General features: G+C 48.2%; 2 protein-coding genes across 14 annotated transcripts in view; one reads left to right on the top strand and one right to left on the bottom strand.

The window, feature by feature from the left end:
- The window catches only part of WNK1 (WNK lysine deficient protein kinase 1), a 121,806-nt gene extending 87,476 nt beyond the window's left edge, over window positions 1–34,330 (bottom strand). For 6 of the 9 annotated variants that reach the window (XM_068141791.1, XM_068141793.1, XM_068141792.1 and 3 more), the window contains exon 1: window positions 32,575–34,330. In XM_068141791.1, coding sequence (XP_067997892.1) covers window positions 32,575–33,357 — 783 coding nt within the window. In that variant the 5' untranslated portion in view covers window positions 33,358–34,330. The remainder of the gene's footprint in view (window positions 1–32,574) is intronic. The other 3 variants (XM_068141796.1, XM_068141799.1, XM_068141800.1) reach the window with 2 other exon arrangements.
- Window positions 34,331–72,075: 37,745 nt separating this feature from the next.
- NINJ2 (ninjurin 2) lies at window positions 72,076–142,443 on the top strand. 5 transcript variants are annotated; one of them, XM_068141786.1, is made up of 5 exons: window positions 72,076–72,175; window positions 75,018–75,128; window positions 138,161–138,392; window positions 139,970–140,151; window positions 141,440–142,443. In XM_068141786.1, the coding sequence occupies exons 1-4, from the start codon at window positions 72,143–72,145 to the stop codon at window positions 140,128–140,130; spliced, it is 537 nt and encodes a 178-aa protein (XP_067997887.1). In that variant the 5' UTR covers window positions 72,076–72,142; the 3' UTR covers window positions 140,131–140,151; window positions 141,440–142,443. The 5 variants fall into 5 exon arrangements, with proteins under 5 accessions (XP_067997887.1, XP_067997889.1, XP_067997891.1 ...); XM_068141788.1 differs by lacking the exon at window positions 75,018–75,128; XM_068141790.1 differs by lacking the exons at window positions 72,076–72,175; window positions 75,018–75,128 and adding an exon at window positions 72,254–72,460.
- The last annotated feature ends 552 nt before the right edge of the window (window positions 142,444–142,995 follow it).

Below are 142,995 nucleotides of genomic sequence, written 5' to 3'. Positions count from 1 at the left end.
TCCCACCCCAAAACCACCCCTCAGCCAAGATTAGTTGTTGTACCAAGCCACAACAAGCAAAGCTCACCAAGACAAAAAGGTCTATATTCCTTTGGCATTTTTTTCAGCCAAGGTTCAATGCCTATTCAGCACCCTTAATGAGGAAAGAAACATTTCTAGCACCTAAATTAACCTTACATTTCAATTGGGTTGCTTACACAGCCACTGAATCTACAAAGTCATTTCTCATATGTTTTCCTTTCTAACTTTCCACAGTACTTCTGAAGTCACACACCTGCAGTCTCGCAGTCTCACAGTCTCACCAAGGTTGGAAGAGACCTCAAAGATCATCGAGTCCAACCTGGCACCACAGTCCTCAGGACTAGACCATGGCACCAAGTGCCACATCCAATCCCCTCTTGAACACCTCCAGGGATGGGGACTCCACCACCTCCCCGGGCAGCACATTCCAATGACCAATGACTCTCTCAGTGAAGAGCTTTCTCCTCAACTCCAGCCTAAACCTCCCCTGGCACAGCTTGAAACTGTGTCCTCTTGTTCTGGTGCTGGTTGCTAGAGAGAAAAGACCAACCTCTTCCTGGCTACAACCTCCCTTCAGGTAGTTGTAGAGAGCAATGAGGTCTCCCCTGAGCCTCCTCTTCTCCAGGCTAAACAACCCCAGCTCCCTCAGCCTCTCCTCACAGGGCTGTGCTCAAGGCCTCTCCCCAGCCTTGTTGCCCTTCTCTGGACACCTTCAAGTCTCTCAATGTCCTTCTTAAACTGAGGGGCCCAGAACTGGACACCGAACTCAAGGTGTGGCCTAACCAATGCAGAGTCCAGGGGCACAATGACTTCCCTGCTCCTGCTGGCCACACTGTTCTTGATGCAGGCCAGGATGCCCTTGGCCTTCTTGGCCACCTGGGCACACTGCAAATCACACCACACCACCACAACTGTTTGCAAAACATGGCTCAAACAGTTGAAGCAGCAGGCAAGACACCTCAGCAAGGCATCATGTTCTCCATCATACTCTCTTCTTTCACACCAAGCTCTAGAACAATACAGCTGACATTAAATAGACACAGTGATGCAGAAGAGGCACACGAAACGTGGCTCTCACACTACAGGATACCAGGCATGTGGATAACAAGAGAAATACTCTGTGTAAACAGAACTAGATCTAACTCATACATCCCCAGAGGTGATTTTCTGTTTCTTAATATCAAGTACAATTAACATCACTGAAATGCCAGGCAATCTATGCACAGCAGAACAAACCAGGGGAAGTTCAGGCTGGATGTTAGGAAGAAGTTCTTCCCAGAAAGAGTCATTTGCCATTGGAATGTGCTGCCCAGGGAGGTGGTAGAGTCACTGTCACTGGAAGTGTTTAAGAGGAGAGTGGATGAGGCACTTGGTGCCATGGTTTAGTTGATCAGATGGTGTTGGGAGATAGGTTGGACTGGATGATCTCGAAGGTCTTTTCCAAGCTGGTTAATTCTATTCTATAACTTCCCATGGTTTGCAACTTCTCCAGCTAAGTAGACTCAAGTGAGAAGACGCCAACTTCAGAGCTGGTTATTTAAAAAACAAAACCCAAAACTAAACCAAAACCCAACCAACCACCAAAAAAAGCCAAGCACTCAGTGTGGGAGCTGCTACACAGCTCAGACAGCTGTTCTGTCTTCCCTAATATAAGGAAAATTATCAGTGAAGAAGAAACAGAGTGGACACTTTATATACTACATAGGTTTTACCAGCTGTCTGCATATCCTACCTTTGGATCCAGAAATTCTGCATAGCTAGATTGCTGGGAGAGCTGGCAAGTTTAGGTTGCTTTGCTGCTTTTGTTGGAAGGGAGTTGATAGTGTTTGGAGGTTTTCCCCCCCCTTTTTTATTTCCTCCAACTACACTGCACCCCCACTATGTAGCTTTTATCCAAAGAGGTGCACTAGAAGTCACACTTGAAAAATTAGTAGCGATAAAGTGTCGAGTGGTGTGATCTGAAAATGCACAGCCACAACAGACTTCAAAGTGCTGTTCAATTATAGTCAGTTTGGATCAAAACCAAGGTAAATTATCTGTGCTGAGGTTACAGCAAGCAGCATTTTATCAGGCTGTCCCAATGCCTGAAAATTTGAGAGGAAGACACTGCTGCTACCAGCCTATTATTCAGATGAGTTAGTAGTATACAGAAGAGACAAATGTTCTTCTGTGTGCATTTCTGCAGCATATGAGAAAGGCTTTGCAAGCCTTTGAGGCAAGGTTAATGAGGGGTCATCAGAGGAGAAGCTAGCAAGACTGCTTTCTGATATTCAGCGCTGTTAATGGAACAGAGGCTTTGTGGGCTGCAGTGTTCTCATCCTGCAAAAATCCAGCAGTTAAAAAGAAAAGGGCACAGTGACCACTGAGCCAGATTAACAAAATATCAACAAAGAACTCACCACTTTCAAAAATCATCCTGCATTACTCATTTGGTACCCAGAAATGGAAGTCTCAGTGCTTAACAACTGCAGCTACTTTCATGTCCACACACAAACCACTTCAGACTTTCCAGTGTTAAAAGACTAGATAGAGAGAAAAAAAGGCAGAAGGAGAGACTGCTCAAAATGCATCCTTGTGCAGCAGCTGCTTCTTGTTCAGTTTCCATGCCTGCACGGATACTTCCACCAATACACCTTCCTACAAGCTACTGAACATGAGAGACTGCTTAAACAGGGCTGGAGAGCTGCTGTTATGAAGTGTGCATCCCAGCTAAACAACTCTAGTTCCTTCAGTTGCTTCTCATAGAGCTTCTTCTCCAGACCCTTCACCAGCTTCTTTCTCTTCTTTGGATGTGCTCCAGAGCCTCAACATCCTTCTTGTAGCAAAGGGTCCAAAAAATTGTGCCTTTCCTCCTCATCTTAGTTTGAAGATAGTAGACTAAAGCTCCTGAGGCTTGGCAGAGAAACAAAGGACAATGCTCATTTAACACTTACTAACTCAAAGTACAATTTCACATTGCTGCTTGGCAAGTCTCCAGAGGAATAATCAATTTCATATAAACTACAGAATCTTGATGGAACATGCAAATCATCTTGAGAAAGATAGCACTAAAGTATAAGAGCAATACAATGGAAAAGATTAGGCTTAAGTCTGTTACAGTTTTAAAGCTCCTGATTGAGGGTAAACACTTTTTTTGAGCATCTTCTTACACGAGATACTCAAAATGCTTTAAGTTTCAAGAAGGTACAGAAGTAGGTATCCTAAGTGAACCACTGAGGCATTATTAGTTGTCTAGGTTCCTGCTGAACAGCATCTACCTCTATCTGCTCTTCTATATGGTCATTTCTGGCATTTTACTGCACAACATTAGCAGCACAGCACAAAATTCATTAGGACATGAAGCTGCTCTGTTAAAAACACACCCAAACTTACAACTGGCAAGTGACACAGCAAATGTATACAAGTTTGTCACTGCTGCTTTAAGGACAAAAATATATGTACCTTGCCACTTGGGTAAACTGAAGGTGGGGGGGAAACAAAACCCTCAATGATCAGGCAGAAGGGGGACAGACAGAAACCTTTATCAGGAATCAGTCTTCAGAAGTCAGTCATACATATCCTGAAAGAATCAACAACTGAGTAAGCTTCAGAAAATAAGAACTACAGCTTTGTCAACACAGAAGGAGAGGTCTGTGCAGCTAAAGCCTATGCCTGTGACATACCAACAGCTCTTCCCATTTGTTCCTGCAATTGTTTGTCAGGTTTGAGCAAGCTATGACTCATCACCATGGGGGAAGAGAGGGGACAATAATGACATTCTTCTGATGTGGTCACTTCCCACTTTTACATCTGCAGTAGCACCTGTGCCAGCAGCAGTAGTAGCAGCACCTAAGACACCGGGTGGCAGCAATGGCATAGACTTCACCTATGCTTGAGGAGACATCTTCAGTGAGTCTTACAGTGACAGCCAAGGCATCAGAACTAAAGTTTGTGCTTGCTTGCAGCAAGGTGTAGCACCATTAAACACAAGTGACCTGTAACTGGTCACTATTATATGGTCCTTCCAGGACTTCAGCAAGGAAAAAGAACGTTGGCTACATCCTCCAGTTTCCAGGATCCCATAACTCCTAGGAATATTCAGAACAAGTCCACTGCTATTGCTGCTACAGGAAGCAAGCAGTAAGGAGTAACTACAACAAGCTAAAAAACAAAGATGCTTTAAGTTAAAGTTAGGAACACTACATCAGAGATGAGCTCACTAACTTGGTGAGATACAAAGCCTTGATGCCTCATTTCCTCACACTGAACAAGCATCAGAAGTGTGATCTGAAGTGCAAGGAGTGCAAATAGCAAAACGCATTGTAAACAGCAGCAGAGAAACACTTTTGCTTCTCTGCAGGACAACAGTAGGTCAGAATGTTCCCTCTTTATGCAAGGTCACAAGAAATCTTAGAAGCATGACTCCCAGTAACAAGCTTATCTTCTGTTACAGTGGCATTGTGAGAATTGTTATTTTCAGCAATGCCAAAGATGTCTACATTGCTATGCCACAGCACTGCAATTCCATGGGCAGTATTAGCTCAGTGCTCACCAGAGACAGATGCAAGCATGCTGCTTAGAGACTGAGGCAGGCAGATACACCTCGAGTCCCTCTTGAAAGTGCAATGACAGGGAACAGAACCTGTACAACTCCAAAAGGACTCACACACTCCCAAAGAATTCACTCAGTGAATTAAAACTCAGGAAGCATGAATATGGCATACCTGGCAGTAGAGCACTTGGCTTTTCCCAGGAAAATCAAACATAAGCAGCTTCAGAGCAGATGAAGCTCGTTTTTCCTTTACTCTTCATTGAAAACAGTAGATATAAAACCTATGCTTTAGACATGACCTCCTCTGAAATCTCTCAGGTCCTCAGGAATCTGCTCAAAGAATGGCAAGCAACTGTTAAGGCTTCAGCCACTTCTATTCTAGGGTTGCTCTAGGCAACAATTCTGTTTCCTTACACAGAAGCCTCAAAAAAAACAAAAGGCCAAAATTTTTATTCCCTTTGTTAATCCTGAGAGGCTAAACAGTAATTAGGAGACAGCAATCAAAATGCCAATCCATAGTAAAAAAACCCCAAAACCAAAACCCCAATACAGACCTAGAACAGAGCTCACCTATTTATTTTTCACTTCTAAATTGCTATCTGATCCATGGAAGACAAATGGTTAAGTTTGCAGTTTAATATGGCCTCACAATAAGGCTTATGAGAGAGTGGAAGTGTTAGCTGAAGTGCACTGTTGATGAGCTCTTACCCAGCTGGACTATCTTGGCACTTGGCTCAAAAGCCTCATTAAAAGTTTTGATGCTCATGTCCATTCCCATTTTGCACCAAACTGCTTCTTTCATCAGTGAAAGAGAAGGTACAGCCAAGCAGCTCAGCTGCATTTCACCATGAAAACCCAATACACAGTATCACAGTATCACTCAGGTTGGAAGAGACCTCGAGGATCATCCAGTCCAACCTGTCACCCAACACCTCCTGACTACTAAACCATGGCACCAAGTGCCACATCCAATCCCCTCTTGAACACCTCCAGGGATGGGGACTCCACCACCTCCCTGGGCAGCACATCCCAATGACCAATGACTCTCTCTGGGAAGAACTTTCTCCTCACCTCCAGCCTAAACTTCCCCTGGCACAGCTTGAGACTGTGTCCTCTTGTTCTGCTGCTGGTTGCTAGAGAGAAAAGACCAACCCCTTCCTGGCTACAACCTCCTTTGAGGTAGTTGTAGAGGGCAATGAGGTCTCCCCTGAGCCTCCTCTTCTCCAGGCTAAGCAACCCCAGCTCCCTCAGCCTCTCCTCACAGGGCTGTGCTCAAGGCCTCTCCCCAGCCTTGTTGCCCTTCTCTGGACACCTTCAAGTCCCTCAATGTCCTTCCTAAACTGAGGGGCCCAGAACTGGACACAGGACTCAAGGTGTGGCCTAACTAGTGCAGAGTACAGGGCACAATGACTTCCCTGCTCCTGCTGGCCACACTATTCCTAATGCAGGCCAGGATGCCATTGGCCTTCTTGGCCACCTGGGCACACTGCTGGCTCATGTTTAGGCAGCTGTCAATCAGCACCCCCAGGTCCCTCTCTGTTTGGCAGCTCTCAGCCACTCTGACCCCAGCCTGTAGCTCTGCATGGGGTTGTTGTGGCCAAAGTGCAGCCCCTGGCACTTGGACTTGTTGAATGCCATCCTGTTGGACTCTGCCCATCTGTCCAGTCGGTCGAGGTCCCTCTGCAGAGCCCTTCTGCCCTCTAACTGACCAACATCTGCTCCTAACTTGGTGTCATCTGCAAACTTGCTGATGACTGACTCAATCCCCTCATCCAGATCATCAATGAAGATATTGAAGAGGATGGGGCCCAGCACTGATCCCTGGGGGATTCTCTGTTCAAGAGGTGACAACATTCAAAACAACAGACAAAAAACCCCAAAACTTCCTCCATGACCTATTCAGGTTCCCTCGCAGCTTTAACGACTCAATACATCTACAGAACAACTGTTCCACACATTTCTGTGACTGTAAGAGTCCTTTTATGAGTAAGGACATGTCTAAAACATTAGAATGAACCCCTCCATGGTTCTCATAAAAGCAGACCAATTTGAAGAATTGAACATCTATTCCAATTCTTCATCCCATGTATTTCACAAAGCTATTGATGAAGGGCAAGAGTTCCCTACAGCCACTTCCCAACATGCTGAAAAGGTTCCATTAAGATGCTCATTGGAAGCCACACACAAGCATCAAGATGACTCCAAATATTTACTAAGAACAATCAAAGTAGGAAGTACACAGGAACTAGCAATGTTCCTGCACCTCTGACTAGCTGTCTTGCACAAATGTGAGCACAAAGCCTAGAGCTGAGAAACTTAAGTTGTCTACACAATTGTTTAGGCAGCAGCCCCTGGGAATTCTGCCCCCTGCACTCCTCTAGCTGTAAAATGAGCTCACATCAGCCTGTGGTACACATTAGCTTCAAGTTCACATAGGACACCAGTGCACACATGGCACACAGCCTGAAGACAACACAGCAGCTGCTCTGCCCAGCTCTGCTTCTTTTTCTGCAAGCACTTCCAAAAAGACTACTCCACAAAACTGTGGATTACTACCAGTCATGACAGGATGACTTATGCAGTGTTGGGCCAGGTACTGGAAAATCCTTACAATAATCACTCAAGAGCTCCATGCCAGACATCTCTCTCTCAGAAAGAAGTTTCTCATTCACTGACCCTTCAGGGACTCATCATAAATCTCTGAAATCACTGTCAGGTGTTCTGCATGCTCTTTTGTTCCAAGGCAGACAAAAAAAGTATCTCAAGTAAGGAAAGCCTAAATACTTCTAGCAACTGCAGGTTTTATAGGCTGACCAAAGTTTGCATTGCAGGTGAGGGCTCAAATACCTTGCACAAATATACTGCTGGTATCTCACAAACAGATTCTAAAACACATTGGAGGAGTGCTTGATTTTTACTTTTTTAATCCTTGCTGCATCAATGATTCAGTCTCCTCTTGCCCATCTTCACCTCAGGCTTCCCATAGAATCATCAGGGTTGGAAGGGATCTCAAGGATCATCCAGTTCCAACCCCCCTGTCATGGCCAGAGACACCTCACACTACAGCAGGTTGCTCACAGCCATATCCAGCCTGGCTGCAAACACCTCAGTCAGCATGGCTTCACCAAGGGCAAATCCTGCCTGACCAACCTGGGGGCCTCCTATGAACAGGTGACAACATTAACAGATGAGGGGAGAGCAACTGATGTCGTTTGCCTGGAGCTGAGCAAAGCCTTCGACACTGTCCCGCACCACATCCTGGTCTCCAGGCTGGTGACACATGGGTGTGATGGGTGACCACTGGATGGATAAGGAACTGGCTTGATGGCTGCACCCAAAGAGTGGCTGTCAAAGGCTCCATGTCCCAGTGGAGGCCAGGGACAAGCAGAGTCCCTCAGGGATCAGTCCTGGGACCAGGCTTGTTCAACATCTCTGTGGGTGCCATGGACAGTGGCATTGAGTGCACCCTCAGCAAGTTTGCTGATGACACCAAGCTGTGTGGTGCAGCAGACAGCTGGAGGGAAGGGAGGCCATCCAGAGGGACCTGGACAGGCTGGAGAGGTGGGCACAAGCCAACCTCATGAGCTTCAACAAGACCAAGGGCAGGGTCCTGCAGCTGGGTCGAGGCAATCCCAGGCACAAATCCAGGCTGGGCAGCGACTGGCTGGAAAGCAGCCCTGAGGAGAGAGACTTGGGGGTGCTGGGGGAGGAGAAGCTCAACATGAGCTCTCAGTGTGCACTTGCAGCCCGCAAAGCCAATCAGATCCTGGGCTGCATCAGGAGAAGTGTGGCCAGCAGGGCAAGGGAGGTGATTCTCCCCCTCTGCTCAGCTCTGCTGAGACCCCACCTGGAGTACTGCCTCCAGTTCTGGAGCCCCTATTACAAGAGGGATCTGGAGGTGCTGGAAGGTGTCCAGAGAAGGGCCAGGAGGATGAGCAGAGGGCTGGAGCACCTCTCCTATGAGGACAGACTGAAGGAGTTGGGGCTGTTCAGTCTGGAGAAGAGAAGGCTCTGAGGTGACCTCATTGTGGCCTTCCAGGATCTGAAGGGGGCTACAGGAAGGCTGGGGATGGACTGCTCAGGATCTCAGGTAGTGATAGGACTAGGGGGAATGGAATGAAGCTGGAGGCGGGGAGATTCAGGCTGGGAGTGAGGAGGAAGTTCTTCCCCATGAGAGTGGTGAAGCCCTGGAATGGGTTGTCCAGGGAGGTGGTTGGGGCCCTGTCCTTGGAGGGGTTTAAGGCCAGGCTGGCTGAGGCTCTGGGCAGCCTGATCTAGTGTGGGGTGTCCCTGCCCATGGCAGGGGGGTTGGAACTGGATGATCCTTGTGGTCCCTTCCAACCCTGACTGATACTATGATACTAAGTGTTGGACTGATCTCCAAGAAAAGTCTTTGACAACTACAGTTTAGTGTTGCAAAATAGCTGAAGTTTTATCAACAATAGTCTCCAAGGTGATTCAAATCAGGAAGCCAGGGGGAAGTGCTAGAAGTTTAAGATGAGCATTCATGATGTTTTTCCTGGAATTTGGGGACTGCACAGGGTATTACTGCCCTTCACAAGGTTACTCTGTGTTAAACCAAGGGGTTTTCCTGAAAACTACTGCTGGAGTATCCTGCATTGCCAGACCTAGAAGACCTCAGAGACTCACCATAACCTAGCTATGAATCAGCTATATGAACTGGTATGGCTTATCCAAAAGGTCTGTTTCTCATTACATTGTACTAGATTCACATGCTGTCTGTCCCTGGGCTTGTACCACTATTTCAGTTGTTTGAACAGGAATACTGAAGGAGTTTCTTGAAGACAAGCAGTAATGCCTGAGGATGTCATAGTCCAAGGGCCCTGCCTTAAAAAGGTCATCACAACCTGCACACTAGATTCCTTGCTTTCAATTTGCATCCTATTTTGTCACAATACAGACTTCTACCTGCAGTTCAAAATTACATTTAGTTGGGAACTAAAGAGCCATCATCCCAAAAGATAAGTTCAAGATTAAAATACGCTCCCCATGCAGGGGAAGAGCTGATGGCTCTTATTAATCACATTCAACACTGAAAAAAGTTTCCCTAGCACCATAGCTCCATCTCAACTCTGAAGTGGTCAGCAAGTCCACATACACAAAAAGCCATGGAAGCTGGAACTGAAGGGACAGAGGTTTGTCAGAAGCTCTGCATCCCTCACTTCAGTGGCAACACTACCTGCTGTGGGGTAAGTCCTCCAGTGAATTTGAGACATTCCCTATTTCTGTTTGAACTGAATTCCTTCTTGCCCTACCACACACCCCCCCCAAACAACATCCCTACAGAACAACTTGAATGAAGCCAAAGACAGTATCACAAAGATAAGCTTTACTCTCAACTCCACTAGTTAAACAAGTGCATGTGCTCTTGCTAGAGAAGTCAATTACCTTTCTCCACTCTTGAGACAACTGAACCCATACAAGACTTTTTTCACAGGCAGACACAAGGTCCAGACAGATCTCTGGAATGGTCTCTAATAGAGCAGCCACATTCATTCATCAGAATGAGCCTTCTGTCTAACTACCTGGCCACAGGATGCAAGTAGAAGCAGGATGAAGTCCAAATAAACAGTAGTCTGGAAGCACCTATCAACCCATTTGTTTGCCCATCCTCTCTCCAACCCTACATCATCTTCAGTTAACTCAGAAAGAATCCAAGGGCCACCATGAACTTTCCAGTCCCAATTTCCATGTTCAGTGCTGGGTATCTGAAGATGTAGATCTGATCCTCACCAATTCATCCTGAAGAGTTTTCAGGTTGCTGTAGTTTTTTTCCTCCTTTACAGTAAGAATGATTTTTTCCACAGGATGGCTATAATGCAAACAGAGACCTGAGTGCCTTTAATGGACAGCTGTGAGAGACAGGTCTTAGAATGGGACTCCCAGGAGACTAAGGGATGTTAAGGGATCAAAATGTGGAAGTGTCATTAGAAAGTTGTATATCCTCAAGAGAGAAGAAAATCCTTAGAACATGTTTCTCCTTACCACCACAGATTTTGTTCTTAGAGCTTAAAGTTTCCCAGTTTGGGCCACAAGATTGAAGTAGTACAGAAGAGGCAGAGAGGGAAGACAAGTCATTTATCCACTTCTCATTTTCTCCCTCTTCCATCAAAAGTGCTGCTGCAGGGCCTCAGAAATAGTGGAAAAGTGCTTCAATTCCCAGCAATATTATTAGAATACTGAGCAGCAGGTTTTGGAAGTCAGCATTTATGATTAACTGAACCAGCATCAATGCCTAACAGCCTACAATTATGAAAGAGGGGTGAGTCAAACAGGCTTCTAATAAGCAGGAGCTGGATAGATCAATCTCAGAGTTGCAATGGTATCTTCAAAGCTATTAGTGTGCTGGAAAAAAAAATTAAGACTTGTTCAGAGTGAGTTGCAACATATCTGTCCATCAGAAACAGACATTCTCCTTGCCATTTCACTTTGCAAGTAATAAAATCCAGACTGCACTGCAAACAAAGAACTGCAGTTGCCCCCCACCCTGCTTGCTCTTGCCCTAAGCACTTTGGCTACAGAGGCTGCTAGTGTTTTGATGCTATTTAAATCTCTCCTATGCTTCCAGCACATCCTGAGCCTCACAAACTTTCTTGTAACTTCCCATTTCAGAGTATCCTCTCTCAGGACAGACCTGGCCCATACTTAGTCACCTTTCAGGTGACTAAGGTTCAACATAACCAATCTGTTTGGCTCTACATCTGCAAATCAGTACTTAATACAGATCAAAGAGATAGGCTGAGCACATTCAGCATGCTCAATTGCTGACTCAATTCAAAGGACTCCATTTCAGCATTAGTCACACATGCAAGGCTAACTGAAATTTGTGCTACTATGAACTCTTATCTCAACTGACTTCAGCTTGCTTGCAACGAAACACGGACTTCACAAGAGATCTACTGGCAGCTTTGTAGAAATAGGCCACTTCTCTGCAAAAGTTTTGTTCTTTCCAAAGACAGACAATGGAAGGGGATGGTGAAATCTCAAGGCCACAGAAGAGACTATAGCTACAAGTATGCAGAATTTCTTTTTTTTCCAAAGGGAGGGAACGATTTCCTGGTAATCCAGTAACTGCTTTCTCCTAATAGAAGCTCCTGCCAACCCTTCCTTCCAAAGCACTTCAAAGTTTCCACTTCCCCAGAGGGACAAACACCATTAGACACAGCACAGACCTGGCTCTGAGCTAATTAAAAAGGCATTTCCATACAACGCAGTAAACACCAGAATAAAACTAAAAGCAGTCAAGGACCACTCTGATTTGAGCTATATTTAGACTGTTTAGATTGTTTTGCACTTGGTTTATTTTTCCCCTCCCTCTGCACACAATCCCCCCTCCCACAGCTACTATCATTAAAGACTCAAACCACTCACAAGCGTTTCTCTCCCTCTGTAGTGTGTATAGCAACAGTGGGTGCTGGTGACCCTGTTTCACTTAAACACCAAGAGTCCAGTTTGATGTGAAAGATCCAAAGACACAAAACCCTGTATGTCAAAGTATTAGACAGAAAGAGGATAAAGATAATTGGAAATCCAGTAAAAACAAGTATAGCTCATTCTATCCCTATCAGCATTCCCTCAAGTCCTGTGGGAAAGCAGACACTTTGACAAGGGCACTTGCTTTAAAACACAAAGTTCATTTGAATCCCACAGAGTGGTAACCAAAGCCATCCGAGCAGCATGTTTTCAGAGGTGTTTGCATCCTACTCACTACAACACACCTGCACCAGCTCTAGTTTGCCATGATCTGAACACTGAGGTGAACAGCTGCAAACCTGCTGCTGCTTCTGCAAAAATAGAGGCTGCTGCTCCACAGAAGATTTTCTACTCGAAAATTTCAATTCCTCTTGCTCCAGAGAAGTTTAAATCCTACTGGAGCAAGTTATTCCTGAGGAGATTAAACTTAACCAGCTTAATCAGCTGCAACACAAACAGGGGGAAAATCTGTCTTGCATTTCCCATCCTGAAGGTTTGGCTTGCACAGGCTGTACATGTATTACACATTTGTTAAGCCATAAAGCCAACAGGCATCATAAACTTAAACTGCTTCATGAAGCATCATGTGGATGACAAAGCCCACTGGCAGCCTAAAATTATGGAGCAAGTATTTAGACTTTAGAAAAGAGTTTCCAAGTAAGTCTAATCTAGAAAGTGACACTCACTTCAAAACTGTATCATCTGAAAACTAATTACCTGGAAATACTTCCTCACTGTGATGATGACCTGCCTGTCTCAACACTGCTTTTAGGTCCCTGCTTCACAATGCTGAAGTACAAAAGTTTAAGGCACCAAGAGATGCAACACCACAAGTGCTTTCCTCTGAAGCATCTGTACCATCTTGGCTGAAGCTTCTGAAACAATTAAGCTCAAGACAGACATGGGGCTTGAAAACTTACAGCCCAGGTGATTGAGGTACACACCAGTTGGGAAACCAAAAGTGGGATCTCATGACAGGAATCCAATTTAATTGGGGCTACCTACTGCATGCCTCCTGGCAAAGAACTTAAAACCAGCCAATGACTATGTAAACACAGAGCATTACCAACATGCCTTGCAAAATTACAGACCATTAGTGATCCAAACTTAGGAATGTTACCTGCCTATGCTATAGAGCTGACCTCTCAAATCTGCTTAACTGATATGACACTGCAGTCCAAAAAGTAACTGAGTTCAGAAAGCAGCTCCCATTGGATGAGTGAACTGCATTCACACTGTCAAGAAAACAACTGACTGACACTCATGTCAAGCCCAAGCATCAGTCACACTGCACTACCTTAGTTACAGGGACCTGAGGAGACACACTCCAGAGTGCTGAGGGAATGGCTGATGCAGTTGCCAAGCCACTCTCCACTGTATTTGAAAATTCACAACTGTCAGGTGAGTCCCTGGGGACTAGAAAACAGGAAATATTGTGCCCATTTTCAAAAAGGGTAGAAAAGAGGACCCTGGAAATGACCAACCTGTCAGCCTCACCTCTGTGCCTGGGAAGATGATGGAAGAGATCCTCCCCAAAGTGATACCGGAACATAGAGAGGACAGGGAGGTGACTGGAGCCAGCCAGCATGGCTTCACCAAGGGCAAGTCCTGCCTCACCAGCCTTGTGGCTTTCTATGAGGTGACTGCATCAGAGGATAAGGGGAGACCAATGGATGTCTCTGGCTTCAGTAAAGCCTTTGACAGTCCCCCACAACATCCTCCTCTCTGAACTGAAGAGATGGATTTGATGGGTGGTAAAGAATTGTTTGGATGACTGCATACAAAGGGTAGCGGTCAGTGGCTCAACATCCAGATGACAGGTGACAAGCTGCATCGCTCAGGGGTCCCTGTTGGGACCAGTGCTGTTCAATATCTTCATCAATGATACAGACATCAAGATTTGGGCACCCTCAGCAAGACTGATGATGATGCCAAGCTGACTGGTGCTGCTGACACAACTGAAGGACGGCATGCCATCCAGAAGGACCCAGACAGGCTAGAGAAATGTGCTCAGGTGAACCTCAGGAGGTTCAATAAGGCACAGTGCAAGGTCCTGCACCTGGGTCAAGGCAATTATGAGACTGAGAAGAGCCTTGCAGGAAACTGCTTGGGGGCAGTGGTGGACAAGAAGCTGGACATAAGCCAGTAACGCATCCTTGCGGCCTAAAAGGCCAGTCACGTCCTGGGCTCCATCAAGAGTGGTCAGTAGATCAAGAGGGGCGATTCTGCTACTCTACTCTGGTGAGACTCTACAGCTGGACAGGGCAATCTAGGTGGAGTCCTCAACATAGAAAGGACATGGACCTGCTGGAGGAGGTCCAGAGGAGAACCACAAAGATGATCAGAGGGCTGGATCACATCTCCTGTGAACACAAATTGAGAGAGTTGGGGTTGTTCAACCTAGAAGAGAAGGCTCTGGGGAGCCTCATAGAAGCATTATAAGACTTAGGAGAAAGCTGGGGAGGAACTCTTTACAAGGGCATAGAGCAGTAAGACAAGGACCAATGGTTTTAAACTAAAGAAGGGTAGATTTAGGTTGGACATCAGGAGGAAGTCCTTTACAATGAGGGTAGCAAAGTACTGGAACAGGATGTCCTAGAGAGCTGGTGGAGGCCCCAACCCTGGAGACATTCGAGGTCAAACTTGATAGGGGCCTGAACAACCTACCTAGTTAAAGATGTCTCTGCTCACTGCAGGGGGTTGTACAAGATGACCTTTGAGGCTCCCTTCCAACCTAATGCATTCTGTTATTCCCTGTGTTATACACACACAATTTCTCAGTTCTGGGCTGAGACATACTTTCTCTTCTCACTACAGCCTGGGGTGTAGTGAAGGTTTCAAGTCATTACAATTTGTTTCAGGAGGATCTCCAGTGATGAGATTCAAGCTCATCTGGAGAAAAGATACATATTGTCCCTTAGATTAGGGTCAGCAGTTCTACAGAAGGAACTCAGCTCATCATCAACACAAATGATACACATGGTAATTTTCACACTTCCAGAAGCTGCAAAATAGGCAGCAACCTGCCACTTATGCCAGCTGGTGAGCTCAGTTAGACACAGCTTAATAGTAATTTCAACCATTATTTTAGGCACTGTCACCAAGTCTTGCATCAAACAATGAAGTACTAAATTGTGGTAAGCTTTTTTGCCAGCAATGCCCAGGAGCTGCAAAAGTAAGCAAAGTATTTCTTCACATTGCTTCACACAATTCAAAACAACTTCTATTTTGCAAGTTCATCTCATTGCTACTGTAATGTTTGGATTTTCAGTGTACTCTTCTAATGCTTGGAGAATACAGCTACTGAAAAGATGCAACAATAACTACTGCTCCATTTGCAGAATAAAATCAGAAAACTGTTAATGCTCCACAAGTTCCATTTTAGGAGAAGGAACAGCAATATAGCAGATTAGCCATTACACACCATCTCCTTGGCCCTCAGATCAAAGGGAGCCACACTTGATATCCACAGCCTATAAGGCATGATAACCTAATACTGCTCCACATTAGTAACTATAGAGAGTAGCTGCAGTGCCACTCAAATCTGCTGGTAAGCTCTCTTCTGTCCCTCAGTTTTCTCTGTACCACCTCTTTCAGGGAAAGTGACACACTTGTCATGGAATAACCTGTTAGGTCCCCACAGTTAGCTTATGCAGTATCTTCAGTGCTAGTCAAATGTTGAACTAGAAGCCTAGCTACAAGACAGGTGAAACCAAGAATCCTCATCCAATCAAACTTCTCTGTAGACTCTAGAGCAAGAAAAAAAATAATCATAGCAAGTATTTCAACAGTTACCAAAAAACCCAACCAAATGAGCCACACAGAAAGCTGCCCCTGTGCGGTGATTTGGAGTCTCCATGCCATGCCATCACCACTCAGTCTTATACTCTAGGGTAACACAGGCATGTGGCTAGATACAAATAGCTTCTGCACTTCCACCATTCAAGAAAAAATGAAATTCAAATGCAATAGTCAGAGATACTTTTAGAAACATGAAACTAAACAGATGAGCAGGCAAATTAATTCATCTGTTTCCTCAATAAGATAGTCAGCCCCTCTTATCTTTGATGAGCATTTCCAAAGGTAGGATGAAGTGCCTAGCATCCTGACCCTTGAGCTCTGCTTGACAGAAGTTATCAGTCAAGGTTCAAGCCATTTTGTTATCCTACCACGACTAACAGACTGTTCAAACCCCGCAAGAGACAGCTAGGTTAATAGCTGTACCTGCTATTTCCACAAGCACACACTGCTGACTCCCAGACCCTCAAACCATAAACCTGACACTCAACTAGAAAATGCCCATGAGGTTCACTTACTAATTCTGACACCAAAGGAAGAGATCCAACACAGGGCTGAAAAAAGCACAAATGCTTATCAGAATATGACATATCTCTGACAACTTATTCTACAGAAAGTCAGAGACCAGGGTGAGCTAAAGTCCATTATGACTCTGGACAAAAAAGTTGCAGACCAGTTAAAAACCTACCCATGAGCACCAGCAGTGTGCCTATGAAAAGCATGCTCTGGGTTCCTGTCAGCTAGACCAAGCGCACGGACTCAACGCAACAGAAGAGCAGTTCAGAAGGCCACAAAACACTCATGAAAGGACTGCAGAACAGGTTCAGCCTAACTCCTGCTGTATTCCCCAAACCCACACAGCTGCCAATGGCCTCTTCCATAATGGCTGCAAGGGCTTCTATCCCACCAGCACCGCAGCAGGGACCTCTACAAGCCACAGAAAACTGTTTCTGAGACACAACAAAAGTGAGGCCGATGCAGGCAAAGCAACTCAACCAGACAACGTTTGGGGGCTTTACTTTGGGTTTTGTTGGTAGGAGGATTTGGGAGCAGTTTATTTTTTGAGGCCTGTGGTGAGTAGAAGCTAATGGTGTGATCAATTTTTCTGTCCATTGTCTGTTAACCATAGACATTAAAAACCTCGATCCTTCAAACTAGAGAAGCTTTTCAGACCAAGAGGCACAAAACCTTTCAAGGTTTGAGGAAAAAGTGGTTCTACTAAGACAGGGCAAATTTCCCTGTACAGATTTGGTGGTTTGGGTTTTGCTTTTGGTGGTGAATGGTGCCACAGCCAGCTGGCAGCCAGGCACCAGTGGTGTGCCCCAGGGATCAGTGCTGGGCCCCATCCTCTTTAATATCTTCATTGATGATCTGGATGAGGGCAATGAGTCAGTCATCAGGAAGTTTGCAGATGACACCAAGTTGAGAGCAGATGTTGGTCTGTTAGAGGGCAGAAGGGCTCAGCAGAGGGACCTTGACTGACTGGACAGATGGGCAGAGTCCAACAGGATGGCATTCAACAAGTCCAAGTGCCAGGGGCTGCACTTTGGCCACAGCAACCCCATGCAGTGCTACAGGCTGGGGTCAGAGTGACTGGAGAGCTGCCAAACAGAGAGGGACCTGGGGGTGCTGATTGACAGCTGCCTAAACATGAGCCAGCAGTGTGCCCAGGTGGCCAAGAGGGCCAATGGCATCCTGGCCTGCATTAGGAATAGTGTGGCCAGCAGGAGCAGGGAAGTCATTGTGCCCCTGTACTCTGCATTGGTTAGGCCACACCTTGAGTCCTGTGTCCAGTTCTGGGCCCCTCAGTTTAGGAAGGAGGTTGAGTTGCTGGAGGGTGTCCAGAGAAGGGCAACAAGGCTGGGGAGAGGCCTTGAGCACAGCCCTGTGAGGAGAGGCTAAGGGAGCTGGGGTTGTTTAGCCGAGAGAAGAGGAGGCTCAGGGGAGACCTTATTGCTCTCTACAACTACCTGAAAGGAGGTTGTAGCCAGGAAGGGGTTGGTCTTTTCTCTCTAGCAACCAGCACCAGAACAAGAGGACAGAGTCTCAAGCTGCGCCAGGGGAAGTTTAGGCTGGAGGTGAGGAGAAAGTTCTTCCCAGAGAGAGTCATTGGTCATTGGAATGTGCTGCCCAGGGAGGTGGTGGAGTCCCCATCCCTGGAGGTGTTCAAGAGGGGATTGGATGTGGCACTTGGTGCCATGGTCTAGTCATGAGGTCTGTGGTGACAGGTTGGACTCGATGATCTTTGAGGTCTCTTCCAACCTAGTGATACTGTGAGACTGTTGTTGCCTGATTTGTATTTGTTGGCTTTTGTCTGGGGGGGGTTAAGTCTGCAGTCATTGCAAATTTGGTTTAATTCAGTTTTAGCCCTGTGCACTGCAATCCTCACTAATCAAGAACTCCAATCTCCATTCACTGCAGTTTTCTGCAGAAAAGCTATTTTAAGAGGTTAATGACCATACCCATTCTCCCATTAAAGCGGTGGGGTGTTTTTTCAGTCATGTACTTCATACTCAAGGGTTTTTTTATGACACTTTGTTTCACATTATGCTTAGCAGCCCATGCAATACATGGCATTTTGCAACCAAATAGCCAATGGCCATTGGCAGACTTCCACCTCCCTTTTCTCAGTATTATTGGAATAAATCAAGGCTTATTCGCACATGGATGGCAGCAAAAACCCTCTGCAACCTGCAAAGCCAAGTTAAGCCCCTTAATTATCATTGTCAAATAGATTTATTGTGAATCTCATTAGACTTGATTCATTGTTAACTAGGATCACATTAGGTATCTCAGATTTTTTGCTAGAAATCAACATTGAAACAAATCTGAGGGTTATCAACAGGCCGAAAGGCTACTAGGTAATAGTCTGGAGAAGTGCTCTTACCTAATAAAACTACAGAAGGAAAGAAGAATTTTAGGAGATCTCAGATCAATCCTTTTAGCTGCTTCAGGATCAGCATCAGTAAAACCCAGGATCAGTGGCTGAAACATTATCAGCAACATCAGACGACTTCTGTAACACTCTAGGAAAAGATTGTAGCTTCACCTGTAGAAGGAATTTGCATTCAAGCGGTCCAACCTCATTCCTCCTCCTTTTAGTGAGTCTTAGGCTGTTTCTCACCGTTCAGAGTACCCATACAGCCCATTAAACTAACAATTTGTTCACCATCTTGTGATCCTAGTGACTTCTGATGAACTCACAGCTGTTGGACTGAGTATTTATACACGAAACAACTGATGTATTTCCATCTGGTCTCCATGACAAGAGGATGACTATATAGAATGGCACAGCACTACTGCTTCCAAGCAAAACTTAGGGAAGAGGAAAGGGAAACTGCTGAGTTGGACTGCCCTTGACCCACGACAAACAGGCAACTCAGCTGTCACTTATGTTTTGGTCATCTGAGAAGCAGCAGTAAGTATATCTGAGACACCCTATTCAGCTGAAGCTCAATCTAGTCCGTGGATTTTTTTCCCTTCCTGGAAAGAGATTTGGCTTGAGAAGGGGGAAGGGAGAAGGCAAGAATATAATGCGAATTCCCAAGAGGACCATAAGCACATTTCCATGTATAAGATTGATTTACCAGCTGGAAAATGTGAGCTTGGAAGAAGGCAGCTCCAGGAATAAAATTTAGAGGCAGGGTTTAACCATGCTCATTATTCACTGGATAGCCAAACACCGACACAAACAAAAGGTGCTTGATTCCAGAGTGCAAAGTGGGGGGAGAAACTTAAAACTCCTTGTGGTGCCAGATGACTTACACAGGGCCCACTGGGGAATTCAGGAAGGCCCAAGTTAGAAAACTAAGAAAAAGCATTACATTGGCAATGACTGATACGGTGTTTTGTTGGGTGGGAGGAATGAGAATACTTCCTGAACAGGTAAGAAGCCAGAACAATTACCATTACCACACAGGAACAAGAAGAACAAAGATACCATTTCCCTGCATATTATTGCCAGGGAAGATAAGGACAGAAGTCAAAGGGAAAGTGGAAAATAGTTTTCTACATAGTCAACCAACTCATTCTTTCCATTCTAAATTCCAATGCCAACTTCCTCAGATTTCATACTCCTCTGAAGTGACAACAAAACATCACTATGCTTACAGCCTGCTGCTTTTTAACTGCACTCATCCATGCCAGCTTAGCTACCATGGCTATAGACTGCATCATTGTAGATAAAATAAGTTGGGTTCCTTCTAATTGTACAAGTTTACCCAAACCATGTAGTTTTTTTGTCAAAAAAAAGAAAGATCTCAGCATCAGAAGTTGAGCAACACACAGCCTTGGATGTGGTACAACAATACAATCACACAGCACTAGCATACTTTGGAAATTCAGTATAATCTTATAAACTACCACATTAGAGGCCCCAACTGTGTTCTGACAGATCAAATCACTGAAGAACAGCAGTGAAACAAGCCTTCAGTTAAACCATTCAGAACTCCAACCAGCAATTTGCAACAATGGTAAATATCAGAGGCTACCACCAAGAATTGTGGGAATTATTTTTGCTGATGTGGAAAGCACAGCTAGCTGCTTTAGCACAGCTGATCCTGGCTTACTTCCTTTGGATAGCCTGACCTAATCTAAAGCTACTTAAGCTTTCTTCACAAAACTGAACCATTTCTTTGCTTCACCATTTCAGACAATTAGTTTGCACTACTGTTAGCTTTACTGTGTGAAAGAGAGGACTATCAGGGGTCTTGCTGATTCTTCTGACCCATGTTATTAGCAGACTCCAATACAAGACCCTATCACTTACATGGATTAGAATCTAAGGATGCTTTCTCCCACATGCCAAGGAATAAAGGAATCTTTCAGTATGGGTTTAAAGGCAGAAAACATCTACAGCAGAAGCACAACAGCTGTCCCAACACCTCTGCATTTAGGGTTGTGGTGCTCTGCAAAGGTCTCACTCTTGTTCAGCTTAACACTTTAGAGCCCTTCATCTACCTATCTTTAAAAACAGATCCAGAAAACCTCCTGGAACAGCTACTGTTCTACCACTAACCAGAGCTCCTAAATTACAGTCACAAAGTTTTACCAAAGAGATTAAATGGGCAGGTTTAGAACCTATTACAAAACACTAAAAAAATCCAACAACAAAATGTTCATCATTACTCACTGCTGCTTTCACACAGCTCAAAGTCTAAATACATGCATAAAATTACATCTTCATCTAAGTTACACACAGATGTTTATTCCACAAGTCTGTAAAACACTGAGAAACTGAGGTGTATCAAGGGTAGGTAGCTTTTTCAATATTACAAAGCTAAGAACAAAAGAGAAGGTGCTTTGGTATAAAGAAGTGAAGATTTTAGTACAAGTATTAACAGTCTTTTCATGACCTAGCCATTCATAGCAATGGCAAAGTCAGAATCACCTGGTTTAAGATTGCTTGGTCCTGTGTACATCTTAAGAATCAAGGTTTTTTGCTACTCCTCATATGTGTCTCATAAATACCTTTTCAATTCCTAAAGCTCTTTAAAAGAAGTTACTTAAGCCAATACTAATGACAGATTTAAGAGTCTCCAACACCCATGAATCAAATTTCAATTCTTCATGGCTTCCAGAGATTTGCCCAGATTTGAGAGGTAATATTTCATACTGGACAGGTGGAAGAAAAGCATGTTTTGGACTTTAGTCTCAAGGTATAGACAAGACAAACAGGTATTTTTCCTACCTGTAGTGTTATCACACACAGTCATTTGTGTTCTGATGCCCTGACATAGCATGGCCAGCAGGAGCAGGGAAGTCATTGTGCTCCTGTACTCTGCACTGGTTAGGCCACACCTTGAGTCCTGTGTCCAGTTCTGGGCCCCTCAGTTTAGGAAGGACATTGAGACACTTGAAGGTGTCCAGAGAAGGGCAACAAGGCTGGGGAGAGACCTTGAGCACAGCCCTGTGAGGAGAGGCTGAGGGAGCTGGGGTTGCTTAGCCTGGAGAAGAGGAGGCTCAGGGGTGACCTTATTGCTCTCTACAACTACCTGGAGGGAGGTTGTAGCCATGCAGAGGTTGGTCTCTTCTCCCAGGCAACCAGCACCAGAACAAGGGGACACAGTCTCAAGCTGTGCCAGGGGAAGTTTAGGCTGGAGGTGAGGAGAAAGTTCTTCACCGAGAGAGTCATTGGCCATTGGAACATGCTGCCCAGGGAGGTGTTCAAGAGGGGATTGGATGTGGCACTTGGTGCCATGGTCTAGTCCTGAGGTCTGTGGTGACAGGTTGGACTCGATCTTTGAGGTCTCTTCCAACCTTGGTGATACTGTGTGACACGCTCGCTGTAATTTGTGCCATGTTACTGAAAAGCACTGCACATTCAAGCAGGTAGTCCATGAAAGCAAAGGGAATCCCTAGGAAACGTAAGAATGTTTTCCTAGAGGAAGCTTAAGTACTAGAGACAGCTTTTTATGACAGGTCTTCAGGTGTAGGCCATGCACAATCTATTAATGTGCTACAGTGTGTAAGTCATCAGCAGCAATCCAGAGTCTCTAGGAATTTGTTCCTGAGTGTATTGAATTTCTCAGATTTGACATCAAATTTGATTTCTCAAGCTTGACATCAACAAAAGAAATCATACCATCACCTGAACTGGGTCACAGTTGTCATCAAGAGGTGGGGGAAAACCCCACAAAACAGTTGAAGTGCCCCATGTAACTTCCACCTCCCAGGTATAGCCAACCTGAAATTCATTCTGAAAAGCACTACAAAATCACTCAGAAGCATTGAGCTGCTGGTCCACAGGAATAAAGCTCAAGCCACATGTAAAGGAAAGAGAGAAACATCACAGAAAAGAAGTGATTCCAAAACTAAAGTCTTATTTCCCTATCAGGCATTTCTGCAGTTTTGCCAGTTCCAGCACACTGTTCCTGGCAAGCCTAATTAAGCCCAAATCATGCTATATGTAACTAGAACCCCTGCCCTCAAAGGTCTTTCCACACACTGTCTGTCTCTACTCATCTACATCCAAAAAGGACAACACAAAACAAAAAATAATCAATTACTTCTCAGAGAATCATTCTTACTATAGGATGCTTGTCTGAATGGACTGCCTCTCAAGAGCTTTCCAGGTCAGGTTTAGACTCAACACATCGTATTTTTCCTGTAGGGAAGACTCAAAGGCTCCGAGTCCAAATCAACTACAGCAAAGCAAAGGACATTAAGTTATCTGGCATTTGTATACAGATGCACAACTTCTATTTCCCAAATGAATGCATACCCTAAGCAGCTGGATGATGAAAGAGATCAAACAAAAATAGTTTAATGATGGAAAATATCTGCAAGAATGAAAGGCTCATTTAAAAGAGGCAGATTTGAAAACAGACATAGTAACATTTTGCAACATTCAAGCAAAACCTGCTAACAGTTCAGAAACTGCCATTAACAGATGCACATTACATAAGGGCACACAGATTTGCAGATCCTCAAGATAATCAGCCTGGGTTGCTGAAGCTTTTAATAGCAATATTTGTGGGTTATTGTTCGTATGTCATTAGTCACTGCCAGGATAGAAGCAGTCAAAATACATTCAGATTGGAGTCAAATTTACCAGCAAGAGTCAGCAAGGCAGAAACAAGTTACAGGGTCACTCTAAGAGAGGAAAATGTCCAAGGAAAACTGGGTAATATCAGCTGAATAGTCTTACACAACTCTAACACCAGAAAAAAATGCATCATATTGTTGGTACCAGCTTTGTACTATCTTCTGTTTAGCTCAGCATTCCATTACCACAGTGACATACAAAAATAGCAGTACTGCCGTTCTTCTCAAACTCTTCTAAGGGTAGTAATAAACTCTCAATCACTTAAATCAGTTTTTCCATTTGTAGCCTTTTGCTCATTCTTGCTAGCCCCAAAAGTGCTACCACAAGCCACCATCTTCGACTACTGACAGAGTGAAGTTAGGAACAGCTAAAGCCACCCAGAGCAAAACATACAATCCACAACAGCTCAACAGAAACAAAGCTTCTCCCTCATATAAGAGGTCTAATAAAGCTTATTTTTCACACCATCTGCTATCCTAAAGCAGAAACATAGCAGCTCAGTGAATAGCTGTCAAAAGTTTCCGTCAATGACTGCTTATTAAGAGAGGCAATAGGATCAGAACCCTCCTGGACCATGGCTCGAAACATAGCATCCACATCACAAGTTACCAGAGCTGCCAAAGGTTCCTTTATGTTTTAATCTTACTGGTAACAGTCTAGAAGGAGTCCTGCTAAGCACTTGCAAAATTAGACTTGAACAGCATCACAGTGATCCTGTCCCAAGAAACAAATGCTCTACAGAATCACTGCCCAGAACAGTTACCCAGCCTGCCCAGACTATTACCAAGAGAGGAACCAGAGGGTTTCAGAATCACCTTCTTGGGCGCAATTCAGTATAAAAAGAAATGGCATCCTCTACATTAACATACACAGCACTGGTCAAAGCATCTATCTCAGTATCATTGACATGTTAGTTAAAAGTTCACAGATACTCTAGGTACATGGTAAATGGCCATCAAGGGGGCAGGGGGAGATTTCCAGATTGTAAGCTTGTGAGCAGCACTCCCAAAGACTCTGCTTAGGCCTAAAACGATAAATCCAAACTCAGCAAGGTTGTCCCTCTTGGGTGATTTAGAATGCATTATGCTCCTGTTTACTACTTTACATGCACATTAATGCTTACATAGCTTCTGGAGGACAAAAAGAAAACATGTATCAACACCAATATTTTCAGCAAAGAAAACTGCAACCAGCTAAATACACTGAGAGCACGTTAGGTTGCTTGTAATCCATGCAAAGTAACAGACAGTGCTGCTTGGAATTACCCAGGCAAGTCTGAAAGTGCTTGAGAATAACCTGGATGTGTGCAATGCACCTGTCATTACCAGGTGCAAACAACTGGGATGAAGTTCAGAAGTATGTTTGAAAACTGCATCTGAGTTCTTCTGGCCACTGTATTGCATCCCAATTATTACACTCTTGCTTATCAGGGAAAAAAGTTGCAAACATCTGTAATGATCTTGTTGCAAGGATCTCCTCTGGAGTTGAGAGGATAGCATCATGCAGCACAGAACATTAGTAACAAAAACTTTATTCTCTGCAGCCTTGAGTAACAGAATATTCTGCACATGGTACCCACAGGACAAATGAGCAAGCTCCCTCTCCCAAAGATGACCTCAACTAAGCCACAGATTCAACCTTAGTCACTTCTTCACTTCCCTTGGCTCTCCCAAGGCAAACCATGAGGACAATCGGAATCGTACCTTGAGAAGTGTGGGTATGACAAATTCTAATGGTGAGGAAGATGAAAACAAGGATACCTGCAGTATCTTGACTAGAGACACTGTTTAAGGCTCACTACATAGCCTAAATGATGCAGTCAGGGATTGGAGTAAGCTGCCCAGGAGGTGATGGAGGTGTTCAAAAAGCACGTAGAGGTAGCATTTTGGAACATGATTTCACGGCCATGGTGGTGTTAAGTCAACAAAAGGACTCAATCTTAAGAGTCCAATCTATGATTCTATAAAATCAGCTGGAAGAAAGTTCTGGAGACTGTAAACAGCTTCCAAAATTACTTATGAAGCCACTCTAAAATTTTAGTCTGTTCAGACAATAATTTTAATGCTACATTTCAAAAGCTTTTCAGGTGGCTTATGTTAGGGAAAAGCCTCCAACTACTCCGAGAAATCCATTTTCCAGCCACGCTACACATTCAGCTTTTCAGAATAATAATTGCTTCAAGTATACTGGAAGAGCATTTTCCCAGATGTGGTATACACACATCATGATCAAGTTAAAACCACGGACTCATTATCTAAAGCTTCAAGAGTCAAACCCGGTAACTTTATACCACTCAAAAATAACCCCCACGTGCTCTGCCGAGCCAGTCCTATGCCCAGCTGCAGAAGCACTGCAAGCTTGCAGGATATTGATAATTTTTCTTATGGCCCAAATGGTACAGCCATTATGTAGCCTAAAATAAGCTTGAAAATGTGAACTTAAAGACTGAAAGAGAAAAATACCTCTACTTCAACTCAACCATGATTTGGAAGAGCCAATTAGCAATGCCAAAAACAAAAGTTGGTGTCTTCACAGGAAATGAGTTTCTGAAGAGCTGCATGACAGGAAGCAAAGCTACCACTGCTTAGCACAAACTCTGTGACATGCAGTATGGAGAACCTGGGTGACAGTTGGAGCTGTGCCCTTTAATAAGCTGATGGTATGAAACAAACAAATAACAAGGAGGGGGAGAAAAAAACAGAACAAACCAAGCCAACATGTGGCCCACAGGGATGTTGCTAACCAAAAGGCATTGAATCAACACTGCATCCATGGAGACTACTACAGATCTATTACTGCTTGTTTTATTTATTACTCTGCTAGACAGTTCTCAAAGGACTCTACACAGGATGTCTCCAGGGAGTTATCAGGTAGAGGGTTATATCCCCCCCATTTCAAAGAAATATTACAGTCCTGTTACTTTTCCTTAGCCCTCAAAAGTGTAGCTGTGAAGTTAATTTTCAATCACAAGAGCCCAAAACTAATCTCATTTAAAAGATTCAATTCAGCAGCTCTAAAATCCACCCAAACTGACAATAAAAGCCTGTTTATTTCCATAAGAAATGCTGCATTTTCAGAGTGTTCTTATCTGATTATATTTACTGCCTCACAACCAGACAGTTACAAATTGAACCACAGCCACCTCCAAAAGTGGTATCCCTTTGAGGTAAGATTATTTTCCCAAGTAGAGGTCGCATAACAGCTGCAGCTCCAGAATGTACTTTAAGCTCCCTTCTCTCTTTCAGGGTCACCTTTGTAAACTCAGAGGGAGCTGGACCACTGTTTATACTTCTGCAGGTAATTAGTCTGGCTCCTTTCCCATGTCATTTATCAAGTTGTCAATTGTATCAATTACAGCACAAACACTCAGGATTATGGCTGGGTTTTGTTCTTTAGACAAAGAAGAAACTTTCACATCAGAGATTTGAAGGCAGGAAGTAACAGCAACTTGTTCAGCCCTGCCACATGGAGAACAAAAAAATGAGACTTTACTGCATAAAATTTCAAGCTCTTCATGTGTGCACCCTTGAGGATACTTGGCAATGTAGTGTCACCTGAAAATGCTGTAAAATGACTATACACTTAGAGGGTTACAGGCTTTTTGCTTTCAGTGGTTTGGAATCTGGAGAGCCTGAGAACAGAACAAGAGCTAGTAAGAACTGAACGATATTCCTGAGTGACTGTCACATTCCTTTAGTAATCTACATTTGTGACAACCAACATCTAACCCAGAAGCAGTCATGAACAGGAGGCACATTGCTGTTACAGTGGCTATAGCCACATATAGTCATGCTCACAGACTGAAAGACTATTTTAAACAGTGATGTGAAGGGTGGGCATGGGGATTACCATACTTCATTAGACTTGAGCTTGATCTTGCAGTAAGAGTTTTATAAAACATCTATTAAAACATTCCAAATTAAACTACAGTGAGTGCTTTCAAAGATGATCTGTTCCAAGATGTCTGTTTTTCCAGAACTAACAGAATGTTTCCCAACAGCACTTGATGGACAGATGAATTTCAGGTCCACGCTCCTGAGCTTCCTCTCACTGCACAAAGGCTCCGATCTGGTTTGCCATTTTGTTTTAATGTAGCTATATGACTTGGCATCAGAGGTAACATCTTTGCAGTCAGGCTTCCTACTGAGCAATATGCAACCAGCTTAAAAAAAAAAAGAAAGAGAGAGACTACAGGATGCCACAGTTATGTGATACAAGACCTTTTTTGGTTGTCAGACTTGCACATGCAGCTTCTGAAACGTTCCCAGCTCAGCCAGCCCAGAAAGCAAAGCGATTTTTAAGAACGATACTGTGACTTCAGTAAGCTGATATGTCATGGCAAGCCTGCAGAGGAGTCTGTTCTCCAGAGTATAGAAACTACATTCCATTGCTGTCTGCTGACCTAAAAAGCATTATTAAATACAGCTTTAAGACTACTAAAGATAGGTATAGTTAAATCTGAAGTGTCTCTAAAACCAAAGATATACATCTTACCCAAGCAACTTCCTGTATTGGGGGTTTTAACTTCTATGCATTGTTACACTCAAACCTTTTGATATATCAAAATACTGTTTAGCTCCTCACTACTTCTTGCAATAGTGACAACCAGTTGCACTTCCATTTTTTACCAGAATGCACCAAAGACTCTCACATTCACTTATGGCCTATGCTTGCTTTTAACTGATTTTCACTGCTACCGCCTATGTGAAGAAAAACCCATTTGTAAATTGGAGTGTTGGCACACTACACTTGGTCTCTAACAGTCTGTAACAGAATTGCATACATATAGCCTATGCTAAATTATTACTTAAGTGATTTAGAACTACATGTAACCAAATTCACATTTAGCTTCCCCCTCAAAGCAGTAACATGTACAACACGGTCTAGTAGTCATCAGGTCTTGGGTGACAGGTTGGACCTGATGATCTTTGAGGCCTTTTCCAACCTTGTTGATTCTATGAGATAGAACACTCTTCTTGTACCTCTTGAATTCATTTCTTATCCCTAGAAGTTCTACCTCAATTTGAGACAGCCATGGACTCCTTTTCCCCTTCAGTACCTCATGTTAGCACAGTAACTTCTGACCGACCAACCCACACTTCCTGTTAAAGAAATACAAGGACAGGAGAGACACAGCACCTACTGGTCAAGCAGTGCTGATCTCCAATGCAAGCAGTTTACCAGGAATGTGTTTCAATATATTTTTAATAAGTTTCTAAATCATTATTCTTCAAGAAGACACTGCCCAAATGAAAGATAAGTCTTCAAATGCACAATCAAGAACCAACCAAACCAACCCACTCAACTACCTCAGAACTATCAAGCGTGCTTTTGTATTTGGAAACTTACTCATTTGAGTGTCATAACCCAAAGCAATAATGCTAGATATAAAATTCTGCAGCCCAGCAACTGACTGCACCACCCTGTATTGTTCTGTAAACCAGAAGTTAAAATGACAGTCTCAATTTCAAACCAACTCAATCTGAAGTAGTGATTCACAAGATGACACATTCCCCCTAAAACTTGGCTTTTACAGTCAGCTACGTGACTCTCGCTGCCTTTGGTTGAAGAGCATTATTTTGCTTAGAAAAACTTAATGCAACAGGAAAAGGCATCACATTTTAGGCACCCTACCCAAACTGTACAGAGGTGACAAAAGACTCACTGCTCAGAAATGTAATTTTAAAAGACTAACCAGTAACACCATTGTACAACAAGAGCTAAATTAAAACAGGCAACAGCAGCAGTAACCACTTTTGCCAATTTCTGCCTTCTTCAGGACTATTAAGGCAGTAACCCTAAGTACAGCTTCTGTCAATTCAGGAGATGTGCTAATGACAACAGTAGGAGGCACACTTGACTCAGAAGTAGAGTTGAGCATATACAATGGGAATAAAAGTATTCAAAGACTAACATTATTACACTAAGAATTTCCTTGCAGTAACTGAAGTTGAGTATTGGCCCTAAGCTGCTGCTGCAGAGCTCTTACAGCTCCACTATGCTCACACTTAAATACTTTCATTCAGTATTTAAGCCAGGTTCAGTTACAATTTGCTTCATATAGACAGGCCACAAAACAAACTAGGATGGTCCACGAGTCACATATTTGTTAGGATTTTAACACATCTGTAAGTCACCTCAAAGCATACTCAATTCCTTCAGATCAAATCTCCCCATCTTTCATAGATCCAAGAAAAAATACCCTTGGCCAGGACCTTTCTTGACTAAGATACTAAGAATATCATAATGTCACCCATGGAATTTCAGCTCTATTTCCTCCTATTTCCTCCACAGCTCAGTACCTCCAGCATAAGGGGTATTACAAGGCAGTTCAAACCCCTCAAGCATATGGAGCAACATTCTCCAGAGAACATTCACCATCAACCTGGGAACCCAAGCGGCATTTCATAAAGAGCATCCAAACTTCCTTTGAAAGCAAAAACACTGGTATTCTCAGATGTTACACTTTCTTGCTACAGAGCACATACATCAAAATGAGGCATTAAAAAAATTTAATAACAAAACAAAAATCATTCAGCCAAAGACCCAGAACACCACAGAAGCCTTTGACCCACCAAACTGCTACCACAGATTTTACCTCAATATTGAAACATCAGAGTTTGAGCTGAAAGCAGGTGGCATCTTGTTTTCTTCTAAATTAGAGAGACTTCGAAGACAGTGAAGCATTCTAGATATGCTAGAAAAGCCTCAGAAGAATATAGGTCCAAAGCCTCTGTAAAAGTACAAACTGTTCTCACCTCATTCTGTTAGCATCTCGCAATCAAGAACTGTGCTACACCTTTATCAACTTCAGATAAGCTGCTGGAGGAACAATTTAGTGTGCATAATCATGCCAAGCAGCCCCATTCCAGCAGCACTGTTTAGAAGTCTCTAGAGAGGCTGAACACCTGTGATGCCCACAACTTGCTAGCATGAATACAGAGAAGAAAAGATCTGCTAGGGAACATTATTTCAACCTAATTAGAAGTATCCATCAGTTAGTTATGTTAGTGTAATACAGCATAGAAGACAATCATTCACATTTCCATAGTAAAATAATCATGCTTTGAAGGTTCACAAATCCTAAACCCATGGCATTCTAGAAAACCAGTGACATCTAAGTCTCAGTCCATCCTGGAGAATCCAGATTGTATTTGTATACAAATCACACAGAACAAATATCATCAGCCTGTCAACAACTACATTTTCCTAGAGAAAAAGAGGATGTACTCATCATATCAATACCAAGAGCCTCCTTTTATTTCTAGATGCAAACATCAAAACAGGACTTCATCTCAAAATATTCTAGAGTCTAGCTCCTTTAGCAAAATCTTTTAACAGCTATAAAATTGATATTGCTGTTTCATGATTTTTGTATGCAGCTTCCTTGCCAGGGGAAAACAACAGCCTCCAGAATAACTTAACACACAAAGCACTCCTGTAATCTCCAATCAAAACATCAGGTATTTGCCCCTTACAGATACTTTTATTCATGCTTTTTCCAATGAGTAGTGTTTAAAATGATAGATTAAGTCCTTCAACCAATGGAAAGCTCAACAGCATGCCCTTTATAAATGAGCTTCTGCATTAAATTATTCCAAGAAGGTGCCTCTTCAGACAACTTTGTCCACATGGCACTGGTGACAATCAAGACACTTCAGAGGCAGTTAGTGAAAAGTGACTGCTGTCAAGCTAACATTACCCTGATCAGTAAGTGTGAAGATTAAAACAGATTTCAAGCATTTAAGCCAAGGAACTCTAAAACTGCACAGATAATTGAAATGAAAGTCATGGAATTTTAGTGGATTACTGATGTCTTCTCAATGGCACATGAAAATCTTCAGCAGAGCCCCACCAGGATCATTTCACTTACTTAATTTAAAATTAGTGCTCATAAAAGCACTACAAGTCCCTAACTAGCATGCAGGCATGTGGCATGCTTAAGCATCACAAAGACAACTGGAAATTTACTTCCACAGTCAATAAGGATAATGGCAATAACAATGAACAAAAATATTGGTAGACTACTTAAGCAACCACGCAGAGGCAAGCATGAATACAAAACCAGGAAATCTCTTAATAAATTCTTTCAGATTGTATGGAACAGAAAGGAGAGAGTAGGAAAGTTTTGGTTCAGTTACTGCAGTCATTTGTGAGGAGCCAACTGCTTAAAATTCCCACGAAGACTTCTGGGATTTTGACCTAATGCTCTTTTGTCTGCCCTAAATGGGATGAGAACACACGCAATAATAAAGCCTTACTACATGAACCCCTCTACGAATGGCACCAAAACCTAGAACTTCAAAGCAAGCACTACCCTTTTAATTGAACACCAAGTATTTGTTCCTGCTACTCCAAGCTGTTCCCACTTCTTTTAGGGTTGTTGCACAGCAACCCATGTCTCACTTAAACTGACTTGCACGCAACTAAGCGTGTTCCTGCCATCCTGTGCTTCCACAGAAATCTGGCTCTGCTCAGGACAGAAACCTGGTAGAAGACGAGGGTCTTAATCCAGTTTAATCCACCATTCATTCAGAAAGGTGAAATTCCAGGGTTGGTTGTTTTAAACTTCAGAAAGGAGACCACTTCTTTCTTTCCTTGTGCCTGCATCATGTGAACCCTAGAACTCAGAACGAGTTTAGTTTTAGCTTTGCTAAACTAAATGATGCAACTCACTGCACGACTTCGGGCACATCTTAGTTATCTCCTACAAGAATCCACTGCCACAACACATGGAACATCTGTGAAATTAACACTTCAGTGTTTTTAGTAAGAGAAAAAAACAAACAACAAACAGATTTGGAAAAACTCAAGGCTAGCTGAAGCTGACATTCACTTACACATATTCCCTCTGCCTCCCTGAAGCTCTGCACAAGTGCTTTTGCAATCCTCCAAGCCACCTTTTGGAGGTGTAAAATGCAAGACACTAAGAAACAGAACTGTAGCACATTTTCTGATGATAAGGCTAAAAGCAGTCTTCAGAGAGCAGAGTACTTAAAAGTCAAACTGACTCTAAGGCACAGCTGAACATTTCTTCCAGAGAAGTACCTCAAGTAAGGCCTGTGGTTCCCTGTCCAAATAAAGCAGACCTTGAGCTGATGGATTTCACCTCCTTGCAAGCACACAGCCTAGCACCTGGGAGAATGACTATGCTTTGGTAATTCACAATCGTTATTTATGTTACCTGCAGCTCACACCAGGCGACTTCCACAGTAGTATCTGTATCAAGACCTTTATACACAGTCTTAAAAGAGCCTCTTCCAATCTCGATGTCAAACTTCAGGAAGCGGCCATCTGGAGAGATGCCCACTGCCTTGGTCTCAAGCTCCTCGATGTCTTCCTGCTGTGCTGCTCTCCGTTCCTCAAATTCCCGGGTAGCAGCTGACGCGCTGCCAGCGGCACTGGTAGGGGGTAGCGCGGTTGCCTCGTCCTCCTCCTCCTTGGGCAGCAGCGGGGTGGCATCCTTCGTGGCAGGAGGCTCCTGAGCGGACTGTCCTTCCTGGGGAAGAGGGGCAGGCAGCGGCGGCGACTGCAGCAGCGAGGGCGCCTGGGCGGCGCTGACAGCGATGAAAGCGGTCCGGCTAGCACCCTCCGGAGGGGAGACCAACGGAGCGGCGCTGCCTCCCGAGACAGGAGCCGAGGGCGCTGCGGGTTGTAAACTGGGTAGCTCCAAGGCCGTAGCGTTGGAGTCGCAGATCACGCTACGGCGGAAGAAGCGGTGCTCAGTGGCTGCCGCCCCTCGGCTGTCCTTGTCCATGGTGTGGCGACGGCGCCGGTACTCCTCACTACGGCCTCCGCACCCTGCTCCGCCGCTTGCTCCGCCGGCCCCGGAGGCTCCGTGCTCTGTGGCGGCTCCCAGTTTCTCCCCGACGGAGCTGTCCGAGCTGGAACCGTTCTTGGGCGGCGGTGGCGGGGGAGCCAGGAAGCGAGGGGCTGGGGTGCCGCTCTCTGCGGCGCCCCCCGACATCGTGCCCCGGGGAGCGCTGCTAGGGTGAAGCGGCGGCGGCGAAGCTGAGGCGACGAAAGGAGCCGGTCACTGAGCGGCGAGCGCGCCTGTCCGCGGCTGCAGTTGCAGCTGCAACAGAGGAGGGTCCCAAGGGCTCCTTACGGCGGAGCTGGGAGGCGGCTGCTGGGGAGGCTGGGCCGGCGGGGTGGGTTCCCGGTCAGTGTCTGCATCCATCCTGCAGCGGGAAGCCGGGCAGCGGGGCCGACATGGAGTACCAGGAGCTGAGACGGGGCGCGGGGATAGGGAGGGAGCAGCGAGGGGCGCAAAAACCCAAGCACCGGGCCCGGGCGAGGAGGGAGGCGCCGGAGGCAGGCCCCCGACCGAGGAGAAGCCGGCGCCTCACCCGGCGGCTTTAAAGCGAGGGGACAGCACCGCAATTATTCCCCGTGTTGGAAAGAAAGCGAAGCAGGACCAGACGCCCCCCGGAACGAGGGCCTGAGGGGAAGGGAAGGTGCTGGGAGATGAGGTAAGGGAAGAGAGGCAGGCCCCGCACGCCGGCCGCAGAAGCTGCCGCGCTCAGTCACTCGCACGGGGCGGGGGAGGCCTGGGCAGGCCCAGCGCTCTCACCCCGGCGAGGGGGCAGGGAAAGGGGTCCCGGGGATTCAGCCTCGCCTCACAGGGGCGCCCATGGCGGCCGCGGCCTCCACCTCCCGGCAGGCAGCCACCGCCCGCGCGCCGCCGGCCCGCGCTCCCTCCAACAGTCACCGCCGCCTCGCACCGAGCCGGAAAGCCTCCTCCTGCCCCCCGCCTGCGGCTCGCAGCCTCTCCTCACCCGGGGGCCGCCCGCTACTGCCACGGGTCAGCCGAGTCCAGGTGGCGCCCCGCGCCGCGGCGGACAGGAGGTAGCGGGAACCGCCGCGGCCACCCCGGGGACGTCTCCGCGCTAAATGGCGACGAGAGCCCGAAACCGACACACAGAAGCGGGAGAGGGGGCGGGGAGAGCCAGCGCCGCCGGCCACGCCCCCTTCCGCGCCTCTCTGCGCACGCTCGCGCGCCAAAGCTGAGGCGGCGGCTCGGGCCCTGCCCCCGCCGCGGCCTCTGAGAGGTGGCAGCTCCCGGCGTGCAGCGCGCCGAGCCCGGAGCCTCACGGGAGTTGTAGTTTCCCGCTCTGGCAGGGCTTAGGGTTCCGCTGGGCCGAGAGAGCTGCCTGTGCCTGCCCGCGGGCAAGGAAGGAAGGAAGGAGACTCCCAGCATGCCCAGTAGCGTCTAGGGCCAGAGAACTGATGTGGCATGGGGGAGCGAGGCCGCTCCCCTATTCCTGCTCTCTCTAAACCGGGGCGGCTGCGGCGGGCGTGACGCCGGGTTCTGTTCCAGCCGCTGGGCCCTCCGGACGGCCTGGGCGGGAGCCGCCGGCCGGGGTGGGCTGGGTCACAGAAGGTTCAAAAGACGCTGAGGCTGGTGCCGTTGCTTGTTTCCTCAAGCCCTACGTTACACCCATTTAATAAATGACGTGTTTAACTTTGTGTTATCAAACAGCCTTTAAATTTTTTTACAGTTGTGTCAAGGTATCCCGGGTGCACAGGAGTACTGTGTGAACCAGCGAAGGCTTGGGGCTTTCCTCACTTTAGTTCACCTGGAGAGGTGTTAATTGGCCTGGCAATCTAAAAGGCAATTAAGTGCCATGGAAATGTGTGCTCTCCGTTATTGAAAAGACACGGGATGTCTTTCCCCTGAAATGGTGGTTGTCCTACGGCGGTTTCAGCCAGGGCTGGAGCCCTTGCTCCAGGTTAAAAGCAGGCTGTGGAGCAGCCAGTGGGAGCACATGTGGGCAGCGACAGAAACCGGGGACTTTCAGGTTAGCAAAGCATCAGCACACACCAGTCATCTGATGTATTTATATCATGTTCCTCTTTTTTATTAATACACCAAAACCAAGCACTTTCCTTCTTACGAGAGCAGTCTTTTGAAGTCAAAGGGAATCTACCGAAGGAGCAGCACGTCGTTTGGTACAAGGCCTTCCAGGCAGCTACAAATCGACAATTACACCAAGGAAAGAAAAAATCAGGAAATTTCCCTATCTAAATAATATGTTCCTAGCAAACACACTGCAATTTCAAATGCTTTTTGTTGAAGTTACTTAGGGGAAGTTGTGTGTTGCTGATGCCTTAACTCCTGCACAACAGAAGAGGAATGGCTCTTTCAGACCTCCACAGCCCCCAGCCGTTAAACACCCTTCCAAAAGATCCTCACACGCTCGTATTCCTCAGACACGAGATTTAATACTACACAGTGAGCAGAATGTCATTGGGTTTTGTGCACCTTTGTGTACAAACAAAATAATGGCGTGGTTTTCACAAAGAGGAAAAAACATGCTTTGTTGTGCAAAGCAAGACTTCTGCATGGCTTAGGCTTTCTAGAGCTTGCCTTTGCTGAAAAAGTTACTTTAGTTAGGATATTCATTAGAGTGCCACTTGAACTGCACTGGCAACAAGAGCTGACACTCCAAAACAACGATGGCCTGATATGATTAGCAGCCAGGAGTGATAGGATCAAAAGTGATTAACTCATAATTCAATCTGCTGCATCTTCCTCTGCAATGCCAGGACCAATGTCACCAGCAATTGATCATCCAGATCTCTAACACCAAGCAGGGCTCAGCTTCACTCAACACTTGGCTACAGGTATTTGTGCATCTCTCTAGGCACTGGAGTGAACCTTCATTTGTAGTATCAGCAGATGTATCCATGCTAACTTAATACTACTAAGAGTAGTAGCATATAGTTGATCTAGTTGATCACTAGTTGAGGATGCCTCTGCTTACTGCACAGGAGGTTGGACTAGATGACCTTTGGAGGTCCCTTCCAACCCAGACCATTCTATGATTCTATGATAGTAGCAGACCTCCACCAGGGGCTGGCCCCCAAGGCCTCATTACCCACCCTAGTCTGTGCCTCTTCATCTTTATTACTATTGTTGCCTTCTGGATCTACATTAAAGCAAAGATCTACTTTCCTCCGCTGCCCACTGCATATTTACTAATCCTTTGTATGGGTTAAGCAGGAGTAGATTGCAAACCTTGCTCCAGGTTGATGTCTGATGTAACTTCATGAGCATATACCTCAAATAATACAGTGATAAAGCATTCTTTCTGGTGTAAGCCTAAGGAGCTGTTTGGTGAATTCCACTTGCATCATCAGTACTCTTTGGCAACCAACTCCCAGGTCTGTACCCAGCCACATAGCATATGATCTACTGCAAGAGCTAGATGAGCTGCAGCTGGGAAACCACTGCCCTGTGTTCTACGCATGTGGTTTAAATGAGACCTGGGTAGCCCCTTTTTTACTCAAATGCCTTTCACCCATTGTTCTTAAATATATTTTCCTTTAGTTAATTAAGAAAAACTTTATGAAAAGAGATCTGCAGCCCAGCAATGCATAGCCACAAGGGCCTTGAGGCAGTCTTCTACTAAAAAAATTGTGGTAATTATGTGAAAAGGCACCTCCCCAGTGTCTGATCCAGCACATTCCTTAGGAACCTTGCAATTGAAGAAGGTTATTCCTCTGAGCCCAACATGTTCAGTGCGAGGTCTCTTACACTCAGCCCTTCTCACTGACTCCTCTTCTGGGCACAGATCGGTTTAGCAATTAGCTGGGCAGAAAGAAAAAAAGGCTGAGCAGCTGACCTGGGGGTGGGAATGATGGATTTTGTCTTCTTTGGCTCTGCAAACTGAAGTGGAATGATACTGGCAGCTATATTTTGTGTGGGTGGTGTTTTAATTTTGTCATTCTAAAAAAGAAGAAGGGGAAAAAAAAAAAAAAAAAAGACTAATGTAATAAAAAGTGTGGGCTTGCTTTCCCTTCAGTTTTATTTCTTTTAATCTGTAAAACTGTGTTTACACTGAAGGGAAAATTTCAGTGTTGCAGCAAGATTTAATAAAGCATTAAAGCACACTCTGCGTGTGCGTTACATTTAGAAACAAGTAATTAAAGTGGCTTCGGTGCCAGAGTTCCTCAGCCAGTTACAAATATTTCTTTCACCCATTGCTGTAAGAAAAAGTCACCAAAATAAGGAGCCTGCCTATGCTTGAGACACTAAAGACAAAGAGACTTAAAGAAATATTTTGATTCAATCCAAAGGGCCGACGCTTGACGTAGCAAAAACATCCTTCTCCTGTTAAGCCTCTTTTAGGCACAATCATCTTGCTTGAAACAATAATAGTTTACAAGATTGCTCTGAATGAAGTGTGAGTTGGAAGCTGACTGAATCAGAAACTTTTTTTTTTCCCCCCTTCTTTTGCTTTCCTCGGTGAGATTTCATTCACTGCTGGCATTTGTGACCTGCCCATGTGACAAAGCATTAAAGTGAACCAGCTATTCTCTATTTTCTCTTATGCAACCCCTTATGCAATGCAGGAGGCTCTGCCATGATTTTGATGCACGTGATTTTATTCCATAACCTAGGTGCTTTTCAAAGCAAGCTGTTCAGCTCAGTGTTATTGCACATCACCAGGTAGCAGCTCCACTGCCACATCATGGCAGTGACAGTCCACATTTTCCTGCTGGTTTCTTCTTTGTCCTTGGTGTTTCTTAAATCTAGGCATCTGCCACAGTGTTCAGTTTTGTTTCTTTAATGCTGGAAGGTAGTGAAAGAAAGTGTTTCCTGCCTGAGAAGTTAGAATATTTAACTTTCCAGATATTCTGGTTTGCTGTGGTTTTTTTTCCCACAGCAAACCAAACTTCATTGCAAAGTGGTTTGGGTTGGTTGGTTGGGGTTTTTTTCCTGTTTAGTTATGTTTTAGACTTGCAAGTAGCTCTGGAAGTCAAGTCAGGTATGGAATCGTTGTAGCCGTCTCTAGCACCTCTGGGTAGTTCAAGTCTTCTGACTCTCTAGTAGATGATCCATCAGATGGTGTTGGATGGTGAGTCCTGCCAAACCCTCTGGACATGGGCGGTATCTTCACTAGGAGGGACCATGGGAATTGAAAAAGAAATACATCTTGGAGAGCTCAAAATGAACTTCTCTCTGTGCTCTTTCTGGCTTGCAGAGTCTGCTAGTTCTGCAGGAAGACAGGTGAACACTATGGCAAAGACAACTGAGCAGCAGCAGTGAAAGAGGCAGCCACTCTGTGTAGGAAAGACTGAATCCAGAGATAGAGACGGTTCTTTATTGCTTGGGAAAATGGCTTCAACCCTGAGCCATAAAAATGGAGCACAGCATTGTGCTGCTTCATCAGATTGAAACCTACGTTTCCCTTTCACCCACTCGTCCACCCACATCCTAGCTACTAGAATAGAAAGCATAGCTCCTTCTTCCCCTTCTTTCACCCAAATTTTATTCTTTTCACTGAATTTTATTAGAGATAAGATTTGGTTATTGTTCATACACTGTTTCAAACAGCATCAAACCACAAGGGCAGATGTTGTGGCCAAATTCAATGCCAGTCCTACTGGGACCAGGGCAAAATTATTGCTCACTTCAGTGTTTATGTCGTCTTCCTGCCTGTTCTTGTGATGTTTCTTTACAAAAGTTTGTGAAGTAGTCTAACAGTGAATAAGTGTTGTGGAAGTACAGCTGTTTGCTGAAATCAGCATTGTGTTCTTCCTTTTTCTGTGTCGTTAGTCATTGCTCAGTATACGACATTTACCTTTTTTCTCTCTAAGGCTTTAGGGAATTTTGTGGCTCACAGCGGTGTCATAACACTTCTAAAGCAAGCACAGAAGCAGGGGCACTGCTGTAATGAAGAGGAGCTCTTTGATGAAGGTAGGCAGAGGGATGTGTGAAAAAGATGATGATGCTGTGTTTGCAACTGAAGCTGATAGTAATGCTGTGCAGCAGTCAACCTGCCCTGCTGGCTGCTCAGCGCTCGCAAGCTGATGAAAATCAATCATTCTCACAGCAGGCCCAGTCCTGCTTCTCTCTACATCAAAGTACAAAAATACAATACTGGTTGCTTCAGTCAAAGCAGAAGGCAGCTTATAGTCCAGTTTAAAGAACTTCCTCATATCCTTCAAAAGCACAGCCTGGTCCAAATGCAAAACACTAGTCTGTTCCCGTGTCATTTATCCCAGCCCCAGTACTGGAAGGTGCTCATCATGTCTGGAACGTGTTGAGCATTCCAGTGCTCTCTGTGGCCACTGACACCAGGCAAAGCAAGAGCACTCAGCTCCTCGTAGTGGGATTCACCACCTTGCAGAGCCTTTGGTAATGCAGGAGTCCTAAAGAAAAAAGAGAGCGTGTGATCATTTGGCTGAAGGGAGCAGTGGAAATGTGGAGTAGCCTGCTCCGATCGCCTAGCACGAGGGCGTTTGGCACGCTGTGCACGTGACAGAGCTGTCCACTTGTGAACTCGGTCAGCTGGCGCCTCTTGCCCTCTGTGGGGCCCAGGGGTGAAAGTGCAGAGCTGAAACATAACACATTCTGGCAGTCCACGGCTGAGGCATGGCCTCCGCAGTGGCTTGTCAGTAGGGAGAGTGTTTATTGATGGTATAAGCGTGCTGCCGAGAAAAGGGACTCTACTGGGGGCGGGGAAAAGGCAGCTCTTTACCTGAATAACCTCTGCCTCCTGTGTGCAAAGTTTTCACACTCCCGGTGGTTTCAGTGGTGTAATCACAATCTGATGAGAAAATTTCCAGTGTAAACAAGCTCCTGGGGACCACTGCCAGGTGACATGGGTCAGAGCACCTCTCATGTTGCTCCAATCTGTGTCCATGGCTGGGCTGTATCAAGAGTCAGGGAGCTGTAGCTGCCTTGCAGATAGCACTAGATCTTTGACTGTGCTTGTTCTTAAGTGAAATGCTCTGGGGAATTCACTTCATGTTCGGCAGAGCTCTCAGGAGGCTGAGTAGTGTCTTAAAGCTCCAAGTGAGAGGTCTGTATTTGAAAACTGATATAAATGAGAAAAGTTCTTTGTTTCTTTGCATCCCTGTGGCACTATCAAAATGTGGGCAGCTCTGATAGGACTGCCACAAATTACTGATGACTGACTTCATTGCAAAACTAGTGAGTGCACAAGAACTCAGCAAGAAGGCTCAGATGAAGCAGGATGGAAATTACTAGTTCAATCTTTGAGATGTGACAAAGATATTTTTAGAAGCATTTCAGCTCTGCAACATCTTTATTTTAATGTCTTTCTCAGAGGAACAGCTTGACCAATACTTCTACCAACACAGTGGTTCTGCTGTTTCAGTACTGAAACATCACCCTTTTAAGGTATTTCTGTTTCCTACTCTCGTTCTCTGAAAATAACTTCCCGTTCCTACACATCCCTCCACAAACTATTAACTGGAAAGCAAAATCGTTGCCTTGAGAGGACACAAACAACATGGTGCTCAAGACCAGTGGTAGTGATGTCTTTCTGCTCAGACAGCTGCCTGAGGTAGATAGAACAAAGCCTCGGGAAACAGGCATGTTCACATACAGCCATGGCTTCAAAACTTTGAGCTACACAAAGATTAAGTGGACAGATTGCCTACAGCAACACTAGTATAAAGGAAAAATTATTAAAGCTGATGAGTCAGACTAATTTCCTGTAGTTTGCTCCACCCTTTTTGGGATGCGGTGCTCCTCCTGCTGCGCACAACCTGAACCTTGAGCTATTAAGTCCCAGCACCTTCTACCCCCATCAGTAGCCTCTCCCGTGTGGCTGGAGACAGGGTGCACAAATGTGCATTGTCAGGACCCAAATCTGCAAACACTTCAGCTGGGCAATAGCACTTAGTCCTCTGAACGGGGCCCATCGACATCTTACGGTGCACACAGGAGTGAGTGCCTGAAGGATCAGGCTCTTAGTGATTAAGTGATTACAGGTACAACAGTTAAGATGCAAAACAAGGCAGGTCATGGAAATGCAAATCATTCTGGTCTCTCCTAAAGTACTAAAAATCCCCAATTCAAACATCAGTACCTAAAATTAGATCCACAGTCAAGTGACAGTGATTACACAACATTCATTACAAAGTTTGCCAGGATTTTCAAGCAGAAAAGACCCAGAAGGAAATATAGATCCACTCATTAGGACTTGAATATCACAGCCAGTAAATTACTTTTTAAAAACATCTTGCATTACAGGGAATATATAATCTCAGGGGAGCCAATCAGTCTCTGAGCAGCTTACTCTTTTGGCAGCAGCCCAAGATACCATGAGGCACAAATCACACAAATGTCTGAGTTTGTGTAAATACTGCACTCAACATCTGCACAAAATTTCTTCCTAACTGTATAAAAAAATGCTAGCTGATGCTTTGTTTCATTCACCAAAATTCCAACATCATGTATGTTATCAGACACATCAGAAAAGTGATGGCAAATTCTTAGAATAGAATAGAATAGAATAGAATAGAATAGAATAGAATAGAATAGAATAGAATAGAATAGACCAGGTTGGAAGAGACCTTCAAGATCATCATGTCCAACCCATCAACCAATCCAACCCACCCAAACAACTAACCCATGGTACCAAGCACCCCATCAAGTCTCCTCCTGAACACCTCCAATGATGGTGACTCCACCACCTCCCCAGGCAGCACATTCCAATGGGCAATCACTCTCTCTGTGTAGAACTTCTTCCTAACATCCAGCCTAAACCTCCCCTGGCACAGCCTGAGACTGTGTCCTCTTATTCTGGTACAGGCTGCCTGGGAGAAGAGACCAACCTCTGCCTGTCTACAACTCCCCTTCAGGTAGTTGTAGAGAGCAATAAGGTCACCCCTGAGTCTCCTCCAGGCTAAGCAACCCCAGCTCCCTCAGTCTCTCCTCACAGGGCTGTGTTCCAAGCCCCTCACCAACTTTGTTGCCCTTCTCTGGACTCGTTCCAGCAACTCAACCTCCTTCCTAAACTGAGGGGCCCAGAACTGGACACAGGACTCGAGGTGTGGCCTAACCAGTGCAGTGTACAGGGGCAGAATGACCTCCCTGCTCCTGCTGGCCACACTGCCCCTGATGCAGGCCAGGATGCCATTAGCCCTCCTGGCTGCCTGGGCACACTGCAGGCTCATGTTCAGCCTACCATCGACCAGCACCCCTAGGTCCCTCTCTGCCTGGCTACTCTCAGCCACTCTGACCCCAGCCTGTAGCACTGCCTGGGGTTGTTGTGGCCAGTGTGCAGAACCTGGCACTTGGATGTGTTCAATCTCCTGCCCTTGGCCTCTGCCCATCTGTCCAGCCTGTCGAGGTCCCTCTGCAGAGCCTCTCTACCCTCCAGCAGATCAACTCCTGCCCATAGCTTGGTGTCATCAGCAAATTTGCTGATGATGGATTCAATTGCATCCCCTCACTCTACTGGCTATGTAGCATCACATGTGATAGACCACGGATTGACAGTCGATTGCAACGTAACACCGGACCAGAAAGGAGCACAATTACAGTGCTGGGATGATTTCTTCTTCGTGAAGCCATTATTAACCTCCTTAAAGGGCCCAAAGGTCTGTTCAAATGTACATGCTATTACTCTGTGGTTATTATCAAGGATTAGAAATGAGGTTATTTGGGCATTATAAGAGTCACTAAGTATGGAAAGCATTGAACTCCAAAGGAGGTTAATGTAATGCAGGAAAGTAACGTTAGAACTACTAGACTGAGTTGTGGAATGGAAAAAATGGAAAAGTTTGAATACATTTGAATGTGGAATAACCTCCCACACAGCTGATGCTGTATTACCTGACATTGTTTCAGTGATGATCCCAAAAGAGCATTCAAAATCTACTGAGTTAAAGCAGGTAAGATGAGAGACACGTTGAACATGAAAATGTTTACCTATGCAAGCTGCTAGAAACCAGAGTCCATCACCCTAATACTTGGAGTAATGAGTTCATCATCACTATCATCATCATCATCATCAGTAAATGGTGCAGTTGGAAATACTTGGCTGAGAAAACAAACCAACACCTCTCTTAATTTTCACATTCTGGTTACTTGGACACTTTCTTGGTTGGCTACCCCTCCTGCTTCAAAACCAAGACATACACACTCTTTAGTGCCTGTAAAACTGGTGGCATCTGTACACCATGCCAGGAGATTAAGCTGTTCCTATCACTTCATCAGTGCTAGTGAGATCCTCCACTGCAGTGTGGTGTCTGACCTGCTTGTTAGCAGCTCAGCTAACTCAGCTGGCTGCTTCAGAGTCTTAAAATGCAAGCTGACAACATGATGCTCTAAATGTTGGGCTAAGCATTTCAGAGTGCCTGTTTAGCTTACTGTCCTGATTCCTTTTGAGTTTGCTTAGAAAGAAAGACATATTTTGCTTTTAAAAAGCTGATCACAGGCAGCATTTATTTAAACCTGAGGCACAGCAGTGCAGGCTTTACTTGTGCAGGGGACAGCCTTAGTCTGGACACATGATGTTGGCAGTTCTAGAACCCTAGCATGATCCTAACTGCTTTTTGCCAAGTCTCATCAAGTCCTCACAAAATAAGCCAAAAATTATATATGGGAATTTGCCTTGTTAGATCCTCTGTTGCTACTCAGAAATTTACTCTGTAGATTTGGGGAGAATTATACTTGCTCAGGATCTATAGATGTCCCATACCCCTAAATGCTTCCTTCCAAACAGTCTCCTGTACCTCCAGGGTTTTGAGAGGACCAACACAAAACCCTTCAGAGGGAGGTAGTGTTTCAGGTGCTATAGCAAGGGGTGAGTAGGCAGTTCAAATATACCTGTCAAAGAGAAAAGTAGGAGAAAGGCAGCTCTCAGCTTTCTGGGGCATTGTGAATTCAGGAGGAGGATGAAATACTGAGGCAGCAGGTGCCAAACAAAGGTATTGAAAGCCTTGCAAAAGGTTTGGTCATTTTTTCTATTTGGAGAAAGTGGTTTTCATAGTAGGAATAAACATTACCACTGACAGTAGATGATGGCTGAGGTCTCTGCTGAAGGCAGACCACTGCATATTTTCATGATGCCATGAGAAAGGAACCAGAAGAGCTTGGCTGAACACAGGTAACTCGCATTTCCTGTGGCAGTGGCGGGTTTTAGCTTCCAGCTTAAAAGAATGGAATGGAATGGAATGGAATGGAATGGAATGGAATGGAATGGAATGGAATAGAATAGAATAGAATAGAATAGAATAGAATAGAATAGAATAGAATAGAATAGAATAGAATAGAATAGAATAGAATAGAATAGAATAGAATAGAATAGAATAGAATAGAATGGAATGGAATGGAATGGAATGGAATGGAATAGAATAGAATAGACCAGGTTGGAAGAGACCTTCAAGATCATCATGTCCAACCTATCAACCAATCCAACCCACCTAAACCAAAGATGTCCTTTCATTCCTCACACTTATCCATGTGAAGCTGAGCTGACCCACTAACAGATTCAACCTTGCCCCTTCTTTGTGGTCCTCAAGCAGTTCCCATCTTCTTCAGATTATAGAGACACCCATTACCTCTCTCTTAGTCATCTATGAATTGTTTTCCTACTTGAATCCTGGGTTGCACAATGGGAATGATTGCTGCTTACCTAATGTTTGTTATAAAACCTGTGACAGCATTTTTTCCTTGCTGCTCCACAAGAGGAAATAGCATTTGATTTGAAATGCTGTGCTGAGTGTCAACATGAGAGGTGTTTTAAAAGAGCTGAGAAGTATGCTGTCAGGAAAACGTTTCCAGGCCTACCTTTCCTCCCACATCCAACTGTGTTGAAATAATCAAATGCTATACCACTTTTACTAGGGAAGAGGATGACTAACAGCAGATAATTGCTGCTCAATCTGTTGTCCTCAGCAGCTATTGGTCTGAATCACACCTGGGGGAAGTTTGCAGTGTTGTGCTCTGGTGGCAACTTGATTTTCAGGGTCTTCCTTCAGAGGCAGTGACTGGGACAAAGACTTCATATATTAAGATGTCATCTCAGAGGCTGCTACCACTGTATCTGACTCAGCAGACAGCCTGAACATCCTGGCTCTGACCCTCTCCGAGTCAGCCCTGTCTAGCTGGGGACCCTGAACCAGCCCACGTCACATTTGAATGGAAAGGAAAAGGTGGTTACTAGTTTATTCCTGCTTCATCCCTCTGCAGCAGTCACTGAACCTAGCTCAGTGGTATTAGATATTAGTTTCTGTTTTCCTCCTAGCTGCTGCTGCAGTAGCACAGAGTTGGCAGAGGGCCTTCTGTATCGTATTTGATCTGTTGACACTTGCAGCAGTGCTGGACTCTAACACTGTAGGAGTTTCCGTCTGGAGAAATATGGTAGCCCTTCCTGCCTCCTCATTCCACTCCCTATGGAAAACCTCCCTCTTGTTTTCCCAAATTCTAGGCCAGATAAAATATACCAAAATAACACTGGAGACAGAGAGGGAATATCTTGCCTCAAAGTTGGCCTCAGAGCAATACATGCAACCATTTCTTGTCTCACAAGTGAAGTCAGACGGGTGGAATCCAGGCAGAGTTTCTTCAGCAGGGATTGTGTACAGATCCACCCTGGCTGCTGTGCAAACAGATGCCCCACCCCCCACTCCCCTGGTCTGTGGTGGGCAGAATACCACTATTGTCTGCTTTCATGCTAGGTTAAGTTCACAAGAGTCCAGGCAATGTACTCTTCAGCTGGCTAACTTAAACCTTTCTAGGAAAGAAAGGGCCAGAAGGTCTTGAACTGTTGTGTTGTATCTGCCTTCTGGTCAATGTGCTGTGACATTTCACCATTGCATGGAGGGGAGGCAGGGAGGAACTTCTTTTATCAGAGCTGGTAGAGATCCTGCCTCGCTCTTAAGGCTTTGTATTGACTCCAAGATGTCCTCCTGAGTAGTCTTGGAATTCTGCTGCAGCTGTATGATGTATTCAACACCTGACCGGGTCGAAGGCTGGACTGGCTGATCTTTGAGGTCTCTCCCAACCGGATGTTTTCTGCTGTGATTCTGTGGCACATGAGCCAAAGGGTGGCTTTCCATAGCACAAGCCACTCCATACAAAACAACCATTGTTATCCTGTCAGTGCAGAGCTCAGCTCTTTTATAGGGATGCCTCTTGCACATGGGGCAGCAAGGCCCTGCACAGAGATACTGCAGGGCATCTTTTCTTACAGTTCCTCAGTGTCATTCCAGGCTCGAGCCATTACATCATCTCACATCAAAGAAGCTGGGCTTTGTCCCAGAGCTGATGATGTAGTACAGTACTGTTCTTGTTAGAGGTAAGATAAGCATTATGATCAAGCTTCTGTCATCACTCTCTCACCTGGGACACCTTAACACCTCATCCTTCCTCACAGTTACATTAATGGTGCAGTCTTTTGAAGTGAGACAGAGGGGGGTCCTCTAAAATGCAGCTTCCCTCTCTCTGCTGAGATATGTGTTGGAAAAACATATTATTAAGTGAATCTCTGTTTAATTTACCCTGTCTTAGGTGATTTTCATCCCTGTGTGCAATTAGTGTCAAGACAATATTTCTGGTGATGATAGTCTATGGAGTCTATAGAGGTCTAGAGGAGTGCTATGGACCCTAGGAAGCCTTATGGAGCCCTATTGAGCCTATGGAGCCCTATTGAGCCTATGGAGCCCTATGAAACCTACAGAACCTATTACTCTATGCTGTAATTTCAGCTCATTTAAAGGGCCTTTAATCTCTACCCAGTTCCCATCTGCCTCCTGGTTTAACATAAGCCTTATGCCTTTTCAGAGCCACCTATGCACTGATCAGGTGGGATGCAAGTGTTTGACACAACTGTTCTCCTGGGGACATTCCCATTTCAGGTATAGGCTGAGAACAGGGTTACTGACTGGTTGTGAACACTTCTAGGACATGAATTTGAAGGCCAAAAAGGATCATGAGCATAGTCTGACCTTATTTAACCCAAGCTACAGAATGGCACCCATTCCTTCACTCCTGTGTGATAAGCCTAATGGGTTCTGCCACATTGGAATGTGTTCAGGTGTTCAGTGTCTAAACAAAGTTCTAAGGATGGTCTTCTGCAGCTTGTCTCCAACCCTCTATGGGTGTTGGCAAGTCAGTTAGTACAGGCAGCAAGCTCATTTATACCCCATTAAGTGCTCAGCCTCCATTTTTTCCTTCATTCTCCTCCAGATGAGCATCTGGTACTGGTCTACTGTTTTCAGTAGATGCAAATTGCTTGTACAAATCTATAGATCAGATCTGTTATCTTAGAAAGAAGTTCTCCTAATGGTCTAGCAGCCTCTCAGAGGCAGCATTATTTGGCAGATGCCCAGGAAAGAACTTTGTGTCCCTAGCTAGGCTTTCACACTTGCCTGTGAGCTGCTCTCACCTTTATACAGAAACTCTTAAGTGCTGATCATGAGACCCCTACTTGGGGATCTGTCAGTTACAACAACGCCCTAGATCACAGCAATTCATAAAGCATGCTCTAGGGATCTACAGAGACTGAGCCATATGCTGATTGGTTAAGCAAGAAGAAGAATAATGTTTTTTTAAGAATCAAATAATAAACTGTGCAGGGAATCCAGCATTAGTCCACACTTACAGGGTGTCAGGTAATGATAGCACTAGAGGGAATGGATGTTAGGAATTGGATGTTAGGAAGAAATTCTTCCCCATGAGGGTGGTGAGAGACTGGCACAGGTTGCCCTGGGAGGTGGTGGAAGCCTCATGCCTGGAGGTTTTTGCAGCCAGGCTGGATGTGGCTGTGAGCAACCTGCTGTAGTGTGAGGTGTCCCTGCCCATGGCAGGGGGGTTGGAACTGGCTGATCCTTGGAGTGCTTTCCAACCCTAACAGTTCTCTGATTCTGCTCCAGTCCTTCTCTTACCTAACTTCCTCCTGTGTGAATGCCAGGTTTCCTCAACTCATTCCTGACAAACAGCTTTGCTCTGGTTTCTGTATCCTATGCCCCACATTCTTAGAATTTTCCTATAGATGTTATGGCTGAGAGTTTTCACTTCCCTAGCTTCTTTTAATCACATTCCCTTGCTCTTGCACCCAGCTCCTCCTGGTTAACTGGTTCTCCACCTCTGTCTGCTTTTCCATCCTGCCATCTCGCCTTTGGTGTCCTCACCACTTGCCCTCTCCTCTGAGCCTGCAAAGACCTTTAAGAACAGGTTAGACACACACTTACCAGAAATAGCATAAGTACAGTTCATTCTGCCTTCAGGCAGGAAGCCAATTAAAGGACTTACTGAGGCCCCTTCCAGACCTGCATCTTTCTGATTCTATTATCCTTTGCATTAGTGGGAGAGCAGTAATGGAGCCACACTTCTTGGCACAAATGATTCCAACTGTTATCTTGGGCTTTTGGGCTTGCTGTTGGAGTTCCCCTTTAGACAGCCTGCAGGGTAGCACAGGCTGCAGCTAGTGCTTCAGTGATGCCTTAAACATCTAAGCTTCTCCTCTCCATGAAGTTATCAAATGACTTTGGTTTTCAAAGTACAAAGACTGTCACTACTTTTATAATAGGGGTCTTTCAGCTGAACTGCCCTGTTAGGCATCAGCTATTCCTTTTCACTCTTATTTGAAATCTTTTCAGGCAAACATCACTCTTGTGCACTAAAGCCATGCAGCCCTTGCAGAGATCAGTTGGACTGCAGCTACGAAACTGGGAAGTGTTTTATTCTTTTTGTCATATTGTGTGGATTTTCCTTTACTTTCCCCCCTCCTTCTCACACCCTTCTGAGGATATTTTGCATTTGTCTTTTTGGCAATTCTGCAGATAGCACAGGCAGCCTTCAATGCTGCATAGTGCGGCCTGTAAGCCTTTGGTGCCTATCAGCGGATGAGTTTGCTGTCAGGTGTGCAGGTAGGATACTCCAGTTAAGGAATACAGCCCTTCCAAAACGATTGGGTTTTATCCTGTCTTAAATTCCTTGGTAAAGAGGTTTATAAAGAGAAGAAGGGGGGAAAAAAACTACCACCCCCACCACAACAAAAATCCGCTCTAGCACATGCAAAAGCATTGTAGAATGAATACCCCATTATATCCACCCAGCTGCAAATTGCTGTTATCTGTTCAGGACAATCAGCCTATTATAAATCCTCTTAAAACCTGACACCAGCCCATCATCTTGGAGCCAGAAGCCATCTATTACCTTCCTTACACTTTGGATCAGCCTGCAAAAACAGCTTAGTGTTTCAGTACCCTTCGCAACAGGGTTGCTCATTATCACCCCTCACCTTTTGTGCTAACAGCTCCACACCGAGTTAAAAAAAGAAGCCAAAGGGTTTGCCTGGGGTTTAGCTATTATTTCAAGCCTTCTGCACTGAACTTACATCAATATTGCTATTGGTGTATTTAAAATAACAGCCAAAAGAATGGATGGCTGGAAAAATGTGAGGTGGTTTGGGGAGGAGAAGGAAATGCCGATGCAGCTGGGCAAACAAATTTATTTTCTTTTGAAAAGAAATAACAGGGCTTCAGCGAAGCAGGCTCACAACAAGCACCACTGACTTCTGTCAGCTGGCTCCTAGAAGGTACTAAAAGAGCTGAGGAGGGAGTAGGAATTTTTTGGAGGTAGAAGACAGTTGAAGTACATTTTAAAAATCCCAACAAAACAGATCTAATGAAACCCTTGGAAGAAGCTGTCAGAACTCTGGTCTGGACAGAGCAAAGCTCGAGAGGCTTCTGGAGCAAATCCACGCAGCTCACTGTACAGAGAACTTGCAGAAGGTATTTCCCGTTATGAGGAGAGCCTGAGGGAGCTGGGGGCTCTTTGGCTTAGAGAAGAGGAGCCTGAGAGGTGACCTCATTGATGTTGATAAAGATGTGCAGGGTGAGTGCCCAGAGGCTGGAGCCAGGCTCTGCTGGGTGATGCCCAATGGCAGCACAAGAGGCAGTGGTGGAAGCTGAGGCAGAGGAAGTTCCATGGAAACAGGAGGTAAAGCTTTTTCCCTGTGAGGGTGACAGAGCCCTGGAACAGGCTGCCCAGGGGGGTTGTGAAATCTCCCTCTCTGGAGATATTCAAAACTCTCCTGGGGTTCCTGAATGACCTGCTCTAGGTGCTCCTGCTCTGGCAGGGAGGTTGGACTGGATGAGCTTTCGAGGTCCCTTCCAGCCCCAAACATTTTGTGACTCTGTGATTGTGTGATTTTCATAAACCAAAGGTCTGACTGCTGTACAATTTCCTTTAACAATTGGGTTGTCCACGTCCTGTTGGCCAGTCTGTACTCACCTTTAAGGTACAACATGCTATGTGCTTGTGGGTCGTAGCAATTCATTTCTTTTCTTTTTGCCTATTCCTTGACAGAACTTCTGACTAGCCTTTTAGTCTGAGAGGGAATTCCTAAGTGTAAAATAGGATTTGTGGGTTTCAGGTCTGCTCTATTTTGTTTCCTTACCTTCCTTTTCTGCAGTTCAGTCTTCTGAATGGTTTTTACTATCCATATGCGGGCACACAGGAACACCTCACACAGAGAGATGCATTCATGCAGGGACAAACCCCCTGAGAATAAAATCTTGTAATGTGAGTGGAATTTCTCTTCTTCTCTCCATCACTTCCAAATGAAAACTAATTGCTGTCACACCATGCTCCAGACATGAGACATCACACAACAGGCTGGCGGTGCCAATGGAGATGCTTCTCCATCTCCCGGTGCTACTGGTAGCATCTGTGAGTGCAAAGTCTGCCTTTAAGAAGTGCTTCAGAGTACTACTTTAGCACTATTGAAAGGTACATCACAATTTTCTTCTTTAGGTAGGGGCTGGCAGAGGGACACACTGTCCTTCCTCTGCTGCTGCTCACAGCAGGGCCTGCTGGCCATCTAAGAAGCTGGCAGAGGCAGCTGGACCAGCTCTGTAATGAAAAATGCACAGGTGCTGGAAATTTGCCCGAGGGCACCAGTCCTGAGTGAGAGATGCAGATAGGGAGGAGTAGAAGCAATGCTTTGGTGGGGGATAGGCACAGAGACTCATCCAACAGTGCAGCACAAAGGCAGCCCTTCACTTTGAGCACCCAACAGGCATTTCTGCCTGGGCAGAAGCACAACAGGGGGTTTTCTATTTGATAGATTAAATTATTCACTTCCTTTGATTCGTTATGAGGGGAAAAAAGCTTAAATTGAGATATTTTCATGTGAATGCCTGTGGCATTCGTTATCATAAGCTGGCAGGAGGCAAGACTGTCCTGTGATGGCAATGAGCAGGAACTTTGTCAGCATCACTTCATCCAAAGTGCTTGTAAAGCTATTTGATTTTATTTCTTCCCTGTCCTCCTTCCTGATTGAGGGATGCACACTGTCAGCAGCCAGGGAACAAGAAGTGAAGGCTCAGAGCCTCTGTCTGCAGGCCTTAAAGATCATCGAGTCCAACCTGTCACCACAGACCTCAGGACTAGACCAGGGCACCAAGTGCCACATCCAATCCCCTCTTGAACACCTCCAGGGATGGGGACTCCACCACCTCCCTGGGCAGCACATTCCAATGACCAATGACTCGCTCTGGGAAGAACTTTCTCCTCACCTCCAGCCTAAACTTCCCCTGGCACAGCTTGAGACTGTGTCCTCTTGTTCTGGTGCTGGGTGCCTGGGAGAAGAGACCAACCCCTTCCTGGCTACAACCTCCCTTCAGGTAGTTGTAGAGGGCAATGAGGTCTCCCCTGAGCCTCCTCTTCTCCAGGCTAAGCAACCCCAGCTCCCTCAGCCTCTCCTCACAGGGCTGTGCTCAAGGCCTCTCCTCAGCCTTGTTGCCCTTCTCTGGACACCTTCAAGTGTCTCAGTGTCCTTCTTAAACTGAGGGGCCCAGAACTGGACACAGGACTCGAGGTGTGGCCTAACCAGTGCAGAGCACAGGGCAGAATGACTTCCCTGCTCCTGCTGGCCACACTGTTCTTGATGCAGGCCAGGATGCCATTGGCCTTCTTGGCCCCCTGGGTACACTGCTGGCTCATGTTTAGGCAGCTGTCAATCAGCACCCCCAGGTCCCTCTCTGTTTGGCAGCTCTCAGCCACTCTGACCCCAGCCTGTAGCTCTGCATGGGGTTGTTGTGGCCAAAGTGCAGCCCCTGGCACTTGGACTTGTTGAATGCCATCCTGTTGGTCTCTGCCCATCTGTCCAGCCTGGCAAGGTCCCTCTGCAGAGCCCTTCTGCCCTCTAACTGACCAACATCTGCTCCTAACTTGGTGTCATCTGCAAACTTGCTGATGACTGACTCAATCCCCTCATCCAGATCATCAATGAAGGTATTAAAGAGCACAGAGCCCAGCACTGATCCCTGGGGGACACCACTGGTGCCTGGCTGCCAGCTGGCTGTGGCACCATTCACCACCACTCTCTGGGCTCAGCCTCCAGCCAGTTCCTAACCCAGCTCAGAGTGCTGCTGTCCAAGCCAGGGGCTGACAGCTTAGCCAGCAGTTTGCTCTGGGGGATGGTGTCAAAGGCCTTGGTGAAGTCCAGGCAGACCACATCCACAGCCTGTTCCACATCCACCAGGCAGTCACCTGATCATAGAAGGAGATCAGGTTGGAGAGGCAGGACCTGCCCTTCCTAAATCCATGTTTCAGCCCAGTCCCTAACACCTCTGCAGCACAGGTGTGTGGTCACTAAGATCCATGTCACAAAACCATCACCCTAGTAGACTTTTAAAACCCATGAAGGTAAGGATGTTGTTATCTCTCATTCCTGTAGCTGCTTCTTCAGATCCTAAATGAAATATACTGAATAAGGATCTTTTGTAACATGGGGAAAACTGAGTATGAAAAGAGCAGGAAGGCTGAATCGCTGTAAGCTTTCAGCTTATGATGTTAGACTCTCAACACTCCTTGCCTTCTCACTTTATCTCTCCTATCCTCTGTCTGCAGATCTCCAAGCACCCAATGGACTTCACCACCTTGTTATATTTTGCACATGCAAACAGCATTTTGTTCATCATTGCAATTCAGCCACCTCTGGGATGACTGACAGTGTTTTAGGCAGAGAGCATGTATTACCTGAGGGAGCTAAGCAGTAACTACTGAAAATCATGCTTTTAATAAAACTAAGAGGGAATTATAGACTAAAATTAATTGGTTACCCATCCAGAAAATCATCTGGATGAGAGAGGTTTGCAAAGAAAGTGGTACAGGATTTTCACTGACATGATTAGTCGAGTCCCTGGTTTGGCTGCTGAGCTGAAAGCCACCACCATATAAACCACTCTGCCTGCTAAATAACGTGGTGGAGATTGGCTAAGAGGAATTACTGCCAACACCATTTCCTAAGCTATTTTTTTTAGGGGAAGAGGGACTAACCTTGCCTGCATTTTAAGTATCACATAAGGCTTTGTGCTTGGAGAAACAGACATCATAAATGATTCTACTGATCTCATCCCTCTGGTAGGTGTCTGCCACAAGGCCTCTGCTTTCTGACAGAGGAGCTGAGTCAGTTGTGGATGTCTGGGAAGCAATGCTGGTGTCAAGGGTTGCACCTTTTCACCCCTTCTTCTCTCATGGCTTCCCAGGTCAACTAGGATCGTCACACTGTTGCTGGGAAATACCAATACTTTTACTCATGCACATGCAGGGAAGGATTGGTCCTGTTCCTGGTGCTTGATTTCAGTGTGATTTTGTAGGTGCAGCAGAAAGTGGATACTCATATGTTATGGCTTTAAGACTGGGATGTCTTAACCACAGAGATAGAAGTCCTCTAAGGGGCTACGCAGCCCAGAAGGTGGACACAAGGAAGTCTAATCTTTGTTATTTTGTTCCCATCATGCTGCATCTTCCCTGTATAAAGGGGGTTCATGGCTTGTTCCCCCTCTCCTTGCTCCCAGTGCAGATCCTTATCTCTTGTGGTGCAGGGGAGGCTTCAGCCTTGAGCAGCCTTGGCGAAGCTGATTTTTAGCTACACAATTCAGGCCTGGTATGGAGGGGAAGCAGGGAGGAATGGGGGGTGGGCATTGCAGCCTGGTGTGAGGTGTCCTTGCCCATGGCAGGGGAGGTGGAACTGGGTGATCCTTGAGGTTCCTTCCAACCCTGACAATTCTGTGATTCTGGCATAACTTGTTAATGTGAGGTGAATTTCTCACATCAAGTGATCAGCTCCAAACATGCTGCAGTGCAGATGAGAACAAAACAGGACTCCAAAGCACTACACTTGCCATTGCTGTCTGTGCAACTTGTAATGCTTTAAGAAGTGATTCAAAATATTTATGACCCCAAAAGACTGATTTAGCAACAACTCACCCACACAAGCTGAAAGTTAATTTCTGATGGGAGGTGCAGGAGACTGCTAATGATGCTCTTCAGTTGTTGTTTTCCATTCATCCATTTCTCCTACCTGCAGCCTGGACTTCAGAGGCAATAGTGAATTAATGACTTCAAGATGGGAGGAAACAATTATTCCAGAATCATAGAATCAATAAGGTTGAAAAAGACCTCAAAGATCATCAAGTCCAACCTGTCACCCAACAATTCATGACTACTAAACCATGGCACCAAGTCCCACATCCAGTCCCCTCTTGAACACCTCCAGGGATGGTGACTCCACCACCTCCCTGGGCAGCACATTCCAATGGCTAACAACTCTCTCTGTGAAGAACTTTCTTCTCACCTCCAGCCTAAACCTCCCCTGGCACAGCTTGAGACTGTGTCCCCTTGTTCTGGTGCTGGTTGCCTGGGAGAAGAGACCAACCCCCTCCTGGCTACAGCCTCCCTTCAGGGAGTTGGAGAGAGCAAGAAGGTCTTCCTTGAGCCTCCTCTTCTCCAGCAACCCCAGCTCCCTCAGCCTCTCCTCACAGGGCTGTGCTCCAGACCCCTCCCCAGCTTGGTTGCCCTTCTCTGGACACCTCCCAGCATCTCAACATCTTTCCTAAACTGAGGGGCCCAGAACTGGACACAGGACTCAAGGTGTGGCCTAACCAGTGCAGAGTACAGGGGCACAATGACTTCCCTTGTCCTGCTGGCCACACTGTTCCTGATGCAGGCCAGGATGCCACTGGCTCTCCTGGCTACCTGGGCACACTGCTGGCTCATGTTCAGCTGCTGTCAATCAGTCTCCCCAGGTCCCTCTCTGCCTGGCTGCTCTCCAGACACTCTGACCCCAGCCTGTAGCTCTACATGGGGTTGTTGTGGCCAAAGTGCAGCACCTGGCACTTGTTGAATGCCATCTGGTTGGACTCTGCCCATCTGTCCAGCCTGTCGAGGTCCCTCTGCAGAGCTCTCCTACTCTCTAACAGATCAACTTCTGCCCCCAGCTTGGTGTCATCACAATCAGTGAAGATGCCTCCGTTCTTTGACAGATTTGTGAGTGGCCAGGCTTTAAGCAGCCACTTCTCATGTTCAAGCACAAACCTGCAATACCACCTTCATTATGCAGGTGATCACAGAGAGCCTTGACTTCCCTGTTCACACAAGTCTTGCTGTATAGGTTGAAGAGCAGAGAGGTCATTTGGTCACATTACTCATCCAACCAATGCTCACTGCTTTGATACTATGCTGGAGAAGACTGGAGTGGCCAGCATCCTGCAGATTCAAACCTGTTCTTCCTACCACATCAAAAGAATCTGGATACTGGGGCAGATTTGGATCTCCCACTAGTTTTAACTGGTATAAACTATGTGATAACTGGTATGAACTAACTGGTATATAATATCTGTTACTTACTATCTCCAAACACCTGCTATGAGCACTAAGTGAGTCAACCTGTAGGGGAAGAGCCCATAGTTCTTTGAAACTAGTAAATAATATCATGACTGAGGTATTATGGGAGTGATTGGAAAGCCAGAATGTCTACAAAATCTGTGGCCAATGTTGTGTATGAAGCATGGGTCATTACACAAGCTAATACTGCACAGAATCATAGAATGGTCCAGCTGGAAGGCACCTCCAAAGGCCATCCAGTCTGACCTCCCTGTAGTCAGTGGGGACAGCGCCAACTAGATCAGAGCCCTGCTGAGCTTCACCCTGAATATCTCCAGGGATGGGCCCCAACCACCTCCCTGGGCAACCTGTTCCAGTGTTCCACCACACTCATAGTAAAGAACTTCTTCCTGATATCCAGTCTAAATCTGCTCCTCTCTAGTCTGAAGCCATTGCCCCTGGTCCTGTCCCTGCAGGCCTTTGCAAACAGTCTCTCTCCATCCTTGCAGCCCCCTTCAGGTACTGGCAGGCTGCTATTAGGTCTCCCTGGAGCCTTCTCTTCTGCAGGCTGAACACCCCCAGCTCCCTCAGCCTGTCCTTGTAGCAGAGCTGCTCCAACCCCCTGATCATTTCTGTTGCCCTCCTCTGGATCTGCTCCATCAGGTCCATGTCCATGTCCATATCCTGTGTTGAAGGCTGCAGAGCTGTACACAGCACTGCAGGTGAAGTGTCCCCAGAGCAGAGCAGAGGGGCAGGATCCCCTCTCTCCATCTCTGGCCATGCTGCTTTGGATGCAGCCCAGGCTGCCATTGGCCTTCCATGCTGCAAGCTCACACTGCCTGCTCCTGGCCAGCTTCTCATCCATCAGCACCCCCAAGTCTTTTCCTTAGGGCTGCTTTCTATCACCTCCTCCCCCAGCCTGGATTGAGAGCATCAGTGATCCTGCTAAGCAGCTACTGTAACCAAAGTATTTATGCTAGGAAGCATTTATAAATTCATTTCCCAATGGTAATCAGAAACAGCTCTGTAGAAATAAATGGAGTTAGAGTGGTGTGAGAGCCCAGGGCAAAAGAAGACCATGTGGTGTTTAGTGAATCCCTGCAATCATTTTTTTTTTCCTTCTTTTTTTCCCCCCTTTCTCTTTTTTTTCCCCTCTATTCCTTCATCTCACAAACACATCTGGTGTTTGTAGGAACATTGTATTCAACAGTGGTAAAAGGACACTAGGGCCAAGAATAACAAATGAAAAATGAAAACACTGGAAAACACTGGGGCCTAATGCTGATCTCATATGTGTGTAAACCAGAGAGATTCCAGCAAAGCCTTTGGAGCCACACCAGCGAAATAGCTGGGCCTGATTCACAAGAACTGTAGAGACCAGTGATTTTCACCAAGTAAGGCTCACTGCCAGGCCTGAAATTCTCCCAGTCCACTGGGAAATTTTATTGCAAAAGGTCTTTAAAGGAGCTTCTCACCAATATCACAGGAAGTGACAAGGCTAAAGCAAAAATGCACAAGTAGCTCTTGTGTCTGCACTGCACAATGTAACAGACCTGTCAAACCAGGTGGAAAAACTCATGTGAAATACCTGCCAGACTAGACTGAACAGGAGTTTGTCATCTGCATTTTGCAGCACACAGAAAATAAGGGTTTAACAGCAAATAAATATGCATTTTGCAGGTAGTTACTGGATTAATATATGTTGGCTTAAGCTCTTGAAAGGCAGAGAAAGGCTTTCCACTGGGTGAAAGGTGGAGTGGGTTTTCCTCACTATCGTGACCTAAATAACACACAGTATTGAACTTTGTATTTGTGGTCTTGACCCGAGGCATTGCCACAACCACAGACCTGTAAGGTTTGGCAGTTTCACTAAACAAAGAGTCTTCAGAGTGTAAACAGATCTCAGCTGCATCCTGACAAATTATTTGAATCATAGAATCCCAGAACTGTCAGGGTTGGAAGGGACCTCAAGGCTCAGCCAGTTCCAACCCCCCTGCCATGGCCAGGGACACCTCACACTACAGCAGGTTGCTCACAGCCACATCCAGCCTGGCTGCAAACACCTCCAGGGATGAGGCTTCCACCACCTCCCTGGGCAACCTGTGCCAGGCTCTCACCACCCTCATGGGGAACAACTTCTTCCTAACATCCAATCTCAATCTACCCACTTCTAGTTTTGCTCCATCCCCCCCCAGTCCTATCATTCCCTGACACCCTCAGAAGTCCCTTCCCAGCTTTCTTGTAGCCCCCTGCAGATCCTGGAAGGCCACAAGAAGGTGTCCTTGGATTCTTCTCTTCTCCAGACTGAAAAAACCCAACTCTCTCAGTCTGTCTCCATAGCAGAACAGCTCCAGCCCTCTGCTCATCCTCATGGCCCTTCCCTGGATGCCTTTCAGCACCTCCAGATCCTTCCTGGCACAGAGGCTCCAGAACTGGACACAGAGCTCCAGGTAGGGTCTCAGCAGAGTGGAGCAGAGGGGGAGAATCACCTCCCTCATCTGCTGGCCACACTTCTCTTGAAGATACCAGGTACTAAATCTTTCTAGTCCCCTTTTGTTGGTGGGAGATCCTAGCAGACAAGACCATTGTAGCCATAGATATCTGTACAGAAACCAATTTTGAGCCCTAAAATTTTGTTTTACCTTGGAGCTCTGCAGCAAGAACGCAAAAGTGCATTCATGACAGAAATCCACTAACTGCATTACATTTCCACTCTACAAATAAATGATTTAGTCTTGTTGCTGTGCACTTTCCCAGAGCTAAATGGCAGCAAATTAGGGCCATCATGAAAACATGGGTGTTCCTCTTCCTGGAGACAGGATGCCAAAACACCAGGATAGTTTGTACAATTGTCAGGTGCTGCTGTTCTCTTTTCACTCCATTGCACTTGTGTTTCTCCTTAAATAACTTCCCTCCTGTTTCAAATGATGGTGGAATCTCCCCCTCCCCTGTTTGTAGAATTATTGAATGGTCTTGGGCTGGAAGGGACCTCCAAAGCTCATCCAGTCCAACCCCCTCTGCAGTCAGCAGGGACATCCCCAACTCGATCAGGTTGCCTTGAGTCTCACCTTTAGTATCTCCAGGAATGGGGCCTAAACCATCTCCCTGGGCAACCTGTTCCAGTGTTCCACCACCCTCATGGGGGAGAACTTCTTCTTGATATCCAATCTAAATCTGCCCTGCTGTGGTTTGAAGCCATTGCCCCTGGTCCTGCCTCTGCAGGCCTTTGCAAACAGTCTCTCTGCAGCCTTCTTGCAGCCCCCTTCAGGTACTGGCAGGCTGCTATTAGTTCTCCCCAGAGCCTTCTTTTCTGCAGGCTGAACACCCCCAGCTCCCTCAGCCTGTCCTCACAGCAGAGCTGCTCCAACCCCCTGAGCATTTTCATGGCCCTCCTCTGGACCTGCTCCATCTACATCCTTCCTACATTGAGGGCTCCAGACCTGCACGCAGTACTCCAGGTGAAGTCTCACCAGAGTGAGCAGCAAAGTGCCAGAATCACCTCTCTGGATCTGCTGGATACAGCCCAGGATGTGATTTGTCTACTGTGCTGCAAGCTCACACTGCTTGCTCCTGTTCAGCTTCTCATCCATCAGCACCCCCACGTCCTTTTCCTCAGGCCTGCTTTCTATCACCTCCTCCCTCAGCCTGCATTGACAGTGAGGATTGTTCCAGCCCAGGTACAGAACCCTGCACTCGCTCTTCTTGTGGCTCTCAGGGTTGGCCTGGGCCACCTCTCCATCCTGGCCAGGTTGTGTTCCTTCAGGGCTGCTGTAAAGCTAACAAGAGGACTTTGTGGATGGAAAGGAGCTTTGCAGGAGGTACTGACTTCAGCTCCCCTCCACATGCTTTGCTTTTAAAAGACTTTGTTGCAGATTATGTCTTTCACTGTCTTGCTGCTTCAGTTGTCTGCAGTCCACCATGTTAGGAAAAACTTCCTCCCCATGAGGGTGGTGAGAGCCTGGCACAGCTTGCCCAGGGAGGTGGTGGAAGCCTCATGCCTGGAGGTTTTGAAGGCCAGGCTGGATGTGGCTGTGAGCAACCTGCTGTAGTGTGAGGTGTCCCTGGCCATGGCAGGGGGGTTGGAACTGGATGAGCCTTGAGGTCCCTTCCAACCCTGACAATCCTGTGACAAAGCAGCCCAAAGGGAATGGTGCTCCAGGTCCTGCCATACAAAATCTCTCCCTAATTTTCTCAGCTGACCTTTGGGTGAGGATACCCTTTCAGTGTCTACTCTGCCAGAGTCATGCTGCTTGCTTGGTAAACGGAGGAACAACCTACTCAGACTTGCCTCTTGTTTGACTTTGTATTCAGTGACCATGAAGCCAAACAGCAGCTAGAATGGCTGACCTTAAAAACTGAAGTTCAGCAAGAAACACTGAGATCTTGAGGCAGATGGTTTCACATTACTGGCTCCTGTGTCTTTCATTGATTAGGGGCTTTAGAACTGATAGTGGGCTTCAAGGTTTATTTGGAAGCTTTGTCAGGAGGGCAGAGGTGGGGGAAGGGAGAGAGTAAGCAGGGCTGAAGGTTTGTTTTATATTTAGTGTGTGACATTAAGATGGGAGTAAACAAAGGTGGCAGAAGAGAATGCCATTAACATACCATCTCCAGGTTTCCCCCTCAGTTTATCATTGTGGCAGTAGGTGGGGGGATGGGGATGAACACTGCAAGGAGGAAGGGCATGAAAGGACATTTGGGAATTGCTCTTAGTAGAGGATTTGTTCCCCTTCTGCAGAATGGATTCAAATCCAGTGAAGCAAATGAGAGTGACCTGAACATTATTAATTAGTCAATATGAGTAATCCACAATTCTGTTTGAGCTTCAAATTCTAGGTCTTTGGGAAAACATCATACAGGTGACATGCCACACAGGGAACTCTGCAGCATTTGCTCACAGCATGCAAAATGTGCCCATGGCAAGGTATGCTGCCAGGATCAGATTCAGGAAAGACTCAGTTCAAGCAGAGAGGAACACCAGGAAAACTTTCAATACAGAAAGGGACAAGAAGGGTAGATCTTTATTTTTCACCAAGTTCCCAAGGGCCAGATTAGGAGGAGATTTCCAGAAGAAAAACAAAGGGCTGTATAAGAGGGAGCTTTAACTACATGAGCTTTCCAAACTTCACCCTGGAAAATGGCTTTCAGAGCTGCCAGGCACAGCTAGGGTGGGAAATGCTGCTGAGGCCAAAGTCAGATAAAGACCAAGGCTGTAAGCAATGAAATCAGTAGAAATACCCACCAGGGAATTTAGATAGCCCAAGTTTTTAGGTTCAGAATTATCAGAGAAGATGTTTTGGTAATCACTGGAGAAGTCAGGAAAATCAAAGGAAAAAAAAAAGTGTTGTGAGTCTGTACCAGAGCCTGCAGCGACAGCAGGCATCCTGTCTGGCTCTGTGTGTGTGTGTGGGCAAGAAGGTGCCTGCCTCCTACCCCACTGATGTGAAAAAGCTTCAAGTATCAGTCTGTCTTGGGCTAAGGAGAAGAAAAGAGAGCATGAAGCAACCTGTAATTTCTGTAGGCTGTGGCTGAGGTGTTAAGAGAGGGGGTGTATGCCAGAATGCACATAACCCTTTTCTAACCTCTCACACTTTCTTGTGTAGAAGATAAGGATTGCCATAGGAGTTATTTGTCCACTCGAGCGCTCAAACAGCTCCAGGATCTGCCAGTCAGGCTGGAGTCTGACAGAGCTCCCTCTTTCTCGAGCTATGTCTTCTCCTGCCAGGCCTGTGGTTAGTTAACATTCTTAATCTACCTTTCCAGTGCAAATGTTTGACTAAGGAAGACAAAATCCAACCAGCCTAACTCCCAAGAAAGAGCATTCAGGCTTCAAAACTATTCTCCAAACAGCACAATGTTTCAACACTCTGCTCCTTCCTTTGAGAGCCAAAGCAAGTCTGGGCTGTGGGGATTGCTGGGAATTATCAGTAACTGGTTGTATGAGTTTCAGCTGGTGCTCAGGAGGTGAGCTTGGACTCCCTACAGGCCAATCCACCTCTGTTCAATTCTCTCTCTGACTGTGGCTGAACACAGCATTTAGAAAAGCTGAAGACTGCTAATTTCTTGCCTAGCATCTGCCCTGGCCTTCCAGAGAGAAGTGGTGATTTTCTCCCAAGGACAGGCAGAAAACTCACACTTAGCCAGACCCCACAAAACTGCAGAGCCTGTGCTCCAGACTCCCATTATCAATCCAAATACACAGAAGATTATTTCATCATTATTTCTCACGCTTACACCCCTGTGATCATCTTCACCTGTGTTAATGCACACTGCCAACGCTTCCACACTCTCCAATAATTCAACAGGAAGGACTTCAGAGAGCCGCAAAAGCACTCAGAGATCTGTGAAATATAACCTATGAGGAAACCACAAAGGAATTTTTGTTTTCTTAAATATAGAGAAAACTGAAGAGAGACATGATAACAGTCCTCAAAAATGTAAACGGCTGCAGCAAAGAGGAAGGAAATTATCTCTTCTCTCCCACGTGGAGAGGCTAAGAATAACAGGCTAAAACTGCAGCAGGCATGGGGGTTTAGTAGATATTAATGAAAGCATTTCTAGCTGTTAGGATGGTGTCACTGAAGCACTGGGATAGGCTGCCTTGAAAATCTCCCCAGCTGAAACAAGGGCCAATAGATACAAACTGCAGCACAAGAGGTTCCACCTCAACATGAGGAGGAACTTCTTTACTCTGAAGATCACAGAGCCCTGGAGCAGGCTGCCCAGAGAGGTTGTGGAGTCTCCTTCTCTGGAGGCTTTCAAGACCAATCTGGATGTGTTCCTGTGTGACCTGCACTGGATTCTCTGGTCCTGCTCTGGCAGGGGGATTGGACTCGATCTCCAGAGGTCCCTTCCAGCCCCTAACATCCTGTGAGCCTGTGAAACACTTTTGCAGCAGGCTGAAGCAGTGTCCATGTTAATGGGACTGGCAACACTGCCCCACTGTGCTCCTGGAGCAGGAGAAAGAATTGTTGACTCCTTAAAATCCCTTCTAATCTTGCTTTCATCTCATTTAATAATTAATTGGATATTACATGTTCATTTATCTCCCTCTGGGAGAATTTTAGAAGCATTACTTGCATCTTTGTGTTGTCTTCAGAGCCTTCCTTTAGATTATTACTCTTCCAAACATTCAGCTATGCGCTGTGCTTCTCTCCTGTAAAAGGTGAAGCTAAGTCCTGCCACCCAGGAGCTCTAACCCTACCATTAACTGAAAGACAGCAAAAGAAAGTAATTACAAAAAAGGAGCTTTTGGCTACCTAGTTCCTTGCCTTCACTTTTGCAGCAGCATGCACTGCAGCATTGCTTTAAAGACCACCCCCAGAGAAACACATAAACCAGGACCTGCGACAAGGGTGGTTAGCAGGGTCGGGGGGACCTGGATGTCACAGCCAGCAGTGTCAGGTAATCCTTCCAGTAAACTCAGCAAACTGCATCTACAGCCCTATTCAGTTGCTTGTCCTTGCTACTCTGGCTGGCTTCTCCAGAACATCAGCACTTAGGCAGCCAACAGCCTTCCTTCAGTTTCTAACCTAGCATTTTTTCTTGGATGTTTATCAATTAGTTCCTGTGGTAATGCTTCATTTCTGTCTCCCTGGAGCTGTTGCAGTTCAGTTGGTTTCTAGCTGCCACCAGTGTCCTTCTTGGTTTCCATTCTATCAGGCTACACACGTCAAATTTTCCTCCTGTCCTCTCAGAGAATCCTGTGAATGCAGCCATGCTAGCCCAGTAGCACACTTCTTTCCTTATGCAGTGAGAAGGTGAGCCAGAATTAGAGAATAGAATAGAATAGAATAGAATAGAATAGAATAGAATAGAATAGAATAGAATAGAATAGACCAGGTTGGAAGAGATCTTCAAGATCATCATGTCCAACCTATCATCCAACACCACCTAATCAACTAACCCATGGCACCAAGCACCCCATCAAGTCTCCTCCTGAACACCTCCAGTGATGGTGACTCCACCACCTCCCCAGGCAGCACATTCCAATGGGCAATCACTCTCTCTTTGTAAAACTTCCTCCTGACCTCCAGCCTGAACCTCCCCTGGCGCAGCCTGAGATTGTGTCCTCTTGTTCTGGTGCTGGTTGCCTGGGAGAAGAGACCAACCTCTACCTGTCTACAACCTCCCTTCAGGTAGTTGTAGAGAGCAAGAAGGTCACCCCTGAGACTCCTCCTCTCCAGGCTAAGCAACCCCAGCTCCCTCAGCCTCTCCTCACAGGGCTATGTTCCAAGCCCCTCCCCAGCTTTGTTGCCCTTCTCTGGACTCCTTCCAGCAAGTCAACCTCCTTCCTAAACTGAGGGGCCCAGAACTGGACACAGGACTCAAGGTGTGGCCTAACCAGTGCAGTGTACAGGGGCAGAATGACCTCCCTGCTCCTGCTGGCCACACTCTTCCTGATGCAGGCCAGGATGCCCTTGGCCCTCCTGGCTGCCTGGGCACACTGCAGGCTCATGTTCAGCCTACCATCAACCAGTACCCCCAGGTCCCTCTCTGCCTGGCTGCTCTCAGCCACTCTGACCCCAGCCTGTAGCACTGCCTGGGGTTGTTGTGGCCAATGTGCAGAACCTGGCACTTGGATGTGTTCAATCCATGCCCTTGGCCTCTGCCCATCTGTCCAGCCTGTCGAAGTCCCTCTGCAGAGCCTCTCTACCCTCCAGCAGATCAACTCCTGCCCCAGCTTGGTGTCATCTGCAAATTTACTGCTGATGGACTCAATGCCCTCATCCAGATCATCAATGAAGATGTTAAAGAGCACAGGGCCCAGCACTGATCCCTGGGGCACACCACTGGTGCCTGGCTGCCAGCTGGCTGTGGCACCATTCACCACCACTCTCTGGGCTCAGCCTCCAGCCAGTTCCTAACCCATTGCAGTGTGCTCCCGTCCAGGCTATGGGCTGACAGCTTGGCCAGGAGTTTGCTGTGGGGGATGGTGTCAAAATCTTTGCTGAAGTCCAGGTAGACTACATCCACAGGCCCCTAAACACCCTCTGACCACCACATCCCCACCAGCCCTTCCCTGTTGGTGAAGAGGAGGTCAAGCAGAGCCTTACCCCTGGTAGGCTTTCTCAGCACCTGGGATAAGAAGCTGTCCTCTGCGCACTCTAAGCACCTCCTAGACTGCCTCCTCTCTGCTGTGCTGAGATCCCAGCAGATATGAGAACAAGGTCAGGTGATCTTGAGACAGCCTTAAGCTGCCTATAGAATGCTTCATCAACATCTTCCTCCTGGTTGGGACTCCAACCAGGATGTCTGCCCTTCTGGTCTTCCCTCTAATTCTCACCCACAAGCACTCAACCCGATCATCCCTGATCTCCAGCTCAATGACATCTAGTGCCTCCTTGATGTACAGGGCCACCCCTCCACCCCTTCTTCTTTGCCTGTCTCTCCTGAAGAGCCTGTAGCCATCAATTGCAGCGCTCCAGTCATGTGAGTCATCCCACCATGCCTCTGTGATGGCAACTACACCATAACTTTCCTGCTGCAACAAGGCTTCCAGCTCCTCTTGTTTGTTGCCCATGCTTCGTGCATTAGTGTACATGCACTGCAGCTGGGCTGCTGGTTTCACCCCTGACTGCAGCTTACCACCCTCAGACTCCTGTCTGGGGGGACTGGTTCCAGCCCCTTCCCCTTTCAAATCTAGTTTAAAGCCCTGTCAATGAGACCTGCCAATTCCCTCCCTAGAATCTTTTTCCCTTTGAGGGACAGGCCATTCTCGTATGCTCTGACCTTTCCCCTCCTCTGGGACAGATGTGCTCCATCTGTTGCCAGCTGACCTGCTGCAGTAGAAAGTTCTTCAAGATCAAAACCCCTGAAATTCTTTTGACTGCACCAGCCTCTAAGCCACTTGTTGACTACAGCTGCTGACCTGTTCCTTCTGGTATTCCCTCCTGCAACTAAGGGTATTGATGAAAAAATGATTGCTGCCCCTGACCCCTCCACCAGATCCCCCAGGGCCTTGAAGTCATTCTTGATAACCCTGGGAGTTCTGGTTGCAACATCATCATTCCCTAACTGCATAACTAGTAAGGGATAGTAGTCAGAGGGCTGCACCAGACTAGGCAGCCTTCTGGTAACTTGAGCTCCTGGGAGGCAACAAACTTCCCTGTGAGAAGGGTCTGGATGACATATGTGGCCTTCTGTTCCACTCAGGAGGGAATCACCAATAACAATTACCCTTCTCTTTTTTTTAAGGGAGCAAGTCCTGATGCTGGGGGAAGGCTGTTTAACCTTAGGCTGTTTAACCTTAGGCTGTTTAACCTTAGGCTGTTTTGCCTCAGGGAAAACCCCAGATGGTGTGTCCTCTGGCATCAGAATCACCTCACCCTCTACCTCCAGTGCCCCATACTTGTTTTCCAAGGGCAGTGGAGGAGGTGAGGGGAGGTTTAACCTTGTGTCTTTTGAGAGGAACCTGCATCCATTCCCCTCTGCATTTTGGATAACCAGCCTCTGCTGGTGGCGCCTGCAGGGCCTGGTTACTCAAGTTCATCTCCCTTCTACAATCCCTTACATCTCTAAGTCTATCAACCTCGTCCTTCAGTCTGGCCACCAGGTTAAGCAGATAGTCAATCTGCTCACACCTAATGCAGGAGTTGTCCCCACTACCCTGCATCTAAAGTGCCAGGCTCCAGCACTCTCTGCAGCCAGATGCCTGGACACCTACCTCTTGCTTATGACACCTACCTACCTGCTTATATTCTCCCTCAGCCTGAGTCGAGACTGATTTTTTTTGAAGGAGTTATTACGACGAGTTACCTCCATGCCCGGCCCTGACCACGGGACCTACTGGACAAAGGTTTAGAAGCAGTGCGGCGGCACGCGCGGCTGGCTGCAGCCGAGCGAGAGCACGTGGGCTGCAACGGAACCGCCCGCAAGGTGCCGCTGGCTTTTAAACATGCTGCCAGTGACACAGCAATCCTGAGCGATCCCCAGCAGCAAGCACGTGGAGAACGGCAAGCGCCAATCCTAGCCGAGTGCCGAGGGACCGCGGGGGTCCTGCCGTTCCCGTGGGTGAAAAGGAAAGCAGTTAGCACTCTCTGAGGCTGCTGGTCGTGGTGTGTTCCTGAGAGAGCTTCCCGCTGAAATGGAACCGCCCGTGAGGTGCCAGCTGCCTGAATATGAGCCAGCAGTGTGCCCAGGTGGCCAAGAGGGCCAAGGGCATCCTGGCCTGCATCAGGAATAGTGTGGCCAGCAGGAGCAGGGAAGTCATTGTGCCCTGTGCTCAGCACTGGTTAGGCCACACCTTGAGTCCTGTGTCCAGTTCTGGGCCCCTTAGTTTAAGAAGGACATTGAGACACTTGAAGGTGTCCAGAGAAGGGCAACAAGGCTGGGGAGGGGTCTGGAGCACAGCCCTGTGAGGAGAGGCTGAGGGAGCTGGGGTTGCTTAGCCTGGAGAAGAGGAGGCTCAGGGGAGACCTCATTGCTCTCTACAACTACCTGAAAAGTGGTGGTAGCCAGGAAGGGGTTGGTCTCTTCTTCCAGGCAACCAGCACCAGAACAAGAGGACACAGTCTCAAGCTGCACCAGAGGAGGTTTAGACTCGAGATGAGGAGAAAGTTCTTCACCGAACGAGTCGTTCATCATTGGAATGTGCTGTCCAGGGAGGTGGTGGCGTCACCGTCCCTGGAGGCGGTCAAGAGGGGATTGGATGTGGCACTTGGTGCCATGGTCTAGTCATGGGGTCTGTGTTTATAGATTGGACTCAATGATCCTCGAGGTCTCTTCCAACCTTAGTTATACTGTGATACTGTGGTACTGTGCCGCCAGCTTTTAAACGTGCCGCCAGTGACGCAGCGATCCGGAGCAATCCCTAGCAGCAAGCACGTGGAGAACGGCAAGCGCCGATCCTAGCCAAGTGCCGAGAGACCACGGGGCTCTTGCCGTTCCTGTAGGTTGAAAAGGGAAGCAGTTGGCGCTCTCCGAGGCCGCTGGTCGTGGTGTGTTCCCGAGAGAGCTTCCCGCTGAAACGGGTGGCTTAAACCCGAATCCCAACCGCTTCTGCAGCACAAGATCCAGGCCGGGCAAGGTGTAAGAAGTGGAGCTGCCCTGTTATGTGTTCTGTTAGCAGTGCAGTCATGCTGCAGAAACTCTTCCCATCTTGTGCTGAGTGTCACAACAGATCTGAGAACGGTGGGGAAGGGCCATGCTTGCAGCAGACTTCATGCAGCACGGCTGCTTTCTGCTGCCAGCAGACTCTGCTGGATGGTGCCGAAGCCCAGGGATTGCAGCCCCCCTTGGCAGGGGCCAGCCACATTGGTGGCACCAGTGCTGCAAGGCTGTGGTTAGGCACTTGGCAGCAATGCTGTCTGAACCAGCTTGTCCCCACCCTTCTCCACTCCCAGCTGCTTTTTCCATTTCCCGACGGGCACCCTCCCTGCTGCTGGAGTAAGTATTTGTGCAGCTATGTGCTGAACCAGGTCAGGGAGCTGATCCCAGCCAGAAAAATTAGCCTGCACAATTTTAATCTTTAATTTTCTTTTCAGCTGGAAGAAGTCCTGCTGTCTGGTTTCTAGTGTGGCTGCACAAGCACTTTGGCTGGCCTAAGGGAGGGGATGGGGGTGGAAATCAGTAACTCTGCCGTGTGTGCTCCTCCCAGGTGAGTGTGGCTGATCTGTAGAGCCTCCACTCTCACTGTGGGGGAAAATCACATCATGCCCAAGATGCTCCTCACCCTCCTTTCAAGGAACACTTCTCCTTCCCTATCCCTGTCTAGTATGCATCACCAGAGAGACTCTCAAATCAATCAATATCCATCAAAACAGCCAGCTTTTGGAGGTCTCCCACTTGTGTTATAAAAAGACTAGAAGGGAGTTTAGGGGCTGTTGAGTCAAAAACTGGTGAGTGCTGTCACTCAGTGCTGTCCCTCCTGTCAAACAATCCCTTTTAGAAGCTGGGCTGCATTTTCTATGCCATAATCTCTGGCCCACTGCAGTGGTGCATTCTTGCATTGTAATGAACAGCTACTAGAAAGGCAGTATGAAAAATGTAGTCTTTGTAATTGAATCTAGTGACAAAACTGTGTTGGCTGGGGCACTCCTATCTTGGGCAGCTATTACAACTCAAGCTAAAATAAACCCACTCCCCTCTCAAGTGCTTTGGCTGTGAGCTTTGCTATTAGTGACATAAACAAATAATTTTCAGGAGAACTGTTATTTCAGGGTTTCTCATTCTAATGTGCTTGGCTCCAGACACTTCAAGGGAGGCTCACACAGACATTACCACTGCCATGTTCTGCACAAAGACTTTGTCATATTATACTGGGAGAGGGCATTGGGAACTTGGCGTGATTCAAGTGTCTGCTGGGACATGAGGGTTATCATAAATCACAGAGTCACAGACTGTTGGGGGCTGGAAGGGACCTTGAAAGCTCATCCAGTCCAACCCCACTGCCAGAGCAGGAGCAGCTAGAGCAGGTCACACAGGAATACATGCAGGCAGGTTTTGAATATCTCCAGAGAGGGAGACTCCACAGTCCCCCTGGGCAGCCTGTGCCAGGGCTCTGTCATCCTCACAGGGAAATAATTCTTCCTCCTGTTTCCATGGAACTTCCTCTGCCTCAGCTTCCACCACTGCCTCTTGTGCTGGCATTGGGCATCCCCCAGCAGAGCCTGGCTCCAGCCTCTGGGCACTCACCCTGCACAGCTTTAGCAACATCAGTGAGGTTTGTCCTAAGTTTTGATTTCTGTAGGTATTCTGAGGATGTAGTGAAAGATTATTACTCTTTGCAAAAGTGTTAAAACAAACCAAACCAAAACAAAACACAAAAGACCTTACCAGAACATTGAGATATACTAAGAAAAAACCCAGTTTTTAACAGGACATTGGTATGCATTTGTACACTGCTGATATTTACCTACTCAATATAATTATAGGTACTTCATTACTCTGCTCTGGTGAGACCCCACCTGGAGCATTGTGTTCAGCTCTGGAGCCCTCAACACAGGAAGGACCTGGACCTGATGGAGAGGATCCAGAGGAGGCCAGAAAAATGACCATGGGGTTGGAGCAGCTCTGCTACAAGGACAGGCTGAGGGAACTGAGGGTGTTCAGCCTGGAGGAGTCTTCAGGGAGACCTAATAGCAGCCTGTCAGTACCTGAAGGGGCTACAAAAGGGTGGAGAGACTGTTTGCAAAGGCCTGCAGTGACAGGACCAGGGGCAATGGCTTAAAACTATAGAAGAATAGATTTAGATTGGATATCAGGAACAAGTTCTTTACTCTGAGGGTGGTGGAGCACTGGAACAGGTTGCCCAGAGAGGTGGTTGAGGCCCCATCCCTGGAGATATTTAAGGTGAGGCTGGACAGGGCTCTGGGCAACCTGATCTAGTGGAGGATGTCCCTGCTGAGTGCAGGGGGGAGTTGACTGGAAGAGCTTTGGGGGTCCTTTCTGGCCTGGACCATTCTATAGCTCTATGACTCTTGTCTGACCACTAGAAGACAACATGGACAGGTTTTTATGCTTATGGCTCATACAGGACCTCAAAAAACTTAGGCCAGACTTCATGGGTGCTTGCTAGAAGCCTGTTTATGAAGAACCTGGGCAACATGAATAGACCAGACCAGGCTGGAAAAGACCTCTGAGATCATCAAGTCCAACCTATCACCCAACACCATCTAATCAACTAAATCATGGCACCAAGCACCCCATCCAGTCTCTTCCTAAACACCTCCAGTGAAGTCCTTCTAACTCCCAGGAGATCCCCAACAAACACAGTGGATACCCACACAGTGCAAGTTGTCTGTTGATAACCAATAGTTATTGATGAACTGATCAGTAGTAGCAGCCTTTTATAGGCTACACCAAGAAAAGGAAATTAAAGCAGGTAATTGTCTGTATTGACATTTGTGCAACAGCATCCTTGTGGGGAGTTTTTAGGTGACATGCCTCCAGCAGCAGAGCAAGTCAACAGCAGCAGCAGGTAGCTGCATTTGGGGTTAAATGTTCCTTATGTTAAAAAAATGAACTAAAATGGAAAAACCAAACCCCAACATGTGATGAAGAGTAGCAACCAGTAGCCTTTCCCCCCCTCATCTACACTGACCCCTAGGACTCACTCATTTTGGTGATAACAAGACACAGAGATCTTAATTTTCATTCAAAAGTAGGAACTATGAGGATGAGCTTTGGTTGTGGCATCAGCCTCATGTTCTCTGACAGGGTTTTAGCCTTGGGCCAAACCCTAGAGATAACTGAGCTGTATCCTAGCCCTGTGTGACATTAGCCTGGTCCCTAAACACATCTCCCAGCTTTAGCTCATACCTCTGTAAGTTAAAAAAAGGAAAAGGAAAGCTGTTTGAGCAGAATGCAGAGAGGCTAAATCCCTCAGCAGTTTGCAATGAACTTGCAGTACTAAGCCCTGGTATCTTCAGTGCAAAACGAGGCCTTTTGCTGGGAAGCATCAATGCAACAGGATCCTCTCCTGACAGACTTGTCAGCACTTCCAGTCAGGCTGCAGCACCAGAACAGACATTTGGCCAAACTGTTTAAGCAGAAGAGATTACTTAGCACAAATTGTCTAGGCTACTGCCATGACAGAGACTGTGCTTCCAAAGCAAACCTGCCTGCCTGACCTGCAGGTAGCGCAGAGTTTCTCTAAAACCTGGGGAAGTGTGCTGGTCTTTCTGCCTGAGGATCCCTCCTCACAATAACAACCTGTTTTTCTACACTGGGAACTGATTTTGGCTGCATCTGTTTCCATTCCAGTCTCCCTGGTAGTTGTTTTTAGCTTCAGCAAAAAGCAAGATTTGATTTCAGCTAAGACCAGACAGATCAAATTCAACTGAAAAAAAACCCCACGTGTTGTGGAGAGGAAAGGAAAGGCAATTTGGCTGGAAAGAAAGATGGAAGAAGAGATTACATAATGAGAGTGATGCACAAATTGGATGTGAGCTATAATGACATCTTTGCTGCAGCAGCAGCTAGCTGGCACGACTTTCTGCACCTGGCCTCTTCACCCATGCCCTTTGCTGTGCCCTGGTGAGAGCAGAGGTCAGGCTGGGTGCTGTGGCTGTGCAGCCCATGCCAGGAACCTCTTGGTACACTGGCTGCATCACCGCGGCCCAGCCCAAGTGAGCTCATGGGGCTCAGCTGGACTTGGAGAGGTAGCACAGACAAGTAATGAACACAACTGCCACAGAGAGTCTAAGAGGGATGCTTGTTCCATGGACTGCCAGGACAATGAAGAATTGGTGTGCCACCCCCTCTCCTGCTCCCCAGCTGATGCCAAGCCGGGCGGCCGGCCGCTGGCAGATGAATAGCAGCTCTGTTCCAGCAGCCGCCTCTCCTGCTCCAGCAGAGAGTCTCCGGCAGCAGAGTGCCCTGCTCCCTGCTCCCGCTGCAGGGGAAGAGACCTGCGGGCAGCAGGATGGCCTCGGAGGGGGAGAGCATCAATCTGCAAGTAAGTCCACCGTGGGGAAATACCCATGGGAGGGAGAGGTGGAAGGGAAGACCTCCAGGTTGGGGAAATATCCACGGCTCCTACGTTTGCTCCTCAGCTTTGGCAACCAATTTCACTGGAAAACTCGGTGCTGCTTTTTTCCTCTGTTCTGCTTTGATGAAAAGCTAGTGGCAGGATCTCTGCCTCGTTCTGCCAGAAGCTGTTATGAGCCTTTTTCCAGAAGAGTCAGGGTAAGAGGGGGCTGTTACCAGAAAGACCTTGTCCTGAAGGAGACACACGGAACAGGTGACTAGCAGCCACTGATTTATTGCAATTAAATCTGCTCTCCTTCCAAGACAATCAAATTACAGGTCTGGATGTCTGTTGGGAAAATGCTGTTGCACAACTAATTAAACTATTAAACTGTTTTGAGAGATAAACCAAAACGTGCACACAACTCAGTCATAAAAGGAAAAGCTCACCCAGCTACCCAGGAGATAGATCGCTAGATATCTAAGTATCTATATATCTATGTGTCTGTATCTATACCCCACCAGGGCAGGGTAGGGTGGACAGGGTGAGATTCCTTAGGTTCCTTCTGAGAGGGAGATGTTCCGAGCTGCGAAGGCTGCTTCTGTGGATCAGGAGCGGGAGGGAGCGCTCCTGCGCGCGGCAGAGCTCCCTTCACGCCCCCGTGGTCTGGCTGTGGTCAATTGCTCTGGTAGTTGGAGGGCTGGCTTCGGCAAGCAAACAAAAGAATTCTAGTCTGAGGGACACCAAACCAGACAAAAAGCAGATAAAGATCAGCTCCTCACAAGCCTCGCCTGGAGGTCTCCCCTGAGCTGGGGTGGGGGTGGTTCCAGCTGCCGCAGAGCTACCTTTTGGTGGCAGGAGGGGCAGCAGGGGCAGAAGGCAGCCGTCATCCCTCAGGAGGAGGCAGCCCAGACTTCACAAGCTGCAAAACGGAGCTGTTCCTCCTCTTATAAAGCCTCCCCGTGTTTGGCAGAAAGTGCTCCCGATCTGGAGAGGAGGAAAAAAAAACAAATACAGCAAAGGGTGAAGGAGCACAGGGCCCAGGGTTTCCTATGTAGGGTTTAAAGAGAAGCAAAACTTCGTGGTGAAGCTTTTTCTCTTCTCTGTGTTCCTCTTCTGAGTGTTTGTGTTTTTTGAGAAGGGTGTTTCTTGTGCTCAGCATGTGTTGTAGGAAAGGGCAACTACACAAGGGTTTGGAGAAAGAAAATATCAGAGATGAAATGGAATCAAAAGCTCAGGTCACAAACACCCATGAGACTTCAGAAGTTCAAGTCCAGGTCCCTACTTCAGCCAGCTCTGGAGAAGGGAAGAATATAAAGCATTGTGCTGGAGCACAGCTTCTAGCCCTGAGTAGGTTGGCAGCAGGGTCCAAGCTTTGCATCTTATTTCCCTGTCTGTAATGTTCTTAGCCATCCTTAGACTTGAAGTCCATCTAAGGGTCTCAGTTTTTATTTCCATGCCAAAGAAACTAAAATGGGAAGATTTGTGCCCTTGGACATGATCAGGATAATTATCTGTGGTAGTTTTTGGCTGTGCCTAGAAAATTTTCCACAGATCTTGAACAGAAAGTAGGAGAATGTAAATAAATTACTATTGGATGTGAAAAGGAAAACAATGATAAGGTCTAAATAATCCTATTGGACAGATATCAAACATAAAAGCTAATGCTGTACACTAACTTCCTCTCTTTTCAGCTTCCTTGCTCTGGAAGATACTAACTTGTGCTTCTGCTGCTCTGCTGACCTTGAATGCATTCTTGTTGTGGTTAAGTACTAGCAGCAGCTCTCTGCTCTTTCTCTTGTCCACTGCACAGAGAGAGGGAAGGGAACAGGGAGGGGGAAGGCATTGGTTGTGTTGTTTATCAATTCTATATGTTGTGTTGTGTTGTTTATCAATTCTATATGTATATAAACATTGTATATTTTGTACCTATTCATTGCATTCTATGTTTTAGATTGTGGGTTTGTTTGTAAATACAGCTTCAGTGGCTTTCTAACTGAGCTGGTCTGGCAATTTTTTTGTTTGGGGGGAATTTTCTACCCACCACAGTGTCTTTAACTGGAAAGGACCAAGACTACCTGACCCTCTACTCAGCACTGCTTAGGCCACACCTTGAGTCCTGTGTCCAGTTCTGGGCCCCTCAGTTTAAGAAGGACATTGAGAGACTTGAAGGTGTCCAGAGAAGGGCAACAAGGCTGGGGAGAGGCCTTGAGCACAGCCCTGTGAGGAGAGGCTGAGGGAGCTGGGGTTGTTTAGCCTGGAGAAGAGGAGGCTCAGGGGAGGTGTGCAGTGTTTCTATCCACCTCCACCCAGGTTGCCAGAAGCAAAATCACATCCCTGGGATTTTCCTTGCAACAACACTTTACAGGAACTTCATGAAGCCAGCTTTTGCAAAAGCTCGGTTAGCACACAGAGATTCTTGCATACTAGTGACCAGGAGATACAGAGTGCTAGGAGGAGAGGGAGAGAGCTTTACATGCAACCACACAGTATGACAGATGCACTCAACCCCTTCAGCAAAACCAGTGGTGGTTTGGTTTGGACTCCAAAGGAGGTCAAAACCAAAGCCATAAATGGAGTAAGCTCCAATCTGTCCTCTGAAAACTCCCAGAGGAGCAGAGTGACACAGTGACCATCGATGCATGCAAGCCTGGAACACCGCTGTTATGATTAACAGGTGAATAGGCAGTGGCTTTCCAAGACTCATTTATCAACAGACAAAGCAAGCTGTGGGTACAGAGAGCCTCCTGCTTACTTTTCCCACTGCATGCAACACGAGCCCATCCCTTCAGCCCATAAATACAACAGCCTACATGAGCCTTCTTTTCAGCTCTACCAGCTAAAGCGCATAGCTGCATGGCAGAGATCTCCCCCTCAGCTGGGACACCTCTCAAGGTTACTCCTCGGCACAGAGAGTCCTTTTGCCAGTGACACATCTTTGGTAAGAGACTGATCTTGCACATCTTGTAGCACAGTAACTTTGATTTGTGCCTTGGCAACTTTGATTTTTGTCTTGGCAACTTTGATTTGTGCTTTAGGAGTTTTGAATCACTGTTCAAATTGTTGTGCTGTACAGTAACAGAGGGATCCTTGCCAGTGAACTTGGTCAGCTTGCTCTTTTACAACACAATATTAAAACCACTTTCACTAAGCTTTGGTGATGATTCTGTAAGTCATCTAAATCACTTGCAACGAATTGGCATAGTTGGATAGTTGCACTTGCAGCCCAAAAAGCCAAGCAGAGCCTGGGCTGCAGCAAGAGAAGCGTGGCCAGCAGGGCCAGGGAGGTGATTCTTCCCCTCTGCTCCATGCTGGTGAGACCACACCTGGAGCACTGTGTCCAGTTCTGGAGCATCTATTACAGGAAGGATCTGGACATGCTAGAACATGGCTAGGGCCATGAGAGTGATCAGAGGGCTGGAGCTGCTCTGCTATGGAGACAGACTGAGAGAGTTGGGGTTGTTCAGTCTGGAGAAGAGAAGAATCCAAGGAGACCTTCTTGTGGCCTTCCAGTATCTGAAGGGAGCTACAAGAAAGCTGGGAGGGAGTTTTGAGGGTGTCAGGGAGGGATAGGACTGGGGGGGATGGAGCAAAACTAGAAGTGGGTAGATTCAGATTGAATGCTAGGAAGAAGTTCTTCCCCATGAGGGTGGTGAGAGCCTGGCACAGGTTGCCCAGGGAGGTGGTGGAAGCCTCATCCCTGGAGGTTTTGGAGGCCAGGCTGGATGTGGCTGTGAGCAACCTGCTGTAGTGTGAGGTGTCCCTGCCCATGGCAGGGGGGTTGGAACTGGATGGTCCTTGGGGTCCCTACCAACCCTGATAATTCTGTGACTCCATGATGAATCTTAAATCAGGATTCATAACTCATAGCTCAGATAAGCTGAGGGTCCTGGCACTGACACGAGTGGACAGGAATATTAGAATAGAATATTAGAATAGAATAAACCAGGTTGGAAGAGACCTTCAAGATCATCGTGTCCAACCTATCATCCAACACCACCTCATCAACGAACCCATGGCACCAAGCACCCCATCAAGTCTCCTCCTGAACACCTCCAGTGATGGTGACTCCACCACCTCCCCAGGCAGCACATTCCAATGGGCAATCACTCTCTCTTTGTAAAACTTCCTCCTGACCTCCAGCCTGAACCTCCCCTGGCACAGCCTGAGACTGTGTCCTCTTGTTCTGGCGCTGGCTGCCTGGGAGAAGAGACCAACCTCTGCCTGTCTGCAACCTCCCTTCAGGTAGTTGTAGAGAGCAATAAGGTCACCCCTGAGCCTCCTCCTCTCCAGGCTAAGCAACCCCAGCTCCCTCAGCCTCTCCTCACAGGGCTGTGTTCCAAGCCCCTCCCCAGCTTTGTTGCCCTTCTCTGGACTCGTTCCAGCAAGTCAACCTCCTTCCTAACCTGAGGGGCCCAGAACTGGACACAGGACTCGAGGTGTGGCCTAACCAGTGCAGTGTACAGGGGCAGAATGACCTCCCTGCTCCTACTGGCCACACTGGTCCTGATGCAGGCCAGGATGCCCTTGGCCCTCCTGGCTGCCTGGGCACACTGCAGGCTCATGTTCAGCCTACCATCGACCAGCACCCCCAGGTCCCTCTCTGCCTGGCTGCTCTCAGCCACTCTGACCCCAGCCTGTAGCACTGCCTGGGGTTGTTGTGGGCAATGTGCAGAACCTGGCACTGGGATGTGTTCAATCTCCTGCCCTTGGACTCTGCCCATCTGTCCAGCCTGTCGAGGTCCCTCTGCAGAGCCTCTCTACCCTCCAGCAGATCAACTCCTGTCCCCAGCTTGGTGTCATCAGCAAATTTACTGATGATGGACTCAATGCCCTCATCCAGATCATCAATGAAGATGTTAAGGAGCACAGGGCCCAGCGCTGATCCCTGGGGGACTCCACTGGTGCCTGGCTGCCAGCTGGCTGTGTCACCATTCACCACCAATCTCTGGGCTCAGCCTCCAGCCAGTTCTTAACCCAGCTCAGAGTGCTGCTGTCCAAGCCAGGGGCTGACAGCTTGGCCAGAATTTTGCTATTGGGGATGGAGAAGTGGTCAGAGGAGGAGGAAATAAAAGAAGAAAGCTTTCATTTGAAAGCACATGGAAAAGCCTCTCTTGAGTCCCTGCTCTGAGCACTGAAAGCAGAGCAGGCGTCCTCTGTGGATTTTTTAAGAGCTCATGGGAACATGCACTTCATGATCTGAGGTGGTAAAATGTGAACCCCTCCTCAAAGACCTCCTGGAGAGTGTTGCAGGAAGAGTCCTGAAACTTAACTATGATACAATACAGAAATAGGAACTTTTATTTATAGGAAGAGGGTCCTGTGTGTAAAGCAGTTGCATGGTACCTACATGTCCAGGCTTGGCAGCTAACAATAGAATGAAAACAGTGCGAGCCTCCAGCCTTGCACCAAAGAGTGCTAGAAGAGGCAAACAAGATTTAAGAAGGTTCTGAGGAGAACTGATTAGTCCTCAGGTTCTTTGCTCATCCTAAAGCATGAGAGCAGTAGCTCACTCAGCAAATTGAAAGGCTCCATAATAGGAGGCTCCCTCACCCGGGGTGTCATCAGTCTGTGGAATTTGCCATCTCCTGGAGCAAGTTAGGAGGTCAGCTATTGGAGCAGGCACTGAAAAGAGATCAAGAGGCCCAGTAACAATGTTTACAGTTATGCAAGCTAAAAAAGGTACTTTCAAATCCCATAAGCAAATAACAGGATAAAAATAAATATGCTTTTCAGTTCCCTGCAGGCAATGTCACAACTGGTGACCAGACTGCAACCAGCACATTGCATTGGAGAGGGGTTGGAGGCATTTGGAGCACAAGCCCTGTGGGGAGAGGCTGAGGGAGCTGGGATTGCTTAGCATGGAGAAGAGGAGGCTCAGGGGAGACCTCATTGCTCTCTACAACTCCCTGAAGGGAGGTTGTAGCCAGGTGGGGGTTGGTCTCTTCTCCCAGGCAACCAGCACCAGAACAAGAGGACACAGTCTCAAGCTGCACCAGGGGAGGTTTAGGCTGGATGTTAGGAAGAAGTTCTTCCCAGAAAGAGAGATTGGCCATTGGGATGTGCTGCCCAGGGAGGTGGTGGAGTCACTGTCACTGGAGGTAGGTGTTGAGAGGAGACTGGATGAGGCACTTGGTGCCATGGTTTAGTTGATGAGATGGTGTTGGGTGATAGGTTGGGCTTGATGATCTCAAAGGTCATTTAGACCCTGGCTAATTCTGGATTCTGTACATTATACACCAAGTGTCCACCAGTGAGACCTAGGGCTGCTTTTTTAATAGCAAGAATTAATCCACTTGCACCCTCACCACAATTCCCTTCTTTCAAAGGAGTTTTCCAGTTCTGACTTCTAGGAAGACCAACAAAACCTCAAACTGTGCACACTGATGCTAAAAGGAAATGGTGCTAAATGGAGGGGGGGAGGGGGGGAAAAGCCACCAGGCTGCAGGGAAGCCTCCCTGGGTCTATGCCATCTCTGCCTGCCAGCCAAGTGCTGGGGCAAAATTTAAAACTTGAATTCAACTCTTTGAGATTAAATTGGCTTATTTAAGGAAAAAAAGCTTTACCATGAACCTACCTGAGTGATGCATTTTTCTTCCCACACACCTCTGTGGCTTCCAAATGAAACTGTCACCTTCTTCTACCTAAGCATCTGAGCAACCTGGCAGGCAGACCAGGAACCTGATGGGATATAACAAAGTACATCCTGTGGTAGCTGAGATCAGAGAAATAGGTTTGGGATGTAAATAAATAAATAATAGTTTCAAAAACCCAGCAAGCTTCCATCACCAATTTCTTTCTACTTTAGGAAGCAAAAGTTTATGGATTGGAAGCCTGGCTTTGCTAGCCACACTCTGGCTGATCTATCTGCAGCTCATTGTGCTGTTCTTCCCTCTCACTCCTGCCTCTAGCCATCCCACAGAGATTTGCAGGGGGGAGAGAAGAGGAGGCAGCCACAGAGGACAGTTCCTTTTAGCAGCAAAAGGGCCATTAAATCTGTTTAGCTGTGCACCTCAGCTGCTGCGGTTCAGGATGTGGCAGCTTAGCACAGCCCTGCTTCATCGGTGAGTAAGCTAAAGTAACAGCCTTGGAATGGGAGCGACTCAGACAACATCCCTGCCACAGCTCCCACCACAGCTGCAGAGCCAGGGCACAGCCTGCAGCTAGCTGAAGTCAGCAACACTCACACATTATAGCCACAGCTCAGTCTGTCAGAGCCCCTGTGGTGGGTTGAAGTTACCCCCCCAACATAAAATTGCCAGAGCAGCTCAGCTGAAAGCAAGTGAAGCTCTATTGACAAGCCAAACTTCAATCTAAAATATGCAATGCAATGAGTATGTACAACATGTACAATATTTGCATAGATAACCAATTTACAAGCAACACAAGAACCCCCTGGGCAAAACCAGGGGCTTACCAGCAGCTTCCTCTTCTCTACCCACCTTCTCCCCTGTACATGGGACAAGGGAGAGAGAAGAGCAGAGCTTGCTAGTGCTGAGCCACAGCAACAATGCAGCCAAGGCCAGCAATAGCCAAGCAAAAGGTGACAAAATTAATAGCTGAGGGGCGAGCAACTGATGTCGTTTGCCTGGAGCTGAGCAAAGCCTTCGACACTGTCCCACACCACATCCTGGTCTCCAGGCTGGTGACACATGGGTGTGATGGGTGACCACTGGATGGATAAGGAACTGGCTTGATGGCTGCACCCAAAGAGTGGCTGTCAATGGCTCCATGTCCCAGTGGAGGCCAGGGACAAGCAGAGTCCCTCAGGGATCAGTCCTGGGACCTGCCTTGTTCAGCATCTTTGTGGGTGCCATGGACAGTGGCACTGAGTGCACCCTCAGCAAGTTTGCTGATGACACCAAGCTGTGTGGTGCAGCAGACACACTGGAGGGAAGGGAGGCCATCCAGAGGGACCTTGACAGGCTGGAGAGGTGGGCACAAGCCAACCTCATGAAGTTCAACGAGAGCGAGTGCAGGGTCCTGCATCTGGGTGGAGGCAACCCCAGGCACAAATCCAGGCTGGGCAGGGACTGGCTGGAAAGCAGCCCTGAGGAGAGAGACTTGGGGGTGCTGGGGGAGGACAAGCTCAACAGAAGCTCTCAGTGTGCACTTGCAGCCCAGAAAGCCAACCAGAGCCTGGGCTGCATCAGGAGAAGTGTGGCCAGCAGGGCAAGGGAGGTGATTCTCCCCCTCTGCTCAGCTCTGGGGAGACCCCACCTGGAGTACTGCGTCCAGTTCTGGAGCCCCTATTACAAGAGGGATGTGGAGGTGCTGGAAGGTGTCCAGAGAAGGGCCACAAGGATGAGCAGAGGGTTGGAGCTGCTCTGCTATGAGGACAGACTGAAGGAGTTGGGGCTGTTCAGTCTGGAGAAGAGAAGGCTCCCAGGTGACCTCATTGTGGCCTTCCAGGATCTGAAGGGGGCTACAGGAAGGCTGGGGAGGGACTGCTCAGGATCTCAGGTAGTGATAGGACTAGGGGGAATGGAATGAAGCTGGAGGTGGGGAGATTGAGGCTGGAGGGGAGGAGGAAGTTCTTCCCCATGAGAGTGGTGAAGCCCTGGAATGGGTTGTCCAGGGAGGTGGTCGGGGCCCTGTCCCTGGAGGTGTTTAAGCCCAGGCTGGATGAGGCTCTGGGCAGCCTGCTCTAGTGTGGGGTGTCCCTGCCCATGGCAGGGGGGTTGGAACTAGATGATCCTTGTGGTCCCTTCCAACCCCGACTGACACTGTGATACTATGATAATAAAAAGCTACCAGCTGGTACCTGGTAGAAAGAAGAGACTGAAAAGAGAGAGAGTTAGTTTACACAACTAACTTATGTTAGTTACCAGACCAATGGGATTATTTAGACCTTAGCATTTTAGACCTTAACATTATTTTCCCTTTCACATCCAATGGTAATTCATTTACATTCTACCACTTTCTACTCCACCTGTGAAAACTTGTCTTAGGCACAGCCTAAAACTACCACAGCCCCAGCTGAATATTGCAGAAGAGAGCAAAGATTGGAGCTGATCCTGAGTGGCTCCAGCGTTTTAAGTTTGGGGGGGGCGTGTCATATTTTCCTGCTCAGGAAGGGATGTCATGCCCTGTACAGAAGGGTTTGGAAGAGATGAGCAGCAGATGGCTGCCACCCCTATCTGGGCTGCAAAAGGGGCTATATATTGTGAGTTGTGTCTTTCTGTTTATAGTTTCTTACTCTTTGGATTAAAAAAAAACCCCAAACCTTCCAATCCTCTGGGACGAGAAGCAGAAATCAGACCTCACCATGTAAGGAATTAGTCATACATCAGAAGTTAAAAAAAAACAGTAAACAGATAAAGTAATCATTCTGGAAAACACATCCTACACTGAAAGCTTTCTGGCAGAAGCCCTGTGGTGAATACTGTGAATGCAAAAGGCATCTTCAGGAAGTGAGACAGGTTTACAAGCAACTTGCAAGGGAAAAGAGATTGTAAATAATGGGATGGTTTACTGCCAGTGCTCAGGTTTTGACCAAATCTGCAGCACAGATGTTTTAGACAAGCAGAGAACTACAGTCAGCCGTAGGTGTGACTGTGTGGACCTCTCCAGAATGCCCATGAAGCACATGGAAAGTCCCCTCCACCGCTGCCACTCCTGCCTCCCACTTCTCGCTTTCAGGATGGGTGTCAAGAGGGCAGGCAGGGAGTGTGCTCACAACTGGGTCACACTTTGGGCTTTGTGGGTTTTTCTGAGGTTTTCATCTGTGCCTCGAGGCTGTGGTGTGCTTACAAGTTCCTGGCTTAGGCATGCATGGGCTTGCTGCCCAGCAGCAGCCAGCTGGTGTTGTCTAGTGCCCCTGGACCTTCACTCTCCCTCAGTGACTTCCTAGAATGGTGTCAGCCTAGTATCACCAACTGCAGAGGTTCCCTGCCCCAGTGGGCTTCAGTAGTGCTGTTTGGGCTCTGTGTTCTGGCCTGCCTAAGGACAGTCTACACTGAGAAAGAGGAAGAGCCTTCCAGACAGAATCTCAGGTGCTTCAGAAGGAGCCATTCCTGTGGTATCCCTGTGTGGTGTGTGCAACTCTGTCAAGGAGCAACCCATCCAGGGGTTGACAAATTTATCTCACCCTGGTTTAAACTAAACTAACCCAATTACTGTCAGCCCTTGGAGCACCTCTGCTATGAGGATAGGCTGAGGGAGCTGGGGCTGAGAAGGGAAGGCTCCAGGGAGACCTAATAGCAGCCTTACAGTTCCTAAAGGGGGCTACAAGAAGGATGGAGAGAGGATGTTTGCAAGGGCCTGCAGGGGCAGGACCAAGGGCAATGGCTTCAAAGTAGAGCAGAGCAGATTTGGGTTGGATATTAGAAACAAGTTCTGCACCAGGAGGGTGGTGGAACACTGGAACAGGTTGCCCAGGAAGGTGGTTGAGGCCTTTTCCCTGGAGATACTGAAGGTGAGGCTGGACAGGGCTCTGGGGAACCTGATCTAGTTGAGGATGTCCTTGCTGACTGCAGGGGGGAGGGGGAGTTGGACTGGATGACCTTTAGAGGTCCCTTCTGGCCCAGACCATGCTGTGATTCTATTCTCTGATTCAAAGAGGGTCTCACTCCCACTCTCGGGTGCACTCCATTTGGCCCTAGTAAAGCTGGGTCAGAGAGCTAAATGCAGAGAACACCAAGCACTTTTTAGGAGGACTCCTGTTCCAGTTTGCTGCCCTGCAGTAGTTTCCAGGAGGATCAGACAACTGTGACAAGGGCTGCGTGGCCATGAGAGCATGGAGAGGCAGTAAGATCTGTCATTTCAGTGGTCACTGCCCTCCCTTCAGATCAGCTAGCTGGAGATCCAAGTCTGGCTGTAGCCAGTGGAAGATGCAGGGAAGGCTTACAGATCAGCAATGATTGCTGTCAATCAGACTGCAAGGCTTAGGATGGCTTTACAGGGCTAGAAAATGCAGATGTGAGATAGGATAGCTTCCTTAGGAGAAAAATCGATCCTATGATCTGTCTCAGCTGCAGGGACCTGCAACTCTGTCTGGCCTTACCTGTGCTTGTCCCAGAAACTGGCAGAGTACACTAGATGACAGCCAGTGTGAGCACAACACACTGACAAGGAGGAGACCTCTTCAGCCAGCCAGCACTAATCAGGCTTTTGTTCTATGGTCAGGTGTGGCATTTCTCCTCTCCCCTACACATTCCTCCTGCCTGCTCTGCCAGGATGGGGTCAGCCTTTCCACTTCAGCTGCATGTTCGCTTATGCCCTGCCCAAACATGCAAATGATTCAATGATAATCTTCATCTTGAGGAACTGGACCCCAGGTTTTGAGATATCTGGGGAGAATGAGGCACACATGTAATCAAATACAGCCTGGGAGATACAGGCTCACAGGATGTTAGGGGTTGGAAGGGACCTCCAAAGATCTTCCAGTCCAACGCCCCTGCCAGAGCACAGGTCACACAGGAACACATCCAGACAGGGATGGAAAGGCTCCAGAGAAGGAGACTCCACAACCTCTCTGGGCAGCCTGCTCCAGTGCTCCATGAGTTATCCCAATGGATCAGAGGCTGATCTGACCCCTCACTCTCTCCCGTGTCCAGGGGTGGTGGGAAAAAAACTGTTAATGTCTTTTTGAGAGAGGGAGGCTGGTCCCATGCCATGCACTGAGAGGTCACATCCATTGTGAAAGCTTGCATGTGAAGGCAAAGAAGGCAGCAGGGCTATTAATAGAGAGCATATCAACTAGTGAATCAGCCTGACCGAGTAAATCTGCTCTCATTGAAACAAGAATGCATGCAGAGGCCTCCTGCAGAGAGCACAAGGGACTGCTGTTGAAGAGGATTCCTCCAATGGTTCTAGCATTAGGGTAGGACTGCAAGAGAAAGAAAAAGGCAATGATGTGCCTGTTAGAATAATTTCCTCTGATTATCTAAGAAGTTGCCTGCCAGTGCTAGGAGCTCCAGGAAGGAGGCCATGCTGCCAGAGGGCACTGACTGCCCTGTATTCAGACCCTGGGCCTGCTGTGGTGGAGGGCAAAGCTGCCATACCAGTGGTGCCACCTCTTTGGCCTCACAGAGACCAGGGATGCCCCATGGAGCCCAAGGGCATCCCTGGTCCCCAGGAGGCTGAAGAGCTGGCACTAGACATAGCAGTTTCACTTAGTGATGGGCCTGCCCTAACAGTAAATTCTGGGACGTGTCCCCCTGCTGCCTGATAGGGCTGGTCCCTTGCAGACTGGAGTGCACAGCACCTCACCTCCATGTCTCACAAGCACAGCAGAGCCAGAGCTTGGGGCAGAGGCAGAGCTTGGCTCACAGCTAGAAATGGTCAGAGCTGCAAGAGAGGGGCAATATAAAAGTAATCTGAAGAAGCCCAGACATTTCTGAAGAGGAGCCAGGGAAAGAGGAGTCTCTTGGGTCAGGGAGCACTGCCAGCTCCCCTCGGGTAAGAGGAGAGGACCCCAGAGGCTGGCAGTTATAAAAGTTGATTAATAATAACAGATTTCTGTGCCTGCTTTATAAAGGTTGTATGACTGAAGCAGGGGAAGCAGAAAGAGAGCAAGCCCCAGAAGGTGTGAGATCTCCCTGAGGGGGTGAGAAGGCACAGGACCTGGGGTGACAAGGTGGTGCCTGCACATCACCAGGGGCAGAGGGATGCTCAGGGATTTGTATGCTGGGGACCCCATGGCCAAGCCAGAGCAGCAGCAAGTCGGTGTGGGTGAAGCCTGCCTGTATGGAGGACAAGTCAGACAGCAGCTGCACCAATGCCCTGCGCCACATGGCCAGCCCAGCCTAGCCTGTTTGAAACATCTGTGTGTCAGCTGCCAGTGAGACAGGTTTCCTCCTCCTCACTCTGCCACCTCAGCCACAACCTTTAGGAGCACCATCTCTCAGGCTGCTTACCTGTTTCAAAAACTGGGGTGCAGATACCTCTCACCCACACTTGCACCTTGCAGATCTGAGTGCAGGAGCAGGGAGTGTTACTTGGTGAGTAATCGTAAGGCTGATTATGGCGCTGGCAACCATAGCAGGGTTCTCCTGCTGGTCAGTGGCAAAACTTCTCACTGAGACATCTTTTTGGATGGGAGTTCTCTGCAATGTGAGGATAAATCAATTTTTATGTCTTTTGTCCAAAAGTTGCCTCCTTTGGCTTCATTCCAGCCTGTGCCTGAGAGCTGAACTTGCTCCTCTGTTTGCCTTCATCCGACAACCAGGTCCAGCATCTCTGCTCCTTCAGCTGCTACAAACGGAAGCCTTCAGCCCAAGTTCCAATTTCTCAGGCTTCCTAAGCAATTTGGGTTTGTCTGTTGTGTTTCTCTTCTGAGAGCCAGATATGGGCAGTGCTGCATACACACAATAACCACACACAGAAGGGTGAGCTTCTCCAAGTACCAAAGTATAAGGATTTGTTAAAACTAACTTCTGCTACCAAGGTTAGCTTTTAACCCATCAAGACCCTGAGGTGCTGGAGAGTGACCAGAGAAAGGCAAAAGAGCTGGTGAAGGGTCTGGAAGGCAGGTTTTATAAGGAGGAGCTGAGATAACGGGGATTGTTTAATCTGGAGAAGAGGAAGCTGAGGGAAGACCTCATTGCTCTCTACAGCTCCCTGAAAGGAGGCTGGAGTGCGGTCTCTTCTTCCAAGTAACAAGCAATAGGATGAGAGGAAACAGCCCCAAGTTGCACAAGGGGAGGTTTGTATTGGATATTAGAAAAAACTTCTTTGCTGTAAGAGTGGTCAGGCATTGGAGCATGCTGGCCAGGGAGGTGGTGGAGTCACCATCCCTGGAGGTGTTCGAGAAATGTGTGGCCATGGCACTTTGAGACACGGTTTAATGGCCGTGGCGGTGTTAAGTCAATGCTTGGACTCGATAATCTTAGAGGTCTTTTCCAGCCAAAGCAATTCTGTGATTCAAAAGGGTGCAAGGGCATTTTCTCTGTCATTTCTCCATCCCTGACTTGTGAGTCAAATCACAGGCTCACAGGATGTTAGGGGTTAGAAAGGACCTCTGGAGATCTTCCAGTCCTACCCCCTGCCAGAGCAGGACCATAGAATCCAGCACAGGTCACACAGGAGCACATTCAGACAGGGATGAAAAGGTTCCAGAGGAGGATACTCCACAACCTCTCTGGGCAGCCTGCTCCAGGGCTCTGGGACCCTCACTGTGAAGAAATTCTTCCTTAGGTTGAGATGGAACCTCCTGTGCTGTAGTTTCCATCCATTGCCCCTTGTCTTGTCCCAGGGCACAGTGAGCAGAGGCTGTCCCTGTCCCTTCCTTCCTGACCCCCAGTTCTCAGATATTGATAGACACTGATCAGATCCCCTGTCAGTCCTCTCCAGACTAAACAGCCCCAGGGCTCTCAGCCTCTCCTCCCCCAGGCAGTGTTGCAGCCCCTTCAGCATCCTTGTAGCCTTCCCTTGGACTCTCTCCAGCAGCTCCCTGTCCCTCTGGAACTGTGAAGCCCAGAACTGGATGCAGTATTCCAGGTGAGGTCTCAGCAGGGCAGAGTAGATGTTTGTAAGACTCTCTCTGAGAAAAGGAACTACCAGCATATTGTAATACAGAATGCCCCAGGTATGCAAAGGTGTATCAGACCCTTTTGAACTGGACACCAGAATGATGGAAGAGCCCAGGCTGCAAGATTCACATGGTCAGTTTCCATACACCTCAGCATGCTCATTTGAAGCAGGCAGGTTATAATTCCTTGTCAAATTACACAAATCAGATGTGCAGCTCTGTAATTGTGGCTGTGAAAACCATTCCACTCAGGGCCTTAGAACTTTCTATCCAAAATAACCCTCGGGGGAGAAATTGCTCATGAAGTCGCTTGGGTCAAAGTTCAGTGAGTGCTGGAAATTCTGGGGGAATCCTGTCTGCAGGTTTAGAGAAATGAGAAGGAGAAAATGAGATGATGTAGTGGTTGGTGGATTGCTCAAGCTCTTTGTTCTTGCTCTTTTTTGAGGGTTTTGATTTTTGCATATTGATTTTGCATATTTGCAGGAATTTTCGCTTTGCACTCACACAACTCCAAAAGGGCTTAAGAAAACCCCAAACCAAACCCCAAACAACCCAGACCCAAATTCACCACAGTCTTTAGTTATGTGGGGATAATAACTGCTCCTACCAATCAACAGGGGCCAAAGGGCAGCCAGCCATCCTTCTGTAGCCTATGCTTTACTGAGGGAAGCTTTCTGAAGGGAAGAGCAGCGCAGCAATACTTTGTGTTCTCACAGGACTTACATGAGAGCCCAGTTCTACTGTCCCTAGTTCTCCAGTCATTGACTCAATAAGGTTGGAAAAGACCTCAAAGATCATCAAGTCCAACCTGCCACCCAAGACCTCATTTTGTAAATACCATTTTGTAACTTAATGCCTGGAGCAAGAGGTTGCTTTGTACCTGGTTTACTGACCTTATGTTAAGGCAGAGAAGGTGAAATGACCACTGGTGTACCCAAAGACACACCAACACAAAGTGACCCAAGCAGGAGGGAAAACTGAGTGTCTGTTCCCATGGGTGCATTGCCACACAGCAGCAACTTGCTCTGTGGTTTCATCTGGGCTTCTCCTGGTTAAATGCTTACTCTCTATTACTTCTTTATTACTTCTAAAGAAAGCCTTAAATATTATATTGTTCAGTCAGCACAGACCACTCTGTTACTTCGCGCAGTGTAAAGAAGGACAGGAGTTGAAGCTATTGGTAAGGGAACAAACACAATTCCTTCTCTGCTGAAAGTAACTTGAATGCCATTTGGAAACAAATTTCTATGTACTTTCAGAAGCTGAGGCACTCAGCTATGTTTGCAGTTCTCTCTTGGTGCAGCTAGAGTCATGATTGATCATGCTGGAGTAAGCAGCAACCCCCAAAGTCAAAGGAGAACAAGCTAAATGATATTAAACAGAAATTCTGACTCAGAATGGCCATACAGGTTTGTGATGCAACTGTTCTGCTTCAGGTTTGTAGCTCTTTTTAGCTGATTCAAGATGAAATGCTCCTGCATGTCCTGTGTGATTTCAGGCTGTGACCACACATTTTTTGCTGACTGGGGATGGAGGGGGGAGGTTCATCTTCGTCACCACTGTCAATTATCATCACTGCCTCAATGCAACTACTCCAAGTAATCACTTTATCAGGACTGTCTGGGCCAGGAAGCCTGCATTACTGAGTGTCTAAGTTAGGTCATTGTGAAATAACTCGTTCAGGGAATGTGCAATTCTGTTGTCTAAGGAAGAACTAAGTGCCCTGTCTTCACAAGTCTGCACAGAGACAGCAAGAGCAGCTCCTTTGGATAAGACTTTATCCATTTGATTGCACTGGGATAGTTGTTTTAACTCTTGGCTGTTTCCTGACTGGTCAGGTTAGTTGAAGATCTGGTCCTTCTGGGATGGTCAGAAGAACTGTGAGATACCCAGTCTGGGTTCCTCTTAACTTGAACATAAAGAGCAAGGGCAAGAGACACAGGTACAGTGGTTGGTTTATTTACATTTTACTACTTTCTGTTCAAGACCTGTGGAAAATTTTAAAGGTACAGCCTTAACCTACCACAGGTACGAAGGTGATGCAAATACTCCTGCATTACATAAGGGCCCAGGTGTTTTCTTCCTTCCATCTTTTGCCCACAGTGATATCTTGACTAGCAACTGACACTGATCAGAAAAGGATGGGGGTACAAGAAAACAGAATCTGCTGCCGTTTTCCTTTATCAGAATGGGATTTGCAGTCCATCTACATCTGCTAGATTCCTGGGAGCAGACTCTGGACCATTCCTTAGCCAGCCCCCACATTTGGCGTGTGGCTGTGAAAAGGTTGCCAAAGGGAGCTGTGTCAAAGGGCTTTGGCTTTGCTCTTAATGGCTCCACGTACAGTCTGAAGGAATCTGAAGCGCTCACGAAATGTGGTTTCCCCTCTGGTGTTTGCTGTTCAGCTGGCTCAGCAGCTCAGCCATTTAAAACTATTGTGAGTGGATTTAGCATTTGTGAAATAATGCTGGCCTGTTGGGATCTGCAGAGGGATGGGCAAAGTCCACCAGCACAATGTCAGCCCCTCGGCCCTCCTCCTCAGATGAGGAGCCAGGGTGCAGCCGAGCTCCAGGAAGAAGGCGCTGGGATCCGGGTGCAGCAGCGCACGTCCTGGGGCAACGAGGTATGGGCTCAGCAAAAGGAAAAAGCTAACAGAGGAGGCAATGTCTGCTTCATCCTGGGGAAACAAAAAAGAGAAGAAAAAGAGAGGCACATAACGAGGAGAGCAGCTTCAGAAGAGAGCTAGGGGAGGGTGTGGCCTGCTGAATGACTGATTCCGAATGCCAGCAAGACAAACCAAAGGAGCAGGCACAGACAGCTGGTAGTCCTGGAGGCTTCTGTCCACAGCAACCAGCGCAGATGGTGATCCCCATTTCACCCTAGCCTGATCCGGTAGAGTGAGAGCTGTTTCCGTGGTGCACAGCGATAAGCCAAGGACCAATGGATACAAACTTGAACACAGAAGGTTTCACCTCCATATGAAGAAAAACTTCTTTGGTGTGAGGGTGCCAGAGCCCTGGAGCAGGCTGCCCAGAGAGGTGGTGGAGTCTCCTTTCTCTGGAGCCTTTCCAACCCCACCTGGATGCATTCCTGTGTGGACTACCCTGGGTGATCCTGCTTTGGCAAGGACGTTGGACTCAATGATCCCCAGAGGTCCTGGGGGGCGGGGGGGGGGGGGGGGGGAGAAGAAAAGGAAAAGAGATAACTAAAGCCATCTCTGATGGGGACAGCATTGCAAACATGCTGGAGACCTGCATCTTCATCCAGAGAGTCGACTCAGGGCCAGGCTCAGACAGGCAATTCAAGAGCAGATGGCAGCAGGCCTTGGTGGCTACTAATTAGGTTAGCTTTTGGTTAGCCATATCTAGCTCAGCTTCATTCCCACCCCCCTCTGTGCTCTCTTCAGCCACAAGGCTCCAGGCACCACCCTGAGTTACTGAACTAGGTCAGGCTCACATTGTTCACTTTTCTGGGCAGTAGTAAATTGGCAGCTCTGTGACAGATACCCTGGTGGAGAGAGGGGCTCAGGATCTGGATGTGGGGCAGTGTGGTGGTGAGCTCAGGTGTTGACTGCCAGGGTGGGGCAGGGTCGTTCCAAAGCATTTCCTGTTGCCTTGGTCACACTGCAGAGAAGGACATTATTTGTCCTGTGGGAGCAACTGACTCAGACCCTTGGCCAGCTGCAGGGAAAGGTGTTCCTGTAGCTGCCAAGAGCAAAGAATATCTGGGGGAAAAAACGATGCCCTGCTCTGTGGCTGCAAATGATAACAACCCCTTCCTCTTCAGCCTGACCCAAAAGCCTTTTCTTTTCTCTTCCTTTGTTCCCCTCCCTGTTTTTTCCTATCTGATGAAAAATTCTCAGCTAGAGCCCAGCCTGTCTGTTGTCACTGTGCCTAACATGACTTTTACATTCCTCCTGTTTATTGTTTTTGCAGTTGTACCTGTTGTCAAATGACCTATGACAAGTAAGGTTCAGCCAACTGAACCTGACAGGAGTTACGCAAGAGCAAGTAGCAGCGAGCTTTACAATGCGCCTCATGCAATGCACTATGGGTGTCCATGGACTTGATCAATCTATTTCTGATTGGATGTGGACAGATACTCTTGCAGACCTGGCTGGAGCAATCTGAAAGAGTACTGTTCCCAGTGGCTATCCTTAGTCAGAAGTCTCTGTCTAGCCACATTCCTGACCTCTCTGAGCAGTAAGAGACAGCACCTGGTTGAGTAACTGCTGCAGCTCTACCAGCTGTTTCCACACACCATACGTTTGCACCCTGCACATGGCAAAGTACTTCTTCATTCCTTATCATCTCCTCAGTGGGTGTAATTATAAGGTTGATTCAGCAAAAATGAGAGCAACACTTGTGGGAAGTTTGCCTTAGAACCATCAAACTCTACAGGCTAAGAAAAGGCTGTGAGTTACTGATCACAATCTATGGATGAGAAGATCTTTGGCCTTTGAAGGCTCTCACTGTGAAGGGCAAGCAGGGCTCCGTGGCTCCTCTTGGTCATGCTATAGGTAATATTCTGTTAGCCCAAAACTGTGGGAATCTTCTGTTACCAAGCAGCATTCAGTCTGCCTTTTGCCCAAGGCATCTGTGTTACATACACAATCAACACTAACATGTTGATACCTGCGAGCAGAGGGAAATTCACATTCTGTACTCAGATGCTGCAGGACTGAGGTGTTAGGAGGATGTACGAAATTAAGGCAGGAAGGGCAGGGAAGTAGAGGAAAGACTTCAAATGTAATAGGTGAAGACTTCAAATGTAATAAGTGAGGGACTTCAAGGTGGAAGGTGGAAGCAGTATCCTTTGAGGCAGTATTTGTTCAGAAGGTAGGTAACAAGGTAAAATGTCTTCAAAAGGCCCAGTGAAAGCAGGACTGCTTGGTGCTAGGGTCAAGAATTAAGGGAGAAAAAAGCATAATGATTTCACTAACTATTTTTCTTCCTCTCAGCTAGGGATAAGTGAGGATTAAGAGTCAGTGCTCATGTTAATCATATTGATAATAGGTGGAAAGAAGTTTCTTTCACCCATCTTTGGCCGTGCCAGCAGCAGCATCCAACAGGCTGCCTAAACAGGATATGGCAAACTGTGAAGAAGAAAAAACAATGAAAACAATAAAGGCCAGAGTGACATTCAGTTTGGGTTTTTTTTGTTGTTGGTGGTTGGTTGGGTTTTTTTCAGAACAAAATACTGTACTGAGTGCCCAGAAAGGTACCACAAAACCACTTTCCCAGGGCCACTGGATGACATACCGACAATCCAGCTGAGCTGCCTCAACAACAGCAAGCTCTGCTGAGGGAGGCAGGAATCAGGAGAGTGTGAGCAGAAGTGAATAAACCATAGGGATAAACTCCTCCATCACTTCATGCTTGGTATGTGTAAATGTTTCAATGCACAACTAAAACCAGAAGCTAACACAGCCTCAAGCTGCGCCAGGGGAGGTTTAGACTCGAGGTGAGGAGGAAGTTCTTCACTGAGAGAGTCATTGGTCATTGGAATGTGCTGCCCAGGGAGGTGGCGGAGTCACCATCCCTGGAGGTGTTCAAGAGGAGATTGGATGTGGCACTTGGTGCCATGGTCTAGTCATGGGGTCTGTGTTGATAGGTTGGACTTGATGATCCTCAAGGTCCTTTCCAACCTAGGTTATACTGTGAACATGAGCTACTTCTCTAAGCCCATGCCAATTAGTGACCATCACAACTCCCATGGAGCTCTAAACACTACCAGTCTTGTGCTTACTCTGCCCTACATGGTCCAAGTTTTCCTTTTTTCTCTGCTCCTTTACTCTTCCATTCCTCACCAAACATGCAGGAGTTCATTTGGGCACAGCATTTTGGCTACCCCTTATAAGAATCTAGCTCCAATACAAAACACATGTTGAATGAAGGCCACTTGAAATCCAAGGCACTTGGTCTGCACCAGTGGCTCCCACTTCTTTTGTCACTTAGCCACCTTGAAGTGCAAAACTACAGGGTAAACCCCAGATACAGTGAAGGACTCATAAGTGACTTTGGTTCACGCAGGACATCGTTTCCCACCGCAGAACCGTACACGCTTGGCAGCTGACTGTGGGTGCCTTTCAGAAGAAGAATCTGGGCATTGCATTGTCAGAGAAATAGCTTTTCTGCTTTAATCTCCTCCCATTTCTCTTCTGGCCCAGAGGCATTTGCTTCCCCAATGCAGCCTCCTAGGAAGGCCTATTTTCTACACCCGTTTGCAAAGGTCCTCCCAAAGCAAAGTCTGCCCAGGAGACCTCTGAGAAACACAATTGTCACTGAGGGGATTGGAGCCTCCCTTTAATTTCTGCCACGCTGTACTATGGCTTCTCATTATAAAGCTAGCTCTTAAAGGTTCTTTGTCTCTGCAGGGTTGAAAGTTGCTGACTGAATGTCTGGGTCTAATTTTTCCACCAGCCTTCCTTGAACTGGCCATTCTCAGCTAGGCAAAGGGTTTGTATAATGCTACAAGATCGCTCCCATCAATCTTAGTTAACATTTTGAACTTGCTTTGCAAAAAAGGGTTAATGAGAAAACAAACCCAGAACCTGAATAACGAGTCACCAGAGGAAAGCAGTAGCCTCATCTTTTAGTGGAGGGCCTGAACAGCAATGCTTTTCACAGGGTGAGGAGGACTGGCATTTTGTTCTGATCTGGGAATATAATTCCCATGGACAGTGCATGAGCAAACAGCAGCAATCTACAGAACATCCAGGAACAGTTGCTGAAAGATGCCCAGGGTGTTACTTTCGGCAGGACATCGGGTTCCACCAAAAGGCACCGAAAGCACCAGACTCACAACAATAACAATATTTGACACAGATGAAGTGGCTTTCATCTAAGGGTCACAGGAAGCTTCTGCAGCGGTGAGTGAGCTCCTTGAGGAGGGAGAAAGGGAACCGATGCTCTGTAGGTGTTGCCACGGCTCCAGAAGATAGGTTATCGTGTGCAGAGCGTGAGAGGGTGCAGGAGGAGTTAACAAGTAGAGGCAAGTGAGCTTGCATCAACACAGTAACCTATTTTTGAACATTTTAGTAAATCAGCTGCTGCCATTCCAGGTACACAACTCCAGCACCTGCACACAAATCAGGCAACCAAAGATTACATTGTGCAAGCATACAAAGGGCTGGGGGAGTTCGTGCACAGCTAATTGTCTCTGCTATGAAATTCTTTATACTCTGCTTGCTCTTCCTGCTCAACGTGCTCATGTGTGTCTTCAGACACCAGTCCAGCACTTAAAAAATTATATATCCCTAGCTACAGAGAAGGGCATCAAAAGTTAGGGGACAGAAATGAGAGACAGATGGAGGTGGCTCATGAACTGCTAGAAGTTCTGGATCTAGAGCCACACTTTGAACTGGTAGCCTGCCTCTGCAGGAACAACTCCCCAATTAGGCTACACTTCACAAAAGCCAAGATGCTGCATCACTCTGGGTCAGATGGGAATCTCAGCCTGTGCTTCATACACTCTACTGTAAAGATATCATTGGTGTGACAGTAGCAAAACCTCCAGTGGAGATGCAGCTTCTACTGCATCATTAACAGCTTTATGCCATAGCTGCATTCTTTATACCTTTTTGGCAGAAGTGTATCATCAAATGTTGCTGCACTGACCTTGAGAGACCTTATTGTGGCCTTCCAGTATCTGAAGGGGGCCTACAAGAAAGTTGGTGAGGGACTTTTTGGGGTGTTGGATAATGATAGGATTAGGGGGGAATAGATCCAAGCTAGAGGAGGGGAGATTTAGATTAGACATCAGGAAGAAGTTCTTCCCCATGAGGGTGGTGAGACACTGGCACAGGTTGCCCAGGGAGGTGTAGATTTTTAAGGCCAGGCTCATCCCTGTAGGTTTTTAAGGCCAGGCTGGATGTGGCTCTGGCAGTCTGCTCCAGTGTGAGGTGTGCCTACCCATGGCAGGGGGGTTGGAACTGAATGATCCTTGAGATCCCTTCCAACCCTGACAATTCAGTGCTAACACATATTGAGACAAGCAGTCCTTTTCCTCTCGGCCCCTCAGTGCATATTTCACAGGAGGATTACATCTTACTCTTTGTGGCTATTTCCAGAGTCAACATCACAATAATTTCCCAGCCCAGCACTCCTATCAGACAGCCAGAAACAGTTGGGAAGTCATTGTCTGTGCTCTGAATGCAGACACACACAACATTTCCTTCTCACTGTTTACATGGAGGGAATTAGGTGAAACAAATCATGTTTCCTCTGTGTCATAAGGGTGACAACAGCAGCAATGACACCCCCAGTCTAAGGCAATGACTAGACCCAGAAATCATTAGCTATCAGGATGATCTAATAGCCTGATGCTCCCAAAAGAGGGAGGTCCTGCTCCTCTTCAGCCTATGACCCTTTGCTCCCTCCTTATCTCCTGCTCCCAGGGACACATCTCACCTGGCCCTTGTGCTGACACTTGCCAAACCCTTCTCACAAACAGCTCAGTTCATGAAAGCTGGAGAAAATGGTCTGGTCTTGCTTTCTTTTATTTATTTATTTAGTTGTTGGTTTAATTTAGCTCATCTTAATGAGCTGGAATGGCTCAGAGCAGGGTCTTACATAAGCAGAAGTGCAAGAGAGCACAAGAGTCATCGCAGGAACATTTGCTCTGGACTTTCAGGTCACCATAGCTACAAGGTGTAACCCTCAGAGTTATGCAGACTAACTTCTCTTGCTGGTAGTTTCACCTTTGCATAGAGATGACCCTAGTTACTTTCTGAGGTAATTTGGTCAAATCAGGAAGGGGATTAGCAGAGTAATTGGCATAATTCTGAAGCTGTATTCAGCTGCAACTGCAGGAGAGAGAATAATTCTGGGCTCTTCAAGCTGTAGCGCACAATGCCACAAAAGAATGGAGAGGGGTAATTAGAACTGATGACACACAAGTGGAATAGCTTTTATGGATTGACCATACCCTGATGGTAAGGCAGCACAGTCTCCAAGAGCTGCACAAGGCTTTACTCACTATCAGATAAACCCACATGTCTTGCCTGTGGCTTGAGGCAGCGCCTATCACCCACACTAAAACATCCAGAAGCACACCAAGCACCATGAGTTGCTGCAGTATTCAAGTCCATTGTCTCTGTCCAGTTTTTCTTGCCCTTAAAGAATCCTTACAGAAGCTTCTTTGCCATCCACATTGGGGTGTCTTTGACTCCCCACCAACACAGAAGCATTTGCTCCTTTCAGCACTCAGGTTTTGCCCAGAGGTGAGATGTGTAACTGCTAACGTTGGATGCAGGTTAGAAGTTTGCAGCCGGTCTTAGCAGCTGTCTTTGGAAGCTGGGTTCTGAGCAAGTGACCTGCTCTCATCTTTCCAGATTTTGGGGGTTAACAATCCCCTAGTTATGGTTACAGGTTAGAGAATTGGGGGGGTTTTGGTGGTATTAAAAGAATGGTTTGCAATTTCTCAGCCAGCCATCTGACCTCAAAACTCAGCAGATGAGTCACCAGCACTCACCTCCATTTGTTATTGAGCTAAAGCTTTTATCTCAGCTTCTTGTAAAGTTCCACTCTGTATCTTTCCAGAGCAGAGCCTGTTCTGATAGGAGAGAAGAATTGTGTGAAGTGCAACTCAGAACGGAGGTTCTCAAAGGCGCTGCTGTTGGACTGTGGCTGAGCTGACGTGCACAGAGTGTGCTCAGAGGCATTTGCACACATAAATCACAGCTTGCTTACATCTGCCACATGCAAGGTTCACACTGCTTGGCACACACTGCTTGAATGTGCTTCAAATACTGCACTGAGCTCAGCTCTGCAGATCACTCAGAAAAAGTTCCTTTGTAATCAGGAGGCAGAAAAGCCTACTGAATGGTTTGCTGGTATTCTTATGTGTCAAAGATGCTCCTGGTAAAGCTTCCACAGCCTTGCATCCACAGGATGATCAAAATAGGCACTTTTTATTCACAGAATCATATAATTGTAGAATGGTCTGGGTTGGGAGGGACCTCCAAAGGTCATCCAGGCCAATCCCCCCTGAACTCAGCAGGGACATCCTCAACTAGATCAGGTTGCCCAGAGCCCTGTCCTGCCTCATCTTGAATATCTCCAGGGATGGGGCCTCAACAATCTCCCTGGACAACCTGTTCCAGTGTTCCACCACCCTCATGGTGCAGAACTTCTTCCTCACATCCAATCTCAGTCTGCTCTGCTCTAGTTTGAAGCCATTGCCTCTCATGCTGTCATTGCAGGCCTTTGCATACAGCCTCTTCACATCCTTCTTGTAGGACCCCTTCGAGTACTGGCAGGCTGCTATTAGGTCTCCCTTCTATTCTTATGAAATGGACAAAACTACCTTCATGTCCCCCATGTTATTTGTCAACCCTGCACACATTCCGAGCAGCACTTGAAGGCAATCGCAGTTCCTAAGCTAACTGCAAGGTTTGACCAAGACCTAACTTCAAGTGAAGCAGCAAGGAGTTATTCTGTCTTGCCCTGGATGAATAGTTCATTGCAGTCTGGCAGAAGCTGCTCACCATGTTGCTTGCATATGCAGCCCCAGCTATAAAAGATATGGCCAGAGAACTCTGAGATAAAAATATCAAACTGGTGCCAAGTCAAGATTGCTCTTCCCACCTTGTACCAGAGAAAGGGAACACCAAGTGAGTTTTCCAGAGAGGTCTGTGAAAATCCATTAGTCACTACAGCACTGCCCACAGCTCTTTAAACTCTACCTTTTTATCCCCTGCAAGTGGGTCGGATTCCTTTGGGGTCCTAAATGACAGCTTGTGAGAAAGGAATATTTCTTTTACTCTTGAACTGGAAATTTACAATCATCTGCTCAGAACTGCTTTCGAGTTATGCAAGTCCAGATCTGTACTTCTTTCATAATTTTCTGCCATGGCAACAAATAGGGCAGTGCCACATCTGGTCCCTCCAGCTCTGTGCTGGTGCCAAAGACAACCAGTTATACTGGCATAATTAATTTTGATGCATTAATAACACAACAGCTTTTGTCTTTACCAGCCAGCATATTTGCCAGTGAGATTTGGCAAATGTCACTTAGCACAGCTCTTCCCTCTGATGATAGGGAGAACAGTCCCTGAGTTAAAAGAGCAGGGGAGGAATCTTCATTTAGGGATTAATCATCACTTTATAACTCCTACAAAATTCACACTCCAGGCTCTGATTTAGTTACACGTAATAGCTGTGGCTTGCTAATGAAGAGCAACAGGGGATTAGCCTTTCTTCCTTGAGGTTCTCAAACTGCTGATGTAAAACTTCTCTTGGTGTGATAAGCATTTCTAAATATCTGAAGTGTGAAACAGCAAGAACATTTGCATCTCCAGCTAAACCCACAGAGGCTGGAGAGCAAGGCATGGTTTACATCCAATACCTCAACCTGTAACCTGGAGGACAGCTGGAACTCTTCAGCACCAGCGGCTCCTCTGTGGAAAAGGGACTGCTCTCTCGTGGGTGCAAAGCAGATTCACCTTTTGACTTTATTTGTTGTCACTGAGGGGGCTTCAGCTTGAAATTATCCATTCCCTCCTATGCCCTGTTGATGAGACAAAGCAAGAGGTACCCCAGAGACACGTGAAGAAGCTTAGAAAGTTTTGCTGAATTCATTTGAAATCTGTTTCTTGGTCTTTGACCAGAGCACCTAAGAGGTACCCTGCCTGTCAGCTCATGCAGGTTCTGCCAAGGCTCCTGAGATGCTCCACTTACTGTGAACTGGGATGAAAAGCAAATGGTTTGTCCAGCATACCTAATAAAGGAAAAAAATTACTTCACCCCTGATTTCCAAAGTAGATTTTAATGAGGCCTACTTATTTCTCTGTCCCAGTACATCTACTCTTATGGTAGAAAGAAGATGATTTATGAGGCTGGCCCACCACATCTGGATGTTAGCCTAGTTCCTTATAAGAGGAGTTTGATTGTCTTGCTGAGTGGGTGAGGTCATGGGATGATAGCTGATTTTAACTTAAGCAACTTCTCTTCTGGTCATTTATAATTAGAACCAACAGAATTAACTTTGACTACAGTACTCTGTAGAAATTGTTTGTTTTCCTGGTTTCTCTGACCCTGAACTGGATTTAATAGCAGTTTTGAACACTGAAACTTGAGGCCAACTCTCATTCAGTTCTATCATTAACCTCAATTTTTCTTTCTCCCCCTTCCCCCAACTTTCACTTTGTTCACTCCTTTATACTACTGAGGCTTGGTCATCCCTTTGTAGCTGCAGAATGTCTTTTTAAAAAGCAAAACCAATGTTTTAAAGCACACAAGATGATTTGCTGTACCACCTCAAAGCTTTCAGGAACACATAGCAGCATGGAAAAGGCGGGGAGATGTGAGTAAGAGGAGATGAATAACCCTGGAGGCAGAGTGCAGCATGAGCACAGGAGCCACAGCAGGAGGAGCAGGCCTGGAGGCAGGCATTAGGTACATGAGGCACTTGCAGCTATGCCCCCAACATGAGGGGTTCCCAGGGAACCATGTGACAACTCCCCCCCCCCCCCCATTGACTCTGATGAAGGGATTCTGAAGGTAGAGAGTGAAATCATTCCAGCTGTGGCACCTTCCATGCACAGTGAACACTCACACCGGAATGCTCTGCTCTGCTCCCCCAGCGTCAACACATCATAGCACCTTGACCCAAAACTCCTTCCCGAGATGATTGTGGTATGTAGAGGTGATAGGGGCAAAATGGGGGGGGTGGGGGTGGGGGGAAGCATCTGCTTTATCACTTGGGGACTTTCAAATGTATCTGCAGGGCATGCTGTGCCAGCAGAAATGGTTTTGGGGGGGGTCTTTGGACCGGGAAAAAAGTGGGTAGAGGGAAAATCCTTTGTACTGGACACTGCTGTTACATTTCATTATGGCCTTGCTTTCTGTGGGATCCTGAATTCCCAAAGGGAAGGAATTGCCAGGAAGGTCCTTTCTGTGCGTTTTCCAGGCAGCTGCAATAGTTTCTTTCACGTGGAGCTGTCATTTCCACAGTGCAGTGATGTCTCAGTCAGTTCTTTCCAGAGAGCACAGGCTTGCCAGCGCTCTGGAAGCGCTAGGCAGCCCAAAAGGGGCTGCTGCTTCATGTCATGGTCAAATCTATAGCTGGGGTCAGAAGTGCTTTCTCTCTTTCCCTCTACTCTAAGGGATTAAATGCAGTTTTAAAAAGCACTTATGGTCTGTTTGCACTGGGAACCATCTCTTACCCTAACAGTAAGCTGGAAGAGCTCAGCCCCACAGCAGTGTTTTTGCTAACATTCCACTGCCCTGACTGCTCACAGAGACAGGGTACTTTTGATAGCAAACCCTCAGTTCTTCATTTTGGAGACCCAAGTGATCCACAGAGGCTGACATCATTTGACCACAAAATATAAGATACTAACCACTTGAGCTTTTGCCAGAGTCTCATTTGATAGCTGAGCACTGACTACAATTCCTTTTGGAATCCATGCCTGCTCTCCAGCACTGTATTCAATGTGCAAGTGACCAATAGGTCACTTAAAACCATTTCCAATGTGTTTCCAACTACTGAACTGTATTTTCTGAACCACATTGTTGAGTCATGATCTAAATTAGTGAATAATTTCTTGGGCAGCTGCTATTGAAACTGTGATTCTCCATTTTCTATTTCAATGATGAGGTCACTGAACACTAAACACCATCAAGAGCAGCTAGACATATTCCCCTAGACAGAGTCCCCTGTGAAGAGAGCCTGAGAGCCCTGCAGCTGTTTAGTCTGGAGAAGAGAAGGCTGAGAGGGGATCTGATCAATGTCTATCAATAGCTGAGGGGTGGGGGTCAAATGGAGGGGGCCAAGATCTTTTGGGTGGTGCACAGCAATGAGACAAGGACCAATGGATACAAACTTCAAGAGAGAAGGTTTCAGCTCAACATGAGGAGAAACTGCTTTGGTGTGAGGGTGCCAGAGCCCTGGAGCAGGCTGCCCAGAGAGGTTGTGGAGTCTCCTTCTCTGGAGCCTTTCCAATCCCACCTGCATGCATTCCTGTGCAGACTGCCCTGGGTGATGCTGCTTTTGGAAGGGGGATTGGACTGGATGATATCCAGAGGTCCCTTCCAACCTCTAATGTACTGTGGGACTGTGATATGCACAACCTGGGCTCATTACAAAGCAAGTTATAGTGGGCAGCTAGTTCTTCCCCTCTCCAGGTTTAAAATTTTAGTGTGGAGTGATTTTGTGGTCTGTTTTTGGAATAAACCCCACTCCCCCACTCCTCCAAATATATTGCCAGCCTTGCTATCACCAGATTGACAGCTGTGACAGATTCACATTTCACAGGAAAGTTTGGGGTCCTTTGGTTGGGTTTGGTTTGGTGTTTTTTTTATCCCCAGGCAGCTCTGTGTTCTGAAAATTAGCTGCTGCTGAAATATTGAAGGAGCATTTTTTTAACCTTTATTTGGAGCAATCAAAGAGCTTAGCTGGAAGTTTTAGTCAGAAGAGAATTTTGATCCCAAATAATTTTCTGTTCGGAATAATAGTAATAGTAATAATAATAATAATAATAATAATAATAATAATAATAATAATAATAATAATAATAATAATAGCTCAAAACTGCACAACAGAAATTGACCAAAATGACCACAACTTGTGAAAGGTTGGGCACCTAAGTGCTTCAGAATGAAATCTCTCATCTACAGGAAGGCTGGGGAAGGACTTCTCAAGATCTCAGGTAGTGATAGGACTAGGGGGAATGGAATGAAGCTGGAGGTGGGGAGATTCAGGCTGGAGGTGAGGAGGAAGTTCTTCCCCATGAGAGTGGTGAAGCCCTGGAATGGGTTGTCCAGGGAGGTGGTTGAGGCCCTGTCCCTGGAGGTGTTTAAGCCCAGGCTGGCTGAGTCTCTGGGCAGGCTGATCTAGTGTGGGGTGTCCCTGCCCATGGCAGGGGGGTTGGAACTAGATGATCCTTGTGGTCCCTTCCAACCCTGACTGATACTATGATACAAGGATGCCCCAGGTACTAAGAGTTCTGAAGAAGAGCTTCCAGCAGAGACTAAAGCTAAGAGTAAAATCTTCTTTCTTTTGGATTGGATTGTCCTGGTGTTTCATGTTACAAAGCCCTGACACCACTGGTGGATTAGTTAAATATGGGTTTGATTTTTTTTAATGACTATTTTTTTTTTCAATGTGAGGGTGCTGGAGCACTGCTGAGGCTGACAGAGCCCTGGAGCAGGCTGCCCACAGAGGTTGTGATGGCTCTTTCTCTGGAGACATTCCAAACTTGCCTGGATGTGTCCCTGTGTGGCCTGCCCTGGGTGATCCTGCTCTGGCAGGAGGGTTGAACTGGATGATCTGTAGAGGTTCCTTCCAACCCCCAACATTCTGTGACAAAACATTTTCTCTCAATAGAGACTTCTCCCACCCCTGCCCCTCTGACTTTTATTTTCCAGACAGTTTTGAAACCCTTAGCACCATCCTTCCCCATCAGAACAGAATAAACTGATTGTAACCAAGCAATCAGAGTGCATTACGCAGTCTGCTCTGGAGCTGAGCCACACAAGATCTGGATCATTTACAGCTTTCTGCTGAATAGCTTGGCTCTTCACCTCGGGCTGCAGGGACTCACATGCTCAGCTTTGGATGTTCTCTGGTGCAGCCTGCAGTGTCAAAGCTCTGGCTATCACAGCAGTATCTATACTCACTGGGTTCTGTAATTCTACTCCTGTAAAACCCACTGAGTGTGTGGTCTAAGCAAACACAGAGCAAATTCCAAACTCTGTAGCAAGATATCTTGAACAGTTTGTACTTATAACACACCAATTAATGACATGGGAGAGTTCAGTTTTTATCAGCAGTGTGAGCTTGCACCACAGAAGACAATTCACATCCTGGGCTGCATCAAAAGCAGCCTTGCCAGCAGATCCAGAGAGGTGATTCTGCTACTTTGCTCTAGTGAGTCCTCACCTGCAGTACTGTGTGCAGGTCTGGAGCCCTCAATATAGGAAGGACATGGACCTGATGGAGAGGGTCCAGAGGAGGGCCACAAAAATGATCAGGGGGTTGGAGCAGCTCTGCTACAGAGACAGGCTGAGGGAGCTGGGGGTGTTCAGCCTGGAGAAGAGAAGGTTCTGGGGAGACCTAACAGCAGCCTGCCAGTACCTGAAGGGGCTACAAGAAGGATGGAGAGAGACTGTTTGCAAAGGCCTGCAGGGACAGGACCAGGGGCAATGGCTTCAAAGTAGAGCAGAGCAGATTTGGGTTGGATATTAGAAACAAGTTCTGCACCATGAGGGTGGTGGAACACTGGAACAGGTTGTCCAGGGAGGTGGCTGAGGCTCCACCCCTGGAGATACTCAATGTGAGGCTGGACAGGGCTCTGGACACCCTGCTGTAGTTGAGGATATCCCTGCTGACTGCAGAGGGGGTTGGACTGGATGGCTTCCATTCCAACCCAGACAACTCTGTGATTCTATGATCTGAAAGCAGTCAGTTATCTACTGTGTAATTATTGATTACATATAACTATTGGTTGAGATGCAGCTGGATACAGCAATCTTTGCTACACTACAAGAAATACAGAGCTAGTTGCTAGAGCAGGTAATTGAGGTTGGAACAGGCAAATGATGGAGAGTTGGATTTTCACCGGACAAAGGAGGTTGGACTAGATGACCTTTGGAGGTGCTTTCCAACTCTGACCATCCTATGATTCTATGAAAGCCTGCTCCTACTCAAACTGTTTCAGTATGAACCATGAGTCAACCCCTCTCTGATCTGTTCTCAAAAGGTTAACAGATTCATGAATTGCTTCAGATGGCTTTGGTGTCAGAGTGAAGCAGAGGATAGTTTTGGTTTAAGATTTGACTCAGATAGTGGCTGTGGCTCTGGCTGCTGTGCCTTTTATGTTCTCTATAGACACTGCATATCAGAAAGTGTTTGGCAGGGCAGGCTTAGCTGCAGCTCACCAGCCAGATGGATGTTGCATGCTATAGTCTTCCCTCCAAAGGCAGATGTCCCATGTACTGATACACCATGAGCTCTTAAGCAGTTACTCAAACCTTCATAATTCATCACTACCTTCAATTTGTGAAGAAATGATGCTCACAGAGCCACACACGGGACATCTCTCTGGTGCTCTAGGTTATCCAGAGGAAGTTTATACTCAAGATGAGGAGAAAGTTCTTCACAGGGAGAGTTGTTAGCCATTGGAATGTGCTGCCCAGGAAGGTGGTGGAGTCACCATCCCTGGAGGTGTTCAAGAGGGGATTGGATGTGGCACTTGGTGCCATGGTTTAGTCATGAGGTCTTGGGTGACAGGTTGGACTCGATGATCTTTGAGGCCTTTTCCAACCTTATTGATTCTATGATTCGCCTCTCGGAGGCTCCAGGGAGACCTAATAGCATCCTGCCAGGACCTGAAGGGTGCTGCAATATTGGAGAGAGACTGTTTGCAAAGGCCTGCGGCAACAGGATGAGGTACAATGGCTGCAAACTAGAGCAGAGCAGATTGAGATTGGATGTTAGGAACAAGTTCTGCACCGTGAGGGTGGTGGAACACTGGCACAGGTTGCCCAGGAGGTGGTTGAGGCTCCTTCCCTGGAGATATTCAAGGTGAGGCTGGACAAGGCCTTGGGGAGCCTGATGTATCTGAGGATGTCCCTGCTGACTGCAGAGGGGGGTGGACTGGATGTCCCTGGGAGATACATTCCAGCCCAGGCCATTCTGTGATTCTAGGAGTCACACGCGTGACAGCTCTTGCAGAACATCACGCGATGCTGAGGTCCAGAGCTGGACGTGACATCTTCAGGTGCTGTTTCATACTTGTGTTCTATCAAAGGAATCATTATAAGAAAAGACAAAACAGGAAGATCCTCCAGATGGTTCAGTACCCATCCTGCTTTCACTCTCTGTTTAACCCTGCAGTTTATTGTCTTTCCAAGTTATGCTAGAGCACTGGAACAGGCCACCCAGGGGGGCTGTGGAGTCTCCCTCTCTGGAGACACTCAAAACCCTTCTGGATGCGTTCCTGTGTGACCTGCTGTAGGTGCTCCTGCTCTGGCAGGGAAGTTGGACGGGATGAGCTTTCAAGGTCTCTTCCAGCCCCTAACATTCTGTGATCCTGTGATTTATAGAGAGGGAAATAACAGAGGTACAGATATGTGGGAGAGGTTTTAGAACACGTGCAGAAAGCTAAGCAAAAGCAAAGCAGTGACATCAGGGCAAATTCAGCTTCCTTCAGCAAAGAAGTGAAACTGAAATCTAGTGCTAGCTGTACTTTGCCATCACCACATGGCAGGGCTCTGGTTTTGTAGTCTCTTCAACTTAGGCTTTTTGACATCAGTCTCCTGATGCCACAGAGGTATCTGAACACAAATGTCATGCAGGTTGTTTGAGTAAGCTGAAGAGCTGATTTACCCAGAGTGTAATGGCTTGCTGGACTGATGCTGCATCAGCACCAAAGCCAACTCAGGTTTACCAGTGTACAGCAATATGTTCCAAAGGCTTAGGAGAGGTAAAGGATACTCACAAGTCCTTGGAGATCACTGAATTATTCAGTGGTACCTTCTGTGGAAGGCTGATGCTGTATCACTTCCCTGCTTCTGTACTGAATCCAGTGGCTGCTATTTCACTACAGTGAAGGCAAGTTCTCTTCCTGTGTTCCTTGCTAATGCAAACCTCTCTTAAGCCAGCTTCCTCCAGCAACAACACAAAGTTGGTTTAGTAACAGCTATTCTCTGTGCTGCTCACTAAGTTTGAATCAAATCTTTCTCAGAAGGACAGCTGGGTCTCTTTCTGTTCCCCATCAGAAGGCATTTTTCAGGATTTCCATGGTCTGTAGGGTGCTTTTCCTGCGTTCTCTCCAGGCTTTATGGGTTTCTCAGCTGTAGGAGTGTTTCTCATGTTGTTTTGCTATTAAACTAATGAATCTTACGAGCACAGCCCTGCTCCTGTCATCACTGTGGGACTGCCCCGCTGCACAGCAAGCTTGTGCTCAGCTCTGTTTCCATTAGGATCCTTAAAAGCGTTTCCAAATCACTGCCTGCCTGCCACTTGCAGCATTCTTAATGCCCAGAAGCTGCATTTCAGTTGCATTGCAGTGATTAGTAAGATGACCAGGTATGAAACCTGGTACAGTCATCTTTATCACAGAATCACAGAACTGTCAGGGTTGGAAGGGCCCTCAAGGATCAGCCAGTTCCAAGCCCCCTGCCATGGCCAGGGACACCTCACACTACAGCAGGTTGCTCACAGCCACATCCAGCCTGGCTGCAAACACCTCCAGGAATGAGGCTTCCACCACCTCCCTGGGCAACCTGTGCCAGGCTCTCACCATCCTCCTGGGGAACAACTTCTTCCAAACATCCAATCTGAATCTACCCATTTCTAGTTCTGCTCCATCCCCCCCAGTCCTGTCGCTCCCTGACACCCTCAAAAGTCCCTCCCCAGCTTTCTTGTAGCCCCCTTCAGATACTGGAAGGCCACAACTAGGTCCCCTTGGAGCCTTCTCCTCTCCAGACTGAACAACCCCAACTCCCTCAGTCTGTCCTCACAGCAGAGCAGCTCCAGCCCTCTGCTCCTCCTCCTGGCCCTTCTCTGGACACCTTCCAACACCTATCATTTTATGCCAACCCAGTGCAAACTGGCCTGGCAAAGCTACTTGGCATATGATTGTGCTGATTAGAATCATGACTTGGTTTTACTTTGGGACACACAAAGTTAAACAATCTCCTCTTGCCATCCCTATCTCCACAAATAAAAAATAGATGGATTTTGGTTAAATTAAAAAAAAAAAGGCCCTCCATGGTCCCTTAGCCATACCTGTAGCCTTCTGGCCCCTGTGCCTTCCATCACAGGCTGCCTCTTGCATATTCTATTCTCCAGGCTTGTGAGAGTCTTTTGTAGCACTTACTTGAAGCCAGCTTTGGGCAGAATAAATTCTGTGGGGAAAACATTCGACAAGTTGATCTTAGTTTGGATGGTTCCAGCTCCAGCACTCAGCAGCTGTGCCAAATCCAGCTGGAGCACCAGCTAATGCTGGCCACCAGAGCACGTCACCGGGGCAGACAAAGGGCAATAAATCTGACAAGGTCTCCCACAACACAATATTTTCAAGCAGTATTTTCTGAGAGCCACCAACAGATGGAAAGTTCATTTTATCCTGCTCACAGTGTGGTCCATTCCCTTTCCTGCTCTGCCAGTCCTATCCTATGCCAAGGTCTCTCGGTATTCACCCTCTGCTATCAAACCAGGTGGGCCAGGATTAGCCAGGTCATCTTGCTTTGCCTTTCTCCACAGTAAATCTCCTCTGCACTCAGAAGCTTCCCTGTTGCTCCAAGATGTATTGCTGGTTAGCAAGGGCAGGCTCTGCATCTCACAGACCTCTCGCTTGCTTATCTGGTGGTATCACAGTATCACTAAGGTTGGAAGAGACCTCAAGGATCATCGAGTCCAACCTGGCACCACAGACCTCATGACTAGACCATGGAACCAAGTGCCACATCCAATCCCCTCTTGAACACCTCCAGGGATGGGGACTCCACCACCTCCCTGGGCAGCACATCCCAATGACCAATGACTCTCTTGGTGAAGAACTTTCTCCTCACCTCCAGCCTAAACCTCCCCTGGTGCAGCTTGAGACTGTGTCCTCTTGTTCTGGTGCTGGTTGCCTGGGAGAAGAGACCAACCCCTTCCTGGGTACAACCACCTTTCAGGTAGTTGTAGAGGGCAATGAGGTCCCCCCTGAGCCTCCTCTTTTCCAGGCTAAACAACCCCAGCTCCCTCAGCCTGGCTCATGTTTAGGCAGCTGTCAATCAGCACCCCCAGGTCCCTCTCTGTTTGGCAGCTCTCAGCCACTCTGACTCCAGCCTGTAGCTCTGCATGGGGTTGCTGTGGCCAAAGTGCAGCCCCTGGCACTTGGACTTGTTGAATGCCATCCTGTTGGACTCTGCCCATCTGTCCAGTCGGTCGAGGTCCCTCTGCAGAGCCCTTCTGCGCTCTAACTGACCAACATGTGCTCCTAACTTGGTGTCATCTGCAAACTTGCTGATGACTGACTCAACCCCCTCATCCAGATCATCAATGAAGATGTTAAAGAGCACAGGGCCCAGCACTGATCCCTGGGGGACACCACTGGTGCCTGGCTGCCAGCTGGCTGTGGCACCATTCACCACCACTCTCTGGGCTCAGCCTCCAGCCAGTTCCTAACCCAGCTCAGAGTGCTGCTGTCCAAGCCTTGAGCTGACAGCTTGGCCAGGAGTTTGCTGTGGGGGACGGTGTCAAAGGCCTTGCTGAAGCCCAGGTAGACTACATCCACAGGCCTGGTATCTAGGCATGCTGGGTTTGATTTTCTTAATTCTAGATGGTTGCTCTTTATCATTGCTCATAGTCACTTAGAAATGTGGGAAGTTACTTCTGCATTCCCATGACACCAAATTGCATCATCCTGCTTCTCTTGAAGCAAAGGAGAACTATTGCATATTTCTGCCTACCCTGAACCTGGAGCCATTCACTTGCCAGCAAGCAAGGGCTGCTGCCGTTGGGAATTTGCTGCTATTACCCTGTACAAAGCCTGACTGTCCTTCGGCTGTGAGGTGAAGCTTTCTCTTGCTCCCTCTCAATTCTTTCCTCTCTTTATGTTTCCACAGCCTCTAATTTACATCATTGCTGCATCCTTCACCTCTCCCCTGTTTATTTGATGTATTTTTAATAGCTGCCTTTACCTCCTCACTCATTAAGGAGGTGCTGCTAACCGAAGATGTCCTTCTTCACAGTTATGAAATTGTGGGGTTTACTCACCTAGCAAACTCTCCCAGAATAACTTCCACTTTTCATTCACATTTCCCTGGCCAAATCTCACTACTTCTGTCCAAGTTTCTCTTCCCACCCCCTTTCATTCATTGTTTTCCTGGTCCTTTTGCAAACTAACTCTTTGAGTTATTATGAGTTATGACTACAGAGAGAGAGAGTTAAGTAGGATGGAAAGTAAACTTGTGTCTTTGCTTTGGCAAACTAGCAGCAGGGTGGAAACCTCTTGGGTTAACATAGGGAATTTTCAGGATTGGAAGGGACCTCAAGGATCAGCCAGTTCCAACCCCCCTGCCATGGGCAGGGACACTTCACACTACAGCAGGTTGCTCACAGCCACATCCAGCCTGGCTGCAAACACCTCCAGGGATGAGGCTTCCACCACCTCCCTGGGCAGCCTGTGCCAGTCTATCACCACCCTCACGGGGAAGAATTTTTCCTAACATCCCATCTGAATCTACCTATTTCTAGTTTTGCTCCATCCCCCCCTAGTCCTGTTACTAACAACATCCTATCAGAGTGGTCAGAGTGGCTGAGAGCAGCCAGGCAGAGAGGGACCTGGGGGTGCTGCTTGATGGTAGGCTGAACATGAGCCTGCAGTGTGCCCAGGCAGCCAAGAAGGCCAATGGCATCCTGGCCTGCATCAGGAACAGTGTGGCCAGCAGGAGCAGGGAGGTCATTCTGCCCCTGTACACTGCACTGGTTAGGCCACACCTTGAGTCCTGTGTCCAGTTCTGGGCTCCTCAGTTTAGGAAGGAGGTTGACTTGCTGGAAGGTGTCCAGAGAAGGGCAACAAAGTTGGTGAGGGGCTTGGAGCACAGCCCTGTGAGGAGAGGCTGAGGGAGCTGGGGTTGCTTAGCCTGGAGAAGAGGAGACTCAGGGGTGACCTTCTTGCTCTCTACAACTACCTGAAGGGAGGTTGTAGCCAGGTGGGGGTTGGTCTCTTCTCCCAGGCAGCCAGCACCAGAACAAGAGAGGACACAGTCTCAAGCACACTAGGAGGAGCATCTAGTCATGTATAAATACAACTCAGAAGTAGATTTTTGGGGTTTGGTTTGAAGGATGGCCAAGGGCTTGGTTCCAGCCAGTATGGATTTAGGAACCATTGGAATGTGCTGCCCAGGGAGGTGGTGGAGTCCCCATCCCTGGAGGTGTTCAAGAGGGGATTGGATGTGGCACTTGGTGGCATGGTCTAGTCATGAGGTCTGTGGTGCCAGGTTGGACTCGATGATCCTCAAGGTCTTTTCCAATCTCAGTGATACTGTGAGACTGTGTGGTACTCTTTTTTGGTTGGTTTTTGGGGTTTTCACAGAATCACAGAATGCTAGGGGCTGGAAGGGACCTCGAAAGATCATCTAGGTTGGTTTGTTTGATTTCTTCCTTTTATTTCCCCCCCCCCTGAAATGAGATCTACTGCCATAGCTACAGAGAAGGGGTTAAAAGAAAAGAAAAACCATTCAGGAAAACAGCCTTCCTCACAAACATTGTGCTGCAACATTCCAAATACTGATTTGATTTTGGTGCTGCTGTTTGTGAGGAAAATGAAATAGTTAGAGCAGAAGGCAGGTTAAAAATGGCAGCAGGAAAAAAAAATCATTATCTAGCAGGGGAACATCAGGATTTTGGGGTATGCAGAAGTCAAGGGTCTGTCAGAAGGAAAATTGCAATTAATAGAATAATAGAATAATAATCCAGGTTGGAAGAGACATTCAAGGTCATCGAGTCCAACCCATCAACCAATCCAACACCACCTAATCAACTAACCCATGGCACCAAGCACCCCATCAAGTCTCCTCCTGAACACCTCCAATGATGGTGACCAAACCACTTCCCCAGGCAGCACATTCCAATGGGCAATCACTCTCTCTGTGTAGAACTTCCTCCTAACCTCCAGCCTAAACCTCCCCGGCACAGCCTGAGACTTGTTCTGGTGCTGGCTGCCTGGGAGAAGAGACCAACCTCTGCCTGTCTACAACCTCCCTTCAGGTAGTTGTAGAGGGCAATAAGGTCACCCCTGAGCCTCCTCCTCTCCAGGCTAAGCAACCCCAGCTCCCTCAGCCTCTCCTCACAGGGCTGTGTTCCAAGCCCCTCACCAACTTTGTTGTCCTTCTCTGGACTCATTCCAGCAAGTCAACCTCCTTCCTAAACTGAGGGGCCCAATGCAGCCCTTGCACCGTGTATATTGACTAATGGAACTGTAGGCTTACCTGGGATTAATAAATTACTTCTTAACCTTAATAAATGAGGACACAGTCTCAGGCTGCGCAGGGGAGGTTTAGGCTGGAGGTTAGGAGGAAGTTCTACACAGAGAGAGTGATTGCCCATTGGAATGGGCTGCCTGGGGAGGTGGTGGAGTCACCATCACTGGAGGTGTTCAGGAGGAGACTTGATGGGGTGCTTGGTGCCATGGGTTAGTTGTTTAGGTGGTGTTGGATGATAGGTTGGACACGGTGATCTTAAAGGTCTCTTCCAACCTGGTCTATTCTATTCTATTCTATTCTATTCTATTCTATTCTATTCTATTCTATTCTATTCTATTCTATTCTATTCTGGTTTTCTGTATAGTCTTATGGGAAAAGCCATTCCAATACAGGAATAAAAAAGGGGAACTTCCCCACAAACCAGCCTCCTTATCACAGTTTAAAGTTTGACATCTTGGATAAGAAGAGGTGCAGCAGTCTCTGGCTGTGTTGAGTTCCTCAGCTGGGGGAAGAAGTAAACAAAAGCAATAATAAAAAAATTAAGAACTAGTCTCAACTTTCCTGGATACAATAAAGAGATGATCATCCCCCTGTGCTCAGCACTGCTGAGGCCACATCTTGAGTGCTGTGTTCAGCCCTGGGCCCCTCACTCCATTGAGGGGCTGGAGAGTGTCCAGAGCAGGGCACCAAGGCTGGAAGGGCCTGAAGCCCCTGGGCTACCAGGAGGGGCTGAGGGAGCTGGGGGTGTTCAGGCTGGAGAAGAGGAGGCTGAGGGGAGACCTCATTGCTCTCTACAGCTCCCTGAAGGGAGGTTGGAGTGAGGAGGGGGCAGCCTCTGCTCCTTGGTGGCAAGAGACAGGAGCAGAGGAAATGGTTCCAAGCTGTACCAGGGGAGGTTCAGGCTGGATGCTATGAGATGCTTTTTGCCAGAGAGGGTTCTCAGACACTGGAATGGTTGCCCAGGGCAGTGCTGGAGTCCCCATCCCTGGAGGTGTTTAAGCAGAGTATGGAGCTGGTGCTTAGGGACATGGTTTGGTGTTGACCCTGCAGTGCTGGGTTGAGGGTTGGACTGGATGGGCTTGGAGGTCTCTTCCAGACACATGTTTTCTGTGATTCTGGGTCTTACATCCACTGGAGTTCAGTTTGGTTATCTTGAAAACATGATGATGAAATAATACTGCAACTATTTCACAGTTACAATGAAACCAAGAGAGTTTGATATTGAATATTGTTTAACTGGAGCAGAGAACAGAGCTGGCTACTAAGTATATTACCACAGAAAAAGATCAGGCATGGACAGAGTTTGGTGTCCTGTCTATTGGCAATTCTTTTCTGAGGATTAGGTCATCTCTGGGTTGTTTGAGTTGTGTGTTTGTTGTTTTCTTTGTTTGCTGTTTGTTTTAGAATCATTACTAAGTGGGATGTGTGGAGATCACAGGACGTTAGGGGTCGAAAGATCTGGAGATCTTCCAGTCCTACCCCCTGCCAGAGCAGGACCACAGAGTCCAGCACAGGTCACACAGGAACACATCCAGACAGGGCTGGAAAGGCTCCAGAGAAGGAGACTCCACAACCTCTCTGGGCAGCCTGCTCCAGGGCTCTGGGACCCTCACAGTCAAGAAGTTTCTCCTCATATTGAAGTGGAACCTCCTGTACTGGAGCTTCCATCCAGTGCCCCTTGTCCTATCCCAGGGCACAAGTGAGCAGAGGCTGTCCCTGTCCCTTCCTTCCTGACCCCCAGCCCGCAGACATTGATAGACATTGATCAGATCCCCTCTCAGTCTTCTCCTCTCCAAACTAAACAGCCCCAGGGCTCTCAGCCTCTCCTCCCCAGGCAGTGCTGCAGTCCCTTCAGCATCCTTGTATCCCTCCTTTGGACTCTCTCCAGCAGCTCCCTGTCCCTGCTGAACTAGGGAGCCCAGAACTGGATGCAATACTCCAGGTGTGGCCTCACCAGGGCAGAGTAGAGGGGGAGGAGAACCTCCCTGGATCTGCTGGACTCACTCCTCTGAATGCCCCCCAGTTGTCTTAGCCTATTACATCTTGGTTGGAGTCTCACTGACAAACAAAGCAGTGTAAGTTCATGCTAGGGCCCAGCACTCAGGATCCACGTGTGGTGATGTTTAGAGCAACTGTGGAGCTTGGTGAGGTCAGGAAGAGGAGCAGAAGTGCAGTGAGAGCTGCTGTGGAAGGCAGTGCTGCTGGGCAGCCATGCTGAAGGCGTCCAACATGCTGTGGCTTCGAGTGGAGGACTGCTCTTCCATAAGGCTGCCCACAGAGGCATCTGCCCCTTGACAGAAATGCTGTTCTTCACCATGTGAAATAATTATGAGATGAATATGAATTGAAAGTGCACTTCCTCTTGACCTACTTCCCAGGCAGGGAAGCGCAGCCTGATGCCCTCCTCTTTAGAAAGGTAAAATTATCTCTCCACATTCCCCAGGCTCTACATAAGCCTCTTTTGTTTGGTACCAACCACATGGCTAATTATCATACCTACTATGCAGTCACTTTTAATGATTTCCTTCCATCTCCTGTCAACACCCAGGCTGACTAACCAAACTGGTTCCTTTGGGGAGCAGTGCACCTATTTACCCCATCAATGAATACCTCTTTTTGGTTTGTTTGTGCTGTGAGTGCCACAATCGTAGCATGAGCTTGGGGAAAGTGACTCCAGGACTACGTGCATCTGAATCCTGCCTCATCAAGTGAACAGATCTCTCTTTACACAGAGGGTTGCAGGATGCATCTTTTTACTTCACCACAAAAATCAATTACATGTTCCACTGATGCCAGTAATCTCTCCTGGGGCCTCAAGTCTTCATGGACAAGTTCCACAGCAGCTCAAGGCTTAGAAGAGGACAGTAATGCCCCTTCTGTGACAGTCACCTTGAGTGAATGTCTGGGTTTTAGGAGCCAGACAGAGCTTTCTAGATCTTCTCAAAACAGTTAAACTCCACACAGGATTGGATGGAAATACAGAGTATTGCTGGAAGTTTAAATATTACAGTGCAAAGAATGTGAAACACACCAAATCCATAGTCAGGGCTTAGTACAGCAGCCCATTAAGTTAGAGCTTTCCCTAACCTCCACCAAACCAGGACAAAATAATCCAGGCCTCAAATGCCCCTCCAGACATGCCTCCCTGCCCCCCCCCCCCCCCCCCCAGGCCTGAAATGACACAGCTTAAAATTAACTTTGCCTAGGCTGCTAGCAGGCTGCTCAAGGCCAAACCCCTCCCCCGTCACCAAAGAGGAGATAAGGGAGTCACATCTGAGTGGGAGCAGAGGAGAAAAGGCAGAAGCTAGCTGTGCAGCCAGTTTTATGTTGGAGATGCAGACATTGTGGGAATGAAATAACAAAAGATTACAATTTCCTGTCCACCCCTGGATGCTCTGGGCCTCCTGGAGCTCCTCAGCTTCATGGTTCTCAAAGGCACCCTCTCAAACCATGACAGAGAAGAAAGGAAGTTTGATACAGGGACTTCCTCTCCTTCCAGAGAGGTCCGTGGCAGTCATTCTGGTGTCTGGAGAAAATGCCTCTCCAGAGTATGCCCCAGGACAGCTCTGGCTGGGCTTTCAAAACCACAGCTCTGCAGACACTGTGAATTGCACAGAGGCTTTCTTGGGTTTGGTCTTGTCACAGTCTCACAGTACCACCAAGGTTGGAAGAGACCTCAAGGATCATCAAGTCAGGACTAGACCTCAGGACTAGACCATGCCACCAAGTGCCATGTCCAATCCCCTCTTGAACACCTCCAGGGATGGGGACTCCACCACTTCCCTGGGCAGCACATTCCAAAGGCAAATGACTCTCTCAGTGAAGAACTTTCTCCTCACCTCCAGCCTAAACCTCCCCTGGCACAGTTTGAGACTGTGTCCTCTTGTTCTGGTGCTGGTTGCCCGGGAGAAGAGACCAACCCCTTCCTGGCTACAACCTCCCTTCAGGTAGTTGTAGAGAGCAATGAGGTCACCCCTGAGCCTCCTCCAGGCTAAACAACCCCAGCTCCCTCAGCCTCTCCTCACAGGGCTGTGCTCAAGGCCTCTCCCCAGCCTTGTTGCCCTTCTCTGGACACCTTCAAGTCTCTCAATGTCCTTCCTAAACTGAGGGGCCCAGAACTGGACACAGGACTCAAGGTGTGGCCTAACCAATGCAGAGCACAGGGCACAATGACTTCCCTGTTCCTGCTGGCCACACTGTTCCTAATGCAGGCCAGGATGCCATTGGCCTTCTTGGCCACTTGGGCACACTGCTGGCTCATGTTTAGGCAGCTGTCAATCAGCACCCCCAGGTCCCTCTCTGTTTGGCAGCTCTCAGCCACTCTGACCCCAGCCTGTAGCTCTGCATGGGGTTGCTGTGGCCAAAGTGCAGCCCCTGGCACTTGGACTTGTTGAATGCCATCCTGTTGGACTTTGCTCATCTGTCCAGTCGGTCGAGGTCCCTCTGCAGAGCCCTTCTGCCCTCTAACTGACCAACATCTGCTCCTAACTTGGTGTCATCTGCAGACTTGCTGATGACTGACTCAATGCCCTCATCCAGATCATCGATGAAGATGTTAAAGAGCACAGGGCCCAGCACTGATCCCTGGGGGACACCACTGGTGCCTGGCTGCCAGCTGGCTGTGGCATCATTCACCACCACTCTCTGGGCTCAGCCCTCCAGCCAGTTCCTAACCCAGAACAGGATGTATGTGAAAAAGAAAAAGAGAGGGAAAAGATGTGTGTGGCTGATAGACTCAATAGCTTTCTAGCTGAGTGTCATAACTGATGTTCTGCTGCAGAAGGGTATTACTGTGTCAAGGCTGTTGAGAGCAAGCACCAAGAGGCTAAAGAAAAGAAAGCTCAGCAATACAGCAGACAGCAGGCTGTGGAGATGTCTAAATTAGCAATGAGCCCAGTCAATAAGTCTGTGCAGCACCACATGCAGCTGTACCAAGTTGGACTGGAAGCAGTAGCGAGCCAGATGCTGCTAAATGATTGCTCAGTTAATCCACAGCCTAAATAAACCACTTAGAGATAAGTGAAAGATGGTGGCCTGTAAACTGCCACAGCAAAATCCCAACTTCACAGGCAAAACTCTGCAGGTCCCAGCCAGGAAAATCTATGCTAGGGAAGAATCTGATCCCAGGTTGTGTTGCCACTTGCTCCCTCCCTGTGCACATCACCGTATCCCTAAGGTTGGAAGAGACCTCAAAGATCATCGAGGCCAACCATGACACCAAGGGTGATGCCTTCTGCTGAGAACTGCTCCCTGATTTGTGAACCAGAGTGCATGAAGCAGCTGCCAACCCTACAGCCCCTCAGTGATAACAGCACACAGCTCCCAGAGTGCAGGAGCCCTGTTGGCAGGTGGGGTGGAGCTGACAGCACAGCCACAGACCATGACTGCTCCTGAACTCCTTCCCAGCCGTGGTTTGAATCTTTCCTCTCACTTTGCACATTAAGGCAGGATGCACCTGAGTGAAGTGACCTCTGTGGCAGGTCTGGGTGGCTGTCTGGGCTCTTGTCAGCAATGGCAGCTTAATTCCATTTGGGCATCCATAGTTGATGCTATCATCACAGACATCACCAGCTATCTCCCCCTAACTACCAGCTGTCTCCAGTGACCGAGTGATGTTTCCAGATTTGTGTAATCTCAGGAGGAGCTTTTGGGTTTCTTGGATTTGGCTTTTGTTGTTTGTTGTTGTTGTGTTCTGGCTTTCTGGGGTTTGTTTGGTTTGGGGGTTTTGTTTGGTTCTGCTTTGGCTTTGGCTTTGTTTTTGTTTTGGCTCAGTTTGGGGTTTCTTTCCTCCACTGTGCTGAGGTAACACTCTCCTCCCTGATGACAGTTCTGTTATCAGCAAGGATACTTAACAGGCAGACTCCTTGATGAGCTTAATTCACAGGAAACTGTTGGAGAGGCACTGTTGTTGTTGTCCAAACAAGCACAGCTTCAGCTGAACTGGGCTCCAATTTTCTTAATTGATTTCTACAACCTTATCAGATGCATCTTTCTTAATTACACTGGAGAAGATTGCCTCAAGTGTACAAAACCCACTCTGACTTGCAGAAGTGCTCGATGTGCCAAACCCACCAATGCAACCAGAAGCTATTAATGAGTGATCTTGGGCAGAGAGGAACCTAATGAGGGCCAAGAAGGATAAGAGCAGAGTCCTGCATCTGGGAAGGAAGAATAAATTGCAGCAGTACAGGTTGGGAGGTGACCTGATGGAAAGCAGCCCCAAGGAGAAGGACATTGGAGCCCCAAGTTCTGCATGGGACAGCAATGTGCCCTGGGGGCCAAGAAGGTCAGTGGGGTCCTGGGATGCATTCAGAAGAATGTGTCCAGCAGATCCAGGGAGGTTCTCTACTCTGTCCTGGTGAGATCTCACCTGGAGTATTGCATCCAGTTCTGGGCTCCCCAGTTCAAGAGGGACAGGGATCTGCTGGAGAGAGTCCAAGGGAGGGCTACAAGGATGCTGAAGAGACTGCAGCACTGCCTGGTGAGGAGAGGCTGAGAGCCCTGGGGCTGTTTAGTCTGGAGAGGAGAAGACTGAGAGGGGATTTGATCAATGTCTATCAATATCTGAGGGCTGGGGGTCAGGAAGGAAGGGACAGGGACAGCCTCTGCTCACTTGTGCCCTGGGATAGGACAAGGGGCAATGAATGGGAACTCCAGCACAGGAGGTTCCACCTCAACATGAGGAGGAACTTCTTGACTGTGAGGGCCCCAGAGCCCTGGAGCAGGCTGCCCAGAGAGGTTGTGGAGTCTCCTTCTCTGGAGCCTTTCCATCCCTGTCTGGATGTGTTCCTGTCTGACCTGTGCTGGATTCTCTGCTCCTGCTCTGGCGGGGGGGTTGGACTCAGAGATCTCCAGAGGTCCCTTCCAACCCCTAACATCTTTTGATCCTGTGAGAGAAACTTACCCACTGGCACTGCCCAGTCAATGCCTGCTCCTGTTTCCCCAGGAGGTCAGGAGAAGCTTTTTCCCTCACACAGCTTTTGTCAGCAACACTTCTGGCCATCAAGTCAGGCACATGTCAAACAGGTCCCTGGCTGAAGCTACTTGCAGACAAAAGCCATTCCAAAGCTATTTGCTTAAATGTTGCTTTGGCTTCCCTGATGCAAAGCACTTCCTGTGACAGTTCAGATGTATCAGCATAATGAAGCTCAGAGTTTTATTTCCATCCACCTCCTTTCAAGTGCCTGGAAAGGCCTCAGACAGTGTAATTTCCAGAGAGCAGCATTTTGCAGCACTGGTGCATCTAACAGCTAAGCAAAGTATTGTGGCTGAGAAGCTCCCACTGGTTGTACTGGAAGTTCCAGCCCTGGTAGGCTCATTAAAAGGAATAGTATTTAATGGTTTGGAGGTACCACTACTAATTTTGAAGTAGGGAATTTGTAAATCAGTTATTGCTTCCATGAGTCTGTGACAGAATGCTGGACTAGATGGGTAAGATCACCAAGATCTGATGTGCCCTGCTGCTGTGATTGGAGACAAAGCCGTGCAGGACACCTTGGCTCCACCACCAGCTAGGCAGGAAGCAGCAATTTGATCTTGCTCCCCACACATACCTGCTGTTTGCAGAGCCTCCTCCCAAGCACAGCCTCAGCCTCAGGAGCTTCCTTTGGACAATAAATCCGACGGAGAGTGACTGAAGGAGCTGGGGGTGGTTAGTGTGAAACAGAGGAGGCTGAGGGGAGACCTCCTGGCTCTCTACAGCTACCTGAAAGGAGGTTGTGGAGAGGTTGGTGCTGGTCTCTTCTCCCAGGTAATTAGAGATAGAACAAGAGGGAAGAGCCTCAAGCTGCAGCAGGGCAGGGTCAGACTGGACAGTAGGAAGAATTTGTTCCCAGCAAGAGTGGTCAGGCCTTGGAATGTGCTGCCCAGGGAGGTGGTGGAGTCCCCAAGCCTGGCTGTGTTTAAATGTGTTTTGGATGTGGTGCTTGGGGCTATGGTTTAGGGGTTACCCTTGTAGAGCAGGGTTCTGGGTTGGACTTGGTGATCCTGAGGGGCTTGTCTAACCTGAAAGTTTCTGTGTTCTGTGATTCTTGGTAGCCCATGGATGCTTACTAACTCATTTCTATTCAATAATCTGGAAAGCCCTCAACACCTCTGGCAGCACCAAACCCCCTTCTCTGGGACACTCAGTCTCTTTTCAAGAAGCTGTTCCCTGAGCTTTGTTGTCTGTGCTTTGGGGTAGGAAGTGACGGTGTATGTTTCTCCTCCTGACAGATCCTTTCAGAGCACAATTGCTCTAAATCATTGTTTCAAAAGCTGAAGCAGGAGAATGAAGCCTGTGCTTGCCTGCACTCTGCGCACCAGCAGTAAGTGAGGTTGCACAGGATGTAGGTCAAAACTGGTTTCATTTCTAAAACTTTATCTGATTTGACCTTTAGTGCTTCTTTTACACAAAACTAAGCAGCCCCAGCAAGAGTTGGATGAGGAACTGAACCTAAACCAGAATCACTTCTTCAAGCCCTACTGCAGTGTCTTTCAAGTGGTGCACTGAAGACAAATTGAAGACTTGGAGAGGCTGCTGTTGACATCCAGTGTATGAAGTGTTAAAGCAGGAGAGAGAGTTTCAGCTGAAGATAAATTTCATTAGAAGAATGTGTATCAGGGGGTTGGGTTTCAGCATTCAAAAGGACAGAGTCTGGTGCTACCACAACCATTAAACCATCAGATTTAATAAGAGCCAGTGCTGCATGCAGGGCCAAATTCTGCAACAGAGCTTCCCTCCTGAGCTGCCTTGTAAATATTACTCATTGTTATCTTCCAGTCACAGCTTAGTGCTGGACCTTGTATATTATTTTAAACACAACATATAAGTAAAACATTGACTCTAAAATAGATGATTGGGAGAGTGAAGAAGAGGGAGAAAGTGCTTTGCACTTGCTGCATCTTTCTTTCGCTGCGTGAATGCCTGCAGCACTCCATCTTAAATAAGTTCTATCTTTGAAGACCAAACAGCTGTGCCTTCTGAACTCTTTGCCCTCAGACTTAAAACCCTGCTCTGCAGCTGGCCAGAGGAGTTTCCAAATCATACAATACACCTCCTGACCTAGGACTCAATGACTAAAAATGGTTATATGCTTTCTAGATAGTTATACCTAAAGTCATAGTCCACTGAGGAAAAGACTTGCTAACGTCTTAGCAGAGGCACAGGACAACCAGCTGAACTGCGAGAGTCCATGCTGCCAGCTCCAGACTGGAGCAACCCTTTGCATTTACGGCTGAGCACCACCTGCTGGCTGTCTCTCCTCAACTGGCTGTCTCACCTGAACTGGCTGCTCCTCCTGCCATCCTCTTCCCAGCAGAGCCTGCATTGCGGGAATTTTGGTGGGACCTGAGATTCCAGAGCTGAGCTCCCGAACTCGTCAAGGCACAGAGGTGGAGGCAGATGTGATACCACAGCTGGAGGAGCCATTCAGAAGGAGACAAAACTCTGCAGCCTCCTGACACCGAGGGCAGTGGGGCAAAGCCTTCCCTACTGTGCCCACTCCTCACTCAGCCTCAGAAACTAGCACAAGCCAAACGAGTCACACATATAAAAAGCAATAGCAGCAGAGGTCCTTTCCTTTCCTTTTCTGCCCAGTTCCCCTGTCCCTGCTTCTCCACTTTCTCCAACTTACCCTGAAACACACAATTTTGCCTCACTCTCCCCAGCACCCCCTGGCTGAAATGCAAGTTGCTGATTTTCTCACCTAGTTCCACTGTTGTGACAGTGACCTCATGATCTCAGCTCAACCTCCACTTCTTCATCCAGCTGGCCTCTTATCTACCATTGTGCAAGAGGCCCTCATCCTGGCACTTCAGTTCTGCCACTTTGATCGTGTAAAGTTATCTTAATGGAGGTGCTTTCAGAGCAGCCCTGTTGGAGTGTAGCTGAATTGGAGGTTGTGAAGGTAAGCTGAGGTGGCCAAGGACGAGGGTTTTAATTGTTGAACTTTCACTGAGCTCAGTGGAAGTTGGGTAGGGAAGTCCCAGCCCCGTTTTTCAGGAGCAGGAGACATTGCTGGCCACCAGCTGCTTCACTTCCACTCTCTGCCCAGCAGCAATTCACAGTTTCTGTGTAACATCAGCACTACACCACTGTCTCTAGCTGGTGTGTATTCCATAGGCCACTTCTACAGCACACTGTATGGCTGCCCTGGCGTTAGCACAGCTGAGAGCTGCAGCAGCAGCGAGCTGCACTGAAGGATGGAAAGCAGCCTCATCCCAGCAGCTCCTCCTGTCAACACAGCAAGCCATAAACCCAAGCAACAGGATGACCCCACCCTTGAAATTTCTCCAGGAAGACAAGAGAAAGCCAAACTGAATATTTCTAATTACCACTCTATAATCACCTTAAACCTCCTCCCTGAGCTTTGCTGAGCGTCTTCAGGCAGGGCCTTGGCCCAACTTTCAATTAAATTATTAGCAGGAACAATAGAGTCAAGATTGCCCAACTCAGATGCCTCAAGTTGTTAAACTCATATAAGGCAATGTGAGATGCTGCTTACATATTTTCCTCCTGCACCCAGCGTTGTGTAAGGATGGTGAATTGTTCCAAAGGTAGGAAGAGCTCCCTTGGTGACCCAGTTAGCTGTATCCCTCAGCCCTAGTGCTCTCTAGTGTCAACACCTTGCCCGGGACTGCCAGCATCCCTGCAAGAGCTGAGCCCCTGCCTAGAGCTTCATTACAGAGCTTGGACCCTCTGTGTGACATTGGTTGAGATCTCAGTGGGTTTGCATGGTTTGGAAAAAATGAGAGGAGAGGTTTGGAGAGGAGAGGTCTGGAGAGGAGAGGAGAGGTTTGGAGAGGAGAGGAGAGGTTTGGAGAGGAGAGGAGAGGAGAGGTTTGGAGAGGAGAGGTCTGGAGAGGAGAGGTTTGGAGAGGAGAGGAGAGGTTTGGAGAGGAGAGGTTTGGAGAGGAGAGGAGAGGTTTGGAGAGGAGAGGAGAGGAGAGGTTTGGAGAGGAGAGGTTTGGAGAGGAGAGGAGAGGAGAGGAGAGGTTTGGAGAGGAGAGGAGAGGAGAGGTTTGGAGAGGAGAGGAGAGGTTTGGAGAGGAGAGGAGAGGAGAGGTTTGGAGAGGAGAGGTTTGGAGAGGAGAGGAGAGGTTTGGAGAGGAGAGGAGAGGTTTGGAGAGGAGAGGTTTGGAGAGGAGAGGTTTGGAGAGGAGAGGAGAGGAGAGGAGAGGAGAGGAGAGGAGAGGAGAGGAGAGGAGAGGAGAGGAGAGGAGAGGAGAGGAGAGGAGAGGAGAGGAGAGGAGAGGAGAGGAGAGGAGAGGAGAGGAGAGGAGAGGAGAGGAGAGGAGAGGAGAGGAGAGGAGAGGAGAGGAGAGGAGAGGAGAGGAGAGGAGAGGAGAGGAGAGGAGAGGGAGAGGAGAAGAGAGGAAGATAGGATTGATGTCTTGCAATCTTTTTCCTTCTTCACCCTCTCCTGCTGTCAGAGCCAGCTTGCTGCAGCAGCCATCTCCATGGATTTGCACAGGACATGGGAATGTTCCACAGAGCCCAGTGCTGCTGCCTTTCTGGAAGGGGACTCAACACGTGCTGCTACACAGGCTTGAGTGGGGGAGTGGGCCTTGCACAGGGCTGGTTTCTCCCAGAACAAAGTTCCACAGGCAGTAATGGCAACAGAGGGTATAACTTCTTAGCTCAAGTGCTTCCAGTTTGCTGTGGAGAGACTGCAAGATGCATGCTCCAGTACAAAAGGCACGGCCGGGACACACTTCCCCACCTGGGGGAGGACGGCTGCCCCTTTGCAGGCTGCCACATGTTGCTTCCTTAGCCATTGGAAAAGAAACCAGAGCACACTCCACAGGGCTATGCAAGGAAAAGAGGGCAAGTAACTCAGCAAGCACCAGGAGAAGGCTTTCCCAGGGCCTCTGGGGAGAGCAGCAGGTGTACAGACACTGGGGGAGGCTGAGAGAATGGACTCACCATGAGAAGGCATGAGGCAGTTTTACAAATGAACGGCTCGTCCAACAGCTTCTCTCATCAAAGAATTAACCTTTTTTAGCTTAATAGGTTGTTTTCATAGCTCCAGTTTTATGGGCTAGAAGCTTGTTTTTAGCCTTTTGATGTAAGGTAATTGCACCTCCAGCTTCTGGCTGCTTCAGGTTTCTGTCACATATGGCCAAAAACCGAGGTTCAGGCACAAAATTCATCCTGACCCCACCTGGATTTTCCTCTTGGTTCAGATTCATGTAACTTCAGCTAACAGCAACAGGACTGCACAGAAGCCTAAATATTTCCCTTGCAGTATCATCCCCCAAACAATATCTGCGTGTCCCACACCCAGACACTAGGGATGTGCCAATGAAAGAGGAAAATGGCAGAGGAAGAACCATTTGATTTCAGCAGTGGGCAAGGACTCAGCAAGCTGCAGTCTGAAGGCAGAAGGTGGTAATGCTGCATCTGACAGCAAAGTAGATCAAATTCTGGGTTATGTCTGCTGCAAGCTGCCTGTGTGCTCCTCAGCAAGGTTATTTGTGCCTGTCGTGACAGGACACCCACGTGTAAGGAGGTGTTGGGAGCAGACAGTAATAGCATCATCCCCTCCTTGTGGGATATACCTCAGCTGCTGAAGCAGGGAATATCTTCTTCCTGCCTTGAACTAAGGATGATTTTTTTTTTCCCCAGGAGATAAGAAGAGCAAAGAGTAATTGTATTCAACACCTTAGCTGCTTCCAGGTTTCAGAGGGGCACTAGTCTAACCTTAGCTGCTTAGAAGGAAATACCTCTGCCTCTCACTGAGGCATTTCTCTGAGTATTTTCCACTGCTTGAAAGCTCTGAAGCTGGACATGTTCCCCAGCAGAGTGGCAGACTGTTTCAGAGAGATGACTGGTATGCCTGACAGCTCTCCAACACACACAAGATCACTTTTCTTAGCTGTGTTTTGATGATACCCAAGAAGCAGACATCTCCAGGGGTCCACAGTACACAGGTTGGAAAGAGCTGCCCTCCCTAGGGGGAATTTGTTTCAAGTACCTTCTTGATTCTTCATACCCACCCTTCTTGAAGCCATGCATGCTTAAACTGCCATTCAAAGGGGAAATTAAGCCAGAGTCACAGAATGGCTCAGGGTGGAAGGGACCTCAGAGATCATCCACTACAAACCTCCTGCCTTGGGCAGAGACACCTCTCAACTAGACTCAGCTGCTCAAGGACTCATCCAACCTGGCCTTGAACATGCCCAGGGAGGAGGCAGCCACAACCTCCCTGGGCAGCCAGTGCCAGTCTCACCACCCTCATACTGAAGAACTTCTTCCTCAGCTCCTGCCTTAGCTTCAAACCATTCCCCCTTGTCCTGTCTCCAGACACCCTCATGAAAGCTCCCTCTGCAGACTTCCTATAGGATCCCTTCAGGCATCAGAAGGCAGCTCTAAGATCCCCCTGGAATCATCTCTTCTCCAGGCTGAACACCCCCAGCTCCCTCAGCCTGTGCTCATAGCAGAGGTGTTCCAGCCCTTGGATCATCTTTGTGGCCTCCTCTGCACTCAGTCCAACACCTCTGTGTCCTTCTTATGCTGGGGACACCAGAGCTGGTGTCTCTTAGCACAAATTAATTCCTCATTAAGTTTGCCACATGATGCCTGATAGATGTTCTGAAACACAAAGTGTTCTGGAGCTGGAGCTATTCAGAGAATGTCAATCCATACTCAATCGAGAGTTCAATTAAGAATCTGGAACACAGACCTTGAAGGGTTGATTCAGCAATCACAGGAGACAGAAAATCCATGTACTGGATATGTTAGAAATTAGTGACCCTCATATCTTGTCCTGAAACAACAGAGTGCTTCAGGTTGCTGATAGCATTAATGGCTGTGAGATAAGTGAAGTCCTGATGGACAGCAAGCTCTGCATGGGACAGCAATGTGCCCTGGGGGCCAAGAAGGCCAGTGGGGTCCTGGGGTGCATTCAGAGGAGTGTGTCCAGCAGATCCAGGGAGGTTCTCCTCCCCCTCTACTCTGCCCTGCTGAGACCTCACCTGGAGTATTGCATCCAGCTCTGGGCTCCCCAGTTCCAGAGGGACAGGGATCTGCTGGAGAGAGTCCAAAGGGGGGCAACAAGGATGCTGAAGGGACTGCAGCACTGCCTGGGGAGGAGAGGCTGAGAGCCCTGGGGCTGTTTAGTCTGGAGAGGAGAAGACTGAGAGGGATCTGATCAGTGTCTATCAATAGCTGAGGGCTGGGGGTCAAGAAGGAAGGGACAGGGACAGGCTCTGCTCACTTGTGCCCTGGGATAGGACAAGGGGCAATGGATGGAAGCTCCGGCACAGGAGGTTCCACCTCAACATGAGGAGAAACTTCTTCCCTGTGAGGGTCTCAGAACATTGGAGCAGGCTGCCCAGAGAGGTTGTGGAGTCTCCTTCTCTGAAGCCTTTCCATCCCTGTCTGGATGTGTTCCTGTGTGACCTGTGCTGGATTCTATGGTCCTGCTCTGGCACTCTGGACTCAAAGATCTCCAGAGGTCCCTTCCAACCCCTAACATCCTGTGAGCCTGTGATAGTGAAAGCAAGACCCAGGGGCAGGATCCTGCTCTCACTCTGTGCTCTGCCATCCTTCCCTGACCTGCAGTGGCGGCTTTTGGCTCCTCAGCTGTTTCATTCATTAAAGCCTGGGTAACAGTTACATGTGTAAATGCTCTGCATGTGAGAACAACCAACCCTATTAAAAATTCACTTGAACTTTGAGGAACCTCCTGCCTCTTTAATCTCTAACAGAGATAGGATAAGAAGCTGTGGCTGAGACCAGAACTCCCTTCTAGTAGTCACTGTACACACACACAACATCACAGAAATAAGGGAGGCCTTTCCTCGGGCTGGAAAGATCTTAACCTACATGAATTAAAACAGTTGTATCCCCACTTTCACACAGAATCCAAGGCAGGAATTGCACAACAGCTTGGAGGCAAGCTCAGACATCTCCAACCCCAAGAAGTGCTTTTTCCCACAAAGTCCTATTCTTGCCCATTTTTGCCAGAGCAGCCATGAAACCATCTCAAATGTGACTTGCCATAATCAATCCAAGAGCAGGAGCAGTAGTTTCAGTCTTGACAATGAGCAGCCCACAAGCAGAAGTGTTGACAGCGTTCAGCCCACACAGAGCAATGCTGAATTCACAGCAAACAAACGTGGCAGCTCTCCAGCCCGGCTCGGAGAGATGCTGTGGATGTGCTCAGCGGCGCTCAGGTGCTCTGAGAACACAGCCGTGCTCCTTTCCAGCACACCTCACCGCCTCCCCATGTTGCCCATCACCCCAGCCCTGGCAAGGCAGCAGCAGCCTTGCTTGGCACAGCAGGCTCCCAAGCAAGGGGCAGCCCCGCAAGCCAGAGCCTAATGGAAGGGCGTTAACGCTAATTGAATCTGAACAGCCAGAGCACTTTGCATTTTCTCATGGTGAAATGCAACAGCAGTTTGTTAGAGTACTCCTAATGGTTTGAAAAGTCTTTCCAGCCATAACTGATGTTCTTTCTAAGGTGGCATTCCCAAGCAGCCTAGCATGGGCATAAGGCACTGCTAAGCAAACTTCCCTACCCCAAGGTTGCTGAATCAGAGAATTGTCAGGGCTGGAAGGGACCTCAAGGATCAGCCAGTTCCAACCCCCCTGCCATGGGCAGGGACACCTCACACTGCAGCAGGTTGCTCACAGCCACATTCAGCCTGGCTGCAAACACCTCCAGGGATGAGGCTTCCACCACCTCCCTGGGCAACCTGTGCCAGGCTCTCACCACCCTCATGGGGAAGAATTTTTCCTAACATCCAATCTGAATCTACCCACTTCTAGTTTTGCTCCATCCCCCCCAGTCCTATCATTCCCTGACACCCTAAAAATTTCCTCCCCAGCTTTTTTGTAGCCCACATCAGATACTGGAAGGCCACAAGAAGGTCTCCTTGGATTCTTCTCCTCTCCAGACTGAACAGCCCCAACTCTCTCAGTCTGTCTCCACAGCAGAGCAGCTCCAGCCCTCTGCTCATCCCCATGGCCCTTCTCTGGACACCTTCCAGCACATACAGATATCCCCCCTCTAACCCCAGGTACTACCTTGCTAGTTTCTGTGTTCATGGAATCATAGAATTGGTAGGGTTTATTACCTAGTTTAACCAGCCTTGGGGAAAAACCAAACCCAACCCCAAAAACCAACCCCAAACCCCCTACACAAAGGCTTGGGATTAAGAGCTTATGAAAAAGTTTAGATCTGCAATAACTCTTCTTTTTTTTCCCCCCTTAACCTCTCCTGGTGGCACCAGGCCAGATGCTCAGCTGCAAACTGACACAACTCAGAGCATGCCAGTTCTGAAGAAAATCAGCAGACTTAGCCTCTTTAGATCCAGGGAATGGCTCCATTTCCTGTCAGAGGATGCAGCTGAGTCTGACAGGTTTGAAGAAAGGGTATCACACACCCAGGTGAGACTAACATCAGCAGGGCCCTTTGGAGCTACTGGTATAGCACACATCAAACTGGAAAACCCCCTCTGTGGATGAAAGGCCTTATAAACAACCCCTGAGTTCCACTGTTTGGGGACGTGACTGCATCAGCTCTGCCTCTGTGGCTGCCCTCAGTCATGTTCTCCGCTCTTTCTGCCTGCACTCACACAACTTCCTTTCTGTGGAGAGCCCCAAGCACTCAGAGGGTGAGCAGGAGGGGGACACAGATGAATCTGAACTCCTGTACCATAGAGTGAGGTTTACCTAGGAAATACTGGAAGAGGTAAAGCCTCCTGGAATAAATCACCTACCTGATTTCACCAGCTTCAGGGTGAATTCAGTCCATGCTTACCATCTACCCAACACAGGGATGTATTGCACCTGTACAGCAGATCTTAGTCATCTCTCTCCCTACACACCACCTATGTGAGCATTCTCATTATTTTACAGGTGGGGAGACTAAGTTCTAGGGAGGGCAAGCAAGATGCCATAAGCCATGCAGCAATGACAAACTAACCTTGGGTTTCTCACCTGAAAAGCAACACTGGATCAGGGCTGGAATGGTTGTGTATGCAGAGTTCCAGGTCCCTGGGTGAGCAGAGCACAAGGGACCACTGCTGTGTGCTTGCCCAGGCTAAGGTTCCTTCTTTGGTTGGGTTTTTTAAGGTTTTTTAACTCTGCACATCTGCTACAAACCAGAGTCAGAGGGCAGCTGGACCTCTGGTCTGCTCCCATGCAGCTGTTACTGTACTTCAGTTCTGGACACCAACCTGACCCCTCCGCACCGGACACACACATTTTAGAGACATTCAAGCTGAGGCCCTTGCTTTAGGAAGGTTTTGTACTAAGATGATTTATGTGGACACATTTGCTCTTTGGGTCTGGCAGCAGCCTGCAATCAGGCCCAGCTTTTCTGGGCGTTTTGGGCCAGGAGCCATCCAGCTTGGGAATTGATTCATCTTAACGTGTTCAGCTTTGTAAGCACAATGCAGTAGTTACTGTTGTGCCTCCCGGCTGCTCTTCCATTTTTTATAACTCATTTTCTCTGCTAACCTACTTTCAATGTTTTCTTGTAAAGCTGTTTTTAGTCTTCTCTCTCTCCTCTCTCTCTTTTTTTTTCCCCCCTCCACACCAACAGCACTGGGATAAAACTGCTCTGGGTGCTAAACACCAGTGACTTGAATAGGCTCCAGCTCCTATATCCTGGCTTTGGGAACAATTGTCCCCACTAATCCTTTTGAGTGCACTCCCAATTCCATACACTCAAAGAGCTGTGTTCCCTTCCCCTTCCCTCCCACCCCCCCAAAAAAAAACCCCACACCCAATTGCTTCTGTGCAACAGTCAGAGATCATGCATCAGCACATAGTCATTGCCAGTGCTAGGCAGTTCTCGAGCCCTCAAGCCAACTGACTGCTTCTGGCTGTGGATGGAGGTTCCCCCACCAGTGTCCCTGCCCTTCCTACCTTGTCCTAATCCCAGCTATCTGGAAAGGCAAAACTAACCTCTGTTCCAGCTCAGCCCTGCAGCCTGCCAGCTGATTCCCGGATCACTTCAGTTTGGTATCACAAACACACTTAGAGGAGAGTTTAATATAGATTGGGTAAGACAGTTGAGTGATACATAATTTATGGTGCCCTGTAGCATAGGAAGCTGTGAAAGGCATCTGAGAGCAAACCTGCCATGCAGCAACACAGTGTGCCAAGGGGGCAAAGAAGGTCAGGAGGAGAGGGCTCTGAGAGCAGGGGAAAGTGCGAAAGAAAGACAAGGGGAAAGGCACAAGATGAGAAGGAGAGAACAGCAGGAGGATGGAAGGAGGGAGGGGGAGCTGCACAGAAGATGCAGGTGGGGGCAGAGGGAGTCTGCAGGATGAGTAAGATCCAAGCAGAAGTGTGGACAGTGAGAAGCAGAGCGCAGAGCATGCATGCTTGATGTGACAAGGAGGTCTCTGCAGGCTGCGACTGCCGCAGCCATAGAAGTGGAAGCAACTGCCGTGTCAGCTGGAGGGCAAGGAGAGGCACCCCAGCCCTCCCGGGGCTCTGCTGCTTCAGGACTGCTTCTGCCCTCTGTGCCCTCTGCTAGCCACTGCCAGGGGACTGCCTGCCTGGCTTCCCTGCCCACCTCCAGCTCTTAGGTTTTGCTGTTAGCCTCCTGCTCCTGTGTGGCCTTGTTTTGTGAGGTTGTAGGAAGAACAGGAGGCCAGGCTTTCAGCTGGGTCAGTCAGAGAGGCTCTACTGGCAGTCACACCCAGCCACACGCTCATCCCTTCAGTAACAGCAGTGTCCTAATTCAGCACTCCCTAGCTCAAGTGTGGAGGTACTGAGTGCTGCACCATGGTGACACCTCGTCCCAAGAGAGCTTACCAGATCTGCTTGCAGGTGTGAGATGGTTCTCAGAAGGTGGATAAAGCAAATGGAGTTTGGTGAAGCTAGAGAACATGGACAGCATTTAGCAAGTACAGAGGATTTATGCCTGCCATTCACTTAGGATTCTCCTTCTGAAGGGGCACTGGCTCTCAGGTCATGGAAGTTACTCTTTGGTAGGAAGGAGCTCTCATCCAAACACTTGATGTCAGTGAGCCCTCTGTTAACAGTGACCTGTCAGAAATGCAGGAATACCTCAAAGAAAGATCACAGCTCACAGGATATTAGGGGTTGGAAGGGACCTCCAAAGATCATTGAGTCCAACCCCCTGCCAGAGCAGGACCATAGAATCCAGCACAGGTCACACAGGAACATACCCAGATGGGTCTGAAAAGTCTCCAGGGAAGGAGACTCCACAACCTCTCTGGGCAGCCTGCTCCAGGGCTCTGGGACCATTGCAGTAAAGAATTTCTTCCTTGTGTTGAGGTGGAACCTCCTGTGCTGCAGTTTATATCCATTGCCCCTTCTCCTATCCCAGGGTGCAACTGAGCAGAGCCAGGCCCCTGCCTCCTGACCCCCAGCCCTCAGATAGTTATAAACATTTATTAAATCCCCTCTCAGCCTCTCCTCCCCAGGCAGTGCTGCAGTCCCTTCAGCATCCTTGTAGCCCTCCCTTGGACTCTCTCCAGCAGATCCCTGGGCTGGAGAGCCCAGAACTGGATGCAATATTGCCAGTGTGGTCTCAGCAGGGCAGAGTAGAGGGGGAGGAGAACACTGGATACACTCCATCAGGACCAGTCCTGTACATAGGGAGGGACTGAGATACCAGGAAAGCATTCCTGATTTGTTTTCTGGGATTTCTCCAATACAAATCGAAGCAACACAAGCATTTGGCTCTGAGCAGGACCCCCAGTGAGCAGAACAGATGACTATATTAAAAGGCAAAATCCCCAAGCAGAACTGGACTAGCCAACAGCCCTCAGAGGGGCTGAAGTGGGGGCACTGGCCCTGAGCACTCAGTTTTCCTTCTTCCCCAAAGCATCCATGACAAGATTTACTGTTCCTTTTGTTCATGGAACACAGCCAAGGTGCTCACTGATGTGCCAAGCTGGAGAAAAACAGCCTTTGCCTTGCAGAGCTGACAATACAGCTGGCACTGAGCAAAGCATTCCCTGTGTGCCCCTTCCCTTGCACATGTGTGACTGTGCCCAGAGCTCCTGCAAGCTGACACGCACGGCTCGGTGAGGGAGACAGTGAGCAGACGCCTGGCACCGGCTGCCGTTCCCGCTCCCATCATCCCTGCTGCCCGTGCCTAGGCATGGCATAGAGGCCAACCATGTGAAAACTGGCTTGCCTCATCCCAGCTGAAGGGGTAAGGAATTGCAAGGAGTGAGGTCCCCTAGAAAAGCAGAGCAGCTAATAACAGTACGCTGAAAACTAGAGGCACTGATTGAGGGCAGGGCCTTTAATCCCTCTGCTTTCTGCCTGTAAAAAGGGAACTGTGCTCCTCTTGTAGCTTGCAGGATGACTCTGTGTGCTTTTAACCCTCAGTAACCAATGTTTACAAAGTACTCTTAGAGCTGCCAACTGGTAAATCCTGTGCAGCACAGTCTGGGTTTCCCCTGGTGCTGGTGCTGCGTGTGCTCCCCTGCCTGCAGCTGGCTGTGTACAGCCAGGATCCCTGTGCTGGCTGTGTCTGCACCTCCCCCCCAAGCGCACAGCCTACATTCAGGGCTCTGCTTTCTCTGCCATCCTGCAGCATTTCTTTTGAACTAATGGCCAATAGAACAGCTTCTCCTCAGACTTTCCCCTCTGCCAGAGCACCGCCGTGAAGATTACCACCACTTGTTGGCCTCATGCTATCTCACTGTCTCTTTCAGGCTGCTTACAGGGTCCCCAGACCCACAAAGCACACAGATTGGAGGTTAGAGCTACTTTGCAGTGTCTTTATTTTTTCAGCCCTGAAAAACACAGCAAGAGGTACTGCAAGTGCTGTAGAAATTAGCCAAGTAGCTTTAAGAGAGGTCTGTGCTCCCCTCAGACCAAAATCTGCGAGCTTTGGAAAGAGATCTTTGGCTAGACCTCCTCCACAAGTTTTCAGAAGACAGCAACTGTTTCTTTCTGAAATGAGCACATAGGAAACCCCAAAGGATTTCTCAAAGGCTAATTTCAGTGGGAACTTTGACATCAGCTTCAGGGAGCTGTGGAGCTCAGCGTGCCCTCTGGTGCCACAGCCAGGTGCCACAGCCCCTGGGATCTGCCAGCTCCCCCTCCACAAAATCAGAGATCAAGTTTAAAAACAGAAAGAAGCATGTCATGCCAGGGGGGTGGTGTAAGCCATGCTTACAGCCATAAGAATTCCCACAAAAATTAAAAACAGCATTAGAAGAGCGAGAAATACCAAACCGATGTGGAGGGGGCTCTCAGTCAGGCCCGAGAGTGAATGGCATCGCTGTGCAAGCAGGAAGGGGATTTGCCTGAGGTCAGGCAGAGCCAGCAGAGTCTTTGCAGGGAAAGAGGCTGTCTCCCATGGAAAGTCAAACCATCTGGAACTGGGACTTGGGAGCTGAGCCCCAGCAGCAGTTCAGCCAGCAGGGCTGTGTGACTGGGCTCTACCTTTCTCTACGCTTACAGCGTGGGCAGGAATGCTACATCCTCACCTCGGGTGAGGGGCTGGTTTCCAGCAGACAAGCTGGCTCTGCCACAACACTCGAAAGATGAACTTGGTGTCTGACTTCCAGATCCAGGTTTTCTCTCTTTGACACCATGCAAAAGAGAGAAGAAAAGCTAGCATTCACACACTGACCAAAGGAACACTTTCCAAGTGATTAGAAAGACACCAGCTCTAGCCTGATGGTATAAATCACTTCAGGAATGTCCTGTGACTTGACATGGGCTCTGTTTGCCACAAAGGAATCATTTAATCTCCCCAGTGATTCCCCACAGCTCTACAGGCAATCCTGCTGTAGGGAAACTTGAGTTACTTGTGAATCAGCTCCTGAGCCACACCAGTCTAGAGGATTGAGCTTTAAAACAAAGTAAAAGCAGAAGTGGTCCCACTCTGAAGAACTGTGCATGTGTTGTGGCAGCTCGAAAAAGGGAGTCACAGCCATGTGCTCAAACCCCACAGATGCTCAAGCATCATAAGGGCTCCAGCATCCTGACTGATTGTTAGTGGCCAGCTTTTACCATCCAGTAGCCTTTAGGCCACCTTTGTGGATCGACTAAGCCTGGGCTGACAGACTTTGAAACAAGAATCACAGTTTTTCCTCTCAGTGTGAGAGTTTCCCAGATCAGAGAGCAGTGAGCAGCAGCCTCCTTACCTGTGGTACCGTGTCCTGTACAATGGCAAATGCCGCTACCCTCATCCCTACAAGGAAAGCCCATGTGCAAGCTGCCTATTTTCATTACCATCACCTGGGTCAGGACACCTCTGCCAAGTCTCTGAAGTGTCTGTATACCAAAGCAAGAAGCATGGGAAATCAGCAGGATGAACTGGAAACCTGGGTGCAGTGCTGCAACGACAGAGCTGTGGTGGCACAGCTCCATGACTGGAGTGTGGTTATGGGCCACGATGGACTTCTCAGGAAGGACAGACTGACAAGGCAAAGTGGGGGAGCTGCTCTCTGTGTGAACAAGCAACTAGAATGTGTTGAGCTTAACCCAGGAGGAGATGGTAAAAGCTTGTGGGTAAGAGTGAAGGGACACACAAACATGAATATGATTGTGGGGGCTTACTACAGACCACCAAACCAGGAAGAGGCTACTGATGAGCCAGCTGGAAGTAGCCTCCAGATCAAGTGCCTTGGTGCTCATGGGAGACTTCAACCACTCAGGAATGAGTTGGAAAGATCACACAGCCAAGCACAAACAGTCCAAAAGGTTCCTGCAGTGCATTGATGACAACTCTCTCCTGCAAGTAGCTGAAGAACCAACAAGAAGTGCAATGAGGGACATGATATTAACAAACAAAGAAGGACTGGGTGTAGGTGTTAAGGTTGGGGGTAATCTTGGTTGCAGTGACCATGACATGTTAGAGTTTAATACCAGCAGACAAAGAAGCAGGGTGATAAGTAGAATTTCAACCCTGGACTTTAATAGGGCAAACTTTCCCCTCTTCAAGATTCTACTTAGAAATATCCAGTGGGCTAGGGCTCTGGAGGGAGGCCTGAGAGAGCTGCCTAATATCACAGTGTCACACAGTCTCACAGTATCACCAAGGTTGGAAGAGACCTCAAAGATCATCGAGTCCAACCTGGCACCACAGACCGCAGGACTAGACCATGGCACCAAGTGCCACATCCAATCCCCTCTTGAACACCTCCAGGGATGGGGACTCCACCACCTCCCTGGGCAGCACATTCCAATGACCAAGGACTCTCTCTGGGAAGAACTTTCTCCTCACCTCCAGCCTAAACTTCCCCTGGTGCAGCTTGAGACTGTGTCCTCTTGTTCTGGTGCTGGTTGCCTGGGAGAAGAGACCAACCCCTTCCTGGCTACAACCTCCCTTCAGGTAGTTGTAGAGGGCAATGAGGTCTCCCCTGAGCCTCCTCTTCTCCAGGCTAAGCAACCCCAGCTCCCTCAGCCTCTCCTCACAGGGCTGTGCTCAAGGCCTCTCCCCAGCCTTGTTGCCCTTCTCTGGACACCTTCAAGTCTCTCAATGTCCTTCTTAAACTGAGGGGCCCAGAACTGGACACAGGACTCAAGGTGTGGCCTAAGCAGTGCTGAGCACAGGGCACAATGACTTCCCTGCTCCTGCTGGCCACACTGTTCCTGATGCAGGCCAGGATGCCATTGGCCTTCTTGGCCCCCTGGGCACACTGCTGGCTCATGTTTAGGCAGCTGTCAATCAGCACCCCCAGGTCCCTCTCTGTTTGGCAGCTCTCAGCCACTCTGACCCCAGCCTGTAGCTCTGCATGGGGTTGTTGTGGCCAAAGTGCAGCCCCTGGCACTTGGACTTGTTGAATGCCATCCTGTTGGCCTCTGCCCATCTGTCCAGTCGGTCGAGGTCCCTCTGCAGAGCCCTTCTGCCCTCTCACTGACCAACATCTGCTCCTAACTTGGTGTCATCTGCAAATTTGCTGATGACTGACTCAATCCCCTCATCCAGATCATCAATGAAGATATCAAAGAGGCTGGGGCCCAGTACTATATTTCAAACATTACCTCAACATTCAAATATTCAAACATTACCTCCTCCAAGCTCAAGAGAAATATATTCCCTTGGGAGAAAAAAAAATCAAGCAAGGCAGGCAGCAGACCTGCATGGGTAAGCAAGGAACTCTCAGTAAAACTCAAAAAGGAGGTTTGCCATATGTGCAAAAAAGGACAAGTCAGTTGGGAGGATTACAGAGACATAGCCAGAGAATGTAGAGGTGCAAACTCCTGGCCAAGCTGTCAGCCCCTGGCTTGGACAGCAGCACTCTGAGCTGGGTTAGGAACTGGCTGGTGGCTGAGCCCAGGCCCTCCTGGAACTCAGTTTGAACCAAAGCCTGTCAGCCACATGGAAGCTTTAATTTCAAGGAAGAAGTTCATAGCTTGCTGTAGATTCAGGCTTTGTGTAATTTGTTGCCTTTGCTCGTGGTTGATTGCCAGCTGATGATGCTCTGGGTAAATAGGAAACTATCCCACTCTGTGTCTTTTGGGTTTGCTTTATCATTTGGGTCAAGACAGCTAACAGGGAAAGTCACTTAACAAGAAACAGAGAGAGAAGTGGTAGATGGCTAAGAGCAGGCAAATCACCTACAGCTTGCAGCTAGGTGAAGGGCAAGCAGGTGTGTTGGCCCTTGTAAACAGCTGTTTCTTTCCACTGACAGAAATGTGCCTGAAGATTAAAGTTAGGCATGATGGATTCCATCCCTTCCCTCAGTGTTTTGGGGCCTGATGAAGAAACAGTGCCCTTTCCCACCTGCTCTAGTGTCTTGTCTAAGACAGTGGCCTGCAGAAAGCATTCAAGGAAGACAAAAAGCCCAGCCACAAAGGGTCTAACCCAAACAGAAGATCTTTCCCTAATCCCCTTGAAGACTGAGGCCTGTCTGTGCCCTGAAGGAAGAGAAACCAATATTCCTTGCAAAATCCTTGGCTCTGGGTAATCTACATTATGGAAACAAACACAGATATTCAGGATTTGTCTAATCCTGCCAACCTCCTGATCACCACAAGGGTCTTTTCATACCACGAGGCCAGTGTGAGAGGAAGCTCTCCACAGGTTTCAAACAGGCAGCTATGACTGGGAGCCTTGGCTGAGACACCTGAAGCTGTGCAGCCACTCAGCAAGACCAACACAGGCTGAGAGCTGGGCAGAGAGGAACCTAATGAGGGGCAAGAAGGGTAAGAGCAGAGTCCAGAGGAGGAATAAACTGCAGCAGTACAGGCTGGGAAGGCAGTACAGGCTGGAGAGCAGCCCTGTGGAAAAGGACCTGGGAGTGCTGGTGGGCAACAAGTTCTGCAGGGGACAGCAATGTGCCCTGGGGGCCAAGATGGCCAATGGGGTCCTGGGTGCATGCAGAGGAGTGTGTCCAGCAGATCCAGGGAGGTTCTCCTCCCCCTCTACTCTGCCCTGCTGAGACCTCACCTGGAATATTGCATCCAATTCTGGACTCCCCAGTTCCAGAGGGACAGGGATCTGCTGGAGAGAGTCCAAGGGAGGGCTACCAGGATGCTGAAGGGACTGCAGCACTGCCTGGGGAGGAGAGGCTGAGAGCCCTGGGGCTGTTTAGTCTGGAGAGGAGAAGGCTGAGAGGGATCTGATCAATGTCTACCAATGTCTGACGGCTGGGGGTCAAGAGATCTCCTTAGCCACTTGAACCCCCACAAGTCCATGGGACCAGATGGGATCCATCCTAGGGTGCTGAGAGAGCTGGCAGATGAGCTGCCAAGCCACTCTCCATCATTTTTCATCAGTCCTGGCTCACCAGTGAGGTCCCAGAAGACTGGAAGCTGCCAGCGTGGTGCCCATCCACAAGAAGAGTTGGTTGGATGAGCCAGGGAATGCCAGGCCTGTCAGCCTGACCTCAGTGCCAGGCAAGATCATGGAACAGTCATCCTGAGTGCAATCACACAGCACTTACAGGATGGCCAAGGGATCAGGCCCAACCAGCATGGATTTAGGAAGGGCAGGTCCTGCCTGAGCAACCTGACCTCCTTCCATGCCCAGGTGACTGCCTGGTGGATGTGGGGCAGGCTGTGGATGTGGTCTGCCTGGACTGCAGCAAAGCCTTTGACACCGTCCCCCACAGCAAACTGCTGGCCAAGCTGTCAGCCCCTGGCTTGGACAGCAGCTCTCTGAGCTGAGTTAGGAACTGGCTGGAGGCTGAGCCCAGAGAGTGGTGGTGAATGGTGCCACAGCCAGCTGGCAGCCAGGCACCAGTGGTGTGCCCCAGGGATCAGTGCTGGGCCCCATCCTGTTCAATATCTTTATTGATGATCTGGACAAGGGCATTGAGTCCATCATCAGTAAGTGTGCAGGTGACACCAAGCTGGGGGCAGGAATTGATCTGTTAGCGGGCAGAAGAGCTCTGCAGAGGGACCTTGCCAGGCTGGGCAGATGGGCAGAGTCCAAGGGCATGAGATTGAACACATCCAAGTGCCAGGTTCTGCACAATGGCCACAACAACCCCATGCAGTGCTACAGGCTGGGGTCAGAGTGGCTGAGAGCAGCCAGGCAGAGAGGGACCTGGGGGTGCTGCTTGATGGTAGGCTGAACATGAGCCTGCAGTGTGCCCAGGCAGCCAAGAGGGCCAAGGGCATCCTGGCCTGCATCAGGAAGAGTGTGGCCAGCAGGAGCAGGGAGGTCATTCTGCCCCTGTACACTGCACTGGTTAGGCCACACCTTGAGTCCTGTGTCCAGTTCTGGGCCCCTCAGTTTAGGAAGGAGGTTGAGTTGCTGGAACGAGTCCAGGGAAGGGCAACAAAGTTGGTGAGGGGTCTGGAGCACAGCCCTGTGAGGAGAGGCTGAGGGAGCTGGGGTTGCTTAGCCTGGAGAGGAGGAGACTCAGGGGAGACCTCATTGCTCTACAACTACCTGAAGGGAGGTTGTAGCCAGGTGGGGGTTGGTCTCTTCTCCCAAGCAGCCAGCACCAGAACAAGAGGACACAGTCTCAAGCTGCACCAGGGGAGGTTTAGGCTGGATGCTAGGAAGAAATTCTTCATAGAGAGAGAGATTGCCCACTGGGATGTGCTGCCCAGGGAGGTGGTGGAGTCACCATCACTGGAGGTGTTTAGGAAGAGCCTGGATGAGGCACTTGGTGCCATGGTTTAGTTGATTAGATGGTGTTGGGTGATAGGTTGGACTGGATGATCTTGAAGGTCTCTTCCAACCTGGTCGATTCTATTCTATTCTATTCTATTCTATTCTATTCTATTCTATTCTATTCTATTCTATTCTATTCTATTCTATTCTATTCTGAGGGAGGGGACAGGGACAACCTCTGCTCAGTTGAACACTGTGATAGGAGAAGGGGCAAAGGATATGAACTCCAGCACAGGAGGTTCCACCTCAACATGAGGAGGAACTTCTTCACTGTGAGGGTGCCAGAGCCCTGGAGCAGGCTGCCCAGAGAGGTTGTGGAGTCTCCTTCTCTGGAGCCTTTCCAGCCCTGTCTGGATGTGTTCCTGTGTGACCTGTGCTGGATTCCATGGCCCTGCTCTGGCAGGGGGTTGGACTCGCTTTCCAGAGGTCCTTTCCAACCCCTAACATCCTGGGAGCCTGTGACTCTTTCTAGGTAAGCCCTGCCTGGGGTGGCAGCAGCCTGCCTATCATGGCTGTGCCTGCCAGCCTGGGCATGGTGTCAGCTGGTGCTGTGTGTCCTGCCCTGCAGGGAGCGAGCCCTCACCTGCGGATCTCCGGGCCAATGAACATCAACCACTACGCCACCAAGAAGAGCGTGGCGGAGAGCATGCTGGACGTGGCGCTCTTCATGGCCAACGTCACCCAGCTGAAGGCAGTGCTGGAGCAGGGCACCTCCTTCCAGTACTACACCACCCTCATCGTGCTCATCAGCATCTCCCTCTTCTTCCAGGTGATGATCGGCATCATCCTCATCATCACGGGTAAGGCTGAGGTGCCGGCAGCCTGGCAGGGTGCTGCAGGGGCAGGGCAGCCCATGGCTTGGCTGGCATGGGGCAGAGCAGCCTGGCAGGGTGCTGCAGGGGCAGGGCAGCCCATGGCTTGGCTGGCATGGGGCAGAGCAGCCTGGCAGGGTGCTGCAGGGGCAGCGCAGCCCATGGCTTGGCTGGCATGGGGCAGAGCAGCCTGGCAGGGTGCTGCAGGGGCAGCGCAGCCCATGGCTTGGCTGGCATGGGGCAGAGCAGCCTGGCAGGGTGCTGCAGGGGCAGGGCAGCCCATGGCTTGGCTGGCATGGGGCAGAGCAGCCTGGCAGGGTGCTGCAGGGGCAGCGCAGCCCATGGCTTGGCTGGCATGGGGCAGAGCAGCCTGGCAGGGTGCTGCAGGGGCAGGGCAGCCCATGGCTTGGCTGGCATGGGGCAGAGCAGCCTGGCAGGGTGCTGCAGGGGCAGGGCAGCCCATGGCTTGGCTGGCACAGGGCTGCTGCAGGTGGGTGGTGGAGAGGGTTGTGCCACTGCTTTTCAAAGTGCTCAGGGGGTTGCAGCTCTGAGCACTGTTCTTCCTTCCCTGGCCCACTGCTGCATGAATTTGCAGGGATTGCTGGTGCAGGAAGAGAGTTGCCCACCCTGTTGTGTGCCCCTTCCTGCAGCTGCTGCAGTTTCTGCTGCATCTTTTGCCTTAGGCAGGGCCTAACAGGATGATTTAGGAAGAGATATTCCCCACATTAACCTCACAGTTAATCAGTCCCCAGGTCTGTTAGTGCTGCACAGACATCCATTACCAGCAGCACATCAGACAGACTTGCCCCATCTGATACAGCAGTTGCTATATTTCATCCTCCAACACATGCCTAACATTACAAGTCCCCCCCAGGCTGCCTTGTCCTGTGTATCCTAGGTGGGTCTCTATTGTGACAAGGGAGCAGAGGCTATGGGAAATCCTGTGGTGTGGTCCCTCCCCTTGCCCCTCATGTCACAGCCTTTCCTAGTGGCAGCCACAGTGGCTGGAGCCAGCTGCAGGAAGGGGGGCAGGGAACTGCAACTGGAGACAGGGATCCAAAGGGCTGCCATTTGTGAGGCTTACTGGCCAGACTGCCCAGTCACCAAGGGGCTCCCCTGTCTGAGCTGATCAGTGCCCATCAGCCAGAGCTGATTCCGTCTGTGTGCTCAGACACCTTTTGGTCTGGAGGTGAGGAGGGGCTTAACAGCTGTGTCAGCACACATGTGAGTGCTGGGTGTCAAGGAGAAAACGGCCTCCCAGCCCTAGTGCCATGTTGCTGACCTCCTTCCCGTGTCACTCAGCCTTCCCTTGCCATGCCCCACAGCCATGCAGTGTGGGGGTCACAAGGCAGATGCCTGCCTGGCCTGCAGCAGTAATTTGGGTTGGCTGACTGGAGTGCCATGGCACCCCCACATAGCTCTGTCTTCCTGCATCACCCTAGGTCCTGGGACTATTCTGCCAGCTCTGTGGCTGCAGTGCCCAAGGGCAGGGCAAGGCTCACAGGGGCTGGGGATCTTGGAGTCAAGCCACAGCTCTCCCTTCCTTTGTGCATTGTATTCCGCAGCCCGTTTGAACCTGAACGATGTTGCGAAGCAGCCCCGCCTGAATATACTCAACAACGCTGCCACAGCTCTCATCTTCATCACAGTCATTCTCAACATCTTCATCACAGCTTTTGGGGTGCAGAAGACTGGCCTTTACCCTAGGAATTTCCGGCCTTATTAAGTCGTGGGGCAGCGGAGTCAGGTAAGGAAGGGCTGAGCTCCCCTGCCAGCCCCTGCACGGATTTCAGCCTCTGAAAGCATCACTGCCAGGTTGAAAAGAAGGCAGAAGTGCACAAATGAGCAAAGTCTTTCCAGAGGCACTTGGGTGTCCCACGAGCTTCTGAGGCCATTGAATGAATTCCCTCAGAGGAGGAGGAGGAGGGTTTCTCCTTAGTTGATTTTTAAAGCAAGAATACCACAAGCATTCCAACTGCTGGGATTTAGCAGCAGCAGGTGGCTTTCACAAGGCTGCAGACTTCACCCTGGATACAGATAGCAGCTGTGGATGGGAGCTAAATTGGGGAAAGAAAACTAGGGGTGTTCTGGGGGGCATCCAGGGATAGCAGCACTGTCTTAGCAGAAGGGAAGAAAGGTTCTGCCAAGGTGCAGATGAAAGAGCTCTTCGTAACAGCCAGTGAGGCTTGGTGGGAGCTGTTTTAACAACCTCTCATTTTCAAGGGTCTGGTGAATAAGAGTCTAGTAAAATGCTTGGGTTCCCATGCCAGGTCAGTAAGGCAATCCCATGTTCTTAGGTCAAAAGAGCTTTAAGGCAAGAAGCAAAGTTCACATCTCTGCTTACATGACCTGCACTTCTCTTACGGAGACAGACTGAGAGAGTTGGGGCTGTCCGGTCTGGAGAGGAGAAGGCTCCCAGGAGACCTTCTTGTGGCCTTCCAGTATCTGAAGGGGGCTACAAGGAAGCTGGGGAGGGGCTTTATAGGGTGTCAGGGAGTGATAGGACTGGGGAGCATGGAGCAGAACTAGAAGTGGGTAGATTCAGATTGGATGTTAGGAAGAAGTTCTTCCCCATGAGGGTGGTGAGAGCCTGGCACAGGTTGCCCAGGGAGGTGGTGGAAGCCTCATCCCTGGAGGTGTTTGCAGCCAGGCTGGATGTGGCTGTGAGCAACCTGCTGTAGTGTGAGGTGTCCCTGGGCATGGCAGGGTGGTTGGAACTGGCTGATCCTTGAGGTCCCTTCCAGCCCTGCCAATTCTCTGGTTCTATGTAAACACAGTTTAAATGCAACTTACTGGGGCAAGAGCCAGCAAGAAAGCTTGATAGATGCATGGGATGATGAGAAAGGATGCAGAGGCCTCTATGGAAACACTGCTGCCGTGGGGTCTAGAAGGGTGTGAGTGCTGGAGAGCTGCACCTCACACTCAGAGGTGTGGCTGTGGTGCTGGGTGACCTAATACACAGGGACTGCTGTTCCCTGCCCACGCAGCTCCTAGAGACTGCTGTGACCTTGTTGGTGTTTTTGTCCCCCCTGCAGGACCCGAGCAGCATGGCTGGTGGGAAGAGCTCTCCTCCTCTACACTTGCCTCTGCTGGAGGCCATCGACAGAGAACTGGCTTACTCTTCCAGAACTCTGTGTGTGTGTGTGTGTGTGTGTGTGTGTGTGTGTGTGTGTGTGTGTGGTGCTGTATCAGTGCCTTACCATGATGCTTCTGCAGGGCTGAAGGGCTGAACACTTCGCCTTTCAAAGCTGGAGAAACCTTGGCTAAAGAAAGCTGCAGGAGAGCAGCAGCAACACGAGCTCAAAGCACAGCTCTGTAAATCTCTCCTTTCAGCTGCCTGCTTCTCATAGTCAATATTGGTTCATTTTACAGAGGAGACTGGGTGATTTCCTTTGGAGGCTGCATAAGAAAGCTCTTCTGTCTATGAATGCTATCCTTAAAGCCAGGCTACCTAACAGTTCACCTCCCAAACGCCGGTATGGATTTCTCAGCCTGCAACAAAAAGTATGGGAGGACAGAAGAGTGTGTCTGTGGCAATGTAGAGAAAGGCAGCTCAAAGGGTTTCCTAGCTGTTTAGAATTAAATAGGACCCAGTGAAGAAAACAAATCAGCACTGGAAGACTAACAATTGTCTCATGTCATCAGCAGGAACCCACCAGGAATGACACCAGAGCCACCTGACCCTGACTATATTTAGTAGAAACTCCAGGGCTCGCTGCCACCATGGGAGATGAGAGGAGCAGAGCGTATTGCTTCATTAAAAACATCACCAGGGGCATTTAGGGCCTAATCACTAAGAGAAGTGTTTCAAAAGGTAGCATTTTTATACTGCAAGTGCATTTTTATATCGCAATCTTTTGTACTGGAACAGGTTCCTTGAAAAATGCCAAACAGCCTTTGGCTTCATGGCTTTCCAGATCTCTGTTGTGAAAGAGTGCAAATCTCTGATTCTGAATTCTGTAACCTTGTAGTCGTGCTGAAAAACTATGGCATCTTAACAGCCTGGTGTAAGCCTGCTGAAGTAATAAAATGCTTTTCTGAAGAGTATCATAGTATCATAGTATCATTCAGGGTTGGAAGGGACCACAAGGATCATCTAGTTCCAACCCCCCTGCCATGGGCAGGGACACCCCACACTAGATCAGCCTGCCCAGAGCCTCATCCAGCCTGGCCTTAAACACCTCCAGGGACAGGGCCCCAACCACCTCCCTGCACAACCCATTCCAGGGCTTCACCACTCTCATGGGGAAGAACTTCCTCCTCACCTCCAGCCTGAACCTCCCCACCTCCAGCTTCATTCCATTCCCCCTAGTCCTATCACTGCCTGAGATCCTGAGCAGTCCCTCCCCAGCCTTCCTGTGGCCCCCTTCAGATACTGGAAGGCCACAAGGAGGTCACCTGGGAGCCTTCTCCAGACTGAACAGCCCCAACTCCTTCAGTCTGTCCTCACAGGAGAGGTGCTCCAGCCCTCTGCTCATCCTCCTGGCCCTTCTCTGGACACCTTCCAGCACCTCCACATCCCTCTTGGAATAGGGGCTCCAGAACTGGAGGCAGTACTCCAGGTGGGGTCTCACCAGGGCTGAGCAGAGGG

Source organism: Melanerpes formicivorus, unplaced genomic scaffold, assembly GCF_026170545.1.
Source record: "Melanerpes formicivorus ecotype bairdi unplaced genomic scaffold, bMelFor1.0.p_v2 SCAF_8, whole genome shotgun sequence".
Classification (NCBI taxonomy): domain Eukaryota; kingdom Metazoa; phylum Chordata; class Aves; order Piciformes; family Picidae; genus Melanerpes; species Melanerpes formicivorus.
This window is presented reverse-complemented; position numbering and strand designations above follow the sequence as displayed.

Excerpts from the sequence above, each read along its gene's own strand:
- NINJ2 (XM_068141786.1), top strand. The coding sequence starts at position 72,143 with ATGGCCTCGGAGGGGGAGAGCATCAATCTGCAA. Across the intron at positions 72,176-75,017 it reads GGGAGAGCATCAATCTGCAA|CTCTACCAGCTAAAGCGCAT; the intron begins GTAAGTCCACCG and ends CCTTCTTTTCAG. Across the intron at positions 75,129-138,160 it reads TTGCCAGTGACACATCTTTG|GGAGCGAGCCCTCACCTGCG; the intron begins GTAAGAGACTGA and ends CCTGCCCTGCAG.